Consider the following 134,380-nt stretch of genomic DNA (forward strand, 5'->3'; position numbering starts at 1 on the left):
AGTTCGAGGCCAGCCTGGTTTACAGAGCTAGTTCCAGGACAGGCTCCAAAGCTACAGAGAAACCCTGTCGTGGAAAAAAACATGTGTGAACTACCATGCAGCTATTTCTTTTCTTTCCAGCCCCATGAAACCTTTTTTATGTACTTAATTATTGTTGGTTTTTGAAAAAAAATATTATTTGTGTGTATGAATCTTGAGAGAACTTGTTCTGTGTGGGAGTGACCTGGAGACTGACTCAGATCCACCCCAATTTCAACCTGGAGTTATAGACAGTTTTGAGTCACCCCAAATTTAGAGACCCACCTGCCTCTGCCTTACTAGTGCTGAAATTGAAAGTGTGCCTCATGGCTGGAGGGACAGCTGCTCTTCCAGAAGTCCTGAGTTTCATTCCCAGCACCCACACGGTGGCTAAGTGTGCCCCATAACACTGGACTAATTTTTTTTTAAATATTTATTTATTTATTTATTTATTATGTATACAATATTCTGTCTGTATGCCCAAAGGCCAGAAGAGGGCACAAGACCTCATTACAGATGGTTGTGAGCCACCATGTGGTTGCTGGGAATTGAACTCAGGACCTTTGGAAGAGCAGGCAGTGCTCTTAACCTCTGAGCCATCTCTCCAGTCCCATGGACTAAATTTTTAATACAATATTTTATTAGGATTTTCTTTTTTCCTTTTTCTTTGAGACAGGGTTCCTCTGCATAGCCCTGGCTGTCCTGGAACTCCCTTTGTACTTCAGGCTAACCTGGAACTCAGAGATCCGCCTGCCTGGACCAGTTTTGTATTTTTATTTTTGTTTTGCTTTATTTTTCCCCTTTGGAGATAGAGTCTCAATGTGTAGCCCAGGCTGGCCTGGAACTCACTGTGTTGTGGAGGATGATCTTGAAAACCTGATTTTCCCCCTGCCCCAATCTCCTTAGCGTGGTGAAGAGAGCACATCTGACTTGTGTGCTGCATCGGGACCTAGGGCTCTGGTCCTGCTAGGCAGGCATTCTACCCACTGCACCCCAGCCACAGACATTACCTCTTTAATCTGTGTTCTTAACGTCCAGTGTCGGCCTTCCCCTAGTGCCCCCCCCCCACCCCCACTTCTCTGCTTTGAACCTGCTGGTTCTCATTACTAAAGAGGTAGTGAGTTCCCGAATTTCCAAATTAAAAGACTCAAAAGTACAACCGGCAGCTGCCAGACATGGTACATGCCTGTGATCCCAGCTTCGAGAGGGAAGGAGGGAGGGGGGAGAGAGAGGCTGATTTTTCCACGCACACTGACATCCTAGATCCTCATTGTTTTATTTTTTTGCAATGTGTATGACTGTTTTGCTTGAATGTATGTACACCACGTACATACAGTTGGAGCCTCTGGAGGCCAGAGTAAGGCGCTGAATCCAGCAGGAATGCAATTATAGTTGTGGGCTGCCATGTGGGTGCTGGGAATTGAAGCTGGGTGCTCTGGTAGAGCAGGCAGAGTTCTTACCCTCCGCCATCCTCCAGAACCCCGCCCCGCCTCCAGGCTTCTCATCTCTTCTAGCCGGTGTTTCCTCCAGCTGTCTTGATTATCTGTTTCTCTGATTTTTTTCTTCTTTAATTTGCTTATGTGCCTGCAGTCAGTTCTTCCTTCCGCCACTGCATCCAGCTGGCTAAGCTCATGTCCCTTTACCTGCTCAGCTACCTCGCGAACCCCGTGCCTGTGACTTGTCCCAGCCCGCCCCCTAGTGGCCTCTACGGAGATTGTCGTGTGTGAAGTCTGGCGTGTGGCGGGCGGGGAGTTGAACTCGGTCAATTATACCCCAACCCTTATTTTCATACATGCAGCCCAAACAGGCGTACACATGAGGGCAAGCACATTTAAAACACTAGAAACGACATCTCCAAACAGTGCCCTGCAGGAAAGCTGAGGCCACAGAGACGCCAATCGTACCAAGCCACATTTTTGATAGCTGTTATTTTATTTAAAACACATTTTGTCGGGTGCCTGTGTGTCCCGCGGAGTGTATTAGGCGGTCACAGACAGCCTGCGGGTGGAGGGTCTCACCGGGGATCGAACTCGGGTCGTCAGACTTGACGGCAGGCGCCTGTACCCGCAGAGCCACCTCACCATCGCGGAGTTGTCACTTCGCGCTGCGCTCGGCGGGGCTTCAGGGCGCCTCCGGCTCCCATTTGGCCGTTGGGAACGAGCCCGAGCCGGGTCAGTGTCGGGAGCCACGCGCGGCAGTTCCGCGGAGGACGCGGACGGGAGCAAGCCCCGGAATTCCGAGGTCGCCACCACCAGCCGTCGCGCTTGCTGACGGGCGTCTACAACAACCATTGAGAAAGAAGGTCCCACCCCCACACGCCAGCGCTGACCAATTCCACCTCCGGAGCCGCACTGAGGGGCGGGTTTTGAGGTCACAGCCCACTGTCGCTCCCTTACAGTCGCCAGTTTACTCCCATTGACGGGCGTCTGAGTCAACCAATAAGAACGTAGATCTCGCTTTCTGAGGCGGAACCGAGCTGTCCAATGTCAGCTCGGCCGCCCACAGGCTTCAAATAGGCCAATCCGCGTTGGCGATCGAGGAGGGGGTCGAGGGGGCGGGGCTTAAGCTACAGCCAACGGCCGCGCACGTTAGGCCTGCGAGGGGGCGTGGCCGCCGTTGAGGCGTGCGACGACGGCGCGGCGCAGGGCGGTAAACAAGATGGCGGCGGCGTGTCGGTCTAGGAAAGGGGAGGCGGCTCACGGCGTCCGCGAGTGAGGCGCGAGCCCCGGAGTGTGGCGCCGGCTCGGAGTTCTCCTCGCGGGCAGCATCTTCCTGCCTGGACTTCGATTCCCCCCTCGCCGCTCCGGCCTCCTGCCTGTCGCGCGGCGGCTCGGCGGCGAGGGGGACGCGCCGCCCGGGGTGAGCTTCCCCCCATCGGTCTCCGGAAGATTCCCTGCCCCGACTTCGGTGCCCGCGGCCTGCGGGTGTCCCGGTGCCCCCGGGTGGAGTCCGCGCCCCAGGAAGTCGCGGAACTAAGGGGCCGCCCGGGGCGTCTGCGCGGGCCGGACATGGACGGCTCGGACTGGCCTCGGTGCTGCCGCCTTGGGCGCCTGAGCGCGGGGCCCGAGTGGCGACTATGACCTAGCGGCCCGCGCGCCGCGACGGCGGACCGTCGCCTCCTTCCGAACAGCGTCCCCGGGGACCCGAGTTTGGGGGACGCGAGGGTTGGGGGCTCGTTGATTTTTTTTCATTCTTATTTTTATTTTCTGCTCCGTGAACATCTAGAAGAAGGGGGGAAAAATCAAAAGTGAAGAATTGGCGCCCGCGAAGGGGACGTGGACCCGGTTGAGGGGACCGGGAGGTTTGGGGAGGTCGTTCTTCTTTTTTCCCCTTTTTCTTTTTCCTTCTTGAACATTTGGAAGAAGTGGGGGTGGGGTGGGGTGGAATTCGAATTCGAAAAGAATTGACATCCCCGAAGGGGACGAGGACAAAGACTGGTCCAGGATGGACGTGGCGGACCCTCAGCCGCTGGGTCTGTTCCCCGAGGGCGAGCTGATGTCGGTGGGCATGGACACCTTCATCCACCGCATCGACTCCACCGAGGTGATCTACCAGCCGCGCCGCAAGCGCGCCAAGCTCATCGGCAAGTACCTGATGGGGGACCTGCTCGGGGAGGGCTCGTACGGCAAGGTGAAGGAGGTGCTGGACTCCGAGACCTTATGCCGCAGGGCGGTCAAGATCCTCAAGAAGAAAAAGCTGCGCAGGATCCCCAATGGCGAGGCCAACGTCAAGAAGTAGGTGCCAAGGGCCTGGGGCCGGCTCGGGCGCTGCCTTGAGCTTTTGGGCGGCCGGTCCTCCTTCCTCTCTACTTCCTGGGTCTTCCCTTTTTTCCCCTTCTCATTTCCTTTCTCCTTTTCCTCTCCCCTCCCTCCCACTACCCATCTGCCTCCTCTACCCCTGAGCTTCTCCGCGTGGAGACAGGGTGCTGGGGTAGCCCTCCAGACTGCCCTAGGGGGAGGTCGTGTGGCTGACTCCGCTTACCCAGTCCACTTTTTTCGTCCGGATCTTGGCGCTGGCCGAGCTTGGCTTCCTTGGCGGGCGTTGCCAGGCGGGTGGCTAGTTTGTTTACGGAGTCAGAGGGAACCCAAAAATAATGGTGAACACAGGCTGGGGGGAGGCAGGGGTAGGAGGTAGCTAGCCAGTGTTGGCGCGGGTCCCTGCGGTGTCCTGCCTGGTTGGCGTCGCTGGGTCGTGGGGACTCTATCACTTGCTGGGTTTGGCGGAACTTGGGAAACTTCACCTACTGACTTCCAAGAAGGGGCCTTATCTTGGGGGCCAGCACTGGCGGGACTCTCTGCCTGACTGGTGACCTTGCCTGTGGTCCTGTCCCAGGAAAGGCTGGGAACTCCTGGTTTCTGCCAGCTGGGCACTGCTCTTGAATGGCGCTCACAGGGAGGTGTGTGCACCCAGCTGGTGGCCTGGTCTAGCCTGGGACCTGCTTGGCTTCTTGTGTAGGAGTGGTCCTGGGCTAGTCGGTACCTGGGGGTGTTCCTCCAGGTGGGAGTGGCTTAGAGGTCAGAGACCTGAGCTGGGGAAAACCTGGTTCCAAATCACTGTCTTCCGAAGGTGGAGGTGGTAGGCTGCTCACCTCACTTCTGGGTGGTGTCTGCTGGTCTCCCGCGGCAGGCAGCCCTTCCTAGGTCTTCAGTCCCCCTTTAACTTCAGGGCCCTTGGGGGCCCACTGTGTCTAACTGCCCAGGCCTGAACCTATGTGTTGTCTCCACCTGTGACTGAGGGCTCCATGGCTACTTCCGTGACGTCTGTACCTAATATTACCTCCTCAGGGTGTGGCTTGCAGAGCCAGGTGGGTTCAGGTGAGAGAAATTGGTCCATAGGTCCTAAAATGGCTCCACCTGAGTTAGTGGGGAGGCATGTGAGTGACAGGTGTCATGAGTGAGCTCAGAGGGACATTGGAGTTTACTGAAAGCCACGGGCCCCTAGATTGCTTTAAGGAGTGTGGACTGTTCCTCAGGAGTGGGAATTGGTCTGGGCATCCCGATGCTAGAGAGACTGAGGCAGAGGGATTGCTTCCGATTTTAGACCAGTCGGAGATGCATAGCAAAACCTCTTCTCATAAGGGAAATTGGGCTTGGCAAGATAGCTCAGTGGGTGAAGGCCCTGGAACCTGCACAGCGAAAGCAAACACAGCTTCCACGCGTATTCTATGGTACATGTGTATGCACACACAAGACAAAAGCCAGGAGAAACTGAGGCCAGAGTTGCAGACTGTCTGGCAAACTGCCCTGTACCTAGGTCCTCACATGGCATGACCCAAGGCCAGGTGTCTGTGATGGAGTGCTGGTGTAGCCCTGTTGCCTGTGTGTCTTGTGTTGCAGGAACCTTGAGGCTGTGGGCGCCTGTCTGTATGAACCACACAGTCACAGCCTGCAATGGGCAGCTTGGCTGACAGCTGGCCCATTCAGAAAGGCCCCTTTGTTTTCAGGAGCTTAATAAACTCCACTCAAGTTGTCTCTCATGGTGAAGTGTCTGGAACCTTCTAGACCCAGTCTGCATGCAAAGCTTTCTCCTTCCAGTAGGACACTATGCATACCCGCCAAGGCGCCTCCCTTGGGAAGGCTGCAGAGACCTTCTGCTCCTCTGTGTGCTATGGGTGCCTTGCCCTAACTTACCTGTGGGACTTCATGTGGGTGTGGCCCCTGGGCTGGAGCCTTGCTGCCCTTTGCTTGTGAATAGAGGTACTTCTGAGACGTGCCCTCAGGGATAGGTTGAGGAAGCCACCCCACCCCCATGTGGCACAGACATAACTCTTCCAAAAGCCAGGTCTTGGCAGTTGGACCGTGCTTAGCCAAGCTGCATGTCCTTTGCAAAGTGCCTGGCCACCAGCTCTCCTTGGGGACAGAAAGCACCTGCTTGTGCAGAGTGGTCTGTGCTGACTGGCGGCTGGCCACTTCGAGGTGGGAGGGTGGGCAGTGCGCTCAACTGTTGAGTGTCCCTGCCCTGTCCAGCTGGCGGCTCTCCAGGGACAATTGGAGGCCACCCCATGGCGACTGGCGGACTCTATGATGCAAACTGCGCATAGTTGGCATGCTAGCGAGTTGGGAAGCTGAGCCCTGGACTTTGTCGGCTTTCACCCTTCAGCTCACACAACACTCAGAGCACACTTGACAAGCTGCTATGCTGTGAGGCGCCCTGTGTGCTTTCACCTACGCCGTGGCCTCCTGTGGGTCACTTCCTGTGTGAGTTCGTGCACATGTGTGTATGTACATGTAGAAGTTAAGGTCAGCCACAGGCGTTATCTCTCCAGTACAGTCCTCCTTATTTCAGACTGTGACCTGGAGCGAGGTGACTAGGCTGGTGTGCGCGCAGTGTGCACCGCCACAGTCTGGTTGGAGGATCGAACTCAGGTCTTTGTGCTTCTGGTCAAGATTTACTCTTAGCCGGGCAGTGATGGCACAAGCCTTTAATCCCAGCACTTGGGAGGCAAAGGCAGGTGGATCACTGTGAGTTCAAGGCCAGCCTGGTCTACAGAGTGAGTTCCAAGACAGCCAGGGCTAAATATAGAAACCCTGTTTAGAAAAACAAAACAAAAGAAAAGGTTTACCCTCTCAGGTCAGGCAGTGGTGGTGCATGCCTTTCATCTCAGCACTTGGGAGAGACAGGTGGATCTCTGAGTTTGAGGCCAGCCTGGTTTACAGAGTGAGTTCCAGGACAGTGAGGACTATTTAACAGAGAAACCCTGTCTTGAAAAAACAAAGAAAGATTTACTATCTCCCTAATCCACTATTAGCCACTTTTCTCGTCAGGGAAGTGATGCTTTCAGAGAGGGAGCTTTGTTGGTTCACAGAGCCAGTACTGGGCAGTCAGCATACTGGACTCTGGGTGGAGTGCTCTGGGCATCTGCTGCAGCCGTGGTGCTCAGGACACTGCATCTCTTGTGCTTACTGCCTTTCCTCCTTGAATGCTGCTGCCCTGTCCCTGAGCTCCGCTACCTGGGGGCCTAGTTTGCATGGTGTTGGGATGCCTGTGGCTGAGGTCCTCCTGCTGTTTGTCAGTTCTAGCAAGTTTGTGGTCTCAGCTTCGGATAGTTGGCCAGAGAGCAGGACTATGCATCCTGCCTGGGCCTTGCCTAAGCTGCCCAAGAGGAACTGGGTGGGACCTAGCAGAAGGCACTTCCTCCCCTGCATGTGCCCGCCATGCTCAGCTTGCTTCCTGCCTGCTCCCCTGCCACTACTCAGCCAGCTTCTCTTAGCTGTCATTTTCTGTTATTTCTGAGCAGGGTCTTTCTCTGTAGCCCAGACTGACCTGGGGCTGCCGCTGCTTTACTCTAGACTGCTGGTACGTGTGCATCACCCACCACTTCCTTCTTCTTTCCTACTTTTCTTGGTTACTTTAGAAACACTGAACACAGGGTAGGTGGCACTAAGCCCTGCAGCTCTGGGGGTAGGGGGAGCTTGCAGCCAGAGGGCGGGGCCTTTGCTTTGCCTGAGTCTCTCTGGGCTTTCAGGTTGCCTCCTGCCCTCAAGTATTTTCCTGTGGGTAGGAGTGGTGGAGTGGTTGCTGGGGGCTGGCTTGGTCATGGCCTTAGGCATTAGACCAGGGAGCCTCTTACAAGCAGTAAGCTTTTCTTTATTAAAACTGTAACCTGGCAGTGGTGACGCATTCCTTTAATCCCAGCACTTGGGAGGCCGAGGCAGGCTCTGAGTTCAAGGCCAACTTGGTCTACTGAGTGAGATCCAGAACAGGCTCCAAAGCCACACAGAGAAACCCTGTCTCGAAAAACCAAAAAAAAAAAAAAAAAAAAGAAAGAAAGAAAGAAAAACTTTATGTCCATGAGTGTTTTTCCCATGTGTTGTGATCCTAATGCATACAGTACCTGGAGAAACCAAGAGGATGTCATACCTCCTGGAACTGGAGTTCCATATGATGGGGCCACTGTGTAGGTGCCAGGAATTGAACCTGGCTTACCTGGAAGCCATCTCTCCACCCTTAGTTATTTGAAAGTGTTTTGCTATGAGTGTAGCTCAGGGTGGCCTCAAACTCATGGTGTAGGCTACAGAGCAGGGTGCCCTGGTCAGGAGACTGAGGGGAAGTTGGAACATGTTAAGTTACCATGTTATGACCAGTTCCTCTTGGGGTCTTGCCCTGTTCCAGTTGTCTGCGTTGACTGAAGTCACAGGAAGAGTGCTGGGGTCCAGTGACCTGCAAGCAAGCACACACCACAGATGACACTGAGCCCAGGAACTTGATGGACCTTTGGAGGTCGAGTTCTTAGTGCTGAGGGTCTTGAGGGCAGTTAGTTGTGTTCCTGGACATTGGTGAAGCTACTTGATCCCTGAGAAGGAGCCTCGTTTTGCTGTACATAATCCGCAGTGGGCATATGCTTAAGACTTAAGACTGGAGGGTGCTGCCAGTGCTCACCCCAGGCCCTGTAGAGCCAGGCTGGTGATGGCTCATTGTTGCCCTTGCAGGTTTGCTCTGTTCGCTGGGAACGGGATGGTACTCCAGGAGAGCTCAACTGGAGACTGTTGGGTGCACAGCGCATATATGTCATGGCCTGAGTTGGGGCTACTGGACAAGGGCTGGAACCACAGAGCCACTGTGTGGTATAGGGGAGAATGTGGAGGACTTGGCCCAGATTCCCTCAGGAAGAGCATGGCCTGTGTGTGGTGCCCAGAAAGGAGGGTTCCAGCTGCAGAGAGGCATTGTAGCCGGCTTTCATTGGTGTGTGCACATGCATATGCATGTGTGCATGTATGTATGTGTGTGTGCCAGCTGTTGGCCTACCCTCTATTGGAGGGTGGCCCCACGCCTGAGCTAGGGGTGCTGTCCTATCCTGGGAGCTCATGGCCTCATGCTGGGGCCTCCGCGGCTCACTTCTTCCTTCTGTGGCCATGTTGTGCACAGCACCCAGGAGATTGTTTGTCCAGGTGGGCTGTCTCTCGGGGGGGACTCTGCTTAAGTCCCCCTCTGTCTTGATTGGAGTATTGGCGTCTGTCATAGTGGTGTCCACTGATGTGCTGGGTATGGCATCTGCTTCAGCTCTCACCTTCCTAGTGGGCTTTAAGCCCTGCCTTTGTAACAGTCCCTGCTGTGGTTGGTGTGTGTGTGGATTAGGATGGGAGCCTTGATTCTAAAGCGGCAGTGACTGCCTGAACTCAGTGTGGAAGTGGGGAGCTAGGGTCTGGTGGTTGGGTCATGCTAGATCTGAGTACTGGTCCAGGCATATTTGAAATGGCTTCTTGGGAACTCCAAAACCGAGTGTCGTGGCTTCCTAACACCAGTGCCCTCTGGTACCATGGGTGGCTCAGGATCGTCACTTCTGGCTGTGCATCCATCCTGTGTGGTTTCTCTTTCATGTTTGTGGCCCCTGGAGATAGAAAGTGTACTAAGACTGAGCTCCAAGACCTCTTGTACCATTTTGAAGGACAGTTGCAGTGTCTCACTGGCCTCATCATGCCCCTCAAGGCCCTGCGTGTCCATCAGGCTGGGAACACAGAACAGCTCCATAAATAGCATGTTGCCAGCCTGGGTGGGCACTGTTGAATTTGGACCCGGGGTGAAAGCACGTCACTCAGCAGAGCGTCTGCTCCCAAGGCCCCTCCACACCAAGCTTGCGACTGGAACAGAGCATAGGATGAATGCCCAGTGGACTGTCCAGGAAGAGTTCTGGAAGAGGTGGGGCTTAAGGAGGTGAGAGCAGCCCAGGGAGGGGCACTTCCACCCTGCTGAGCTTGTTGGTGAGGGTACAAACCAAATTGGAGAGGAGACTCGTGCTTTCCTCACTCATAGAGTCTGTGCATGGTGTAGCTGTCGCCACTGTCCAGTTCCACAGCGATCCCTCACTCCAGAGACAGCCGCCGTGAGCCATCCACCCCAGCCATACTCTTGGGCCCCAGCAAACCCTTTTGCCTCTGGATTCACTTGTTCTGTGAAGGCCCACCCCTTGTGGCCTTTTGTGCCTGGGTCTCTCATAGGGCACGATTGACAAGTGTCGAGCTTTGTTTCTGTTCACACCGGTCTGATGCTTCATTATGTGTCTCTCAATGTGTGGACCCTGGCTTGTGCCTTTGGGTTGCTGGGGGCGTTTGTGTGCGAGACTGTGATGGGTGCCATGCATGCACGTGATGGAGGAACTTATGTTGAGGAGCTGTTGCTGTCTAGGCATCAGACCTGAGCTAAGGGGAGCCTCTGTGGCTGGCTGGTGGCCCCCATTGTTGCACAGTGGTTCTCATGTGGGGCCAGTGTTTTCCTCGCTGGCACCATGGTGGCCGTTTCTGCTGCTGCTAGCCTCTGAACTTTCCTTCAGCCCAGCTGGGGGGATATCCAAGTCATGAGGTGGAACAGTGCTTGGGAGAAGCTCTTGTGGCCCTGTCGTAGCTTATAAGGTGCTGAGCCTTTGCCACTTGACATGGGGCTTTGCTTTTATGAAGCAATCCCAGTGTCCTGATGGTCCCTGGGATGGAGCCAGGTGTTAAAGGCAAGCAGGAGACTTGATCCCCACCCCATGTCCAGTGTGTTCCCAGATGGGCAGCTTCACAGCAGGCAGGGCCAGCTGAGCAGTATCCTCTGTTACAGGGAGATCCAGCTGCTGCGGCGGCTGCGGCACCGGAATGTGATTCAGCTGGTGGACGTGCTGTACAATGAGGAGAAGCAGAAGATATATCCTGTGGGGTGGAGCGGGGTGAGGTGGTCCCTGTGTGTGGTAGGGAGTAGAAACCCTTTATAGCCAGAGCCTCTAACTGCAGCTCAGTTCGTGTGTTGTCCTGTGATGCCTGGCAACTTAGCAGACAGGGTGAGCAGGGCATGAAGCTCTTATCGTATGCCAGTCTTGTCTGGGCACGATCTCGGGTACCTGGAGCCTACATGCATTGGCACTGCCTCCGTTCTAATGGTTTCCCTTGCTGCCCCTTCCCAGGGTAGAGCTTGCACCTGCTCTGCATCTGGGCAGTCCTGGGAGCACATGGAGAGCCGAGTGCCCTGTAGTTGGCTGCAGCCCAGACTCCCAGGCACCCCTTCCACCCTGGGGCGATGAGTAGACATCCCATTTCTGGTCCATTTGTACCCTATGCTGACTGCAGTGGCCCTGTGGACTCTTGAGTACTGGCAGGAGCAGTAGCAGTCTGCTGGCCCAGCAGGGCCCTGCACCCTCAGCGTGTCTGCGGTGTCTCAGTTGTCATCGGGTCTCAGGGCACCCCAGACCACTCTTGCTAGGAGCAGGGCTCCGGGAGCCTGGCGTGTGCTGCTTTCCTTAGCACCCTACGTATATGGTGATGGAGTACTGCGTGTGTGGCATGCAGGAGATGCTGGACAGTGTGCCGGAGAAGCGCTTCCCTGTGTGCCAGGCCCATGGGTGAGTGCCCTGCTAGGTACAGGAGGAGCAGCCAACACTTTCTGTGGCTCTTGTCAGCAACATTGTCAGGAAAACCCAGATGTTTCTGGGCCCCCACTTTTCAGCCCAGCCAATGTGCTTGGGGTCACCTTCCTATTAGGCCCTGTGGACCCACTGCCCTGCAGAGCCTGACTCTGAGGCCTGGCCATCTCTCCTAGTCTCAGCAGAGTCACGATCCCTTGGTTGACACAGAATCAAGGGAAGGGGAAGAAGTTAAGCCAGAGGGGAGGCTTGGCACCCTGGGCCTAGGCCCCAGTGTCTGTAGTTGCCCCCTGTAATTTCCAATGGGCTCCGGCCTTCTGACTATCATGTCTGTTACCTGAACCCCAAATGCCTGTTCCCTTGTGGGCTAGGCCTCGTGACTCTACCAAATTGCATAGCAGGCTTGTGTAGGCACCGTGGTATGGGCTGAGACCCTGTGGGGCCTGAGCCGGTCCCACCCATTCAGGTACTTTCGCCAGCTGATTGACGGCCTGGAGTACCTACACAGCCAGGGCATTGTGCACAAGGACATCAAGCCGGGCAACCTGCTGCTCACCACCAATGGCACGCTCAAGATCTCCGACCTGGGTGTTGCCGAGGTAGGCACCGTGTGCAGGGCTCCTGGGCTACTTCTCCTGAGCACCCCTGACTCTCACTGCCCTCCAGGCCCTGCACCCCTTTGCTGTGGATGACACCTGCCGGACAAGCCAGGGCTCCCCGGCTTTCCAGCCACCCGAAATTGCCAATGGACTTGACACCTTCTCAGGTTTCAAGGTGGACATCTGGTCAGCTGGGGTCACACTGTAAGTGTTTTAGACCCTGTAGAATTTGGGGAGCTGTGGGTTTTCTTTAGTGTTCTTGGGGCTCTTTGTCCACGGTGATCAGCAAGTTGGATATTCCAGGCCTATGGATATGGTTCCCCTCGACCCCACCTCACAGGGTGGGTGTAGGTGCTATGGCCGCACATCTGCCAGTTAACATTGATCCTTCTGGGAGTTGGGCACCTGATCTCCGGTGTGGCCAGCACTGATTTTGTCCTCCTATGTTAAGCTACAACATCACCACGGGCCTGTACCCATTTGAGGGAGACAATATCTACAAGCTGTTTGAGAACATCGGGAGAGGGGACTTCACCATCCCTTGCGACTGCGGCCCACCACTTTCTGACCTGCTCCGAGGTGGGCATCTTCCTAGTGACTGGGTCACCTGCATGTCAGGACAGCCAGGGACAGAACCTCTGGTCTGTGGAGGGGCAGGAGTCAGCGGGGCTCTCCTGCAGCTCCTAGGTGGCCAGAGATGGCAGTGGGATGGGGCCAGTGGCCTACCTTGACTAATAGAGCAGCCCCTGTCAGCTGGCACTGGAGGTCTCAAGGATTGTTTCCCTGGTTTCTGCACAGAGAATGCAGGGGTGTCCTGTGTATCCTGGCTGGACAGCAGGTGGCACTAGCATCAGCTTTGATTGCCCCATCCAGGGAGGTCTCAGTGCTATGCCCAGGCTGCCTGCTTCTGGCTCACTGGGGCCTAGGAAGGCCAGTAGGATGGATGGTGGGGTGGGGCTGTGGCACGGAGAAGGCAGGCACCTATTCCACTGACCCTTCCTGTTGTACAGGGATGTTGGAGTATGAGCCAGCCAAGAGGTTCTCCATCCGACAGATCAGGCAGCACAGGTAAGCGCTGCCCTTGCCATGTGCACCTGCTGGGGTCTGAGTGTACATGAGAGCATGGTTGCAGATGCTGGTGGTCACAGAAGTGAGGATGTATATGCACCGTCTGCTGCTGGCCATTGGAAGTGCCGTGTGAGCTTGGGGTCTGCAGGTTGCTAGCTCTGCCTCCTTCCTGGCGCCCAGTGCAGGCAGTGGTGAAGTCCTCCAGCACCAGCCTATCCCAGGCTCCCTCCCTCTGCTGCCCTGTTGAGGTGTGCAGCAGCTGTGCAGCAGCTCCTCCGTGGTGGGAGGATGTGGCATTAGATGTGGAAGAGCATGGCGGGTGTGTCACTCTGGACCCCAGTGGAGCCCGACCATCTCGGCATGGGAGTGCAGCCAAGGAGGCCAGCAGGAGGCGGGAAGGCTATGGAGCCTCCATCCTGTTCTTTACTACTCTGTTGGTGGGAACCCTGGGTCCAAGGTGGCCTGTGGGCTCTGCCTCTGCCAGTTGTCCCCAGGGCTTTTGCCACCTCCATGCTGGGCTGAGACTAATTCAACTGGGTGTTCCCTAGGGAGGGCTTTTAGCCTATCTCTGTTTGAGATAAGTGGGACTATAGGGGCATGGCCTTGATTGTCCACCCTTGTCTGAGGAGCTGTGGTTGCTATCAGCGGCCAGTGGTTTCTGGGGTGTTAGTATGAGTGCACATGTCAGGATCCCTGAACCCCTCGCTGAGACCTCAGCCTGTAGCACCCATGAGGGCAGCCATGGGGTGTTTGGGCTGTGGTGGGCCTCATCTTGTATGAGGTGTCAGATGTTTTCACCAAGGGCCCAGTACTGATGACACTGTTGCACCTGGACTTTTGCAGCTGGTTCCGGAAGAAACACCCGTTGGCTGAAGCACTGGTGCCCATCCCCCCGAGCCCAGACACTAAGGACCGTTGGCGCAGTATGACAGTGGTGCCCTACCTGGAGGACTTGCATGGCCGTGCCGATGAGGACGAGGATGAGGACTTGTTTGACATTGAGGATGGCATCATCTACACCCAGGACTTCACGGTGCCTGGTGAGTTGGCTCAGCTTGGGTCACCCTGGAGCTGGCACCTTTGTGCTCTCTGGGGCTTGTCCTTTCCCCGAGGCTCCAGTCTGACCTGAGCCATCCTCAGCTGCAGCATTGCACTCTGGGCTAGCGAAGGGCTCCCTGGCTGCAAGTTGTGGCAGGAGAAGACCCTGGAGGGCAGTGGGCTGGTGCCCTGAGACAGCCATGTGAGGGAGGGTCCAGTGGCCCTCAGTCCTCGCCATGCCTGACCTTATATCGCCTTCTTCCCCAGGTGTCGAGGAGGCGGCCGAGGCAGGGCTTAGCGAGGATGCATGCGACACATGCATGTGGAAGAGCCAGGGCGCAGGCCTTCCTGGAGAGGAGCCCGAGGAGGGGTTCGAGGCCTTAGTGTAGCTCCCTGGCTGCTGCCCTGCCCATGTCCTCCATAAAGCTTTGTCCACTGTGTCTGCAGGTGGATGCTTGCCGCGACTGCCCTTCCCTCTCACTACCCTGGCAGGCTTCCCACCAGGGTGCCAAAAAACACACCAGGTTCAAGGCCTGAGCCAGGCCCTCAGCACCAAGGTTACCACTGGCTAGATAGAGCTCTGAGGGCCCTTGTCCTTGTGCCCCTTAAGCCAGCCCTACTGGAAGGCATCTCCTGGCCCTTCAAACAGTTGTGTGTGGGAGGGTCAGGCCCCTGGACCCCTGGTGTCCCTGTAGCAATTGAGGGTTCAGGAAGCATTACCAGCTGGGACCCTGAGTCCGGTATGGGCCCTAGCCACAGTTCTCAAGATTCGCAATCCTAATAGCATCTTCTGTTCAGACAGCGAGGGCCCTGTCACCCTGAGCCCCTGTCTGGAATGCGTACCACTAGCTAGGCTCTCAGCTGAAGGCTGATGCCTGGCAGGACCTCCATGGGAGCTCATCAGTGGGGGAGGGGTGCACTTAGGATGCTGACTGCATCTTTGGGACCCTCAGGGAGGCTGTGGTTTGAAAGAAGGCAAGGCTACGGGGAGGGGTCTGGGGACATTGCCTTGTATCTGGGTAGCCAGTGGGGCCCTGTGTCACCTGGAATGGTGCTGTGCAGGGGCAGTACCTAAGGACAGCCTCTGCACAGGACCCAGTGCCTTGTGGGGAAGGGTTTCCTGCTACGGGGCCACCGTACCTCATGCCTCAGTCTAGCCCAGAGTGAGGGCCAGGGTGGGTGCTGCCAGTCTTGGCAGAATCAGAGGTTTTGGGAGGAGGGACTCTGGATACAGGTGGGGCAGGGGGTGGGCTCTGTTGGGTTCCCATAGTAACATCTCAAACACCTGGTGGCTATGCAGTTACATGCTAGAGACTGCCCACTTGTTGAGGAACTTTGGGAGAGGTGACTTATCCCCAATGCGATGGCAGGCCAGCAGAGAAAGCTAGACCTGTAGCCCCTGGCTGGACGGTGTCCCCATGCTCAGCACAGCTAGTAGCCCCCAGGCTGAGTGCTTCATCTCCATGGGCCTGGTGTGGGTCCAGAGCCTGCCTCGCTTGGAGAGCTCTGTAAGCTGGTGCTTGGGCTACCTTGGCTAGACAGGCAGGTGAGCATGGGCGTGCTGCAGGGGGGCCAGGGCAGACCGCTGGAAAGGCTGGACCTGGCTGCACAGGCCTTTGGAGCCATTGAGGGATGGCACTAGAGGCTAGAAAGCATAGCCTGACCAGCCTTTGGCGCAGTCAGGGCTGGCCGGGTCCCTTGGCTCAAGCTATACCTGCCATCTTCCCGCAGGACAGGTTGTGGAAGAGGAAGTGGGTCAGAATGGACAGACCTGCAGCCTGCCCAAAGCTGTGTGTGTGAATGGCACGGAGCCCCAGCTCAGCAGCAAGGTGAAGTCAGAAGGCCGACCCAGCACCTTCAACCCTGCTCGCAAGTCGTGCTCCAGCAACAAGATCCGCCGGCTCTCAGCCTGCAAGCAGCAGTGACTGCAGCCTGCAGGTGGGCGCAAAGCCAGGAAGGATCAAGAAAGACCGGCTTGGTGCTCAGTGGGTGTCTGCTGTGTTCCTGGCTCTTCCCTTGGGGCAGGGCTCCACTGGTCCCATGGGGTGAGGTTTGGTGACTGAGACCACAGCCCTTACCAGTCATGATTGTACCAATGGTAGTGTCTACCTCCCTGCAGAGGCTAGGTACTGAGTAACCTCTTCTACCTACCTGCAGTGTGTCACCAGGATCACCGGGCAGGTGCCCCGGCAAGGCTGCGGTTCTCGGCCCACCCATGTGGACTGGGCGTTGGAGCCAAGGGTGGATCACCGCCCCAGAAAGCACTTTATGTCGAGACCACTGGCCGGCCTCGCCCGCATGCCGCCCCGCAAGCCTCGCTGTCTTTGGGTTGATTTCTTTTTTGCTTTTTTTAATAAAACAAGTGGATTTGAGCTGTGGCTGTGAGGGTGTTTGGAGCAGGCGGGGCACAGGGTGGCCTGCAGAAAAAACCCAGAGCGAAGGAATATGCAGAGACATTTATGATCAACCAGACAACACAACTACCCAGGCAGGGCACGGGGCAGGGAGTGGGCGGGCTCTCAAGGCGAGGCCGCCCTATATTTTGGCAATAAATAAAGCTTGGGAAACTTGAAGCTGCCACCTGGGCTGTTCTGTCCGCGTGTCCAAAGCCCAAGGCTCTTGGGGAGGAATGGGACAAGGTGGGGCCTGTGCACATGCTGAGAGCAGGAGAGGCAGTTATTGCTTGGAGAGGGAGGGTACGGCTGCTGCTAGAGCGCACACCATGGTGAGGTAAACGGGTTCAGGATTTGGGGTATCGAGCTGATTCTCTGCCCCAAGGTCCCTTCCCCTCCAGTAGGTTCACGCAAGCATATGGCAGGCAATGGTATCACCAGCACGTGCTCACTAATGGAGGGGGGCTGCCTGTACCTCAGAACCTGCTTCACCCGCCTTTGTGGCCAGAGGCTGGATGCCATGGTCGGACATATTAGGGCTCGAGAGTCCGAATGTTTTATCCACCCTGCAGCTGAGCCGGGGTCCTGGAGCCTCGCACCTTTGGAGGCCACTGCGACCCGCTAAGTGATGGGACACTGCATGTGCGCAGTTCGAATCGGGCTGCGTGAGCATGCACGGCAACCCCAGGTTTCTGCTATCCGCAGCGGCCCCACGTGCCGCCAGGGAAGCTGCCGAGAGGCGGGTCGAGTACACAGAGCTTAGGCCGGGCTGTGGTCGGGAGACGTGGGGGCAGCAGCAGCGACAATCAGCACCGGGGAGGAGGCGACTGGCTCAGGGAGACGGGGAGAGAAGAGTCTATCGTCGAGGCTGACTGCCAGCTTGTCCAGCAGCGCCCCGGCGGGCTCGACGCACAGCCCAGAGCCCGGGCATCCACCGCTTCCGCCGCCAGGCTCCTCCTCGATGACAGGAATGGACGGGTCATCACCTGCGCTCGGCAGTGCACGGCCTTCAGGAGGACAATCAACGCTGTCACCACGACGCAAGGGCGCACGCGCAGGACGGACTGCCCCTGGGGGTGTGGCCGCGCGTGCGCCACCGGGGTCGCTGTGCTGCCGGCCTCTCTGTTGCCACTGTTTACGAGCATGGGCGTGAGGATGCGCCCGTGCGCGATGGCGTGGCGCGTCGTCGAAATGTGGGTCGTGGCGCAGGAACTCGTGGAAAAGTGCGTCCGTCTTCTCGTCGATGCTGTAGTCGCGGCGTGGCCTGCGCGGCCAGGCTCGCGGGCTGCGGGTTGGAGCAGGAAGTTCGGAGGCTTCGTCACCTGCACCGCGGCCCTCGATGCTCGCATACCCACTGTCCATCTGCAGCAGGCGGCGGGCCTCGCCGTCCTTAGGCCGCAGAGCAGGCGGAGACTCCGGTGGGGGCGGGAAGGCAGGTGCTGGGCCGCCACCCCCGGAGCCCGATCCTGAGCTGTCGCCGCTGCGCACTGAGTCGCGGTCATTGCCGCTGCTGCTGTGGTCCGATGCAGTGGCTGCATTTAGCTCGAGGGAAGTACGAAGGCTCCACAGGTCACGGTAGCTGCACTGTGCATGCTCGGCGTCCTGCTCTTGCTGTGGGTCCTGCTGCTGCGCATGCTCGGGCCCCAAACTGCCGCTGTGTTCCGGAGGAGTCTCAGGGCTTGCTCCTCCCGCTGCCTCAGACGCCTCTAGCCTGCAAGGCCAGGCCCACGTGGTCAGAGCCTGCAGGCCTTGCCCTGCCCTGCCAGGCCACACGTTTGTGCATTAGGGACTATGGACATGGAGGGACCCTCATGGAGCCTGGGCCACTCCTAGATACATTCTCTTGATGTGCAAGGGGACTTAAGGGAATGGACCTGAACTAGACTCCAAATCGGCCCCTGGTCCTACATGGTTACTTCACCCATTGGTCATGGCATGGTAGGGCCAGGTGTGAATTACAGAAGCCAAGGGTCACCCCAAGTTTGCAGGGCCTCTGTCTGTATCCTACTGGTTTTGGCATTTGGGAGTTTTGCTTTTGGGTTGGAGAGGGAGGTTGCTTCTGATAGAAGCAATCACCAAGGCTTGTGTGAGGGGTCAGGCCACATATCAGGAGTACAGGTAGGCAGAAGAGTTGCTGGGACAACTGAGGAGCCTTTCAGGCCTCGGAGTCTGCCACAAATTGGCAGGGTCAGGGTAGGCCCAAGCCCGCTGCCCTGCTCTGGTGGGTGTCCCATCTTGGAGACCATGGAGCCATCAACTGCCCACCTACCCTTACCCAAGCTTTCCCTGTTTCCCTCCTCCTTCTCCGGTCTGCGCTGGAGAGGTGGCCCCCATGAGGTAGCCAGTGTGACTCGAGTTCGTGTCCACAGGGCCAGGAGGGCAGTCCCCGGGCCACCTAGGGGGGACGGGGCAGGGCAGGGGCCCACAGGCCCACCCTTAGCATCTCTATCTACTGAAAAATACCTGCCGAGAGTGGGGGGCGGGCTGGTGGGGCTGGCCAGAAAGGGGCGGGGGGGTGGGAAGGCCACCGAATCGCCTGCGCTGGCAATGTACTGAATGAAGTCGGCATGGGGGGCATCCCCCTCTTGCTCCATGCTCTCACTGGCTGCCCGCTGCCGCTGAAAGTGGTGCCGCTTAGGGGAACCTGCGGGGGGTGGGGGGGTAGTCGGTCAGTTGAAGAAACTGAGGCAGAGGGCATATGTGTCCAGTCAAGAGATTAGGCATGAACTAGAAGGCCTCAGGGGAAAGCAGTCCAGACAGAACACCCTGGCTGGACAGGTATGGCCAGGAGAAAGGACACCCAGTGGCTAGCACAGCCCAGTTCTTGCTGAAGCAGCAGGCACAGGGGAGCTGGAGTTGTTAGGGCCAGGAAGGAGAGAAGGTGCCACCTACACGCTGTGCCCTGGCCTAGGAAACTTGACAGGAAACTGCCCCAGCTCCTGGCCAGTAGCCAAGATCTTCCCCAAACACAGAACTGCCGCTGGGCAGACCTCCAGGTGGGCTGGGAGCCACCCACCAAACAGGTTCTGGTCCAGACAGCCAGACCCTCCTCCCACAGTGGTATCTGGAAAGGGTGTGAGCCCTGTGCCATCTAGAACCTCCTATCCCCCTTCCCTCCCCACAGGGAAGCCAGTGCCTGGGAGCCACTGCCACCTGAGCATCCTCTCTACAGTGAGCAACCCTGGATCCTGGGGCTATGATAGCTTTTACTGAAGCAAAATCCGTATTCATCTGCACACGAAAGTCACTTCCTACAGCAGAGGTTGAGATGGGACAATGTGGCCACAAAAGCCCAAATTGTTAACTGTCCAGGGCCTTATCAAGAGTGCAGAGGGATTACCCCTGCAACTGGGAGGGTTGCCGGGAGCTCAAGGTCTGTCTGGGCCACACAGACTGTCTCACAACAAACAGTCATTCACAGATCCTAGAATTAGTACAATACTGCCCCCCCACCACCTTTTTTTTTTTTTTTTGAGGCAGGCTCTCATGTAGTCACGTAGCCAAGGGTAGCCTCAAGCCTACTACGTAGCTGAGGCTAGCTCTGAATTACTGTCCTCCTCCTGAGTGCCGAGGCATGAAGTACCACAGTGGGTTTATGTGGTACTGGAGGTGGAAGCGGGGCCTTACCCGCTACAGGCCCTGTGACTGTTCTAATAAAGCCAAAGCCTAACCAGGCCAAAGGACTGGTGGAGGTCCAGGGAGCTGTGGACAGCTGACGGGGAGCACCACACCAGTGCACACACGTCCTGGGAATGTAGGGTGGACACTCAGCCTTGGGTCACAAGTTATGGGATGGTCACCTGCCTAAGAGACACGCAAGCCCTGGGAATTTCTGCCCATTTGCCAGGCCTCCATCCAGATGGCCCCTGGCAGTCACGGTCACTCTGGGGTGACCTTACCTCTCGTGTCCAGACTGGACGCTCTCTGGCTGGACTCCAGCTTCCATTTCTTGACTTTGAAGTAGGGGCTAGCCCCATCCAGGCTGGCATGGCGGCGTAGCCTTGTGAAGAATTGCAGCACAGTGCCTGGCCCCGAGGAGCCTGTGCCCATCTCCCCAGGTGCTGCCTCAGGCCCAGGCCCGGCAGCCTTGGCACCCCGGGCACCTGCATCTAACTGGGGAACGTGGGGGGAGGCAGGGACGATTGTCAGGCATGGAGTCCCCCCTGGGTCCCCACTAAGCAAGGGATCACCCTTCTAGCTTCCTCTTTCAGGCTGGCTCTGCCCTCCTGGACCCTGTCTAGTTCTCTTCCCTGGGCTGGAGAGGAGCTGAGCACCCTTTCCACCAGCCTGACTCTTACAGGGGACCCTCCTCACCGAGGTGCCCTCCCCAGAGTCGCTGGAGCCAGAGGGGCTGATCTCCGAGAAGTCCACAGAGTTGTAGGGATCACCTGGCAGGGCAGAGCTGGGACCCACTGCGTGGCCAGTGAGGGCCTTCCCGGGGGGCTGTGAGATAGAGGGGTTGAGAGAGGACAAGAGGTGAGGGGGAGGTCCCACTTCCCCACCCCAGCCAGCCAGGACTCCACTTGGTACCCACCACCATTCTGCCGAGGACCAGGGCTGGCTGCAGCACTGACCCTTACCTGGAAAATAGCCAAGCTGTCTTTAGGGGTGGTAGCTGGGTGGGGTGTGGCCACTGAGCTGGCCTCGCCCGGATCACACTCATGGATAGTAGCGATCTTGAGGGGCGGTAGGTGGAGGTGGGTGAGACGGGCATTCTTGAGGTGATGGAAGTCCCCCTCTGTCAGGGTATACCTATGTTGGGGGACCCCCGACAATCAGCTCTTGACAGCCCTTAGCGGAACATCTATTTTACCATCTACTCCCCTTTCAAGGATGACTTTAAACTTCTGATTCCCTTGCCTCCATCTGTCTACCAGGTACTGGGACCACTGCTGATTCACTTTTCTAGATCAGGCTGGCCTTGAACTCACAGAGCACCCTCTGTCTCTGTCTCTTGCCACACTCAACATCCCCCTTTTGGATTTTTGTTTGTTTGTTTTTGTTCTTTGAGGTACCACTCTCAAGCCTTGGCTGGCCTTGAACTTCACAGCAATCCTCCTGCCTCTGCTGGCCATGGGCTGGCAATACAGGTACACACTACCATACCTGGCATTTCCCTTTGAAGGCAGGTCTTGAAACGCATGTACCCATGCCAGCCATGGTTCTTTCTATGTGGGCCAGTCAGGCCTCAGATTTGCAGCAATCAGAGCTGGAGCAATGGCTCGGGCGTTAATAGCACCTACTACTCTTGCAAAGGTCCTGAGTTGGGTTTCGAGGACCCATACTGGGTTACTCAGAACCACCTGCAATTCTAGCTCCAGGGAGATCTGACGCCCTCTTCTGGCCTCTATGGACACTTGCACCACCGTGTACATAAACACACAGAAACACATAAACATTTAAAAATAACTCCGGTAATCCTCCTGCCTCTGTCTGCAGTGTGCTCAACACATTAACCATAGCTTATACCTTAATATGATACTTACTCTCTACTACCTCCCTGCCAGCCCACACCAAGAGACCTGAGCCAGGGTCCCCAGCTTTCAGCACCAAGCTGTGACCTCCCCCTGGCTTCCCTCACCGGCGGCCCTTGTCCTGAGCCTTGCGGCTCTGTTCAAACAGGGCAGCCTCATTGAAGGACACGCGGCGGCCGGTGGAGCTGGTGGCTAGGAAGCGCTCTGTCTCCGTGTCCTGGCTCTCGGGGTCTTCCCCCCTGCAGTCGGGGTCTGTGAGGAGAGTCAAGAGAGGGTGGGCCCCGGGTGGGCCGCGCGTGTCTTGCTGCCAGGCAGGCTGCTGGGCAGGGGTGGGTCGGGAGGGGGACGCGGGCCGAGTGAGGGCAGGACAGGGCGGGCTGGGCGGGGCGGCGGGCACTCGCTCATCCGCTCACACACTCACTCGCTCTCAGCACGCGCCTGTGCGCACCTACGCCTGGGCGTTAAGGAAACAGAGATGAGTCGGACTCGAACTGCGCCCAGTCTGGTGGGGGAGACAGACAGACAGACCGTCAGGCGGCCCGAGGGGGCGGGCAGGGGGCCGAGGGGCGGGGCGCGGCGGGAGGCACAGTCAAGTGCAGCTAAGGATGCTGCGGACCACGCGGGCCCCTCACCTTGTATAGGGTGGGTGCCGTTGTCCAGGTAAGTAGTGGTGGTCTTCTCTGCTTCATCCATGGCCCTGAGTAAGAAAGCGAGGAGTGAGCAGTGATGGGGATCCCCACTTGTGGGGCTCTGTAGGCACCACCTGGGCGTGTCACAAAGAGGTTCCCTGGGTATGCACCTGTTGAAGCGCTGGTGCACCTCCCAGCAGCGTTTGCACAGCAGAAGAACGCCAGACAGCACCACCAGCGTGCCCCCGATGAACAGCGACATCACCACCACCAGCAGTACATAGTTGTCCAAGATGGGGTCAGGCTCCGCCTGAGGGGAGGGGGTCAGGTGCATGGGATGGGAAGTGTCAGGAGGGCTTTCTATTCCACCCCACCCCCACTTCCAGGAGTCACCACCCACCGTGGGGCGGCTGGTAGCATTGTCCCACGAAGTCGTCAGGGCAACCGTGGCGGTGGTAGTGGCCTCTGTGGCCATGGTGGCCGTGGGCTGCATTTTGAGGCTACAGGTAGGGCATAGAACCAGCTCAGGCTCAGCTCTGCCAGCCCCTCCCCACAGGAGCCCCTGCAAGTCAGCCCCCATCATCCCCGTGCAAGAGCAGCAGCTGCCGTCACTGGTGTGACTCATGGACAGGTGGGGCAATGTGAGCCACACCCCCCCATACACCCACTCCCTAGGGCGCCTGGAGCCAGGGCTTTTTTCCCAGGACCTCTCTTTCGCCATCTTTATCACATAGAAGGTGGCATCGCGCGCGTGCGCAGGAGTGAGTGCGTGTGTGTCTGTGTACAAGTGGCTCTCCTACATCCCAGCCACCTCCCTGGCTGGCCGGTGCGGCCGGCCCAGCAAGGTAGCCCAGCCATGCCCAGGAAAGGGAAATCACCCTTGGAAGAAGGGGACATGAAGTCCCATAGTACATCCTGTCGAGATCCCAGGTGTCCTTCGGGTCTCAGGGGATAGAAAAGGAATTGAAGGCAACGCACCCGAGGGAGGGGCTGCACCAGTGACCACCCCCCCACACACACACCCAAGTCACGACTCCAGAGGGAATGGTCCCCGTGCCCCACACTGGTGGGAGTGGAAAGGACAAAAGACGCTCATCTGTTCCTGGCCTGAAAAATCTGGTTCCCATGGCGACGGTGCGCAGGGCCGCGCCGGGGGGCGGGTTGCCAGGCAGAGGGAGGCGGGCGGGGGCGCGGGGGAGGCCGCCGGCAGGGGCGCCCCGAGCCGCGGCCAAGATGGCTCCTCCGCCAGGAGCGTGGGGAAACTGAGGCTAGGGCATGTTTCGGGTTGGGGTGGAGAGCAACATTCAGGAAGGGGCTGCTCAAAATTCCACCTGACTCATTCAGAAAATGGAGAGGATTCTGGGGTGTCAGGGGCCGCTCTGGCCAGCCATCCCTAGTTCCCACACCGAGCGTGAGCACGCAAATACCTAACCCCATCGAAAAAGAGCTCGCAGGCTCCAGCGTCGCCAGTGCTTTCGGACCGCAAGGGAGTTTTGGGGAGACGTAGACCCAGATAAAAAGAATGCCCCCCCCCCCCGGAAGGTTACGTATCCTCAGCGCTCCGGGGCTGAGAACGGCAGGCAACAATTTTGGCCGGCAGCAAGGGGCGCTAATGTAGGTCGGGCAAAGAATTCAGGCTGTAGGGGGGTGGGGCATGATAAGGATGGTGATGGGAGTGACAGGAAGATGGTGGAGATCCAAGGCGAATAAGGTGGAGTCGTAAGGGCCAGCGAGGACGCCAGCCTAGACAAGGGGTCCCTACAGGAAGCCCCCCCCCAGAGGACCCGATGCCAGGTTCATGCGGATCCAGGAGGCCACGGCGACACTGCTCTCGCTCTGTCACTAGGGTAAACTGAGGCCGAGGGCCGGCTCCCTCTCCGGGCTGCCGACGGTACGCGGCGTGCAGGGCGGCTCAAGCCTTTCCCACTTTCCGCTCCCTCCCCGAAGCCACGCGCGATCGCGCGCGGCAGGACTGGTGGGTCAGGGCGGGCCCGGGAGCTGGTCGCCATCCCCCGGCCGCGCGCATCCGCCCGCCCGTCCCCGCCCGTCCCTGTGCGCCAGGGCCCGCCGCGCCTACCTCAGCGCCGGGGCGTGCGGCCCATGGGCGGCGGGAGGGCGGGTGGCGGATGCACGGCACTCCCGGTTGGCTCTGGAGCTCGGTGGCCGCGGAGCCGGCGGAGAATTTATGAATGGAGAGCGCGGAGGAGGTGTGCGAGAGAGGAGGGGCAGCGCACGTGATTGCGTTGGCGGTGCGCCCGCTCAGGCCCCTGGCTCGGTGCACCGGGTAGCCGCCCGGTCCCGCAGCCTGACCGCCCCCGCCGCTCTCGCCGCCGCGTCTGGCTCGCTGCGTGCTGGCCACCGCCTCCACTTCCCTTCTGGCGGGGGCGGAGGGCGGAGCCTGAGCTCCGGGCACCCCCTCTCGCGGCCGGGCGGCCCCGCCCCCCCGCACCGCTGCACGACTTGGCTTACCTGGTGCTGCAGTGTCCCGGAACATTGTGCGTGGGTGCACTGCGTGCTTCCCCCTCCCCTAACACTGGGTAACCCTAGGCTGTCTAGTTTCTCACCTGCCACTCGGGTGCTCAATTCTAGTATGTAGATCCCCGTAGTCTACAAGCCGTGAGGTCTATGTACATTTTTCTCCCACACACCTGGCTTCGTTCCCCTACACCCCAGATATCCAATGATACCCACACAGCTCAGAACTTGCATGCAAAACTGGTTGTGATGGTGCACACCTGCATCTGGGATATGAAATCAAGGGAATCAGGAGTGCAAGGCCAATCAAACGACACAGAATTCTAGGCCAGCTTGAGATGCCTGAGAACCCTTCTTCACCAGAAGTGTGTGGCGCGATAGCTCAACAGACAAGGGTATCTGCAGCCAAGCCCAAGGACCTGTGGTCCATCTCTGGGTCCCACAGGGTAAGAATACCTACTCCCACAAGTTCAAATATTTGCTGCCTCCTTGCCCACTAACTAAATGAATGTAGGAAGAATTTTTTTTGTTTTGTTTTTTGTTTTTCTGAATTTTTTTTTTTTGGTCTTTTCGAGACAGGGTTTCTCTGTGGTTTTGGAGCCTGTCCTGGAACTAGCTCTGTAGACCAGGCTGGTCTCGAACTCACAGAAATCCGCCCGCCTCTGCCTCCCGAGTGCTGGGATTAAAGGCGTGCGCCACCATCGCCCGGCTAATGTAGGAAGAATTTTAACTTGCATCTATAGAGGTCTGTAATGGAATGACCCATTCCAGACAATCCCTTGCAACCAATTATCTTTTCTTCCTGTTGATGCTCGGGTTCCAACCCAGGATCTGTCCCATTCTATTTTTTTTTTTTCCGAGACAGGGTTTCTCTGTGACTTTGGAGCCTGTCCTGGAACTAGCTCTGTAGACCAGGCTGGTCTCGAACTCACAGAGATCCACCTGCCTCTGCCTCCCGAGTGCTGGGATTAAAGGCGTGCGCTACCATCGCCCGGCTTCTGTCCCATTCTAAGCCCACGCTCCCAGGACCTACCGGTGGAAGAGTCTGTCTTGTAGGTGGGCGCCTTACACTGATCTCTGGGACACCAGCCTCCTTTGATTTAGTGAAGGGTATTGACGCAGGGATTCTTGTCTGCAAGTCACTATGTAGATAGAGCAGGCTGCCTCTTATGCTTAGGAGTGTCACCGCTCCCGAATTTAATACTAAATTCTCTATGTGTGTGTGCTTCGTGTGTGCGTGCATATGTGCGCACACACCAGAAAAGGATAGGTCTTCTGAAGCTGCAGCTGCAGGCAGCCGTTAGCGGTCCCACATGTACACTGGGAATGGAACTCAAGTCCTCCAGCACCCTGGGTTTAGTTTTCCAAAAAGACTCGTTCGATGAAGTACAGTGGCCATGTCTGGTGGACAGAACAGGACAGGACACGCATGTCCTAGGTTTGGGTTCTTGCTTCTTGGAGCATTGGGTAGATACGGGGTTCTGGGACGGGGATGTGTGTTTAAGAGCTGGAACATTCGTACAGGAAGCATCTGGAGAAAGGAGTGGAGTTTCTAGCCGCCCACTGCCCAGGAAAGTGTCCCGGTTATAGGGATTGGGAACCCGATGTCTCTCGTGGCGCTTGATTGAGGCCATGACTGCTAGGCTATTGCATAGATCTGAGGCCCAGAGTCTAGAGTTTGGGGAATCACAAAAGGAATCACATTCGCATCTGCCAGACTCCGGGTTCAAGAGTAACCACTACCCTCTAGCTGCCAGTTGCTTCCTTAAGGTTCAACACTGAATCCTTTAAATCAAGCCAACGATTTTCCTACTGTGCACCCACCAACCCTAAACCTGCATTTTTTGTGATCCAACGTGGGGTGGTATGGGCACCAAGAGCTCAGCAGGGGTTGGCACCTGCGTGATTGCGGGGGCGGGGTGGTGACGTCATGGCCGAGAGCGAGGCTGCGCAGACATAATAGACGTCAAGGGAGCCTCCCCACCGCCGCCCGCGCACGCTTTCCTGCGTCAGCTGCGCGCGGGGGCGGAGGCCCGCAGGGAGGGCGGGGACTGCGGAGAAGAGCGAGAACATCTCCAGGCATCGCGCGCCCTCTGCCGGCTCCGGGGTACATGCCGCTCTGTAATCACAATTGCCCGCCTCCCCTCTCTAGATACGACCTTTCTCCAGCATGCACTTTAGCCGGCATCATAAATTTGTCTTTATGTATTTATTTTTAGACATGTTTCCATTATGTAGACCTGGAAAGTCTTGAACGCATAGAAGCCCCGCTTGCCTCAGCCTCCGGAGAACTGTGATTAACTACACCTGGCATAAATTTGGTTTTTAAAAACGTATTCTGGTGCACGTTTGGAAATAGGTTCTTACTGTGTGTTGTGAAATTCGGTGATCCTCCTCTGTCGGCCTCCCAAAAGCTGAGATTTGCAGGAGTGTGCCATCACACCTGGCTGGTAGTCTAAATTTTAATTATCTCCCAACATATTACAGGTTTGCTTCTTTTTTACCTCGAATGCACTTGTCATCAAGCGGGCATCCCTTCAATGTAAACGTCCCCTCCTGCGAGCAGGTGTATGGTTGCAGAACAGCCTAACCGAGGGCGTCATTTGCAATTTGAAGGCGAAGAAAACTACAATTCCTAGAATAAAACACACTGACTAGGCTTCACCCATTCCTAGGCAGCATTGCAGAAGGTGTTGCTAAGGCAAACTAAACCTCCCAGAATGCCTAGCGCGCTCTGCCTCGCCCGCGGCCTACCGGGAATTGTAGTGCACGCCTGCGTACTTGTGGGAACTGCGCCTCCCAGCAGGCTCCGCGCGCGTCGTCGTCCTCCTCGCCCTCCCTCAAGGCCGCCTCTCTGTCCCGGTGTGTCCGCTAACCGCGCCACCAGAGTCCGTTGTCGCTCTCGCCGCCATGCTGCCCGCCGCAATGCTTCGCCGTACTCCACTGCGCCGCCTGGTACTCCAGGCGCGTGCCTACGCCGAGGCCGCTGCAGCACCGGCCCCCGCCGCCGGGCCCGGGCAGATGTCCTTCACCTTCGCCTCTCCGACGCAGGTGCGAATTCACAGCCCCCAGGGTCTCCAAGTCGCCGACTTGACCCATGTGGGGTCACCTCTATTGGGCCTCAAGTTCTACCCCCACGGGGGCCGCAGGACCCCCTCCCCAGACTCCGCCTCCGACGGAAACTTTACGCGTGCCTAAGACTCCACCACTTGGGGGTTCGCCTATACCTGAACCCCGGATTTTGCCCTCTAAGGGAGTGTCCCCTGGACTACATGCCCTGCACCTTGATACGGGTCATCCAAGCCCCTTTCTTGGGTGGATCACTGTATTCTGGGCCTTATGAACCAAGACTTAGGTGGTGTTACGTGAACCACGGACAGAGCCATCCCCTTGGGGGTCACAAGGATCCTCCTCTCTACCCATGGAGGAGTCACCAGTACCCACATCCGGAGCTGTTCTTAGTGATTGGCTAAGCCCAGATCCTGTCACTGAAGGGTCGCCTGGGACTGACCCAAGCTACTTGTCCCAATATGTTCACCTGAACCCAAAACCGTGCACTCCGCAGGCCCTAGCCAAGGTTCTGCCAACTGCACTTGGCCTCTTCACAAGGCCACCTAGGGTGTTCTTGAACTGTTCAGCTTTGTATAGCAACTCCTGAGGAGGGAGGACAGCCTTAGGTTTTCCCAGAAACCCCATCTCCAAGATTAGCATCGTGCCCAGCATTGCCCTCTTTCAGGCACCTCGACACTGCTTAGACATCCCATTTCCCAGGTGAGCAAGCCAAGTCTACTGTGGGCACTAGGTGGCGTCTGTGACCCATCGTCCTGCAGGAAAGCCCTGTCTCGGGGTACCGGGTAATGCCCACTTCCATGCTCTACACTCTCTTGCAGGTGTTCTTTGACGGTGCCAACGTCCGTCAGGTGGATGTGCCTACGCTGACTGGAGCCTTTGGCATCCTGGCATCCCACGTTCCCACGCTGCAGGTCCTACGGCCTGGGCTGGTGGTGGTCCATGCCGAAGACGGCACCACAACTAAGTACTTTGGTGAGTGTGGCCCAGGGTGAATAGAGGCTCAGATCCCCACAGGTCATGGAGAAAGCAAAGGAAAGACTTGCACAGCTCACCAAGACCAAGATCTGGGGCACAGAGAGACCTCAGCGGACAAAGGAAGAGACATACAGGTGGCTGTTGAGGAACTTGCTTCAGGGTAGGTCAGCTTTGGTGGAGGAAGGAGCCAGTCTGAAGGACCTATGTTTCCGGGTGGATGGTTTTCTCTCATGTCACCCCTTTTCCAGATGAAGGAGAGGTCTCGTCTTTTCTCAGTCTTAGTATTTAGCAGTACTAAGGCTGGAGCCCAGGGCAGTGAGAAGCATTCTAGACAGGGGAGCCACCTGCAGCCATCCCTGGGGGATTCTAGCCAAGGGCTCTAAGACCCCTCACTGGGGATTCTAGGCGGGGCTCCATCCTTACCACTCTATATAGTTGGTATGAGCAAGTGGCAGGGTGGGGGTGAGGACGAGAAGGGTGTATGTGTTGTACACACACATAAAGGCACTGTCTTAACTCCTCTCAGAGAGGGACTGAAGCTCGAGTATCCCCCTGACCAAGGATGGCTGGCCAGTGAGCCGCGTCACTGCCCTGTCCACTCCCCAGCGTTAGGTTTACAGGCAGCTCTGGCCAGGCCTGGCTTTCCCATGAGCACAGTAGGTGCTGCTTCTCCCAAGGTGCCCTGGGCCTTCCTGTTCCTTCCCTTTTTTTGTTTTTAGGGAAGGGTTTCCTATGCTCAGGCTGACTCTGAGCCCCTGATCCTCCCCTCCACCTCCTGAGTGCTGGGGGTGACAGGTTTCTGCCACGCTGAGGACTGAGCCCAGGGCCTTTTACATGACTGGCAGGCGTACTGCCAGCTGAGCCTTGGCCCCAGCGCCTCTTTTACACTGGTGCCTCCCAGGGCCTGGGATGACAGGTGTGCTCGAGCCACAGCTGGACCTCATCGCCAGTCTGTGGGGTCACCCTGGACTAGAGGCAGAGACTGGGGTGTCCCGGGGAGGGGTCTGCTCAGCCCTTTCTCCCCGCAGTGAGCAGCGGCTCCATCACTGTGAATGCGGACTCCTCAGTGCAGCTACTGGCCGAGGAAGCTGTGACGCTGGACATGTTGGACCTAGGGGTGAGCAGATGTGGAAGCAGGTTCAGGGTGGGGGCGGGTACTGCCCAAGATTCCCCTGGCTGGTAGGGAGGCAGCTTGCAGGAATGTGGATGTTTTTTTGCTTGGCCTTGCCTGGCCCTCACCATGGCCCACTCCTCTGCAGGCAGCCCGGGCCAACCTGGAGAAGGCGCAGTCGGAGCTGTCTGGTGCAGCGGATGAGACAGCTCGGGCTGAGATCCAGATCCGTATTGAGGCCAATGAGGCCCTGGTGAAGGCCCTGGAGTAGGCGTGCAATGTCTGTCACCCATAGGGAAACTGAGGCAGGTACCAGCAGCTGAAAACTTGTTTCCTGAAATCCGGACAGTTGGCTGCTGCTGAAGTTGCCACCAGAGGGCAGCAGTGCTCCAACTGCTGACTTAGGCGTCCTGATGCTTGCCTGCCTTGGAGGTCTTTCCCCAGCCTTCACAGCCTGGGATGCCCATCGCCTGGGAGAGCTGGCACTGCTTCCCCCTCAGAGCCTCCTGGACAGTCAGCTTCCCCAGCCTGCCTCCATTAAACACCAGGAACCAACTGAGCATTCTGGTTTCTGACTCTGCATAGCACAAAGCTAGGACCCCAACCCCTGCCCGGGGCTCTTGTATCTGGGCCCCCAGAAGTGTGCAGACAGCAGTGGGTGGGGCACATGCTGGCTGGCTGTTGGGCTGCTGCCTGCGGGGTTGGGTGGGATAGGCAAGGATTGAGAGCAGGGCAGGCAACGGTGGATGCAGCTACAGCTGCTGGCCAGGCTCAGCACCCAGACCACCAGCTAGGCCAGGCCCTCCCTTTAAGGCCCCCTGCCCCACCCTGTAGGCTCTGGGAAGAGGCAGGCACCACCTGCTCCCACGGAGGCCCCGCCATAGGCACACCCCACCTGTGGGTGGCCCTAGCCTGGCTGGCTACCTTCCCAGTCCCTGGTGTGGTTGGTACCTTCTTAGGCATTTTGGCCTTGGGTGGGGTTAGGTGGCACCAGTGCATCCCTTTTTACACCCCACCCTCACCCCAGATGGGTGGTTACTGTCTGACCTGCATCCTCCTCAGGAGCCTGAGAGGGGTACCAGTTTGGGAATGGAAGGATGAGCAAGGTCAGAGCCTGCCATTATGAGGTCATCTGAACCATCTCGACAGGTGATCAGCATACCAACTAGGGTCTGAGTATACCCCGTCACGTTGTGTCAGGGCCCTTGGGTGACTCGCCATGGCCACATGAGCCTGATCTGGGAATGAATGTGCTGGAGCCCTCCACGTATTAGCAGCCTGGGGGTATTCCCAGGTAAGCCACAGGGGCTTAGAGGTGTGCGGGCAGGCCTGCCCAGGTTCCACTCTGTTCTCAGGCTGAGAGCCCAGGTCTTGGCTGACCAGACCATTAGGGACCCTGTCAGACCAAAGACACAGCCTGGGCAGATGTCAACAGGAGCCCTTGGAATGGCCTGGCCTGGCCGAGTGTACCTTGTAGTGTGAGTCGCTCAGACCCTCCCACTCGTAAGAGGAGGTGTGAGCTTTGGGGCCAGACCTCAGGACAGGACAGCCTGCGCTGGCTGAGACGGAGCCCAGAGGGCAGGGCCTGGAAAGAGCCACTGAGTCTTGAGGCTTCACACCTAGGGACATAGGAATAAGAGCTAGGAAGCAGGAAGTCTAGTCAGCATTTATTATGAGCTTCCAGCTTAAGTATCCTGTCAGGGCCAGCCCACCTCACCTGCCACCAGCCCACACCACATTCTCTGTGATCCCTCCTGAGGCCAGCCTCACCTCTGACCTCCACACCTACAGCTCTGAATGGTAAAGGTCTCCCTACTTCCTGAACCAACTCCTGCTCATCCCTCAGAGCTCCTGGGCCAACAAGTGTTCTCTGGACTGGGAGTGTTGGGGCACACCTCCCTGCTTGGGGGCCCAGCATGCCTGTCCAGAGTGATCAGTCAGAGCAGGAAGGAGACCTAGGAAGGAACTGGCCTGGGAGGGGCTCCAGGGTAGGGTGGTGGAGACACTCAGGCCAGATAAAGGCCAGACCCGAGAAGTGGACAGGAGGTGGTAGAGCAGGGTCTAGAGTACCTTGAAGGGTTTGGCCCCATTCTGTCACCTTCGGGACCCCCCTCCCCCACTGAGGCCACTCAATTGGTGGCCTTGGCCAAAGGGCTGCTTTCCTGGTCCACAGGGTGGGTAAGTGTGCACTCCAAGGCCAGTGTGTGTCAATGTATTCATGAGGTGATGACCAGGGGTCACACAACTGGGGGTGGAGGATGCCCGTGGAGTCTCTCCTCTAGGCGCCTGGCTACACCAAGGCCGATGACCTGGGCACATTCCTGGGACCCATATGCAGTGGGGAGAACTCCCACAGGTTAAACCCTGACCACATGCGCCACAGCACAGTGCGTCAGGGACTGGGCTACTCGCGGAGGTCACACAGGTGACTGACTGGCCTAGGCAGGTCAGGGGTGGTTGAACCATAACAAAAATGGCCTCTGAGGTCACCGGTAAAGGATGCAGAAGCCAGGCTATCAGGCAGCTGTCCGGGACACCCCACTGTCTGGCAGGTGACACTGCCCTGTTTTCCTGGACCCAGGCTGCTGACTCAGGAACCCCTTCCCGTCCCGCCCCCCTTACCCACGCGGGCGCCCCCAGGCGGAAGCACCAGGGCAGCAGGGAAGGGGGCGGGGCAGGGAAACAGGCCAGAAAGCCCCCACCCCCATGCTAATATGAGGTGTTTCAGAGTACTTGGGGAGTCAGGAGTTACCCCAGCCGATCGCAGCGGCCGAGGCACTGCCCTATGGGTGCTGTGAAGCCCTAGGGCCGGGTGTCCCGGCCCCAGGCCAGCAGGAGGGGGGTGTGGGGGGTAGATGCGTCACCATCGCCCAGCCCCCCGCCCCTTGCCCGCCCAAACTCCACCCCAGGGAAGGCGGCGCGGATAAAGGCTCAGGGGCCGCCCGCCTGTCCCCAGACCGGCAGGGCCACCTCTCACCACGACCCGTACGCAGGTCATCTGGAGCAGTGGTGACCCAGGACCTGCGTCCTGCGGCTCCGGGTGAGTAGGGGCGCGGCCGCACTAGGGGCAGAAGGGTCTCCACCCGCCATGGACTCCTTAGGCTGCCCCACTCTTTGTTCTTTGAACCGTCTGCATCTAGGGTGCTTTGGAACGGGGAGCCCCCCAGCTTGTGGGGTAGGAGGGACCACGCTCAATGGGCACCGCCCTGGCAGGACCGCAGCCCACGCGCGCGCACTCCCTCTTTCCAGCCAGTGACCTTGAACTAGTTGCAAATCCAGACTCAGTTTCCCCGTTTGTGCGGTCTTAGACATCTCCGCTTGTTAAATCTAAAGGTTCTTAACGGGGCTTCCCCACCTGCAGATCTCAAAGTCTCTGCGCCCCCTTTCCCCGACCAAAACGCACGGCACCCCCTCCCCCGTGACTCGGGCAGCGCTCCCGGGCGGGGACTGCAGAGGGCGCGCCGGGGCTGCTGACTCACCGCTGCCCGGAGCGGGGCGCGCGCGGGCGCAGCCGAGGACGCCGCGTCACGTCACGGCTTGGACGGGCGCTGGGCCGACCTGGGATGGGGGGGCACAGAAAAAATAGGGAAGGGTGGACTAGGCTGGGATGCCAAGTGGCACAGGTTCGGTAGGGACGGATCTAATCGGAGCCACGTCACGGAGCTGCAGGGCCCCGCCCAGGCCGTGGGTCCCGCCCAGTTTCTCCAATATCGTTGCATCCATCCACCCACCCACCCACCCACGGGGTGGAGGACTGGCCTGTCTTTGAGAGTCCTGCCCGCGACCCTTGGCCACGAGGCTCAGGGCTCAAGCTGCAGCTTCCGCAGGCAGTTGCTTCCCGGACAGACCCAGTGGGGAGGCCCCACGATTTCCTGTTCCTCCCTTAGTCAGGAACAATGGTCGGCCCTCGGCTCTTCCCCAGACCTCTCCCCCTTGAGGAAGGGGGGCTGTGCTCGCGCGGAGGGTAGCTGGGGGAAAGAGAGGTGCCAAGTCTTCGAACTCGAGTAGGCTCCGGGCCGGGCCGGGCCCGCCCGCCCTTTGTTGAGAACTCTGGGCCTTATGAATGGCTCTGGGCGCGGGTGGGGGTGCGGGGGCGGGTCAGGAGCCGCATCAGCCCAACCCCCTACGCGTCTCCATTGGATGCAGAAGGGACGGGGCGGGGTAAGGGGGGGGGAGGGTCTCGCTGCCACGTGGGGTAGCCCTGCGGCGATTCCCATTGGCCCAGGATCGCGACGGACTGGGCGATATGTGTGTGTTCATTGGCTGCCGCTAGGCCGGCGGAGTAAGTAGTGAATGGGAGGGGGCGGTGGTCCCGCCCATTGGAACGTTGATACATGATAACTTTTTTTTCTTCGTACTTTCACCCCCAGATCTTGCGAGCGGCGGCTGCTGCAGTTGCTAAGGGAAGGGACGCGCGGGGTAGCAAGACCCGAGAGGATATCCAGCCGGGATAGCTCGACCCCTTCTGTAGGACCCTCCCTGCGTCGTGCCCTTGAAGAAACCGGATCGTAGATCCCACCCCGGGGCGCAACCCAGGGATCCCACGCGACCCCGGAGCACCACTCGGATTCTTGCTTGCTGGCTCGCTTGCTAACGTTGGGAACCTTCCCTAAGGGGCACACGCACTGTTCCGGTCCCTGAGCACCCGCAGAGCGGAGGAGGACCTCGTTTCGGCGGGGGAGTCCCGACGAGGATTGGAGGCGACCCGCGGCCCCCAGGCCTCCTGCGCTCGCCGGGGATGGAGCCGCAGCCCGGCGGCGCCCGAAGCTGCCGGCGCGGGGCCCCCGGCGGCGCCTGCGATCTGAGTACGGCCACGGAGTCGGCTTCACCTATGACCCTGGCGATCCACAGCACCACGGGGACTCGCTACGACCTGTCGGTGCCCCACGACGAGACCGTGGAAGGGCTGCGCAAAAGGCTGTCCCAACGCCTCAAAGTACCCAAGGAGCGCCTGGCTCTGCTTCACAAAGACACGTAGGTAGCGCGCCGCCCTCGCCTGCGCGCCCCCTGGCACCAGACCGCCCCCTCGGGCCCGGGCCCCGGGCGGAAACAAAGAGCGCGCCGCGCTGGGAAGCAGGGGGCAGCCAGACGGGGGGCGGGGGCGCGCCGCGCGCTCTCGGGCGCCCTCTGCGCGGCCTTACTTCCCTGGGGCCCCCCTCCCCCGCCAGGGTCTGCACAAAGGCAGGAGCGCCCCGCGGGGCCCCAAGATGCACGGGAACTACGGGGGTGGCACGACAGACGTGGGCCCCTGGGATGGCACTGGGAGGGGTCCAGTCTCTGTGCGCCTTGGGGGGGCGCACAGCCGCCCCCTCTTGTGCCCGCGGTCTCGCCGCTTCCGCATCTGCTCGGCGGCCCCCTCTGCGTCTGGCTGTCTCCCCATCACTTACGTCTCTCTGCCCCCCTTTGTTCTCGCTTCCCCACACCTCCCCCAATCCGGTATTTAAATCGCCTCCAGGCCAGGGAGTCTCCCCTCCCCTCATCCCCTCGCGGGCCTCTGGGGACAACGCAGTGTCCATCCCCAGCGGAGGGGCCCTTGTGGGGGAGGGGCGAAGGGGGAGGGTCTCCTTTGTTTGAGCAGCAGACGGTGCCGGGGAGGGAGGGGGAGAGCCCGGGTCGGCGGAGCCCCCGAAGGCCTCTATCAGAAAGTGCCGGAGCCCCGCGGCGCCCACAAAGACGAGCCCGGACAAGAATTGGGGAGTTGTAGGCAGGAGCTGCCCAGGAGGGGGGCGCGGGGGAGGGTGGCAAAGAGCCCACGGGGGTTCAGGTGATGGAAAAGTCTTGTTCCTTGCAGATGGGAGGCTGCCTTAACCTGGAGTTCAGTCAGCTGGTTAATGGGGAGGGCTCACAGGAGTGAGAGGCCTCCTCACCGGCACTTGGGTCTGGGGAGTGGTAAGGGTGTGAAGCGCTCCCCTGTCGTCGTCGTCCCGTCCCGTCCCCCCGCCCTTGCGCACGCACAGCCCTCCTCCTCGGCCTCCGTTTCCGCGTCTCTGTGTTGTCTCCCGTCTCACCCTCTTCCTTCCTACCCCCAGCCGGCTCAGTTCGGGGAAGCTGCAGGAATTCGGCGTGGGGGATGGTAGCAAGTTGACGCTCGTGCCCACGGTGGAAGCTGGCCTCATGGTAAATGACTGAGGGACGTGCCCTGGAGGCTCCTGTCTCTTGGCCACCTCATTGCATAAATGCACTATCACCATCCTGCCCCTTACAAAGAGCTCTCCCACCCACCCCCAGCACATAGGGCCCCCTCCCCATTCCCTGCTCTAAACCTACACTGAAGACACTTTTCGTCCCTCTCTTGTAGTCCCAGGCCTCGAGGCCGGAGCAGTCCGTTATGCAAGCTCTGGAAAGTTTGACTGAGACCCAGGTAAGCAACTGCCACCCTCTCCCTAACCCGGCTGAGGGGGGAAGGGGGCTGCAGGCAGCAGCTACGCCTAGGGACCTTGCAACTCTCTGGACACCCTTAGAGCCTCCAGTTGTTTGTGTTTCCCTGGTGGCCTGTGGGGGAAGGGATGAAAGCCCCGCCTCGGTGCCAGCTTGGCCTGGTCACCACGCTTCCTCTTCCTCCCTGCCTCCCCCAGCACCTGACCACCTGACCTTGAGAAGTTTTCTCTCCCAGGGTGACTGCCACGGGTGGGGGTGGGGGAGTCCAATGTTTTGACCAGTCCTAACCATGGGTGACCTTGACCCTAGCTGGCTGGAACTTGTACCCTCCACAGCCCGGCACACTCTTAATCTAGAGTCTCCCCCCCCAAAAAAAAAAATCTGAACCAAAACAAAAAATCCTCATTTGGGAGAGCTGTGCCTCTGGGGAAACCAGCCGACCAAACTTAGCCCGGCCAAGGCAAAGCAGCGGCAGTCATCCTATCCCCTCCTGTCTCTTGGCCTTTGTTCCCTGCCCTGGCAGGGGGAGGGGCAGGCAGGGGCACCCAGCCCTGGGCCAGGGAGGCCTAGACAGGATGTTAAGAAAATATTTAGTAAGCAGCCCAGAGGGAGGCTGGGCCTGGCTCTGAGGAGGCTTCCAGGTTTTGTTGAGCACCCCCCCTCCGCCCCCCATTCTTAACCATAACAGCGCCTCCTCTCTCACAGCCGGGTTCCCTAGCTCCTCCAGTTCTCCAACACAGCCACACAGGCAGCTGGAGTTTGTACCCAGGAGGAGGGGAATGGCCTGTGCAGGGCCCTCACTCCATAGACTACAAACCAAACCGTAGCATCCTGCCTAGTGGTGCAGTGGACACTGGGGCCTCAGAACACTCCAGTGGTCCTGCCTCTCTGGCGGGGTTCCTGGGAGCTAGCAGTGGGGGCTGAAGGTGACTATCGGGGCAGACTTGCACTTGCTGGCCTGTGGGGTGGTGTGCCTGGCAGGAGGGAGTTAGTGGGTGCTGGGTGTAGCCTTGAGGTCACCAGAGTGGATTACTCAGCAGGCCACTCATTTGCCCTTCCCCTGGGAGAAAGGGGTGATCCCAGCTGCCCAGAAACCACTTCAGGCTCTTCCCTGTAAAGGATGTGGGGCACAGAGGAGGGAGTGCAGGGTGGGGGCTGCTCTCCTGCCTGCCCACCCCTTCATCCCCTCCCCATGGGGCCCCAAGCCGAGAAGGTTACTCCAGCCCTCTGCCAGCAGAGCCAGGGGAGGGAGTTCTGCGAGGCGGTCTGATGACTCATAGGCCTGTGTCACTTCTCAGAAACCTCCCCACACACACACACCCTGGCCTCTGGGGAGAACAAGGCAGATAGTCTGGGTCCCAGAGGTGGGAGAAAGGGTGCCCAGGGCATCCAAGGGTCAGGTAGGCCCACAAATCAGCCCTACAGAGTGTCGGGGGAGGGGAGGGTTGGCAGGTCATCTGGAAGTCCTTGGGGACAAGCCTCCAGGCTCCCCCCCCCCCCAGGATATATAAATATTTATCTTGGGAAAGCAAAGGTTAACCATTAGAGCTCCTTCAGGATCCAGCCTGCCTCTTGGGTGGCTCAGCTATAAAGGGGATCTTGAGGATTCTCTTAGCTAGATTCATAGGCAAACAGGATCTGGGGGCTGCGGGTGGGTATTCAAGAGAGGGCAGCGACCATCATCCGCTGGGCCCCGCCCCATCTGGGCTCAGTTACCCCTTTAATGGACCCAGAACCAGAGGCCCCAATCTGACCCACCTCTGTCCCCCCCACAGCCCCCAGCGACACCCGGGCCAGGCCGGGCTGCCGGAGGAGGCTTCCGGAAATACAGATTGATTTTATTTAAGCGTCCGTGGCACCGACAGGGACCCCAGAGCCCAGAGAGGGGCGGCGAGAGGCCCCAGGTCACACTGCGGGGAGAGCTGGGCTGGGTTGGGCTGGGGGCATCAGGGATGAGAACCCCCTCAACTGATGAGTGTCTCCCTACTTCTGTCTTTAGGTCAGTGACTTTCTGTCAGGCCGCTCACCTCTGACTCTGGCCCTTCGCGTTGGGGATCACATGATGTTCGTACAGTTGCAACTGGCTGCCCAGCACGCCCCACTCCAGCACCGCCATGTGCTCGCAGCTGCTGCTGCAGCCGCTGCCGCCGCCCGGGGAGATTCCAGTGTAACTGCCCCAGTGTCCTCACCCTGTAGGCCAGTGTCCAGTGCCGCCAGAGTCCCCCCGGTATCCAGCAGCCCTTCACCTGTGTCCCCCTCGCCTGTCACCGCTGGCTCCTTTCGATCCCATGCAGCTTCCACAACCTGTTCCGAGGTGAGGATGGAAATAATTATCTTTGTATTCAGGGGCGGATTTTGAGGGCTCCAGCTGTAGCCTTTGTCAGATGCTCTTCCCTGACCCTGAGCCCGATGAATTTATACCTGGAATGCCGGACTGAGGGGTGGACCCATCACGGCCCTACCTACCATTTTCCAATCTCTCAGCAGCAGATGGACTGTTCCTCCCCGGCTAGCAGCAATGCCACCTCAACCCCAGGCAGCAGCCCTACCCCTCGCTCCCGCAAACCCGGTGCCGTCATTGAGAGCTTCGTGAACCATGCCCCTGGGGTCTTCTCAGGCACCTTCTCTGGTAGGTGTCACCACTGGAGTGATCTCGAGATCTCATGTGTATTGGGTAAATGTTTTCCCCAGCAATCTGGGACATGAACTGGTGTGACTCTGGACACACGGGACGCCATCTGTAGTTCATGTGTGGTCACTGTGATATTGGGGAGGTCTTAAGAGTCCCCCCAGACATCTCAGCATCTTGAGTAGCTGGGGATAATGGATGGTCTGCCACCAGACCTGGACACTGCAGACTGCCCTGTCTGCCTGTGTCATTGCCACTCTGAGAACCTGAACTGCCTTGGGACTCACGATCCTTTCCACTTGCAGGCACACTGCATCCCAACTGCCAAGACAGCAGTGGGCGGCCACGGCGAGACATTGGCACCATTCTGCAGATACTCAATGACCTCCTAAGTGCCACGCGGCATTACCAGGGCATGCCACCCTCCCTGACCCAGCTCCGCTGCCATGCCCAGTGCTCACCTGCCTCACCAGCCCCTGACCTCACCCCAAAAACTACCTCCTGTGAGAAGCTGGGAGCCAATTCCCCCACCTCCCTGCTCCAGGGCCAGAGCCAGATCAGAATGTGCAAACCCCCTGGTAAGTGGCCCTGTTACCAGCCTTCCTGCTTCTCAAGGCCTCCTCTGTGTGCTGGTGGGTGAGGGGACAGCTGACCTGACTGGGGACCCCCTGGAGCTGACAGCTGCTGCCCCCCCCCCCCAGACCTGTTCCAGCTGGGAAGAAGAGACAACTGTGTCTGCATAGAGTGTCCTTGTGTGCTCCAGGGGGCTCCTGTGCCACTTCCTCCTTCCCCTCCCTAGGCCCATCTCCAGATGGCCTTGGGTACTTTCATGAATGACTGAGTCAGTTCTAGCCCTCCAGACACAGCCTACTCTTACCCACACTGTGGGTTGATAATGACCACTGCTCAACCTAGATCACCTGCTTCTGCAGCCATGTTTACGAAAGTAGGAAACTGAGGCACAAGCTTTTTAACACTTGTGATTCTAAAACAGGTTCTTTTCATTTTTTTGTCTGTTTGATTTTTGTATTTCTTTATTAGCAAGACCGCCAGCCCCTCACTAGGGAATTTTAGGCAGAGGCTCCACCCTGACCACACCCGCAGCCCCTCACTGGGGATTCTAGGCTGGGGCTCCCATCTCTGAGCGAAGCCTTTATTTTCAGAGGGGTTTTTACTTCGTTGTCCAAGCTGGTCTTGAACCTGGAATGTTTTGGTCTCTGCTCCTAAATAATCCATGCATTGACTAAACTACATTTTTTGCTGTTTAGCTTTTTTGTTGTTTGAGACAGGGTCTCACCACGTAACCCTGGCTGTCCTGGAGTTTACTATGTATAAACCTAGCTAGTTCCCCATCCTCCTGTCTCTGCCTCTGGAATGCTGGGATTAAAGGCATGTGCCACCAAGCCCAAATTCCTTCCTGCACTTCTCAAGTGGCTGACTAAACTAAATTTTTTTCCTTTTCATTGATCAAATCCCTGTACACCTCTTACTCAGCCCATAGCTCAGGCTGCCCTCCCCAGCATGTTTCAGTAACTATAGCGAGAGACTGGGGCAGTGGGCTTCCTCGCGCCTTTCCAGAGTCTAGCTGACTGGTGCTCCAGAGTCTGCAGTGGGGGCTTGAGACTCACAGGTGCCTGGTCTCCCTTTGTAGGAGACCGTCTGCGGCAGACAGAGAACCGTGCCACACGCTGCAAAGTGGAACGCCTCCAGCTCCTGCTGCAGCAGAAACGCCTGCGGAGGAAGGCGCGGCGGGACGCTCGGGGTCCCTACCACTGGACCCCCAGCCGCAAAGCTGGCCGCAGTGACAGCAGCAGCAGCGGGGGCGGAGGTAGCCCCAGTGAGGCTGGAGGCTTGGGCCTCGACTTCGAGGACTCCGTCTGGAAGCCTGAAGTCAACCCGGACATCCAGTCCGAATTCGTAATGGCTTAAAGGATCCAGCCCCCTTGGGTCTGTCACATCTCCACCCCAGACACGGGGCGGGTGGGGCACTACAGCCTGGACGCTGAGCAGCCCAGCTCTGGGGGGCAGGAGATCACCTCCATTGCCACTCACCAGCCTTTCTGATTCTTTTGTAACTCTTTCCCCCGGTTGCCCTGAATCCCTGGTCACACGCCCATCTCTTTCTTCCCTCACCATGGTCGGTTCTGGTGGCCTCTGCGCCAGGGCCCTTCCCTCCCACCTTCTTCAGCTCCAAATATGTAGCAGTCTGTTCCCAGATGCCCAGACAGAGGAAGCCACCCACCCCCAGCCCTTCCGCTCCGCCTAGCTCTACCCCACCCCCTTCCATAACCCGATTCAGGTTTTTAACTCAAAATGTAGATTCTCCAAGAAGCACTTTACAGATGAGGGTTGGGGACCCCAGATGAGTATCTACCACCCCCACCCTTATCTGCAGACTTGGCCTCCACTCCAGGCCAGCTGGATCCCTCCACCCCCTCCCCCCAGCTCACAGGGATACCTTTGTCCACAAAGCCTTCCTCCTGCCTCTCAGTCACTGCTGCCTGGCTGGCCCCGCTATTGCCATGCTAGTTAGATGGAGGATGCTGAGGCTGGGGGTTGTTGGTCAGGTGGGGTCGCTCCTCTTCCCCACAGGAAAGGACAGACGGACTCTGCCACCTTCTCTATGGACACCAACCCAGCTGTCCTCTCTCTCCCTCCCCACACCCACTTATTTCCCTAACCTTCCTTCCCAGTGGAGCTTGGGGAACTATTTATAGATTTCATTTCTGACTGAGCCAGTAATGGTTGCTATTCTCTAGGGAAGAAGAAAACTGGGGTAGGTGGGGGCGGGGGCCAGAGAGACACCCCTGTACCTCTTGTCCCCAAGCCCAGCTTAAGGGGCAACCTCACCTGCACCCAGGAATGGGCAATGGGGTGCTCAGCTGTGAGTGCATCAACCCCCCCCCCCCCCCCCCCCCCCGGGGAGGGCGAGCTGCTGGCCCAAGTTGGCCTTACTGATCATGGGCGACTGCCCTCCCCTCGAACTGGGGCTTTTCAACAAGGGTTATCTTGTGGGTATTTTTTTTCCTCCACATTTTTAAATTTTGTGCTAATGGGATGTGTGCCTGCCCCCAACATCTGTCAATTTTGTGTAGGCTCCACCTGTCCTCAGCTCCTTTGTTCTGTCTGAACCCCACCTCCCCCACTGTGTGTTTAACCTTAATGGTTTGGGATGTGAACAAGTGTCGGCCATAGCTGTAAAGTTTTTTGTGGAGGGTGGGTGGGAGGGGATTGGTTCCAGCGGGTAGAGGCCAAGCATTTGGTTTATTTTTTCAATCTTCTTTTCAAAAAGAAAAGGGAGGGGGATACATGGGTGCATTTTTTTAAGCTGTCTTGGATATCTATTTAAATGTGTGTGTGTTTTTGGTTTTTTTTATGATTTTTTTAAACTGCCTGTGATGTGTCCCTTGAGCTGAGGGTGGAGGCCTCAGGCAGGAGCCGAGCCCACCCATAGTTCCCTCTTTCCGCTGACGGACTTCCCCCAGATAGCATTAGCCACCCTCGGGGAGAAAATCCGGCTGTGGGGATCCACCTCACCCAAGTCTCCTTTATTGAAATGAAATTTGGAGGGGGGACCTTACACGAGCACCTGATTTCAAATAAACGGAAACGAGATGTGAACTTTAGTCCTCGCTTGCTCCTTCAGGGTCCCAAACTGTTTCCCCAAAAAATGGTTTCCCACGTCCCTTCCCGAGCTTGCGGCTGGCAGGAAGCTGCCTAGGGTGGAGGGAGGGAGGGAAGGCCTAGCCACTTCCTGCTACCCAAGGCCGGAAGTCCCTTTGGGCGTGGGGCTGGGGCATGCCCTGGGTGAGGCTTTCACCTTCTCAGCTCTGACTGTCAAGTGGGCCAAAGACGGGAACTTCGGAATCAGTATCCGGGTAGACACTCCCTGCTCCCAGTTGTGGGAGGAGTTCTGAAACGGAAGTGCTTCCTAGAGTCGCTCCACTCTACCCCCCCTCGGTGGCCACACTTTGAGGATCACGCACCAATTTTCCAGGTCTTTGCTTCAGCCATACCCCTTCTGGGCACTGCAGTCTGGTTATGATTGGGAACTTCCCGAGGTGGCTTGCCCACCTTTTCCTTCCCCACGCCCCACAAAAGGCTTTTCTAAGATCCCTGCTCCAAGCCTTCTGGGACTAGGCTGAGACAGTTAACACTCTCTGAGCTCCTTTAGTGGGACTCCCAATTTATAGCCCAGAAAACTGAGGACTCCAACCCAACACTGGGCACGGAATCTACAGTCTCTATTCCTCGCCACGAAGGCTGGGGGATGAGGAGCGGGTGCCTTCCCCAAGGGTGGCCTGGGCATCTCCACAGTGCTTTCTGCCCCTCCCTCCGCCCAGTCACCCCAAATCGTCCCCACGCCCACGCCAGGAAGGCGGATGTTCCGTCAAGCCTGATCCCAGGAGAGTTCATGGTCAGTAGGCCCAAAGGTTTGGGGACATCTGAAGCCACACGACGTAGTGAGGGTGAGAACACAGTGGGGCGGCTTCTACTTGTCGCTCAGCGCTACTCGGGGGACCAGGGAGGCAGCCACGTCCACAAGCGGGGGGGGGGGCGTCCCAGGGGATCTCAAGGTCTCGCCCCAGAGATGGAGCCTGTATGTTGGGGACCCTGTCAAACCACAACCCCAGATCATCCCATCACAACATCACATTGCTTTCTACACCCCGCTCACCCTCAGCCTGAACAGACTAACAACCCCAGGGGGCGATCTGACCCCGAAGTGGAGGCCCAGAGCGTGTGGTAGGGACGGAGAGGTAAACCGAGGCTCAGACAGCAAAAGGCTGCTGAAATCGCAGAGGGGCGGGGTCGGCCCTTAGCTTCCTTCCGCTCCCCCCCAAGCACCCCATTGAGGAAAAAGCTGAATGGGAGGGGGCGGCCCCCGGAAACTCGACGAGATGGAAACGCGGTTGCCAGGGCAGCGCGCCGCGAGAGGCTCCCGACGTCACCGCGGGGAGGGCACCCCATCCGCCCCCGCCTGCGCCTCAGTCCAGGCTCCGCCCGCCCGCGGGGAGGCTTCATTGGTGGAACCGCCTGTTGCTCTTCCGGACGCACCAATAAACTCGAGGTTGCTCTGTGGAGGCGGGACTTCAGCGCGCCAAGGACGAGTGCGCGAGCGCAGAGGCGCAGCGGCCCCGCCCCGCTGCTCGCGTGTCTGCAAACTTGGGGGCGGGAGACGCAGCCGAGGCTTGACGGCTGAGGCTGGGTCTGGACGGAAGAGGGGGCGTCCCTGGGGGCGTCGCACGTGGACCCCCCAGCACAGGCACGCCACGTGCACCGCTCTGTGCACACCGGCATTTCCTGCTGCATCCCCGCTGGTTCGATTGACCCTCGCCCGGTTTTCTTGCACTTCCCAGCCTTTGGGAGGACTTGAAGAAGGGAGACTACCTGTAGGAGGGGGCTTTGTGGGACGAATAGGAGTTTGCCAAGTATTGTTGGAAGAGAAAAGGGTGTGTTGCGGGGCAGCAGTCAGGTCACGTTGTGAAGCGGCTGGGGGCGGAGGTAAGAAAAGGCAAAGCTGGCAAGGGCTCTGGAGGAGATCCCCCAAGTCTAGACCTGAGCTAATGGGGCGGGGTGACTGATCATGACCCTGGTTAGAATCACCCTTTGGGAGGTGGAGGCAGAAAAAGTAGAACAGATTTGCCTGAAAATCCCAATAATCTGGAGGAAGCTGCTAGGGATGATAGCAGGGATGGAGGACGAGGATTTTTTAAAACGCACGCAGGCAGTTTGGGTGAGAGAAGGATCCCCAGGGCGGGAATTCCAGGTCATCAGCTGCCTTTGCTTGTGGTCTTCGTAAAGAAGTGGGGGGGGGGGGTGGCCCACACCTGTCACAACACTCAAGAGGCTGAGGCAGAAGGGTAACTGCATGGTCGAAGCTAGTTAACAACCTTCTGCTCAGGCCGGCCTAGGGTGGGGGCTGGCGACAAGGAATGGTGTGGTTTGCCAAACCCTCCAAGGGGGTACCCTCGCAAAGGGGCAGAGTTCTGTGACCAGGCAGCCGGGGGCGGGGAGGAGGCCACTAGGGGTCTGGCTTCCTGCCAAAGGCTGGAGTCCCCTGGGGGAAGGGGTGGCCACTTTCCAGTCGGGATCTGGGGACCTGGCAGCAAGCTCTGAGATGTCAGAGGTCTGGAGGTGGCTGTTCGTGGGCAGCTGGGAGGAGCAGAACCCGTGGAGGAGGCCAGAGATGGTGCCCGCAGGGCAGAGCCGCCCCCGTGGGGCTCTAAACAGCTCCACCCTCCTGCCCGGCCTTGGGAAGGAGACTACGCTGGCGGCAGCTGGGCGTGGAGCTCTTCCCCTAGAGTCTGATTCCAGCCCCACCCACGGCCACCTAGTCCTCCCCGGTGTCACGCGGGGCAGGTGAGCCCGCTCTGCCTGCCGAGTGGAGGAGGAAGGCTCCCTCGCTCCGGTGCAAGGCTAGCTGGTTCCCTGTTCGGTCTCTTCTAGCTTTTCTCTTATTTCTGGCTCTATTCAGGCCCCTCTACTTTAGTCCTTTCACTGGCTGTCCCACCTCTCCCTCCCCCACTTCCGCCCCTCCTTCACCCTTCCCCCACCCCTTACATTCCAACCTCCGCCCCCGCCCCCAGCCGTGGGACCAGCTGCTGCTTTGGGTGTCCTGGGGACGGGAAGGGAGGTGGGTCCGGCCCTGGGTCAGAGGTCCTCCCTCAGAACGGCTCGGACCGAACCGGAGAGGGTGCCCCTAACCCTGCTGGAATGTGGGCGGGACCGGCCCCCTTCGAATAAGGAGGTCACCCCTCACCCCAGCAGGCAGCCGCAGACAGCTGTCACGCCCCACAAGACTAAGCTGAACACCACCAACCCCCAGCCAGGAACATTTACTGAGGACTGTGGGGCAGGCTCCCGGTGAACAACACCTACGTCATGACCCTGACCCCGACCCCACGCTTGGTTCTTGGACAGCCTGAACCCTGCGTGCCCCAGTGGTATAAGACTGTTGTCTTAGCTGCTTTCCAGAGGAGAAAGAGGTCAGCTGGAGATTTTGAGTTCAAGGCCAACCTGGGCAACTTAGACCACCCCACCCCCGCTGGCCAAGTAAGAAACAGGTTGGCTTCATTTGCTCTGTGGTGCTGGCCTAGCTTGCCTGAAGTTCTGTGTTCCCCACAGGAAACAAAAAGAAGAAAAGGAGTTGGTGTTTGTTTATTTTTATTGTTTTAAATTGACTTAACTCATATGTCTTGAGTGTGTGTGCACCATGTTCATGGTTGGTGGCCACAGCAGATTTAAGAGGACTTCTTTTGGATCCCCTGGGACTGCAGTTACATTACAGACAGTTGTGAGCCACCATGTTGGGAAGCGAACCCAAGTCTTCTGGAAGAGCAGAAGCTGTGCTAGCCTCCAAGATAGCTCTCCAGCCCAGAAAGTTGGAATGTTTGCCCAGGACACCCTCCCTCATTAAATACCCACAGGCCACCAAGGTCACTGCCTTGTGACCAGTCCTCTGTAGTCATTTCCTGGTGGGAAACAGGAGTGTTCACAGGTGTGCGCTGAGGAAGTGGCTGCCTTTTGTTAGCCAGTCATCTGGGCTCTAGAGATAAAGGGGGGGGGGGTCAGGATTTCTAGGTTACTTTGCACTACAGAGAGATTTCAGGGACAACCTGTCTTACAAGGACAACAAAAAAGGAAAGTCTTGCCGGGCAGTGGTAGCACATGCCTTCAATCACAGCACTTGGGAGGCAGAGGCAGGAGGATCTCTATGAGTTTGAGGCCAGCCTGGTCTACAAAATGAGTTCCAGGACAGCCAGGACTGAACACACACACACCCAAAAAGGAAAGTCTTTTGCAGAATGTTGGAAATACACTCAAATTGGGGCAGTTAAGTGACAGCGGAATTAGCTGCCCATAGGACAGCAGGAAGGAAACTCAGCAGATGCCCTTGACCCAATCCCTTTCAGACCCTGGAGGCTCCCCAGGTCCCACTCACTCCTCAGATGAAGCATGAGGCCAGAGAGGTGCCCGGGTGCCACCTACCCAGAGCTGACCCTTTGCGGCTGGGTGGACAGGTGTTCCAAGGGTTCAAGGGCCATCTGTTTGCACGGAGACCCTCTGGGCACCCTGAGGTTGATAGATGCTTCATGACCTGTAACTATCCCCATGCAGCTAAATGCAGAGGAAGTACCACAGGCCTCCAGCCCCAGGCAGAAGCCTCTCTCTCTCTCTCTTCTCTCTCTCTCTCTCTCTCTCTCTCTCTCTCTCTCTCTCTGCTTGCCCGGAGACTGTGCTTTCCCCTGCATGGGAAGCCATGCCAGAGTCACGTATGTGCTTGGGCACACTGAGAGGACAGGGGTGGCTCTTCTTGCCCTGGGATGATGAAGGTGGAGAAGGATTTTGGCAAGAAACATCTGAGGACCCCTGGGGGTAGATACCCTACAACTCTTCCCTTCCATCCTGCAGAAACCCAAATAGGTCATTTCCCAGGCAGATGAGCCACCTAGCTTCTGGGGTTTCCTGGGTGTCATTACAGGGTCACTCATGGGTTTTGGCCATCTGATACAGACCTTGTGGATGGGTGCGTGTGTCCACATGCCCCTGCGCTGCATTGCTCTGTCCCAGCCCTAGCTGTTATAGAAGACAGACAAGCAGGTATGGGAAGCCCTAAGGAAGGCGATCTACCAGATGCCAAAGGCATGTTGAGTTTGTGACTGAGCCTGGCGGGTCTGAGGCAGAGGATGAGGGTGTGCACGTGTATAACATGGTCTGTCATAGGATGTGTGCGCTGGCTGGGGCGTCCCTTTGCCGGTCAAGGCCCAGTCTGAGCCAGAACCTCAGGGGCCAGGCCTCCCAAGCTTTCTTATTCCCATTCCTGGGGTGTGACTCAGGGCTGCGGGGAGGGATGAGTCAGAAAAACTTGGGCCTAGTGCCCCTGGCTGCAGACCTGTCCAGAAGCAGAAAGCAGGCCCTCTGGGTGGCAGGAGGCCAGCCCTCTCCTCAGACACCTGGGGCCGCCTGAGGGCTCAAGGCCCACCAGGAAAAGGCAAGTTCAACTCCTACAGCTGGCTCTGGACTTTAGCTACACTAATTGGGAGGCCCTGGGTGTCTCTGACACAGCTCTCGTGCCCACCCCTGGAACATGAGTCATGCCAGCAAGCAGAGATGGCTCCATTAGCACCTACCCCAGTCACGCACACCTAGCCCTGCCCTGAACATCTACATCCAGGTCGTGCACGCATTTGTCAGCATCGCAGCACCCCGTCCACCCACCCTGTCCTTAGGGAACGCGGGTCAGCCGTGCAAAATTAACCACACACGGAACAAACCCGCTTCCCCGTCCACGGAAGCCAGATGTTTCTCCAAATCTTCACGGGTCTCCTGCCCACGTGCACACATGTGCGCCACACCTGGCAACACTCACACACACACAGACTGCATCTCCACCCTGGCACTGATCCCCGAGGACGGGCACCAGGCTTGGCCATCACAGTCCCACTGTGCACCCCCGCCGGGCAGAGGCCAGGTGCAGAGTCCCTGGCCCCCGCCAGGCCGAGAAGGGGGCGGTAATTACGCGGCCCCAGGGTGCCCCCACACAAGCGCCTTTCATCCCGGGCCACGCCCGTCCCCAACCCAGACGCTCATTACTGCCTCCCGCCCGGTCATTAGCTCAGGTCGGGGGAGGACCTGGCAGGGGATGGGTGGGCGCGGTGCCCCTCATCGTCTCCATAGCGACATCCAGGAGCCGAGCTCGGTGCCAGGAACTACAGATTGAGTGAGCTCGCCTTCAAGGGGTACAGGTGGCATCCTGCATCCCTCGGATTTATAAGTCAGTTGGGATTCAAGACGGCCCCAGTGGGAGCACACACGATGGACCCGACGGGTGAGTTCTTGGCCAAGCGCACTGCCATGACACGCGGGAGTGAACCTCGGGCATGGAGTCCAGCTATTCTGATCTCTTGTACAGGAAAGCCGCCTGCGAGCTGGGCACGGCGATTTTAAACCGGCACTGTCCTGGTCTCTGTCTGCGATGGCTGTCCAGGGCAGCGACGTCAGGTGGCCAAGTAGCTGGCGACCCTACAGAAAGAGGCGGCGGGACGGCGGTCCTGAACGCTCCAGCCGAGGTTGCAGCGCCCTCTCGTGTCCTGTCAAGCACCGAGCACCATTTTAAGGCAGGGGTTCACTGCGTGGATGGAGGGGTGTGTGTGTGTGAGAGAGAGGGTTCCAGCTCCTTTTAAAGCCCACCAAAATAAACAAAGGGTCATGGTGGCACGCTGAGCCACCTGGCTATGTGGACACAGGTAAGTGCACGGGGACACACTTTTGACACAAGTACACCAGAGACTCAAGAGATGCCAATTGGAGCGGTATCCGCGGGTCACATATATTTGCTCGCCCTTCTGGGGATTCGAAATGGCCCTGGGTACTGGTGGAGTCCGGCCCAAAGGAGCTGGTTGGTAATAAGCTTATTAAGTGGGTGCCGGTTAAATGAATGAATCAATGAATGAATATGGCAATTCCCAAAACCAGGAACTGGAAGGTCTCATAATGTGAACGAGACCAGGGGCCCAGCATGACTCTGGGAGCTGGGATTACAGGGATCCAGTTTTCCCTCCGGGAGGGGGCACACATGGGGGCTGCCTTATTTCTGGCTCGGCTGGCTTGCAGTCCAGCATTTCCTGCGAAGCACGGTCCCCTCCCCTCCTGGATGGTGCGCGTTGAGGGGAGGGAAGGCATGTTGGTTTCTCAGCTCTTTTTAATAACCTCCTTGCGTGAGTGGCTGACGCAGCAGGCTGCTCTGACGGGGATAGGAGGGCTGAGTGCCGAGGGGGGGGGGAGTGAGGTGCAGAGGGGGTGGTCATGAGTCACCAGCTGCCATCTAGGAGGAGGGAGCTTTCTGTCCCTGAGGGGTTCTGGCATCCTCCTCCTCCTGGGCACAGATGGGTCACCTCGACCAACATCATTCAAGGGTCAGTGAGTCTGGGGCTTGGAGCAGGCTTGAGCTGCTTTGGTCCTCTATGTCAGCAGATCACACCCTCAGCACATCTGGGGAGAGGTCGCCACCAGCTGCTCCCTCGGGCAGAAGGCACTGCCGTGGTAAGAAGTGAATTGCCTGAGTTAGAGGCCAACCAGGTCCTCCCATATCGTGAAAGGAGATGCCATGCTGTGGCCCGGCGTTGAGGATATTATCCCAGCCACTTCGTAGGCTGGGGCTACAGAGGTCAAGGACAGGCCAGGAAACTTAGGAGGGCTTAGTGGTAAAGAATACTGGCTGCTCTTAGAGACGACCTGGGTTCAATTCCCAGCATCCACATAGAGTTCACAACTGTAACCAAATACGGCCTCAGTGGGCACAGGGCAGACACATGATATACAGACATTCAGGCAAAACACCCATATACATAAAAATGCAGTTCTGTTTTGTTTTTTTCACGTGTATTTTTTTTTTTTTTTGGATTTTCGAGACAGGGTTTCTCCGTAGCTTTTGGCATATGTGTACTTTTAAGAAAGCTACGGATATAGGTCTGTGTAGCCCCTGCCTAGAATCCCCCAGTGAGGGGATGGGGGTATGGCTCAGGCTTGCTTGAGGCCCCCGGTTCGATCGTAGTGCGGGATGCAGGCGCTCTAGCAGCCGTGTGATGTGCACCTGCTTGGGGGAGGGCAGAAACCAGGGTTCAAATGGCAGTCATGGAGCAAACTAAATTGGGTGCACGTGAGGTACCGCAACAAGTCTGAAGAGGAGCCCAATACTGGGATGACTTATGGGATGTCGGGGAGCCTAGGCGTCAGTTGTATCGGGAGACACTAGGGAAGTCAGATGGATTCGGGTTAGAGGAAATGGCTCATGGGTAAAGGCGTTTGCCGCTAATGCTGAGTTTGGTCCTCAGGATGGAAGGAGAGACTCCAGAAAATTGTCCTCTGGCTTCCACACACGCACTTCAGCTAAATAAATGTAATAAAAATATCGGGAGAAAAAAAAAAAGACTGGAGAAGTGTGAAGTCGATGTGTCAAGGTCCGTGCCTTATCGGTGAGTCCCACGGAGGTAGCAAAAGCCTGGAAGTTCTTTGTTCCCCCGCCGCAGGCCAACCGGGCGGGGAACGCGGAAGTGGGTCAGCTCCGCCCCCAAAACGCGCTGTCCCGGCCCCCTGGCCGCTAGCGGGCGGGAGAATGCCGCCTGGGCACGTGGCAGCCAATCAGAACGCTCAGCGCCTCCGCGCGGGCAAGAGCGAAGCCGGGACAGTCCCGCCCCTCCACTAGAGCGGAGCTGCCGAGTCTGGCGCGTCGGATTGGTCAGCGCGGCGTAGTGGGCGGGGCCCCAGGGGAGGGGTATATCAGGCGGGACTCGGGCGCTCCCCCTCGCACTCGCGCGTTAGGAGGCTTGGGTGTGTGTGGCGCGCTGTCTTCCCGCCCGCGTCAGGGACCTGCCCGACTCAGCGGTGAGGGCCCTGGCGGCACCGGCTCTAAGGGGCCCGGGGCGGCGGGCGGCCTGTGACTCCCGGGCGAGGCGGAGCCGCAGCGGCACGCCCCTGGGATTTGGGGGCGGGCCCGGGTTGGAGTCCACCCCGCCGGCGGCGAGGCGGGCGGCGGGACACCGGGACTTCACGCTTTCCGGAGGGCGTCCTCCACCGCGCGTCATCCCCGGGCTGATGCCGACTTAATGGTGGGCTTTGTAAAATGGCGGCCGTGAGGCTTTGAAAAGCTTTGCCGGCGAAATGGCGGGACTGCGGAGTGCCCGGATGGAATGGCGCAGGGTGTGCGCGTGGCGCATGCGCTGCTCCGTGGGCGGGGCGCGCCTAGCTCCAGAGCCCCGTTGTCCGCCGATGTGGAGCTGGGTCGCCTGTGACCAGTTACTCCAGGTGGCTGTGCCTCGGTTCCGTCTTCCCCGTGTGGTTTCACAAGGGGAAAAAAAAGCACATGTAGTTTTGAATGTTGCCCTTTTACGTCCCAAATTTGTTTTTCCCAGGTATAGTGGCCCAGGAATACTATAGTGGACTTGTTCTCCAAGCCATTAGGTCTTCGTTCTCCCCAGCCAATAACGACTTTGTTAAAATGCCACGCCCCTCTATAGCCACGCCTCTCAGGCCAACCTCCTCTCTCGGAGTCCAACGAGCAAAAAGCACTTCTCTAGTCCTTGGTTGATGAGTGGGCTGTGGTCCCAGGATGCATCCCATAAGTATCACAGCTCCCTGACAGCACCCAAAAACATATTTCAGTGATGAAGCTTCTCTGACCCAACTGTCAGCTGGTGAGGCTAGGAAGTCGCTGCCATCTCTGTCCCCAACCACACTCATCCTCTTGTAAAGTGAATAAATTTCCAGCATGCCATTCTGGCTGGGTGATCTAGACCTTGGAGTTCTCTGGACAGGACTAATGAAGACCCACTGAAGGAAATGGGCTAGAATTCACTGTCTTTGTTTTTTTTTTTTCTTTTTTTTGCTTTTTCGAGACAGGGTTTCTCTGTGGTTTTGGAGCCTGTTCTGGAACTAGCTCTCGTAGACCAGGCTGGTCTCGAACTCACAGAAATCCGCCTGCCTCTGCCTCCCGAGTGCTGGGATTAAAGGCGTGCGCCACCACGGCCCGTCTAGAATTCACTGTCTTAAGCAATAGAACCACCATTTACAGTCAGCCTGAGTTATATGACAGTCTTAGATGTGGGTTTGGGATGATAGAGCCGAAAAGACTTACTTGTGTCTGGTTTTGAGATGAAGCATGTAGCTGAGGCTCGTGTCAGACTTGCTGTGTAGTTGCAATTGGTTTTGGACTTCTGACCCTTGTGCCTCCATATCCCAAAGGCTGGGATGATAGGAGTGTTTGCAAACAGTCCCAAGCTGTTCCACAGAGTCCTTTGTCTGATGTTTCCACCTGAGTGGCTGGATGACGGTGTGAGCCAGGTTCCCCAGGAAGATCATGGGTCACTTCTGTATACAAACATAGAGAAGGAAGGGGCAGGAGACTCCTCAGCTTTCGGGACTGCAGCATCCTAGCACTTACACTCATGCAGGGAATTCCAAGGCCGTCCTGGGCTGTGAAGGGAGGTCCTGTCTCAAAAGCTTAAAAAGGCTGAGTATGCTATCTGGCTTCAGTCTGTGGAGGAGGGGTTAAGGCAAAACATTTGTGGTATGTGCAGGCTGCCATGGCATCAGACGAAGGCAAGCTTTTCGTGGGAGGGCTAAGCTTCGATACCAACGAGCAGGCACTGGAGCAGGTCTTCTCCAAGTACGGGCAGATCTCTGAAGGTGAGACTTGGGTAAGGGAGCACCGTTCTTGGTTTCTGCTCTGAGGCAGACTGGGCACAACCTAATGACTCTCCCTTACAGTGGTGGTGGTAAAGGACAGGGAGACCCAGCGATCCCGAGGCTTTGGGTTTGTCACCTTTGAGAACATTGATGACGCTAAGGACGCCATGATGGCTATGAATGGGAAGGTGAGGATCAAGTCAGCCAGTTTGGGCTGCATGGGTCTGGTGTGGAGTAGGCATGCTGACCCTCCCTCTGTTCGGCAGTCTGTGGATGGGCGGCAGATCCGAGTTGACCAGGCTGGCAAGTCTTCTGACAACCGGTCCCGGGGATACCGGGGTGGTTCCTCTGGAGGCCGAGGCTTCTTCCGCGGGGGACGCAGCCGGGGCCGTGGGTTCTCTAGAGGTGAGTGCTGAGGGCCTCGGACTGGTGGTGGGACTGCTGTAGGGACTCCCTGACTGTTCTGTCATCTACAGGTGGGGGAGACCGAGGCTATGGAGGTGGCCGCTTTGATTCCCGGAGTGGAGGTTATGGAGGCTCCAGAGACTACTATGCCAGGTGAGCCAGATGGGAGCCCCAGGGAGATGACTCAGCCTTGGTGACAGCAGCTGGGCCTAGGCTATGAGCAGAGGGAGGGTTGCCCCAGCTGAAGGGCACAGGTGTTTTTGTTTTGTTCTCTGCTGAATACCCAGCTGGCACCAGGGCCTCAGTACAGGGCAAGCAGCCCCCACTAGGAACCCACTCTTGCCAGCTGCACTTGGTGCAGGGCTAAGCCCAATGTTGCTAGGCATGTGCCCTTTAGTGTCCGTGTGTCCTTCCACAGCCGGAGTCAGGGTGGCAGCTATGGTTACCGGAGCTCGGGCGGGTCCTACAGAGACAGCTATGACAGTTATGGTAAGTCTGGCTCCAAGGACGCCACCTTAGTGGCCTGCGGTTGGGCTTGGTGAACCCTTGTGCCCTCAGCAACTTAGGCCACTCAGCCTGGGGCACAGCTCCCAGAACTGCCGCACAGGACAGGGTGCCAGGTGCATGGGACCCTGTGCCACCTCCCGTGCGGGCGGAGCACAAGCTCCAGTGCCTTTACATTGTCCCGCTTCTGTCCTCAGCTACACACAACGAGTAAAAGCCCTCTGCGTCCAGATCGTCCTTCCATGGCTGTAATTAAGATGGGGGAGCTTCGCTGAACGTTGTGTAGTGAGCACCTTGTTCCCACTTTTGTAGTCCTTTTCGTTCTGACCCATCAACAGCCTGCTTCTGACCGAGATGGCCTCGTGACCAGACTTTTCTTTTTAAGGAAGCGCTGTCTTTTTAAGCAGTATAAAAAACGTTTTTGAAAGTACTTCAGATTTTACTTTTTTACAATGAGCCATGGGTTTTTGTTTTTTCTAAATTGTCTGGGTTGTGTGGGTTTTTGGTTGCTTGTTTTTGTTTTTTTCGGGTTTTTCGGTTGTATTGTTTTTTCTTTTTTGTGTGGTTGCCCATGAAGTCTGGCACCCCACCCCTCCTGGGATGAAATGGACTCTATTTGAGCAAGCCATGGCTCTCCAGCTCCCCAGCTCCGCTGCGGAGCACAGCAGGTCCTGCCCATTGGGCACAGGTCGCGGCCCATGGGGATGCACAGCAGTCCAGCAGGCTGTGGAAGTGTTTATTTATATTGTCCTTTTTTTACCGAAGACATGCATACTCCATCGATGTTGTATTCACAGTGGCTAAGGAATTCTTGTACGCAGTTTCTTTGGCTTCACGAAGCCGATTAAAAGACGGTGTGAAACGAACCTCACTCTGACCATTTCCCTTTCATTGCCGACACACTGAGCTGCGGCTCCGTGGCCAGCAGAGCAGCTAGGAAGGCAGGGCAGTGCGGGAGGCCCAAGCAGCCCAGTGGGAACGGGAGTGGGCAGTGTTGAGGGGTAGGGGGGCGGCAGAGGCCTTGGCCAGTGTAGGGCCGGGTACAGGGAGGGCCAGTGAGGCTGCCTAGCGGCTGTGCCCCGCCAGTTCCAGGCATTCTCTGCTAGCCTCCGAAGCCGCAGCCCTCGGGGGACAGATGCGAGCCACAGACCCTCCGAGACTCGCCTGCTGCTCCCCCCCGCTAGCTCTGTGCAGCTGGCCTGTGCCTCGAGGTAACACTTTCGCTCGTGTCGCATCCCTCTGATTTATAGCTCACTTGGACGGAAACTTAGGCCTGGGGTTGACCCTTGCTTTCTGGAAGTCGGGTCAAACTGGTGGTACCTCCTGCCAGTCCTCCCGAGGCCGGCCAGAGCCACCGGGTGCTGCCTTTGTGGACATGTTTTTGTTCCTTGCTTGACAGGCTTCAGACCCGCGCTGCTGTCCTTAGTTTTTGCCCAGAGTCCGTGAGGCTGCTGAGCAGGGCAGAGCCTGGCTCTGCCCAGGGGCTGCAGAAGGGCACTGATGCCCTGGGCCTTGGCCACCTTGGGACGAGCCACGTGGGCGCCGCGAGGGTGGGAGCAGAGAGGCTGGGAGGCGGGAGGGCGCTGCAGAACCACGGGGATGTCGGGGTCACGCGCCTCTGTTTGGCAGGATGAAGGGGAGCCAACCTGAACCATGGGAGAATGGCTGTGGCCGTGACTTCGGGTCCTAGGAGGCTCCCCAGGAGCAGGAGCCGCAGACTGCACAGTCGGCCAGGTGAGTGCACGGGGTCTGGGGCTGGAGTCCCTGGACGCCCACGGTTCTCAGAGGTCTGGGGGTCCCCCGGGGCTGGACTGGGCTTTCCTTACCCATGTCCTCTTCCTCTTCCCTTCCAGGCAGTTCCTGAGCTGACACTCGCTCCCAGGCGACGCAGGCTTCCTGCAGGACCAGAGAACGAAGCTGGGGCAGGCGTGGTTGCTGGGGCAGAATGTTGGGGGCTGCCCGAATAAAGGGCTGTGACCCAGAACCCTGCTGTGTTGCTTGGGTCTAAGATAGGGTGGGAATGGGAATAACTCGGGCGTGGCGGGGAGGAGTCTTGCCGCCCGCCTGTCATCCCAATCAGGCACTAAAAGGAGAAAAACCGGCAGACGCGCGGGGCATTGGGGGCGGGGTGGGGCGGGGTTGTGCTCACTTCCGCCTCGGCTTCGGCATGGCGCCGCGCACGCTGCTGCTGCTGCTGCTGTTCCTCCCGTGCGCCATCCCGGGTTCCACAGAAAACTCGAGCTGGACAGCTGTACCTCGCAATTATACACACCCGGGGCCCTCGGGCACGGGTCCCACGCTGCTCCGTTTGTTCTACGTAATCACCGGGCTCAGCGGCCTGATCTCGCTCTACTTCCTCATCCGGGCTTTTAGGTGCGTTAGCACGTCCAATCAGCATTTAGTAAGTCACTGTGGGGTGGGCGGGAGAGCACGTGACGCGGGCATCCGGCCTAGCTCTTGGTCTTGACTCCTGTGGTTTCTGGGCTGGCCTAAGTGGGCAGCGGCCTCAGGACGGCCGTACCCGTCCCTCGGTCTCCCCTGTGCTGTTGTGACAGGCCTGCCGAAAACCGCGCCGGACTGCAAGAACTGCAAAATTCGCCCTTCCCTTAGCCTTTTCTCAGAGGAGGCACTTTCTGTTCTCTCTCTTCCCCTCTCTGTCTCTCCCGTTTCCTTCCCCATTCCCTTTATCTCAATAAACTCCACACTCAAACAACAAAAACAAAAGAACAAACAAACAAACCCTGCAGAATTGAGGCTCGGCAGCTAAAGCTTTGTGCCTAACATGCAGAGACCTTGGTGTCATTCCCAGGACCGCGTAGAGGTGACACACCTGTCATCTCAACACTCTGACCTAGAGAATTAAATGGTCATGGGCTGGAGAGATGGCTCAGTGGACCTGAGTTCAATTCCCAGTACCCACGTGGTAGCTCACAATTGTCTTTAATTCCGGTTATAGGGAACCTAACACCCATGACAAAATACCATTGTGCATAAAATAAAAATGAATTAATTTAAAAAATATTAAATGGTCAGCCTGGGCTGCAAGACACTGACTCGGGAAAAAAAAGGCCCCATTTTTCCATTTTTTTCCTAGCTGTCAGACTGCGGCTTATGCTTTAAATAGGGAGCTGTGGCTGGTTTGCGCATGTGCCTCCGTGGCTTTCACCATGCCCAGAGTTGCTCCTGTAGCTCCTCCAACAAAAGGACTCACATCCTGCAGGTGGCTTGGACCTTGGGGGTTGGAGTGGGCAGGAGCATGTTGGTAGGCTCTGAGGGTGTCTGTGCCCCCTGCAGACTCAAGAAGCCACAGCGAAGGAGGTATGGACTTCTGACCAACAAAGAGGAGCATGAAGAGATGGCATCTCTGGACAGCGAGGAAGAGACCGTCTTTGAAACCAGGAATCTGAGATGGTAGGAAGGAGTTCATTGAGACAAATTAGCAAAGACCATGTCTCTAAATAGGGTTCAGAGTCTAGCTCAGAGGTAGAACCTTCGCCTAGAGTCCCCCAGTAAAGGGCTGGAGGCGTGGCTAATCCCTCAATGAGGGTCAAGAAGGCAGGGTGTCAGGAAGATCTTGGTAGATTTAATGGAAACAGACCCAGGAGAGTTCCAGGTGAGAGCCTCACAGGGAGGTGGCATTGTGGACAGAGTAGAGCTGCACTGGGGATGACCAAGTGGCATCAGGGCTGACTGTCCTGTTACAGTGATGGCTGCTGTAGAGCCAGGACCCATAGTCACTAAATCTGGCTTTCCAGGGCTCCTGAAGGAGGTTGACACCAGCTTTGGCACCTTCTGTGGTCTCTCTTCCCTACGCTGGTGGACTTGGAAGGAGCATCTCTTCCTGCGGGCTGGGCTGGACTAGGCTACGGAGGCCCCTCGAGCCAGCATCACTCAGTCCCATGTCTTGTCCTGTCCCTCCCCTTGCAGATACTGAGGTGGGGGTGGTAGGCTACAAGGACGAGAGACGACGTGTCTTCTGCGGGCTCTGATGTCAACCTTCCTGGAGGGTGTCTGTACAACCCCTCGGCTGCTCCATAGGCCAGGACAATGTGACCTCACCTCACTGAGACCAGCCCACAGACCTGAGGCCCCCAAAGCTCTGTCCCCATGCCTCCCATAAGTGACAAGCAGCCCTACAAGGTATGATGGAGCGAATGGACCTTGGGATCTCAGTGTGCGCCTTTCCGCTGCTTTGGGGACAATAAATGAAGCAGTGGCCTTGTAGCTGACCTGAAACCTCCCCCTTGACGTCACATCTAGATGACCTGGTGAAGTGGGTGAGGTTGTCATTCCTGACTGCCTGTTGATGTCACTCTCTAGAGAGACCTATTTATTCCTCCAACTTGTTCGGAGACGGCAGCTGCGGCAGAGTTTCCCAGGGACTTCTGGGCTGCAGTTCAACATTAGCCAATGTTAGCCATGGTCTTAGCTTGGGGGGGGGGGGAGGACAGGAGCGAGACAGGGATCACTTGCTGCCTGAGGTCACAGCCCCAGCCCATTCTGCCTCGTCATAACAACAAATTGCCACCAGATGGCAGTCATACGCCACCTCGCCTCCCAGGACCCCACCTGGGAATAGGTTCAATTCAGAACCCTTCCAACCACCCTGTCCTGTGGGTGGCCTGGACTGGCTGCCCAGCTCCTGTCCTGTGGATACCCAGTCTTCATCCACTTCCATGCCCCACAGACTCCTGCTGGGCTGAGGTGGGACCCTGAGTCTGCCTGGGCCTACTAGGAGTGTTGGTACCCATTGGGTGGTGCCCCGTTTCCATCCTGTGGCCCCACCCCTGCCTGTCTCTGCCTGTCCCCTCCAGTGGCTGTCAGGGCCTGTTGCCCGAAGGAAACCTTTATGGTCTGCACCCCCAGCCCACACTCAGGGGAAGCCAGCGCTCCTGAGTCACAGCTCTGGTGGCCCTCTGCCCTGTTTGTTGATTGGCTTCCATCTTTGTATTGTGGCTGCTGGGATGGGCCTGGTTCCTGGTCCCACAAATTTTGTGATCTGTGCCCCTGATCCCAGAGCTCAGTCATTGCTGAAGCTTCAAAAGGCAGGGTGATTAGTATAATGAGGTCAGAAGAGACTCAAGCCCCCACCCCAGCCTCCTCGCCAGCACAGGGAAGGTGGCCCCACCACCATCCGCCTGTCAGCAGTCACTGCACCCCGGCATTAGCAGGGATAATTGGCAGTTCCGTCAAGGTTAATGCACTATTAGCTCTGCGCCGCTGAAAGCCAGGAGAAGGGCCTGTCAGGCAAGATGGAAGGCCTGGGGCCTGGCTAGCCTGTGTGCATGCCTGGGGTGGCTCCCAGCACGAGACCTCGGGACACCGCTCCTGCTTGTACCCATCCCAAATCCTGGCCTGGCAAAAAGACATGGCAGGCAAAGCTGCTTGCCTCTAAGTCCGAGTTGGATTCCTGGAACCCACATGGCCGAAGGAAACAACTGACTCACATAAGCTGGCCCTGCCGGCCACACCACAATATGCAAAAAATAAAAACCAAGGCCTCTCCTGCCATCCCCAATCCTGGATGTGGGCAAGCCAGACCTCTCAGTGGGACCAGCCTACTTAGCACTCAGGTGTTCCACTGGGGATAAGGGGGCAGGTGAATGTCACTGTCATCTCCCCAGGAAGTCAAGAGTTGACAGCACAGGTGGGAAACCTGGTACAATTTATTCTGTGATGAGAAATTTCTCTCTGCATGTTTTTTGCCTCCTTCCTGGCGATTTGGCCTTGAATGGCTGTGGGGGCCACCAAACTCTGATATCAGGGGCCTGAGGCCGTGCTCTGTGTACCAAGAGTGGCAGGTGGTGGGCCATGGGTGCAGGCTAGGTCGGGCCAGGGCCTTCACAGTGCAAATGGGACCATAGGGTGGACCACAGCCTGAGCGCACAGCCCCAGGAGTACCTGGGACAGATCTACACCAAGATGTATCTGGAACCACCCCTGCTGATCCCTGACCTCTGTCTCTAAAACAGGAACTGGTTTCCAGTGACCACTGACCCCATGAACTGAGGCTGTTCAGGGAGGGGACAGGGCTTCCAGGGTCCCTGTCTCTGTGGTTGCCAGATAGGGTTCCCTTGAACAGCTTCCCCGCTCTCCCCTATCTGTGTGTCCTCAGGAGCCTGGAGCGACAGGCTTGGGAGGTAGAATGGGGGACAGCCGCCTTTGTTCCTGTCCCCGCTCCGAATCTGACCTTGAGACAACAGACAAGAACAGAAAGCTTTCTGCTCAAATCCACTGGCAGCAGGCAGCTCTCGAGTCGGTGGCCCCAGCATGCAAATGAGGCCTGGGGATGTGGCCTTGCTGCTAGGTGTCCTTGTGGCTGCTCATGGCCAGAACCTAACACAAGTCTAGTCAATAGGTCCCCATCGGGGCTGCCTCCTCATGCCGAGGGCGTGCTTATGCACCAGCAGGGCAACCTGGAGACACTCACCTTTATGGGCAGAAAATGGACGTGTGTGGCCCTGTGCCCTCCTGTGGGGGCCACCAGGGCCTGCCCCGGGGATCCCAGAACACCCTTGACAGACAAGTTCAGGTCCCTGAGCAAAACCTGAAGAGGTGTGGGCCAGGTTTACAGAGACAAGGATTCATTCCAGTGGTCATGGTCAGACTGGGGTTGGGGCACCGGACTTCAGGTCCGGGTGAAGATCTCAGAACCTGTCCGTCCCTTCCCCTGCCCCCCTCCCCCGAGTGCGTGTGTTGGGAGCACAGAGCTTGGGAACTTGTCACAGAAGGCCACCCCATCCTGAAGTTCTACCCCATCCTGGCCCTGCTCGTCCCAGCAGCGTTGCCAGTCTTTAGTGTTTCCCTGTCCTCACGCAGAGGGAACTATAAGAATCAGGTGCCCCAGGATCCTGCGCACCCTGCACTCGACCCGGGACCCAGCAAATGAAAAACGAGATGGCGAAACCCATCTGGTGGACACAGCTCGGTGTCTGGGGCTCTAGTCCCTCTGCCAGGAACTTTCCCCTGTGTGGGGGAGTTCCCCGAGTTCCGGAAGTGACTCCCAAGGACCTCAGGGATGTACAGCCGAGGAGGGTGAAAAGCTAGACAAGGGTGACTTGGAACTTTAGCTTTTTTTCTGATACAGAGTTTCACGTAGCCTAGGTTAGCCTTGAATTCCTTGAGTAGCTGAGGATGACCTTGAATGTTGGATCCTCCTGCCTTGGCCTCCTGTGTCCTGGGAGGACAGGCGAGCACCACAGCTGGCCTACAACTTTTTTGGTTTTGTATTTTTGTTTTTGTTTTGAGACAGCATCTCACTCTGCAGCCAAGGCTGGCCTGGAACTCGCGGCAATCCTCCTGCCTCAGCCTCCCGAGTGCTGAGATGCCAGGCACGGCGCAGACCAGCCCTTAGGTCCAATCTGCATAGGGCGGGGCCCCGGAGGGGCCGGCGCAGCGCTCTGGGGGTTCTCCTGCCCGTTGCGGGTGGCTGGGGCGGGACCCTGGGGATCCGCGGCAGAGTCTGCGCGAGTCTGGCCGGGGCGGGGCCCGGCTGAGGCTTGGAAGGTCCGGGGCGCGGCGGGAGGGGGCGCCCGCGACCCTCCAAGAAGCTCCAGCGGGGACAAAGGCGAGGGGAGCCCCCACGCCCGGGGAGCCCGGGAGAGCGCTTTGCGCAGTGCATGACCCGGGCCTCTGTCCCGCGCTGCGGCCGCCTCCCGCCGCCTGGTTTCTCGGCGCCTGCGGTCTCCGGCGGGGCCGCGCGCAGAGGCGGGGCGGCGGGATCTCCAAGTGCGCGGTGCTCCGCCCGCGCGGGGGCGGAGACGGCGGGGCCAGGCGGCGGCTGGAGAGCGAGCTAGCGAGCGAGCGCGGCGGCAGCACCGGGGCTATGGCGCCCGCGCAGCGCCCGCTGCTGCCGCTGCTGCTGCTGCTGCTGCCGCTGCGTGCGCGCAACGAGGACCCGGCCCGAGCCAACGCTGACCGCTACGCAGTCTACTGGAACCGCAGCAACCCCAGGTAAGCTCGTAGGGGGGACCCCCGGGGACCCCGAGAGGCCCCAGCTCTGGGGTTTGCAGCGCGCGGACCTACCCCTGAACTTCAGGGGTGCCTAGTATTCCCTGCAGAGCTCCTGGACTTTGGGGAAACCCCCCCTCATACCCTCACACGCTGGAGTTCCTTTGCTGGACTTGCACTGCACGGGGGTGGGGTGGGGAACACTCGTGAACCCCTGGCCTCTTGGAGAAGGAAGCGTCCTGGAGGGCTGAGGATTTGGTGGAGCTCCCTGGGGACCTCCCTTACACCCAGAGTCCCCGGACGAGGCTCTTCTGCGAAGGAAGGTTCCGAGAGTCCTGTCTGTGGGTCCCCAGTTGAACTTGGGGAAGTTGCAAGGTTCCCCTCTCTACCCCTCCGCTCACTCTAGGGGCTGCTCCAATCCCCCTGGCACTTTAGAGGGACAGGCACCAAAGAGGTGGAGGACAGTTTGAGGGGTGCAACCAGGGCATATTGTTTTCCACCTTCTTTTTAGCTTCTGGAGAAACTGAGGTGCAGGAGGGGGTGCAAGGAGGGGCTGCTTCAAGGTCATGGCCAGAGAATTGGAGCTGGTACTGGAGACCCAGGTGGCCAAGTGCCCAGCCCAACACACCCAGCAAAGGCACCCAGCCCTGCTGTCCGGCAGCACCTTATGGGGCAGACCCTGCTAGGCACTGGGTAGAGTCAGGGATACGGCAGAAACCTCTGTTACAGGCGGAGTGAGAAAAGTTGGATACCCACTGACCACGTTCTGAGTAGCTTAGGACCTTCTGAGTCGTTACAGGGTCTCAGAGGTGGGTGGGTGCTGGAGGGTTTCCTGGGAGACAGGCTCAGGGTCTTTGATGCTTGGGCGCAGTATAGCGCTGACCGGTGAGGCTGCATCAGCCAGGATGCCCTCCTGATCCATGGACGGAAAGTTGCAGAGAAGCTGGTCTCTGAGGCGAGCTGTGGGACAAGGGCCACCAGTGTCTCTTCATGGGAGTGGTAGCTCTCTGGCTGCCCCTTACCATCCATCCGTCCCCTAGGACTGAGGGCAGGGACCCCAGGGCCTTGCAGCGACCTGGCAGGGCCACCACTTACCCCCACTCCCCACATCGCCTTCCTACTATGCTGGTCAAATGTGGGTTTGATTAGGACTCCCGTGGCCGTGCAGGGAGCTGGGGAAGCTGCGCTTCCTCGGCCTAAGTTTTCTGGTTTTAGCTTGCAGAGTCTCTGTCCCCAGTGTGGCCTGTCCTTTGTCTGGGAAAGAAAAAGAGGATAGAGGGACTATGGGGATGAAGAGAAGGGGTCATGGCTGCCCCTGTTGTCCCCATTTGCCACAGGGTTGGAACCCTGTTTCAGGAAGGAAAGAGGTGTCCTCCTCATCACCAGGGTCCAGCTCCGGCCGACCACCTCCTGTTGCTGTGTCCGGACAGGCTGCCTGAGAGGGTGGCCGGCCGGGCAGGTAGCAGAGCCAGCCCTATAGAGTGTGGGGTGGGGTGGGGGGCTCCTCGGATCCCTGTCTCTTCCTTGGGTTCCCCTCTATGGGTGACCCTGCCTGAGGACAGATGACCACCATGCCCCAGGGCCTTGTCATTGACACAGCACATGGGGGTCTGGGCTGCTATGGAGTCTTAAGAGTCAGTGGATGTTGATGGGTGGTTCGTGCAGGGATGATTTCGGGCTGGCATCCAAGGGGACCTAGTATGGGGTACAGTATGAGGAGCTGGGCAGGATGGATACCCCGGCTTCTCGTGTGATGCAGGATGGGCGGCATGACATAAAACAGGCAGTGGGGGCATGCTGGGACCCCGTGAGTATGGGTCACACACAAAAGACTGAGAAGTGGAGGAGGGGTGGACCTGCTCCAGAGTACCCGTGTCTATGTAGGACACGGACGCCTATGTGACTTGGAGGGACACACACGCAGGCAGTCATGTTCTTGGCCACCTGTCCACCCACACCTGCCCAGAGGCTGTTGGGATGTCTTTCTGAAGGCAGTGATTCCACAAGGAGGCATGAACACCCACACCCACCTGCCCAGGCACTCCCGAAAGCCCCTATCCAGGTCTACCTGACCAATCCACCTGGTGGGACACACTGCCCTGACCTCTGGGATCTCTAGACCTGTTTCCGGCTGTAACCTGCTTGCCAGGCTGACAAGGACACCCCACCACAGGCCCAGACCGCTCAGCCATTCTGTGACCTAGCTGCAGCTTATGTGGGTTTTGTCCAGCGGCTCATGGACCTGTGTTCATGGAGTCTGCAGTGGCCTGTGGCTTTGCATGTGGCTGCATGTTCTCATCCACAACTCCGGGGGAGCCCAGGATGCATGTCTGCATAAAGCTGGACCGCAAGCCGGGGTGATTGCGTGTGTGCACGTGTGCGCATGATTGTGCAGGGGAGTGGATGCGTGCGTCCACTAGAGTGGGGTGCACACACATCTTCATGCGGCACGCCTGAGTGAGTATGTCAGGGTGTGAGCCTCCGCCGTGAGTTCATGGCTGTGAGGTGTGTGCCGAGAGCTGGTGTGGCGCCCACGGCAGCCGCAGGGCCATCCACAGAAGTGGCCTTACCAGTTGCTGCTTTTCCCTGCAGACAGGTCATGAGGATCCAAAGCAGACATCATAGGAAATTTCTTGTTGCCCCAGATGTCACCCACCTCTGAGATACTGCTGAGAGTGGGGTAACCTGGTGTCCCATGCCAAGTGACCTCCATGTGGGCAGTAATGCTGTTACCAGCAGAACACATGAAGAGGAAGATGGTGCTGCTGGCTAGACCTGATTTCTGAGGCAGGCACCATCTCTGTAGCGGAATGTGGCTGGTTCCTGTCTGGTTCTGGTGGCCTTGCTCCTCCTGAAAGGGACCTGGTCGCGTGTTTGTCTTTGTGTTTTGCAAGGGATTGTCCTCCATCCAGTAGTGGTGGCATATGCCTTTAACCCCAGTAGAGGCAGAGGCAGGTGAACCTCTGAGTTTGAGGCCAACCTGGTCTATGTAACGAGTTCCAGGACAGCCAGGGCTACATGGAGAAACCTTGTCTTGATAAAGGAGAAAGAGGGAGAGGAAGATTGTCTCCAAGGTTGGGGAGCTCGGAGTGGTAGGCAAGGCCGGGAGGATTTGGGGCTGAGGACCTGGTGGTTGGCGGGCCTTAGGGGAGTGGCAGAATTGAGAGCCTGGGTCCTGAAGAATGAGACTAGGTGCCCAGAGGGAACAGAACACTGCCAGAGACAGACAGATGCCTTTGGTAGCAGATAAGCCAGATGTAGCCGCCTGCTAACTGGACACAAAGCTGAAGAGGGGGATTGCTGTAAGTTCTAGGCCAGCCTGACCTACGTGAAACCTTGCCTCAAAACGAACAAACAGATTAAAAGTCTGGTGCTGGACTCCAAGGGAAGAATGCTCACTGAGAGCCAGGAAAGCCAGGGCTCCGGCTGGAGCTCTAAGCCAGGCGTGGTGGCGAAGGCTGCCCCCAACACAGAGAAGAGGAAGCAAAGGCTCAGGAGTTCAAGGTCATCCTCAGCTCTAGTGAGCTAGAGGCCAGCCTGGGCTACATGAGGCCTGGGTCCCCATTTCTTCTCTTCATGCAGATTTGACCCCCGGTCTCTTACAGACCTCTGGCACCCATGGGTCCCTGTGTAATGTCCCTCATGGGCAGCAGACATGGTCTATGAAACCTCTTTGTGTGTCATTGTGTCTAAGGGGGCACGGGATGGTCAGTCGTGGTTACCTCTGGGCTTCAAGTCCCGATGTGCCTCTCACCAGCCCACCTGTGTACCAAGAAGAGAAGTTGGCAAAATCATGAGGTAGGAGGATTGTTTCAAGGAGTGGAAGCCGTGGACCACAGCCTCCGTGTGAGAAGTCTCAGGATCATTAGCCCTTAGTGAGAGTTTACTCTCTGTCTGCTTGCTTTTCTGCATCTTCAGGCAGATGGAACAGTTGGGCTTTGTCTTAATTCCACAGGGATTGTTTTAGGAGTGGGCCCTCCACCTTCCCCAACAGCCTTGCAGACACCAGCCAGTGCAAGGGTAGGGTTCTGGCTCATGGCTACCCACCTACTTGGAACCATGAATACCACCAACACGGCAAAGCTGGTGTGATTGTAGTAGCATCCTCCACCAGCATCTGGTGGGGTCCTCATCCACTGGGTGCCCTGGAACACGCATGGCTTGAGCACTACTGTGTACATGCCCAGGGTGGAAGGTGGGCTCTGGGCGTGTGCAAGGGTCCGAGTTGCAGCCTGGAGAGACCAGGAAAAGATGGACAGCATTGGACCTCCGGGTCTGGTGTCTGGTTTATATTCAGAACATCTGGCGTGGATTTGGGGAGACCGTGAGGTTGACAGATATTTGCCGTGGTCTACTGAGGACCAGCGTCTACAGTTCTGTCCATCTGTGAGCAGTGGGCATTGGGGGGGTTCAGCTGAGTAGGCAGAGTGGTTTGCTGTGCACAAGCAAAGACCCGAGTTCAAATCCCCAGAACCCATGGGGAAGGCCAGGCGTGTCTCCGAGCCTCTGTAGCCCCACTGCTGTCTAAGGGCAGAGTTCAGGATCAGTGGGGAACAAGATGGAGGAGAGGTGCGGCCAATGTCCTTTTCTGTCTTTGTTAGCGATTTCGGGTAGACAGAGTTTGATCCCAGCACCCACAGCCTCCTCAAGTGAGAGGACCTCCAACACTAAGTCACAGAGTAGCTGAGATAGACGCCCTGGACAGTTGACACACTGAGGATCACACCTGAGGCTCCAAGAATCTGTGACTGAGCCGTGCGGGAAGCTCCGGAAGCCCCACTCGGGCCTCTGGTTGGTACAGGAACCCAGGAGCAGCAGCTATCTTTTTTCCCTGCTGTTCTTGACAGGATCTCATATAGCACAGGCTAGCCTTAGATTCTCTGTGTAGTTGAGGATGACCTTGAACCCCGGAACCCTCAGCCCCCACTGTGCCACGCAGTGACCCCCCCCCCATGATGTACCATGAAGCTCCGAGTTCCCCTTTGCAGGGCCTCAGTTTCCCCAGCTGTACTGGGAGGTGAAGGAGCCCCAGGCAGTCCATCCCACTCCCAGCTATCAGGCTTTCATATGCTAATAAAGGTTCTCACAGGACCCCCTCGGCCCCCCCTTCGGCCTGCGTTTACATGACAGGGACCTGGGGGGCACTCAGTGAGATCTGAGGGTTCCGGCTGCAGTAGCCTGAGGCTGAGATGGAAGGGGAGCTGCTGTCCAACCCCACAGGCCAACCTCTGTCCTCTAAGACACGGCTGGGTCAGGCTGGTCCTCCAGGAGGACAGCTGGGTACAGCGGGGCAACGCCAGGGCTGAGGCTGAGGGCAGAACTGGAGTGGTGGGGATGCTATTGTCCAGAAACCAGGGAACCTGTCGGAGAGAGAGATTGTGCAGCGCTGTGAGGTGGGGCAGGAGGATGGAGTTAGAAGAGGTTGTCTCAAGGAGTTGCACAGAGAGGGCAGGAAACACCCTGGGATCACACAGCGTGGAAGGTTGGCTTGATTCCGGTGCCTGCAAGCCAGCGTGACCCTGCCGGAGGCCAAGGGGAGGGTCCTCTGCCTCCTTGCAGGGAAACTGAGGCTGAAGTTGGTGCTGGGCACGGATGGTGGGGATGGGGGACCGGATGGGTCCATCCTCGGCCATGACCACTGACCGGCCCTCCTCCACCCCCGCAGGTTTCAGGTGGGCACCGTGGGTGACGGTGGTGGCTACACGGTGGAGGTGAGCATCAATGACTACCTGGACATCTACTGCCCGCACTACGGGGCCCCGCTGCCCCCGGCTGAGCACATGGAGCAGTACATCCTGTACATGGTGAACGGCGAGGGCCACGCCTCCTGTGACCACCGGCAGCGAGGCTTCAAGCGCTGGGAGTGCAACCGGCCTGCAGCGCCCGGGGGGCCCCTCAAGTTCTCAGAGAAGTTCCAGCTCTTCACGCCCTTTTCCCTGGGCTTTGAGTTCCGGCCTGGCCACGAGTACTACTACATCTGTGAGTAGCCAAAGCTAGCCCCTTAGCAAACAGGGAAACTGAGGCAGACAGTGCCTTCCAACTGTCATCCAGCCTCATGCCCCATGACCCTGGGAGGAGGAGGGTGAAATGGAGGAAACCCCATTTCTGAGTTGTCTCCTAGGGAGACCCCATGGGGAGCGGGGCCTCCGAGCACCCTGGGACTGCACTGGATCCCATGTGCCCACCAGACTCCATTTCTTCTTCCTCCTCCTCCTTTTAATTCAAGCAAGAAGTGGGTGGGGACGGGCAGAAGGTTCTTACAATGAAGTCCCAGAAAATGAGGGAAAAAAATGACATTTTTCTTTTTGAGATGAGAATCCCACAAAGATCAGGAGTGTAATAATTCCTTCCATCTCTGCAACGAATGCTAATTTTTTGTTTGTGTGTTTGGTTTTGTTTTGTTTTTTCCTAGACTAGGGTTTCTCTGTGTAGCCTTAGCTGTCCTGGAACTTTCTCTGTAGACCAGGCTGTCCTTGAACTCACAGAGATCCGCCTGCCTCTGCCTTCCGAGTGCTGGGATTAAAGGTGTGCACCACCACTGCCCAGCCCAAGTGTTAATTTTTACTTTGTAATTTTTAATCTTGGGTGAGGATGGGTGAGGATGGCCGGCAGACCGTGAGGTGGTGTCCCAGGGTCAGCCAGCTACACATCTCTGCAGTGTGCACCTCCTGTCCCAGCTGCCTAGGACATGTCCCATGTAGCCCAGGCTAGCCTCACACTCCATAGGGAGCCGAGGAGGGCCTTGAACACTTTGTCCCTCTCACCTCCACTCTGACAGGACGGCAGAGTGCACACCCGAATGTGGCTGGGCCATCCTCCCACCTCTGCCTCCTCCACGTGTGCGAGCTGTGGATCCGAAATCGCATTGCAGTGCTTGGTCAGCATTCTCTGTACCCCTCAAGCCACCTCCGCAGCTCTTGCTTTGTTTTGTTTTTTTGTTTAAAATGTCACCCTAAGTTAGGTGTCCTGCTGCACGCTATAATCCCAGAACTCAGGAGACAGAAACAGTGGGATCTCTGTGAGTTCCATGACAGCTTAGTTTTTAAGAAAGTTCCAAGACAGCCAGGGCTGCATAAAGAAAGAGTCCCTGTCTCAAATCAATAAATGAATAAATAAATTTTAAAAGTCTCACCCTGTTACTAAGCTCTGAGATGTAACTTACTCAGCCTTTGGAGTCAGCCTGGACAGAGGAGAGACTCCCAGGAAGCCTAGGGCATTGTGTCTCGGGTTTTGACACGTGGTTAAGTTTTATGGGTTGGGTCAGCAGTGTGGAGAAGGGAGCATGGAGCCCCCAGAAGGTTGTCCTCTCTTCCAGCTGCCACACCTCCCAACCTGGTGGACCGTCCCTGCCTGCGACTGAAAGTTTACGTGCGTCCAACCAGTGAGTGTCTTTAGTGTGTAGTGACCGGGGAAGGACTTGACTCCATGAGTGGCCCAGAGAGCTGGGGGTTGCAGAGTCCCATCCCAACCCCTCCCCCAAGCCCAGGACCTTCCAGAGTGCCCAGCCCAGTGCGGCCTGGCTGACGGCCTGTGTCCCCACAGATGAGACCCTGTACGAGGCCGAGCCCATCTTCACCAGCAACAGCTCCTGCAGTGGCCTGGGCGGCTGCCACCTCTTCCTCTCCACGGTCCCTGTGCTGTGGACCCTCCTGGGCTCCTAGTGTCAGGACGGAGGACACCAGCCCCACCTGGACCCCTTGACCTCAGCCCTCGGACCCGCACGGCCGCCTCCGAGACAAAATCCTTGCTGCTTCTCTTCCATGGTGCTGTTCCCCGGAGGAGGCCGCCCACTGCCCAGGGAGGTGACGCTATCCCAAGCCTGCGGAGGAGAGCCAGGCCAAGTCACTTTCTCCAAGGCCACCAGGGAGTTCAAGGCCTCCCAGCGTTGTTTAAGTTCAGTCAGAAAGACTTGAGGGGTATTTTTCAGTTAATTTATTCCCTGGCCATTGCTGATGACATTGGGACAGGCCAGCAGGTGAGTGGGCCGGGCCCTCCAGACACTCCTCTCCCCTGGTTCTGTTATTTGGGTCTCAGAAGGAGCCCACCATAGACTTGCCTGACTCAGAAGGGGTGTATGGTACCAGCCCCTCAGTGGGGCACCAGGGGCTCATGCCCCTTGTTCTAGCCACTGTTGAGCCCCCCTCCCTCAGATCTCAGAAAGCCCTTCAGCCCTGCAATTCACCCTGCCACCCAGACCCCTCACCAGGCACAACCATCTCCAGGGCCGGGAAGACGTTTTATTTCTGTAAATAGAAACCAGCAAATGTGTACTGTGATTTATTTTAATGTATTCTTGAGGACAGAATGGAAGTTCTTTTTAAAAAAAAATTTTCCAGACCTTCAATTCGAGGGGACTTTTATTTTGGTTGGGGGAGTGGGGTGGACTTTTTAGGATAGAAACAACACTTCGCAATAAACTTGGTTTTTTGTCCGTTGGAGCCCTCCCCCCTAATCATGTGACCTAGTAATGTTTGTAAGAAAAAACGCCAAAAAGAAAAAAAAAAAACTGGACAGGACTGAAAAGGGGAGCTACCTACCAAAAATACAGAAAGAGCAAAGGACCCAGTGAAGCTGGCCACACGACGTGTTTCTATGGATTTCGGATTTCTACCCGCCTTTCCTCACTCTGTATTTTATATATATTCTAGATAAATGTATATTGTGGATGGCCGCCATGGCAAGGGGTGGCTGGGGAGCTTTTGTAGGGGCAGGGGGACGGGTGGCCAGCCCCTCATTACATTCAGCTTTGAAGTCTGTATTTTTATAATAAAATGAACCAACTGTAAGGTATGGGTCTCCCTCTTCGGACATTTGGGAGGGTTCTCGGGATAGTTCTGCTGCTTCCTGCCTGCTCTCGGGGTCCTGGGGGGTCTGCAAGTAGAAGGCCGGCTTCTTAGGGATCACCCTGATTCTCCGACAAAAGCCTGGCATGCTGGCGCACGCCTGTCACACGGCACCAGGGAGGTGGCAGCAGCAAGCGTGTACACAGGAAACAAAAGATTGTCTCAACATAGTGAGACGTGAGCCTGACAGAGCCTGACACCGAGATCACTCTCTGACCTTTATACATGCCGCGCACACACAATAAACAAATGTTCTGAGTTATCTCCCATTGCCAAGACCACATTTCTGTGACTCAGTTTCCCATGTGACTCAGGTGTGTGAGGGCCGTGGTGATGTTCACGTCTGTCTCGGGGAAGGGAGGCCTGGGGTTCCCCAGTTTAGCCCCACTTGGGGTTGCCCAAAGGCTTGGGGGTCACTGGTGACAAGTGACCTGACATACAGCCTGGGATCCCAGCGGTGGCCCCTTGTCTGTGTGTCACCCACGGCAACTGCATTCGGGCACAATTAGCTGAGAGGCAACGCTCTGAGCCCATTAATTCAGCCGCTCTGTGCCCTGCAACGGGGGCTGCTTCCTAATGAGGCCCGTGGACTGTACAAAGGAGCTTGTGTCCATGCCGGCCTTGCCCAGAGGAAGGCGGATCAACTGCAGACGCCGTCTTTAGGAGGCTCTGCTGCACGGATGATGATGAGTCAGAGCTCAGAGAGACCCCCCCATCAGGCTACCCTCGTCACCTGGACCAGGGTGCTGCCAGCTCCAGGGACCCTGACTGCCATAGCCGTGGGTGTTAGGAAAAAACACCATCAGCAAGAAGCCAGGGTTGGTGGCCAGCACCAGGAGATCAAGGCAGGCAGGTCTCTGAGGTCAAGGCCAGGCTGGGCTATGGTGTGTATAGCTATAGAATGGAGAGATGGCTCAGTGGATAAACTGGCCGCACACCGAGGACCCGAGTTCAAGCCCCAGAATCCGTGGAAAAAAGCAGCTTGAGGCCATGCAAGTTTATAACACAGGGCCCAGGACGAGGGGACACAGCAGTCCAAGCGACACAGATGAACTGAGGTCTCGACCTCCTGCTGCCGTCCAGCCCAGAGCAGGTGCTGGTGTGTCTGAAGTTGGGGACACCCCTGAGCTGTGGCCTGGGCCCCATCCCCACACCCAGCACCTCACCCAGGCAGAGCCCTGCAGTCCCTGGAGCTCTGGTGGCATCGGTATGCTTGTCCTGTGTCTGAGTCTTTTCCACCTGAAGCTTCCAGAGAGAAGCAATCTCTCTCCCGCAGCCCTTTACTGCCGCCTCGGTGGCTGCAGTGCGCAGGGGGTGATGGCATGGGGACAGAAAGGTTCGAGGGACCAGGGACCGTGATGATGGTTCTGGACCCTTAGCTCGCAAAAGAAAGCAGCATCCACCTCCCTCAGCCCCTCAGCGAAAGCCACGCCCGCCTTTCTGCTTTTCTTTTTCCTTTAGAAGAGAGCTCCCACAGCACAGGCTGACCTTGAACGCTGGGTCCTCCTGCCTCCACCCCAGAGTGCTGGGATCGCAGGTGTGTGCACACCCAGCTTGGTTTGCTTGTTTATTTATTTATTTTTGCTTTATGTAGCTAATGCTCCTTTGTCTAGATTTTCCTTTTCTTCCTTTCTTTTCATCTTTTAGACTCTGCACCAAGGGTGAGGACCCTGGGCAGTCTGCTTCCCGGCCTGTCCCTGTCCCTGCCACCTAGCCTGCACGTGGTACACAGTGGCCCCTCAATCAGAGCCCATTGACTGATGGAATAAATGCTGTATATATTTATACAGATAAAGCTACATGATCGAAAAAAAAAGAAAAGAAAAAAAGAGTGTCAAATACAAATTGTACCGGGGAGGCTGAAGCAGGAGGATGGCAGGTTTGAGGTCAGCCTTTACTATGTAGTAAGACAAGACCTTGCATGAAAAAATTAAAGTGAATAAATAGAAAAGGTGGTCTCTCATGTCAAGGTCAGAGCCCGCCCTGTGTGTGAGGAGCACCAGCTGTGTGCAGACATCACTAGAGCCCTCCTCCATCTTAGTACCTGGCAGAATCTTCCACCGTCCCGGGATGCATTGGGATATCAGTGGGACACACGGACACAGTGTAGAGACATTGGGAATCATGAATCACAAGACGACACACGGCGGAAATTAACTAGACACAATTGCCCGGAGTGGCTGTGGGGACACCGGCAGCCCTGGGGTCCTCAGTTCACCCTAGGGGATGCTGGTCTCGGGTGGGGGTGACCAGCATTTGAGGTTGGGGACTAGACATCAGGGTGGGAGGGGTTTTGCTTCGGGGGTTCAGTCATGGGTTCAGTATGGAAGTGGGTGGACAGGGCTTCTGGGGCTCCCCCATCCAGTCATCGAGGAAAACTTAGTCAAGTGTTTCTGCTTTTCTGGAGGCCGGGTGTGTGTGGGGGGCAGAGACTCATGCAGGCCTGGGAAGCTTCTGGCTATGCAGGGTCAGATTCCTTTCCTGGGCTCCCCACCTCCTCCACCCTCTACACAGAGCAGGCCTGAGAGAGGAAGTGTCTCCCCAGACTCTCCTAACCCCAGGGATGGAAAATGGAGGCCTAAAGGAGGAAAGGTTTAGTTGGCCCTGTGTGAGGTGTGGCCAATGGGATGGGTGTTGAGGGTGGAGATGCCCCACTACCTGTGCAGATGGAGAAACTGAGGCCTCCCTTGGGCCCCTCTGGTCGATGGGAGGAGACCGTGATCATGGAGCCAGGCAGAGAGGGGCATAAGGCAGATGATGCCGAGACACTCAGGGTCCATCCCTGTGATGCCGAGACACTCAGGGTCCATGCCTGTGATGCCGAGACACTCAGGGTCCATCCCTGTGATGCCGAGACACTCAGGGTCCATCCCTGTGATGCCGAGACACTCAGGGACCATGCCTGTGATGCTGGCCCCCACTGTCCTTTCTCCATTTTGCATTTCGGGGCTAAAATTCTGCTCCAATCTTGCTCCCACAGTGGGCCTAATTCCTGGGTACAAGAAAATCTTCCAGCACACCTTTAATCCCAGCACAGGGAAGCAGAGGCAGGTGGATCTCTGTGAGTTTGAGGCCAGCCTGGTCTACAGAGGGAGTTCTAGGACAGGCCCCAAAGCTACAGAGAAACCCTGTCTCCAAAAACCAAAAAAAAAAAAAAAGGCTGGAGAGATGGCTCAGTGGTTAAGAGCATTTTCAGCAACCACATGGTGGCTCACAACCATCTATAATGAGGTCTGGTGCCCTCTTCTGGCCTGCAGGCATACACACAGACAGAATATTGTATATATAATAAAATAAATAAAATATTTAAAAAAAAAGAAAGAAACAAAGAAAAAGAAAGGGAAAAAAAGAAAAACCAAAAAAAAAAGCACATCAAAATTATGTCTAGTTTTTGATGCTTGATGGGCTAGCCTCTCCCAGAGAGAGATGATTGCTTGTCCTGCTGGGCCTCAGTTTGCCCATCTGTACATAGGGTATACCTAATTTACAGTTGAGGGAAGAAGGATGTCTCATTGTCAGGCTCCATGTGGGGACCCTGTTCATGGTTGGTGGGTGGGGTGGTTCCCTGGAGATGCCAGCTCTCACCTGGCACCTGGGCTCCTCCAGGCCAGAGCCAGTTTGGGGAGCTCACTGTCATGGAAAAGCCCTTGAGGGCCCTTTCTCCAACAGAAATGGGAGCCTGGGGTCACCGTGGGATGGCCGGGTAGTCTGGAGGTTCTGACAGGATTAGGGACCCCCCCCCCCAGGATTGGGAGCTGTTCCCATGTGGGCCCTGCCCCTACCCCTTAGCTTCTGCCTGCACTGCTGACTTAGAGTTAAGGAAATATCTCCCTCCCTCCAGCCCTGTGTCAATGACAGCTGGGACCCCCACACTGGGGCGACATTAGTGTCATTTATCACGCCTGTGGCTCAGCAGTCATGTCTGTGGCTATAAGGGGAAACTGAGGGACAGGCTGAGGCCTGGCTTCCTTCACTACCCACCATGGAAGACCCTGCCCATCTAACAGCTTCATTTTGTCAGTCAGGCGGCTGAGGACACAGGGTTCCTTCCTGAGGTGAGGAACACTTGCTGGGCGGCTCAAGGGACCTCCTGGGTGGCCTAGGCCAAGCACTATCTCTGTCCGCCTCGGGACTGGATGGCTGGAGGTGATGGCCTCCTTCTCTGTTGTTCACGTCCCCTTGGAAGGCCAGGGATGGGGCTGGTAACAGGCAAGGCCTCTCTCAGAGGCGATGGGGGAGGGGGAGGGACTCCACGGGAGCCAGTGGTGCTGGCTGGCAGATCTTTAAATTAAAATACATATATACACTGGATAAATAACCCGGGCCCATATCCTGGTGACAGGCAGAATTAAGTTGCCTGGTTGGAGACCTGGCAATGAACACTGGGGACAGCAGGAGAGGACAAGGAGACATCACCCACTTTCTCAGCCCCCGGCTGTCCCTGGTTCTATTTGGCGAACCTCCCCTCATCCTCTTTCCTCCCTGCGGGGATCTGGGACAGGTGTGAGGGACCTGGACAGAGAGGGAGATTCTGGGTCCCAAGTTCTCCCTAAGAAAGGCGGCGTTAGTGGGATCATCGGCCCTCGGGAGCTGCTGCTGCAGTCTATCCCTAGGCTCGCACAGGCCCAAGGAGGCCCCCAAAGGGCCCCCACACAACTGTGGGGTCCTTCCAGCCCCAGTGCCCACGGAAGGGCAGAGGGTGGGAGGGGAGTTTTCAATTAGGAATCAGCTAATCACCAGAGAGGGCTGCTCTGGGGCACAGTGAAGCTTTTCTGAAAACCATGTACAATGTTAATGACCTGGACAATCCCAGGATTAGGCCACGGGGAGGGAAACCAAGGTGCAGGGCTGACTGGGGGATTAGCAGATCTGAGGCTAGGGTGGTGGGCTCCGGGGGGCTTTGGGCAGATTGGTCCCTGGAGATCCATTTTCTCATTGAAGATGCCATAGCTGGGGAAATTGATGCCTGGAGAGAGGGGCAAGAGCCCAAGAGCACCTTCCTTCCCCAAGGTCGTCAGGGGCTGTCGCTCCCCCGTTTCCATAAAGATGGACCCCGCACCCCAGTTATGTCCATGGCACACCATTGTGTTCTGCTCTCCAGATATTGATCGTGTGAAAGATCTCTTACTGTTTGTTCGCTAGGGCCGGTGCTGAGCTGGCTAGCTGAAGACGGTACCCAGGAGGCTCCTCGGGGCCAGTGGGAACCATCGCAGATGAATAGCGTCTGTAGGGTCCTTTCCCCAAGACCGTGGAGATGGGCAGAAGTTAAGCAAAGGCCAGGGAGGTCACGGCGAGCTGAGGGACCACTGTGCGGGGCAGGTGGCTGCAGGAAGCCGGGACAGAGAAGGCTGTTCGGTGAGGTTTCTCTTGCCTTTCATGTTATATTTTGTTGTATTTTGATTTGATTTGTTTTATGAGAGTAGTCCAGGATGACCTTGAACTCCTGATTCTCCTGCCTCAGCCTCCGAAGCGCTGGGGTGCCGGGCGTGTGTCACCAAGCCTGGCTTATGTGGTCCTGGGGATGGAGCCCGGGGAGTTCATATGTTGCTCGGCAAGAGTCCTGCAAGCCGACTCACAGGCTTTCTGTTTATTTATTTATTTATTTATTTATTATTTTGGTTTTTTTGAGACAGGGTTTCTCTGTGTAGCCCCGGCTGTCCTGGAACTCGCTCTGTAGACCAGGCTATCCTGGAACTCACAGTAATCCTCCTGTCTCAGTGCTGGAATGACTGGTGTGGGTTACCATGCCCTGCTTCTTCTATTGAGGCTGCCGGAGGGTTTTTGATCTCTAAATGGTTCTGGCATTTCTCCCAGAATTCTCTGACCTCAAGGCTTCCCTGGGCGGGAGCCTCTGTGTGCCACGCTCTCCTCTCCCCCATCCAACCCTGACTGTGAAGTTGCCTACTGTCCCCGGGGTCCCTACCCTACTGGATACATAGGAAATCGGAAGGGGGAGCCCTCTTTGACGCTGGCTGGGGAAACTGAGGCTAGTTGTTTAGGACTCCATCTCGGCACCTCTTCTGGCCCAGGCCCAGACACCTGCAGTAACTGGTAATCCAGATGCAGAAGAAATGAACAGGGGGTGAGTGATTGCCAGGGCTCAGCCCCGCCCAGGGTGACGATGTCTCATGGGCTCCAGGGGCACCCGCTCGGATGACCTCAGCGTCCAGGCCTGGGTAGGCTCTGTGACTCGGTTTCCCCACCATCACCACTATGATTCCCCATGCTGTTCCAAGCGTCTGGGGGTGGAGAAAGGCTTCAGGATGTCGGGGGGGGGGCTCTGGGCTCCCCTACTTCCCCACCCCCAGCTGTCAATCAGGCCACCAGGCCCCCTTCAAGTCGTCACGGCCCAGCAGTGGCCCAGGGAGGGATTATTCTGGCCTGTCCAGGGTGGATTCAAGTGGAACAGGCGCTGACGAGCGGAACGCGCCCCCGCGGGTCCCGGGCTGCTCGCCTTTGTCCACTGGCTGGAACGGCCGCCACTTCCCGCCTGTCCTGGGTGCATTGTGCGACCGCGTCCTGGATCGCTTAGTTGAGATCCCCTGACTGCATGGCCTCTGGGCGGCTCCCAGCCTCGGTTTCCCCACCTGTGTGGGCACTCCCCTCTGTCCCTCTCCCTGTGTCACAGGGAGGAATGCGGGTCACGTGGGCGGAGGAGACTGTGGGAATGTCCCTGAGCCCGGGCATCCCCAGGACACATCGGTCGGCCTCGCACACCCTCCACTGGGCTTTTGTTCAGGAAATTCGGGATGGCAGGGAGAACCGATCCCCTCACGGTCTGAATGGAGCCGAGGCAAATGCTGTTGACCCCTGACCCCGGCCCCCTAATCCCAGAGTCGAAGCCGTCCCCCAAGAGGGGTTTCAGGAGATGATCTGGGGCTCGACCCTCGGCCCAGGCACCGAGGGGAGGCTTCCGGGTCAGGGTCTGAGAGCTTTCAGGGGAACATGGCTGCCTCTTGGCCACGTGCCTAGTCACCAGGGCTCGGAGGCCGCCCAGGGAAACTGAGGTACGAAGTCAGATAAAAGAAAGAAAGCCCTTATTCTCTGGTTCAATGCAGAACCTGCTGCTTGAGAGCTGTGTGTCACAGCCCCAGTGGCTTGCCATCTCTGAGTCATTCTGGGGACTGGGACATCTGACTTCCCTGTGTTACACACACTGCTGGGGATGATCCGAAGTCTCCCTGAGCAGAGAGGAGACTCTCCCCTGTATTAAGGAAGGGCTTGCCAATCTGACGGCCTCCTTTGCTGTCAGTGGACAGTCAAGGACTAGTCACAGAGCAAAGGTTCGGCAGCCCTTAGAGCACAGGCTGCTTCTGCTGCACAGCACCAGGGGTCAGGGCCAGCAACCACACGGCAACTCGCGACTGTGACTCCAGCTTCAGGGGCGCTGACAGCCCCTCCTGGCCTCCAAGGACACACACATTTCTAAGAGCCTAGGTGTGGTGGCGCGCGCCGTTAATCCCAGCACTCGGGAGGCAGAGGCAGGCGAATCTCTGTGAGTTCGAGGCCAGCCTGGTCTACAGAGCTAGTTCCAGGACTGTTGCACAGACAAACCATAACTCGAAAATAAATAAATAATTTAAATAAAAACACACACAAGGTAGAGAGCTGCTGGGGAGCCACAGGCCATGCACACAGAGAGACAATCATTGTCTAAGTTCTGGAACGGATGGATGAATGAATGAATGGTTGGGAGGGGTGTCCTCCCCCTTCCTGCAGCAGACAGCCTGCTCCCTGCCCTCTGGGTCCCCAGAGAGCTCTGCTAGCAGCTTCCCCCACCCACCCCACCCCTGCACGCGCACACCAAGCTTACCTCCACCATGGGCAGACCAGACCAGTGTTCGCACGCTCTGGCACACCCGTGCTCCCCTGTGGTCGCATGTCTGTTCCACCCTGCCGAGCTGTTCCCCACGATCAATTTCAATTTGGCCCGGTCTATGCCTTGAAGCCGGACCCTTCCCTGGAGAGCTGCAAGGGAGGATGTGGGTTCACGCTTCTCCACTTCTCGCACAGTGGGGCAGGAAGCTCTGCCATTGCTGGGACTCTCTGGGCCTCAGTTTCCCTGGGTGGACAGCTCCAGAGCCAGCCTTGCTGTCACTCAGTCTCATGGCTTTAAATTTTTATTCATTTATTTATTTTGTGGCAAGGTCTCGCTCTATAGCCCTGGCTATCCTGGAACTAGCTCTTGTAACCCAGGCTGGCCTCAAACTCACAGAGATCTGCCTGCCTCTGCCTCCCAAGTGCTGGGATTAAAGGCTGCACCATCACCTCCCAGTAGGAAAGGTGTTCTTACGGGTGGGAACCATGCATGCAAAGGTCCTGAGGTACCTGAGAGGTGGGAGGAGCCTAGTGCTCGCAGAGAGAGCTCAGAAGGGCCAGACGGTGAGAACCAGGAGCACAATAGGGGTAATGGAGCGTGGAGAGCGGTAGCCTAGGCGGTAATATTAATACTCCGTATTAGTCAATGGAGTAATATTAATACTCAGTATGGTCAATGGAGTAATATTAATACTCCGTATTGGTCAATGGAGTAATATTAATACTCAGCATGGTCAATGGAGTAATATTAATACTCAGTATGGTCAATGGAGTAATATTAATACTCCGTATTGGTCAATGGAGTAATATTAATACTCAGCATGGTCAATGGAGTAATATTAATACTCAGCATGGTCAATGGAGTAATATTAATACTCAGTATGGTCAATGGAGTAATATTAATACTCCGTATTGGTCAATGGAGTAATATTAATACTCAGCATGGTCAATGGAGTAATATTAATACTCAGTATGGTCAATGGAGTAATATTAATACTCAGTATGGTCAATGGAGTAATATTAATACTCAGCATGGTCAATGGAGTAATATTAATACTCAGCATGGTCAATGGAGTAATATTAATACTCAGTATGGTCAATGGAGTAATATTAATACTCAGTATGGTCAATGGAGTAATATTAATACTCAGTATGGTCAATGGAGTAATATTAATACTCAGCATGGTCAATGGAGTAATATTAATACTCAGCATGGTCAATGGAGTAATATTAATACTCAGCATGGTCAATGGAGTAATATTAATACTCAGTATGGTCAATGGAGTAATATTAATACTCAGGATTGGAGTGCCTATTGTACGACGACGGTCAGCCTTCATCTTGCTGCACCCACACAACTGTCTGTTTGGTTATACCCACTTTACAAAGCGGGGAAACTGAGGTCACAAAGGAAGACTGTCACAGGGCCAGTGGCTCAGTGCCTCAGTTTCCCAGACAAGAGTCAGGAAGGAAAGTGGGAAAGAGGAGGTCTCTCGCCTGACCTGTGTGTGGCCTGCAGCTCCAGCGGCCACTAGGTGGAGCGAAGAGGTGAAGGGAGACCTAGCGAGGGTGCTGTGCTGGAATCCAGGCGCCTAGGGGCCAGCGCTGGCTCCCTGAAAACCTACCTCAGCCAGAGCGGCCCAGTCACTGCTGAGCCAACATCCGTGCGGTTGAGCAGACATGGATGGGGAAACCGAGGCCGAGCTGAGTGAGAACGGGGAGCCCTGGGTGTGTGGAACGGAGGGGGTGGGAGATCAAGGCCACGGGAACTTCCTCAGCCACATTCTCTCCTTCCACATTTATTTGGCACCATCTGTAGACCCCTCGCAGAAACCAGTGGAGACACATTCTTGAGACCTCTTTCAGCTGCAGGGAACTGTCTCTTTATTTCTCAATAAATTTTGGAAAGAGAGAAAGAGGGGGAGGGGGGCATCAGAAAGGAATTTCGGGGTCTCCTGTGTTGTAATTAGCTCTGGCTTCTCTTCCCTGTCTCAGCACCTAAATGTCCCCTTCATTACTAGCGCGTGGGGGTTTCCTAGGATATTAGCACCTAAGGGATCCGTTCACAGGTTTCCCTTGTATGTACTGAACACCTCTGGGTGCCTCCCCTGAATCCTCACTTTTTGACCCCAGAACTCAACCGCATCATAGAATCAAACCAGAGTTGTCCCTACCCCGGGCCTTTCCACAGGAGTCTCCCCGTGTGTCATCTTGGGAGTCCTGGGGCTAAGGGCTGCAATGTCAGGGTTGAGCCTGACCATGGCTGAGTCGTGCTCCAGAGTATGGGCAGAATATATGGCGTGTGTGCCTGTGCACACACGGAGGCCAGAGACAGCCTTGCGAGTGCCCAGTGTCTGTTCATGGGGTGTCTCCAGGATTCCCCACTCTGCCTGGGTCAGCAGGCTGCTCCCCTCCACCCCACCCCACCCCCGCTGTAATAGGATTGCGACTTTTGAAGTTAATAGGAAATAAGAGAGAAGGATCCCACTTGGAGAATACAGGGTACAGGACGGCTGTGGAGGGGGACTTAGGGGCTTTGTGAGCTGGGCTGGGCTCCTTCCAGCTGAAGGCCAGCGTGATGAAAGAGCCATGAAATCTGAGCTGTCAGGACAGCCCCTGCTCCAGACAGGCTCCCGCTTTAGGAAAAGAAAGGGGCAAACCGCCACAGTTACAAGTGTGTACATCTGCATGTCCCCAGCCCCGGCCCAGCAGGGAGTCTCCTCAGAGGAGCACTGCCCCTTGGGCCCCTCTGGGTCCCAGATCCCTGAGTACCAGCTAGGAGTTTGAGGGATTGCTAAGAATGATGATTGGGGGGGGGGCAGCCCTTTCTGCCCGGGGCTTCCATACCACCCCCCAGGACCAGGATCTCTAGACAAGGTTTCTGTTGGCCAAGGGACATTGAACACAGGACAGGAAGGAATATATGTGTCCATTTGTTTTAGGGTTTTTAAAGATTTATCTCAATTTTATCTATTTTTAAATATTCATTAATATATCTACTTATTTATTTATCAGCGTGTGTTTACATATGGAGGTGGGTGTGCTGGAGGTCAGAGGATAACTGGGGAAAGTCGGCTTTCTCCATCATGTGGGTCCCAGGGATTGAACTCAGGCCTTCAGGACTTTCAACCAGCACCTTCACCCCAAGCCATCGTGCCAGGGTTTCTCTGTGCATCCCTGGCTGTCCTGGGCTTGAACTCAGGGAGATCAGCCTGCCTCTGCTTCCCGAGTGCTGGGATTACAGGTACACGTCACTGCTCCTGCCTTTTCCCTTGGCTGCTGTGGATTTGAACTCAGGCCCTTGGGCTTCAGGGCCAGCACCGTAACCACCAAGCCATGTCTGCTGAGCCCAAGCACGTGCTCTGTTAATGAACTTTAAATTTCTGAGTCATGTTTCAGTCACCAGGGAAGTAGCCTGGACTCTCAGACGCTGGCCTTGATCCCGGGTACCAGTGTGTGACATTCCCACCCGGCAGTGGACAGTGAGGTGCACGCGTAGAAAGCTCCCTCTGCTTCTGGACCTCACTCTGTTCCCATTGATGTCTTACTCGGGTCCCTGGATCCAGTCCAGGCCAACTCACTGGCACGTGTCCCCACACTTTGGTGGCCAGAATTCACTCTGCTATTAGAACTGTCCACAGCACTGACACTCCCTACCCTGTCTTCATTTTCTTCCACTTTCTCCAGGCGAGCCTGGAACTCACAGCTGTTCTTCTGCCTCAGCCTCCAGAGTGCTGGAATTACGTGTGTGGACCACCACGCCTAGTTATTTATCATGCCTCTTTTCTTCATTTAAAATATATTTATTTATTTTTATGTGTATATATGTGTGCCTGAACGTACAAATCTGAACCACGTGTGTACAGGAGTCTGTATGTATCAAGAGCATGTAGGCCATCTCTCCAGCCCTATTTCTTGTCTTAAAAACATGGGTTCTTGCCGGGCGGTGGTGGTGCACGCCTTTAATACCAGCACTCGGGAGACAGAGGCAGGTCTGTGAGTTCAAGGCCAGCGTGGTCTACAGAGTGAGGACAGTCGGGGCTACACAGAGAAAAACCCTGTCTTGAAAAACGAACAAACAAAATAGATACAATTCATGAGGTATTTTAAATTTTTTTTTTTTTAAATTTTCGAGACAGGGTTTTTCTGTGGTTTTGGAGCCTGTCCTGGAACTAGCTCTTCTAGACCAGGCTGGCCTCAAACTCCCAGAGATCTGCCTGCCTCTGCCTCCCGAGTGCTGGGATTAAAGGCGTGCGCCACCACTGCCCGGCAGGTATTTTAAATTTGACGTGTGAATTTTGCCTCAATCCAAGATTTATATGGACAATTTTTTCGTTATTTGGTAACTACGAAGAACAGACAGAAGTCCTCTGTCTGTATAGCCGAAGCTCTGCCCTCCGTCACTGTAGAGGTGGCCGCTACAGTCGGGCACCAGTGGTCCCTCGCGTAGTGGGGTCGCTTTCAGTCTACCCTCCTCGACCCACGTGTCCAGGTCTGAGGTGTGTGTCTGGATAGGAGGTACAGACAGTGGGCAGAAGAAACTGAGTCTCTCTGGACCCTGTTCATCCTCAGTGCTACCTGCCCGGTCCCCAAGCCCTGCACTGGGAACCCACCTACGGGGGAGCTCACCGCTCCCCACCATTTCACAGACTGACAAACCAGGGCTTGCAGGAATCAGGATGGGACCACAGACCCAACCCAGGCCTGGTCTCTGAATCCCACATTTTCTCCAGGAGCCCCCACACAGTGATCTCCATCCAACCCACCCAGGGTATTTTCCCAAGGGGGTTTGAGACCATCTCCTCCTAAAAACCTCATCTTTCAGCCAGTTATTGCTTTAGCAACAGTTTGAGGCTAACCTTTGTGCAGGAAACAAACAAACAAACAAAAAGGTTACCTTCTCTCCCACCCCGCAGCTGTATCCTCACCCCCGCCTCCCCCACGCAAGTTGAAAGCTGCATCTAAACAATGCATCAATGCTTTTGCAGTTACCGCATGGAGGAAGAATTTCAATCCAATCCCCCGCATCCGCTCCTGAACTTGAAACCCCAAATAACGGTGACGAAGTATGTCACCAGACAGACACGCACACCCTGGGCCAGGGTCACCTGCAGCTGTGTGAGAATCATGGGTCTAGCTTGGGCTTTGTTGGCACCTCGGGCCCAGGCTCCAGGCGAACACACTCCTGTCCAGTCCTGGTCAGAGACAGAAACAAAGACAGTCACAGAGAGAGGCTACCAAGGCCTTGGTGGCTCAGGCCCGTCATCCCAGCATTTGCAAGGCGGAGGCAGGGGCAGGAGGGTCAGAAGTTCAAGGCCAGCCTCTGCTAGAGAGCTAACTGGAGGCTAGACTGAGATGCTGGGACCCTGGCCAGCAGGCAGCTGGGAAGGGAGGAAGGGCAAACTAAAAACAGAAAATAAGTGATGTCTGAGCTTGGGAAGCTGCACAAGGGAGCAGCTATCTAGCCGTCTGTCTGTCTGCCCTAGAAGACTCTGGCAGCGCAGACAGTTCATAGGAACTGAAAGGGAGCAGAAAGCCAGGTCCCTTGAAGTGGCAGCACCCAGCAGAAGAGACAGCCAGGGCGGAGCGGAGGCCCTGGGGCAGGACCTGAGGTGCTGGAACTGGAGTCCTGCCACTGCTCTGGGCTTCCTGAGCCACCTGGAAGAGCACTGCCACTGTCATGAGGGCCAAGGGGAGCCCCAGAAAGGAAGTAAGCAGCAGAGGCTGGCGACAGAGAGCGGGAGGACACCAGCCTGAAGCTGGAGAAGGGATTCTGGGCGAGGGTTCCATGCACTGGGCCTCATCCCCTCCACCACTGAGGGACACCAATGGTTTCTCATGTGGAGCTCTTGAGCCCCCCCGAGGCCCCTGCTCTGCTCATAGTGAGAAAGTGAAGGCCAACGATTGGGAAACTTGTTTGCCGCTGCCTAGCCCCTGCATGCACAGCTGCTGCCCAGCCATGTGGCTGCTCCCCGGCTTCACCCGCACCACATCTTGGTTCTGCAAAGACTTAACTCCTAAGCTGACATTCACAGGTTCCAGAGGTCGGGGTATGAATGGATCCTTCTGGAACACCCAGAACCTCCCCAGCAGCTCACGCATGAGACAGTGGGAGCATCTGAAAGCAGGCCCTGATCTGAACAGGGCCAGGCTGGGTGGCATCTGGCTGCCACAAGCCTGTGACACCCGGGGAGAACACAGTGCTCACAGATCTCACAAGGGCCCAGCCCACGGCAATGAGAGGGGACACAGGCTAATCTCGAGGGATCACGGTTTCTCTGGCCCTAGGACTGTCTGCTTTGTCTTTCTGTCTCTATTTCTCTTAGTCTCTCTGCCTTTGTCTATGCCTCATTCTGTCTCTATTTCTGTGTTTTTATCTCTGTGTCTCTGTCCCCATCTCTGTCTATGTCCCCATCTCTGTGTTTCTGTCCCCATCTCTGTGTCTCTGTCCCCATCTCTGTGTCTGTCCCCATCTCTGTGTGTCTGTCCCCATCTCTGTGTCTGTCCCCATCTCTGTGTGTCTGTCCCCATCTCTGTGTGTCTGTCCCCATCTCTGTGTGTCTGTCCCCATCTCTGTGTGTCTGTCCCCATCTCTGTGTCTGTCCCTACACTTTCCATGAGACCAAAGCTTCTAGTTTCCAGGTGTCTCCTTCCCTCCCCTGATAGCAGCCTCGCGAGGCCAGAGTGTTGTGAGGACTGAATGGGTGGAGGACTAAGGTTTTGGAGACCAGCACCTCAGTCCAGGAGCACAGCACAGGACACTGACTCTTCCTGAGGCAGAGACACAGTTGTGAGCTACCAGAAAGAAGCAGGTCCCCGAGGGTGCTGGGGACCAATCTGGGTCCTCTGTGAAGGAAACAAGTGCTTTGCCTGCCGGGCTCTTTCTCCAGTCCCGGTTCACACACTCAATACCTAAATAAGAATTATTGCATGAAGCAGAGATGGTCTCTGGACATGCTGGTCTCGGGTCTGTTTATCAGTTAGCACTGCTTGGACATCGTGCCTTTTTCTCTGAACATTTGTTCTTTAGAGTTAGAGTTGTTTGTTTGTTTTTTTTAATATATTTATTTATTTGTTATGTATACAATATTCTATCTGTGTATATGCCTGCAGGCCAGAAGAAGGCACCAGACCTTATTACAGATGGTTGTGGGCCACCATATGGGTGCTGGGAATTGAACTCAGGACCTTTGGAAGAGCAGGCAATGCTCTTAACCACTGAGCCATCTCTCCAGCCCTAGAGTTAGAGTTTTATAAATAAAAAAAAAATAAGGTCAAGCCAGGAGGCTAGGCAGTGGCGCAGACCTTTAATCCCAGCATTTGGGAGGCAGAGGCAGGTGGATCTCTGTGAGTTTGGGGCCAGCCTGGTCTACAGAGTTAGGAGATAGTGACCATTATGGTCTACAGAGCAAGTTCCAGTATAGCCTAGGCTCCACAGACAAACCCTGTCTCCAAAAACCAAAACAATAACAATAACAAACAAAAAAGACCCACAATGTCTCATGAAGCTCAGATTGCTCTAGAACTCACTCTTGGCCAAGGATGACCCTCATCTTTTTTGCTGTTGTTTGTTTGAGACAGGGTTTCTCTTTAGCTTTGGAGTCTGTTCTGGAACTCGCCCTGGAGCCCAGGTTGGCCTCAAACTCACAGAAATTGCCTGCCTCTGTTTCCCGAGTGATGGGATTAAAGGTGTGGGCCACCACCACCCAGCCACCCTGATCTTTTGCCTTCACCTTCCATGACAGTGTGCACCATTGTGCCCAGTTTAGGCTGTGCTGGGGATGGACTCTGGGCTTCATGGGTGCTAGGTGAGTGTTCCTCAGCTCTGTGACTACAGAGGTCACCTTCTTCCCCTTCCTGGCCTTATGAAACCTGTCGGGTAATGCCACCCATATGTGTGCCCTGGAGGCTCATGGTGATCCCTCTGCTGGGGACAGTTCCTATAATGGGGTCTGGGACATGTGCAACACTTTGGACCTTCAGGACAGCATCCTGGGAGTCCGGAGCGTCACAGCTCACAGCGCTGCACTAGGAAAACTTGAATTCTCATTTGATTTGATAAATCCAAAAGTCTGCTGGCATTTAAACTGAGGTGTGAATAGGGCCAATTTGAGGCTTTTGTTTTCCCTGGGAGTTGTAGTTCTCTCCTCTCCTCTCCTCTTTCTGTCCATCATCAGCTGCTTGGTGTGTGTTTTCTTCATTCTGAATCCTACCTGGGACCTTGTGGCTCCTTTTCTCTGGCTTTTATGGCTCAGTTGGAGGGACAGAAACAAGACAGTCTGTGAGTTTTTCTTCCAAGTGTATTTTAGGGCTGACAGAAACGTCCAGGTCCCAGACTGACCCTGTCCAGCTTTGAGAAACTTCCCTTAAGTCGCCATGTAAATGTCAGTTGGAGTGGGGTGGCCCCAGGAACGGGGGGGCTGGGGTGGACTAAGAGGACATGGGGAAGGAGCTCACAAAAGCCCCCTTGAGTTTTTCTATGGATTTGGATTCTCCCCACATCAGGGTTGACACGGCCACAGACATCCTTGGGCTCTCAGGCTGCACGCACAATGTCGCCTGTCGATCCGCGTTTTCTGCCATCCCCGCCTCTGTCGTCTTCTGTTTGCCCCTAGGCAGCCATGGGAACTAGAGTTGAGCCTTCTCCAGGCAGGCCGTCTTTGTTGGGGTTTTGTTTCCTCTTTGGGAGACAGTTGGGTAAGCTTTCTTTCTACCCACCTGCCCTCAACAAGGCTAGGGTGACAGCTCTCAGCAGGGAGCAGTCACGCTTGACCCATGTGTGTCTGAGGGTGTGGTGAGGGCCCTCTTCTGCAGGTCACCCGCCCTTTCCTTCCTCAGAGGAGATGGCCCCAGACCCCACAGCGTCCCAAACTGTGTGACCGAGTGGTGCTGCTGTTTGAGACAGTTTCACTATGTAGACCAGGCTAGCGTCCTTGTCCCTGCCTCTCCTGTGCAGGGTGTGCCACCTCCCCGGCCAGTGTGGAGCTAACTGCCACCAAATGCATAAGGGACCAAGGCATGTGTCATATGCATATTAAAATTATTTGTGTGTATATGTGTATGTCTGTGCCCTTGGAGGACAATAGATGACATCAGACCCCCTGGAGCCGGAGTTAAAGGTGGTTGTGAGCCCTGAGTGCTGGGATCCGAATTCTGACCCTCTGAAGGAGCAGCCAGTGTTCTTAACCACTGAGTCATCTCTCATATTATTTTTTAATATAAAATATATTAGTAGGGTGGTGGTGACACACACCTTTAATCCCAGTACTCGGAAGGCAGAGACAGGTGTATCTGTTTGTGAGTCTGAGGCCAGAACTCACTACAGAGCGAGTTCCAGGACAGACAAGGTTCCACAGAGAAACCCTGTCTCATGGAAAACACACACACACACACACACACACACACGTAATAAGAAGCTTGCTGCTCACTTTGGAGTTCTTTCTGGAAGTTTCTAGGCTTTGTCCTGTGTTCCATCAAGACCCTAGAACTGTGTGTGGTTCCCAGGCCCACATGATGCTTACATACGTTTTCATTCCTCTTCTGTCTGCCGTGTGGTTGGAAGGGAACGACCACTTTGCACCCTGCACATGTGAGCCGAGGCGGCCCTGCTAAAAACCAGTAATGGTTCCAGGGAGTCAGGCTCCATGAATAAAACAGGAGGCCTGCAACCGGCTGTCCTCTTCTGCAGCGAATGCATAATCAGGCCGCAGGCCAGGAGATGGATGGGTGCTCAGAGGCGGCCCAGCAGCGATCAATGCTCCATCACTCATCTGCTGCGGGGTACATCAGCCTGGGACGACCCCTCGTGATGGGCATCACATACCTGTTGGGCCTGGGAGGCCTCCGGAGGCCCAGGGTGCTTCCAGGCTGGGGCCCATCTGTCATGACACTAGGCGGAGTCCTGGGCCAAGCCAAGCTCAGCGCAGAGATCAGATGTTTGGGCTGTGAAGATGGTGGGGACAATAATCCCATGCCACTTAACTGCCTGGCTGGGAACCTGGGGAATCCTGGCCACAGGTGTGTGTGTATCACTGTCATGGCGGGAGCTGACAAGAGGTGGCGGGTATCCCTAATTGTATTCCGGCTCCGGCAGCACTGCTGGTCCTGATAGGAGCTGCTTTCTCCCTGCTATGTACCCTCGTAACCTTGACAAGGTCTGTGTGCCACCACGCACCTTACTTAGGTCAGAGGACAACTTGTTAGAGTCAGATCTCTCCTACCACATGGGCCCTGGGACCAAACACAGGTTTCAAGGCTTGGGGCCAAAAGCTCGACCCTCTAAGCATCTAGGCCTTCTTCCAGCCTGCCTCCTCCCCTCCCTTCTTTCTTTCATTCATTCTTCACATTTTATTTTGTTATTCATTGTTGCTAGGTCTCCTCCATCCCACATTGTCCTTGAATTCCCTTTGTAACCAAGGACGACCTTGTACCCTGGATCCCCATCCCTTGCACTTTCAGATTGTGTGTGTGTGTGTGTGTGTGTGTGTGTCTGTCTGTCTGTCTGTCTGTCTTCTGTCTGTCTGTCCTAGTCATGGGACTTAGAACCCTGGGGTTATAAATCAGGCCAGGCCCCACACAGCCCAGGTGGGAAGGAAAGGGCTCCCCCTCCCTGGGAGTTCTGCAAGCTTTTCTCACAAAGCCAGGGAACCTGTCCCCACCCCAGAGTTGCCTCACATGGTGCTTCCCTGGGAAGTAGGACCGGACTTGCTTTCTGAGTGAACTTGGGGCCAGCCTGGGTGTCAGGCACGTGCCTGGACTATGGTTACAGAGTCTGGGGCTCACTTCATAGGTCCAGGCCTGGTACCACAGGGGTGGGGTGAAGACAGAAGCTCTGAGATGCTTTTGTTTGGACAGTGAAGGGATTTTCTTTTCTTAAATTCATGCATGTCTGACTGTGTGTGCATACCTGGAGACTTTGCGGGCCTAAGAGAATGTCGGAACTGGAGTTCCCGACTGTTGTGATTCACCACATGGGTGCTGGAGCTGAACCCTGGTCTGCAGCAAAAACAACAAATGTTCTAGGTTTGTTGGTTGGTTGGTTGGTTTTGTTTTTAAAGACAGCTTTGTTTGTTTGTTTTTATTTTGTTTGTTTATTTGTTTTGGTTTTTGAGGCAGGGTTTCTCTGTGTAGTTTTGGAGCCTGTCCTGGAATTAACTCTTGTAGTCCAGGTTGGCCTTGAACTCACAGAGCTCACTCCGGAGTGCTGGGATGAAAGGTGTGCACCCCCACCGCCTGCTAAAACAGGGTTTCTCTGTGTAGCCTTGGCTGTCTTGGAACTCGCGGAGATCCTCCTGCCTCTGCCTCCCAAGTGCTGGGATTAAAGGCGTGTGCCAACACCGCCCGGCAAGTGGCGCACATCTTTAATCCCAGCATTTGGGAGGCAGAGGCAGGCGGATCTCTGTGAGTTTGGGGCCAGCCTGGGACACACAGAGAAACCCTGTCTCAGAAAATAAAGAAGAATGTGTGAAGCTGTCAAACAACAGAACAAAGGGAGTGGGGCAAAGAAGCAGACAGAGTGTTTACAAAACATTCACAGCTGTGTTGTGCTAAAAAAATAAAAGAGAAAAATCTGCCCCCAGCTCCCCACTGAGGATTCTAGGCGGGGCTCCACCCTGACCACGCCCTAGCCCCTCACTGGGGATTCTAGGTGGGGCTCCACTCTGACCACGCCCCCAGGCCCTCACTGGGGATTCTAGGTGGGGCTCCACTCTGACCACGCCCCAGCCCCCTCACTGGGGATTCTGGGCGGGGCTCCGCTCTCACCACGCCCCCAGCCACTCACTGGGGAGTCTAGGCGGGGCTCCATGATACTTCAAGACTGTACTGTCCTGGGCAATTTAGTGAAAGGCTATCTCGGAATCAAAAACAAGACAGGCTTTGTGGTGAACCCTTTTCAAGCACCAAACAAGGTCTTTACTTATCAAAAATAAATAAATAAAAAATAGAAAAATCTCTTATGTCTAGTGTATTTTCTTATAGAATTCCAGTGGGATTTGGGTGACTGAGAATCTTGGGTTCCCCGAGCTGATGCTGTCCTGGAAAGGTCACTTTCCAGGAGCTTTTGGGGAAGACAGAAGAGGAGAGTCTTGGTTGGAGGTGGAGGATGCCCAGAGGGAGCGTCCAACAAATAAGGAAGTGTGTGAGCCGCTGTGGTAGGGGACCTTGAAGGAAGCAGGCTGTGGTGGTAGATGAGGCTCAGGGAAGAACAAGGCAGCAGAAAAAAAAAAAAAAATGAAAAACAAATCCTAGCCGGAGAGGGTTTTTGTGTTTTTTTGAAATGTAAATGACACTCCCAGAATTGCCTAATAGTTAAAATGAAAGACTTAAAAAAAAATAAATCAAAGGCAAAAGGGATGGAAACTGGATGGGGCCTAATCCTTGACTGGATGGGGCAGCTCTGAGGTGCTGGGGTTGGGGACTGCTGGGGCTCTTCCTCCAATCAGCCACCAGCCTTCAAAGGAAGCTTTGGCGGCCAGGGTCACTTTCTGAGCATCCATCTCATCCTCAACCCTCAGCCCCTCACATCCTCTGGCTCAGGAGGGGACACATTCCACACTGTGGGAGGATGCTTAGCTCTTGGGGCTGTGTTTTTTCACAGGCCTTTGTTAGAAACACTGCCAAGCTGGGAATACGGGCCCTTGGCAAGCACACAGTAGGAGTGGGGAAAAGGAGGATGTTCCTGTGATTTTTGTTATCTGATGTACATTTTGTCTTTTTGTTTTGTTTTGTTTTGTTTTTGTTTTTCGAGACAGGCCTCTAGGTATCTTTGGCTGTCCTGGAACTAGCTCTTGTAGACCAGGCTTGCCACGAGCTCCCAGAGATCCGCCTGCCTCTGCCTCTCAAGTGCTGGGATTAAAGATGTGCACCACCACTACAGTTTGGCTAATTTGTTTTCTTTTGAGACAGGGTAGTGTAGCCTAGGTTGGCCTTGAACTTGCTATATTGCTGAGTCTGACTTGACCTCCTGAGTGCCGAGTTGACTGACCAGCATTCTCCCCAGCACTTGAGGACTCCATCCTAATATAATCATGTTCAACCCCCCTGTTCCCGCAGCCCAGCCCCCTCAAACTCCCCACAGGAAGCTTACCCTCCTCCTCAGCCTCCTTCTTCCTCTATTGGCTGACAGCTGTTACCAGTGGCTCGGGGATGTCCTGAGCCTTGTCACCCTGACTGCACTGGGTATCTCTGTCCCTCTCACACAGCAGGTATCCCCGGCTATTATATAAGGTCCAGGGGCCCAAGGTCAGGTGACAGAGGGTAAATGTGCTGTCTTCTGCACACTTGGGACAGGGAGATGAGCAGGGTTCTTCAAGGACAGCCCAGGGCTCTCTGTTCAGATCTATCTCTTTATGGCCTGGTGTGGTGCACACCTGTGATCCCAATCCTAGGGAGGCAGAGGCTGGGGGGGGGGGGCACGCAAAGATGGGGACAGGCCACCAAAGTCTAATAAACCAGAAGCAAACTTTATTCCCGAAACCAGAATCCAGGAAAAATAAAAAAATAAAAAAATCTCCATGGGGCACAAAAGCTTCTCAGCTGGTTGAGACCACAGCCGAGATGGATTCTGTAAGGCTGTGGCAAAGGCTGGTTTCTGAGCCCACCTTTTATACTAGGGTGCCAAGCATTAGGTCTGAACAAAGGATTTTTTACAATGTCAAGAAAAAACTCAGCCGGGCGGTGGTGGCGCACGCCTTTAATCCCAGTACTCGGGAGGCAGAGGCAGGCGGATCTCTGTGAGTTCGAGGCCAGCCTGGTCTACAAGAGCTAGTTCCAGGACAGGAACCAAAAGCTACGGAGAAACCCTGTCTCGAAAAATCCAAAAAAAAAAGAAAAAACTCAGACACAGATTGCCTTGCTTTACAATCTCCATTAACAGAGATTTTAGTTAAACTAGAGCCAGGCGGTGGTGGCGCACACCTTTAATCCCAGCACTCGGGAGGCAGAGGCAGGCGGATCTCTGTGAGTTCGAGGTCAGCCTGGGCTACACAGAGAATTCCATGCCAGTCAGGGTTACTTAGCAAGACTCTGTATAGAAAATTAAAAAAGAAAGAAAATAAAGAGATAATGTGCAGTCCCTACACAATCCCTTAGAACTCATGACTTTGTTTGCTTTAAATTTGTTTTTGTTTTTTGAGACAAGGTTTCGCTGTACTTTTTTTTTTTTTTTTTTTTTTTTTGATTTTCGAGACAAGGTTTCTCTGTAGCTTTTTGGTTCCTGTCCTGGAACTAGCTCTTGTAGACCAGGCTGGCCTCGAACTCACAAAGATCCGCCTGCCTCTGCCTCCCGAGTGCTGGGATTAAAGACGTGCGCCACCACCTCCCGGCTCGCTGTACTTTTGAAGCTTAAGTTTTTATTACATTTATTTGTGTGTGTGTTAGGCACATGCATGTGTGTTAGGCACGTGTGTGTGTTAGGCGCGTGCGTGTGTTTGTTAGGCATGTGTGTGTTAAGCATGTGCATGTGTGTTAGGTATGTGAGTATGTGTTAGGTGCATGTATGTGTATTAGGCGTGTGTGGGTTAGGCATGTGTGTGTGTTAGGAGTGTGTTGTAATAGGAGCGGCGGGGCTGTGTCCCCAGCACCCCGGCCGCCTGGCTAGCTTATGCCCCGAAATAACAACACACAAACTGCTTGGCCCATTTCTATCTAGCCTCTTCTAGGCTAATACTCACATATTAATTTAGCCCATTTCTAATCATCTGTGTAGCACCGGTCTTACTGGGAAAGATTCAGCATGTCTGACCCGGCGGCTTGCTTTATCGCGTGCATCTGCCCGGGAGAGGGGAGCATGGTGTCTCTCTGAGCTCACTTCCTCTTCCTCCCAGCATTCTGTTCTGTTTACTCCTCCCACCTATGTTTTAACTTATCAGGGCCAAGCAGTTTCTTTATTGCTTAACCAATGAAATCAACAGATTGATATATGACACTCCCACATCAGGAGTGTGTGTGTTAGGTGTGTATTAGGCATGCATGTGTTAGGTATGTGTGTGTGTTAGGAGTGTGTGTGTTAGGTGTGTGTGTATTAGGCATGTATGTGTTAGGCACGTGCTTGTGTTAGGCATGTGTGTTAGGAGTGTGTGTGTGTTAGGCGTGCGTGTGTTAGGCACGTGCATGTGTTAGGTGTGTGTGTGTGTTAGGTGTGTGTTAGGCGTGCATGTGTTAGGCATGTGTGTGTTAGGCGTGTGTGTGTGTTAGGCACGTGAGTATGTGTTAGGAGCATGCATGTGTTAGATGTGTGTGTGTTAGGCGTGTGCGTATCAGGCGTGTATGTTAGGCACGTGCATGTGTATTAGGTGTGTGTTCTAGGCTGTGTATTAGGCGTGTGTGTGTCTGTTAGGCATGTGCCTGACACAGTGGAGGCCAAGGGACAATTTACAGAAATTGATTTATTTTCTTTCTTTTCTGTTATTTTTTTGTTTGTTTGTTTGTTTGTTTTGTTTTGTTTTGTTTTTTGAGACACAGTTTCTCTGAGCAGCCTTGGCTGTGCTGGCACTTGATCTGTAGACCAGGTTGGCCTCAAACTCTGAGATCCACCTGCCTCTGCTGCCACCCCCTAAGTGCCAGGATTAAAGGTATACACCGCCACCACCTGGCCTTTTTACTTTTTCTTTCGGTTTTTCAAAGCAGGGTCTTGCTGGGTGGTGGTGGCGGCGCATGCCTTTAATCCCAGCACTCGGGAGGCAGAGGCAGGCGGATCTCTGGGAGTTTAAGGCCAACCTGGACTACAGAGCGAGTTCCAGGGCAGGCTCCAAAGCTACAGAGAAACCCTATCTGGAAACAAAACAAAACTGAGTGCCAGGATTAAAGGTGTGTGCCGTGACCGCCCAGATGAAATTGATATTCTTCTACTTTGTTGTGTTCTCAGATTTGGCTGGGCCTCTACCCACTGAACCATCTTGCCAGTCCTCAATGTGACTGTATTGTGAAATATCTTTGTGATGGTCAGGGTTCTCTACAGTAACAGAACTTATAGACTAAATCGGTCTACATACCTAGAATGGGGATTTATCAGAATAATCTAGAGGCTGAGGTTCAGATAATCCAAGAATGGCTGTGGACGGAAGGCCCAGAACACATCGGTTGCCCAGTCCACAAGGCTGGGTGTCTCAACTGCTCTTCTGAATATGCTGGAGTCCCGAAGAAGTCGGCTCCAAAGCTGGGGAAGGGATGGACCCCTCCCACTGGCTGTGGTCCCCGTATCTCAACACTTCTCCATGGAAGAGGGAAACACGAAGGCTTGGTGGCCTAAAAGAGTGCTAACACTAACCTTGTCTAAGGGTTGGGATGGCTGTGCTCTCAGGCCCGCCTTGGCCATCAGCCTGCCCTTCCCTCCAGGATGTCCTGAGTATCACGAAGATGCGCATCATCTCTGTTTGCCCAGCACTGGAGGCACACTGAGCAGTGTGCTCTGGGAACTAGCTGTAAGCACGCCATTCCTCAGGAGATGAACTGATGACGTCACTCAAGGACTCTCGTGTCTCCAAGGACATGTTTATAGGGCACCTCAACTTTGGTGTGCCACGTCACCCAAGTTTCCACTCAAACAGATCATTAACAGCCGGGCGGTGGTGGCGCACACCTTTAATCCCAGCACTCAGGAGGCAGAGGCAGGCGGATCTCTGTGAGTTCGAGGCCAGCCTGGTCTACAAGAGCTAGTTCCAGGAGAGGAACCAAAGGCTACGGAGAAACCCTGTCTCGAAAATCAAAAAAACACAAAACAAAACAAAACAAAACAAAACAAAACAAAAAACCAGATCATTAACAGTGTCTCAGAGAGAAACTGACCCTCTTATTGTCCCAAACACCAGTGAAGTGGCCGGCTTATCAGGGATGAAGCCTTTCCTGGGCCCTTTGGATTTGCTAGCTTCAGGCATCCCCTGGCTGGTGGCCAGTCCACTGCTGCCTCTGCCTCTGCTCCACACTGCATGTATACCCGTGCCCAAATTCCCCTCATTACGTCAGTAACCTTTGGAGTGAGGGTTCTAACTCTAGACAAAGAAGCCCTTATTTTAATAATTATGTCCACAAGCTGTGCTGATGGTTTTTGGTTGTCAACTTGATTGAAATTAGCTAAAACTCAAAAATTGAGGGGCATTCCTGGGAGGGATTTCTTTTGCTTGATTCGAAGTTGGAGGACCCACCTCTAATCTAGATCTCTGGGGCAGGAAGACATCTTTTCTTGGGGTGGGGGTTTGAGACAGGGTTTCTCTGTGTAGCTCTGACTGTCCTGGAACTTTCTCTGCAGACCATGCTATATCCGAACTCCCAGAGATCCGCCTGCCTCTTCCTCCCAAGTGCTGGATTTAAAGCATGCACCGCTGTCCCTGATTATTTTAGTTCTTCCAGTAAGACTGCAGGTCCAGCGTAGTCAATGCAATATGAAGGCCAGAGAGAGCTGGGTGGGTGGTGGTGGCCCACACTTTTAATCCAGTACTTGGGAGGCAGAGGCAGGTAGATCTCTGTGAGTTTGAGGCCAGCCTGGTCTGTATAGTGAGACGCTGTCTCAAAAGTAACAAACCCCTTGCTGGGTGGTGGTGGTGGCGGCTGGCGCATGCCTTTAATCCCAGTTCAAGGCTAGCCTGGTCTACAAGAGCTAGCTCCAAGACACAGAGAAATCCTGTCTCAAAAATAAAAAAAAAATTAACAATCCCTCAACACACACACACCTGCAAACACACACAAACCTGCAAATACACACACCTGCAAACATACACACCTGCACATACCACACCTGCAAATACACACACACCTGCAAACATGCACATCTACAAATACACACACACCTGCAAATACACACGCACACCTGCAAACACGCACACCTGCAAACACACACCTGCACATACCACACCTGCACACACACACACCTGCAAACACGCACACCTGCAAACACACACCTGCAAACACGCACACCTGCAAACACACATCTGCACATACCACACCTGCACACACACATACCTGCAAACACACACCTGCAAACATGCACATCTATAAATACACACACCTGCAATACACACACACCTGCACATACACACACACCTGCACATACACACACACACACGCTATCACCATGGTGATATCATGCATGGTGGCACATGGCCATCACCTCAGCACTGCTGAGGCAGGACGGTCAGCAGTTTAAGATTAATCTGGGTTCCACTGGGTTCCATGAGACTTTGTCTTGAAAAATGAATGGGACCCCCCCACCCCCCTCCCACACACACACCCCTTCCACACACACACCCCTTCCACACAGAGCAATGGGCAAGCCTGCGCTCGGCAGATAGCTTAGCGCTCACAAAGCCCTGGGGTCCATCCTCGGCTCCATGTAAACTAGGCGCGGTTTCCAGGAAGAGTCGTCATCACTGCACTACAGAGTGGAAGGCAGTGATGGCAGGACCCACATGGATTGCCACCTCCTCCAAACCCAAGAGCTGTTTCTGAGTGATCATTTATTGGCACTCCTGCAGTGTCTCAGGAACTCAGGACTTCTGAATGCCCACCTTTGTGGAAGGCAGGCAGGGCTCTGGCGGGTCCCGATTCCTGTCTGTCTCTGCCCCCTTTATGAGCAGGTCCAGCTCAGACAATGCCTCACCGTCCTGCACCGCAGCCCCAGGGCTCAAGACTGCCGCTGAAGGTCCTGTGATGTCCCATCTGTCCCTGGCTCTTGATCTCTGGTCTCTGCCTCTGAGAGCTTTGCCAGCTCCGTGCCAGGCGCCGCTGTGTTCTCCCGTGGAGGAGGCTGGCTGGGTCTTTGCAGGCCCTTTTCATCTCCTGGCCTCTGGGCCTCTCTCGCCACCCCCAGGACTAATTAAGGCATTTTCCTAAACAAGGCTGGCTGCATCTCAGAAAATGAATTCTGAAGCCAGCTGGTGAAATGAATTCCCTCTCCTATCTTCTGTCGGAGTGGAATGAGTGACAGTCGCACCTGTAGCAGGCCAGTGGCCCGGGAAGCAGGGGACCTCAGACTGGTGATTAGATGCAATGTAAGAAGTGGCCCATCTGTGTGGCTAGGCTGGCCAAGGCTGGTGACCAACACCCCCAGGCTCAGTGACCAAAGACAACTAAGGGTATGTTATTTTACTTTTTTTTTTTTAAGTTTTGTTTTGAGACAGGGTCTCGATTAGCCCAGGCTGGCCTCAAACTTAACTAAGTAGCTAAGGATGACATTGAACTCAACTGGCACGCTAGGGGAATGTTTTCCAGGCCTTGGTACTGTGTGAGTGGTCCTTGCCCATCCAGCTTCGGCCACTAATCATTCTGTCCTTAGGGCAAATCTTCAGGAATGAGAAATTCTGGCTTTGCTGGACTTAATTGGTGAAGGCATTTGTCAGACTAAAGCCAAGATGAAAGAAAGGAGCCATTGTGGGCGGTGCCACTGCGGTGTGCACTGTGATGTGCTGTGCAGTGGTGTGCTGTGCACTGTGATGTGCTGTGCAGTGGTGTGCTGTGCACTGTGATGTGCTGTGCAGTGGTGTGCTGTGCAGTGTGTGCTGTGCACTGTGATGTGCTGTGCAGTGGTGTGCTGTGCATACAGTGGTGTGCTGTGCAGGGGTGTGCTGTACACTGTGGTGTGCTGTGCAGCGTGTGCTGTGCAGCGTGTGCTGTGCAGTGTGTGCTGTGCAGTGTGTGCTGTACAGTGGTGTGCTGTACAGTGGTGTGCTGTACAGTGGTGTGCTGTACAGTGGTGTGCTGTGCAGTGATGTGCTGTGCAGTGGTGTGCTGTGCAGTGTGTGCTGTGCAGTGATGTGCTGTGCAGTGGTGTGCTGTGCAGTGTGTGCTGTGCAGTGGTGTGCTGTGCAGTGTGTGCTGTGCAGTGTGTGCTGTACAGTGGTGTGCTGTGCAGTGGTGTGCTGTGCTGTGTGTGCTGTGCAGTGTGTGCTGTGCAGTGTGTGCTGTGCACTGTGTGCTGTGCACTGTGATGTGCTGTGCAGTGGTATGCTGTGCAGTGGTGTGCTGTGCAGTGTGTGCTGTGCAGTGTGTTCTGTGCAGTGTGTGCTGTGCACTGTGGTGTGCTGTACAGTGGTGTGCTGTGCAGTGTGTGCTGTGCAGTGTGTGCTGTGCAGTGTGTGCTGTGCACTGTGGTGTGCTGTACAGTGTGTGCTGTGCAGTGGTGTGCTGTGCAGTGTGTGCTGTGCAGTGTGTGCTGTGCACTGTGATGTGCTGTGCAGTGGTGTGCTGTGCAGTGGTGTGGTGTGCGGTGTGGTGTGCGGTGTGCTGTGTGGTGTGCTGTGCACTGTGGTGCACCATGCCACTGCGGTGTGCACTGTGGTGTGCTGTGCCACTGCAGCCCCAGCATACTTACACCCCACAGGTAGCTAAGGGGATGCTTTCTCTTACCTTGGCTCTGTGTGTGCACGTGCACACGAGTGTGTGAGTGTGTGTGTATGCATGTGTGTGAATGTATGCATGCAAACCACGTGTCTGCAGCTGCCATGGAGGTCAAAAGAGGAGAGAGGCATCATATCCCTGGAGGTAGAGTTACAGCGGCCGTTGGCTGCTGGATGTGCATGCTGGGAGCCAGACTCAGGTCTTCTGCAAGAGCAGTATGCAATTAGCCAAGCTCTATGCCTCCACGCGCTCAGTTCTCTCTCTCTCTCTCTCTCTCTCTCTCTCTCTCTCTCTCGTGTGTGCTCACGTGCGTGCGCGTGAACCAATACCCATGCACAGAGGCCAGGAGATAATCTCCGTGTTGTCCACCTCATGTTTGGAGACGGGGTCTCCCACCAGGTGAGCCAGCTCCAGGCACTGCCCTTGGTCTCTGAGGAGCTCTGCACGGGTGCAGGAATGGAACCCAGGTCCTTGTGTGCACAGCTAGCACCCCAGCTCCTGAGCCGTCACCCCAGCTCTTCCTTCTTGTTAACTGAACAGCCCACCCAGTGAGCGCCCGAGGCGGCTTCAGTGCTTAGCCCTGGATTGTACTCGGACCATGTTGATGGGGTTACAGTGCCCACTTGCTCTGCCCTGGGTCCCTTGCTCAAGTTTTACAGATGTCCAATCACAAATGTGTGCAAGGCAGTAGTGCTGATGTAGGAGATTCAGTTCCCAAGGGGCTGGACAGTCACCCGCTATCACAGAGTCTTCAGAAGACCCCACAGGAAACTGTTAGCAATTGAGGTCAAGGTCTGGGTTACCCTGTGCTCAGCTCTGGCAGATCTGTTCACTGAAACGAAAGAAAAGAGTAATGGGTAAATGGGTTAACTAGGGACCAAGTTAACTGGTTAGCAGGTGAATGGATTAACTATGAACGAAGTTAACTGGTTAACAGGTGAATGGGTTAACTAGGGACCAAGCTAACTGGTTAATAGATAATAAGTGGATCAACCATGAACAGGTTACTAGGTTACTAGGTGGATGGGTTAGTTGCTTAGCTAGTGACTGGGCTGGAGGGGACCGAGCCAGCTGGGAACTGGGCTAACTAATCCCTTGCGTCACCATATCTTGTTCTCACTGCTTCTGCCTGGCTGGGGAGTGTGAACCCACAGAACCAGCCTTGTGAGAGACCTGCTCTGCCCACACCTCCACCGCTCAAACACACCCTCCACTCACACACACACCCTCCACTCACACACACACACACACACACCCTCCACTCACACACACACACACCCTCCACTCACACACACACACACCCTCTACTCACACACACACACCCTACACACACACACACCCCCTCCACTCAGACACACCCCCTCCACTCACACACACACACACACACACCCTCCACTCACACACACACACATACCCTCCACTCACACACACACACACACACACACACCCTCCACTCACACACACACATACCCTCCACTCACACACACACACACACCCTCCACTCACACACACACACACACCCTCCACTCACACACACACACATACCCTCCACTCACACACACACACACACATACCCTCCACTCACACACACACACACACACACCCTCCACTCACACACACACACACCCTCCACTCACACACACACACACACACACACACCCTCCACTCACACACACACACACATACCCTCCACTCACACACACACACACACACACCCTCCACTCACACACACACACATACCCTCCACTCACACACACACACACCCTCCACTCACACACACACACACACCCTCCACTCACACACACACACACATACCCTCCACTCACACACACACACACACACCCTCCACTCACACACACACACACCCTCCACTCACACACACACACACACACACCCTCCACTCACACACACACACACCCTCCACTCACACACACACACCCTACACACACACACACACACCCTCCACTCACACACACACACATACCCTCCACTCACACACACACACACACCCTCCACTCACACACACACATACCCTCCACTCACACACACCCTCCACTCACACACACACACATACCCTCCACTCACACACACACACCCTCCACTCACACACACACACACACACCCTCCACTCACACACACACACACACACCCTCCACTCACACACACACACACACCCTCCACTCACACACACACACCCTCCACTCACACACACACACCCTCCACTCACACACACACCCTCCACTCACACACCCTCCACTCACACACACACCCTCCACTCACACACACACACACCCTCCACTCACACACACACACACCCTCCACTCACACACACACCCTCCACACACACACACACCCTCCACTCACACACACACACATACCCTCCACTCACACACACATACACCCTCCACTCACACACACACACACTCCACTCACACACACACACCCTACACACACACACACCCCCTCCACTCACACACACACATATACCCTCCACTCACACACACACACACCCTCCACTCACACACACACACATCCCGTCCACTGCGCTCTCTCTCTCTCTCTCTCTCTCTCTCTCTCTCTCTCTCACACACACACACACACACACACACACACCTTACCTGCTCACACATCATTTCCACGCTTACATAATAGACCAGTAGTGCTTAGTGACGATGTGGGGACCACGTCAAGAGAATTCCCCTCTCCCTTTGGCCAGTGCTGCTGGGAGACCCCAGAATTGCCATCTGAGCTTCTGGGACTTTGACACCTGACCTAGAAAAATTTGGGGTGCAGAGCCACCATCTGATGGAACTCAGGATAGAGGCCCATCACCTCACCTCTGTGGCCAGCAAAGCTAGTTCCTCCATGTGTGATGGATAAATAGATAAATAAAAGCCATTTTAGACAATAAACAACTCAGTGGGGACCCAGCAGGGCTGATAAGCAGAGGCCGAGACCAGGGTCTGCTCTACACATCTGCAGGGCTGATGACCAGAGACCAGGGTCTGCTCTACACATCTGCAGGGCTGATAACCAGAGACCAGGGTCTGCTCTACACATCCGCAGGGCTGCTAGGAACACTGGAGTCTCCCGGGGATGATCCTGACCTTCACACAGGTGAGCAGCTTTGGGGAAACAGATGAGAGAATGTAGTTAAGAACTTGAGCAAGGCCAAGCAGTGGTGGCGCAGCCTTTAACCCCAGCACTCCGGAGGCAGAGACAGGCAGATTTTTCTTTTTCTTTTTTTTTTGAGACAGAGTTTCTCTGTAGCTTTGGAGCCTGTCCTGGAACTAGCTCTTGTAGACCAGGCTGGCCTCGAACTCACAAAGATCCGCCTGCCTCTGCCTCCCGAGTGCTGGGATTAAAGGCGTGCACCACCACCGCCCGGCCGGATTTTTCTGAGTTCGAGGCCAGCCTGGTCTACAGAGCGAGTTCCAGGACAGCCAGGGCTACACAGAAAAACTGTTTCGAAAACAAACGAACAAAAAACCAACCAAGCAAACAAAATATACCTTCTTTTTTATTTATTGATTTATTTTGGTTTTTAGAGACAGGGTTTCTCTGGTTTTGGAGCCTGTCCTGGAACTAGCTCTTGTAGACCAGGCTGGTCTCGAACTCACAGAGATCCGCCTACCTCTGCCTCCCGAGTGCTGGGATTAAAGGCGTGCGCCACCACCGCCCAGCAATATAAATCTTCTTATACCAACAACTGCTTACAGTATCAGTGTCTCAAGTCACAGCCTCATGGTGGGCAGCCAAACTGGAAGCTTCCAGCTCTAGCAACCCCCATGGGGGTCCTGGATGCAGCCCCTCCCACTCAGTAACCGGCTTGGCTCGAGGGCACTCGGGGACCTCACGACCATCCTCACTCGATGATGTGCTTTCTGCAGTGGGAATCGGGTCACCCCAGAAGCTGGGAGGTCCTAGAAGGTTCTGTGAGGGGCACAGGAGCAACCCCCCTTCTCTGACTACCCACAGTGCCACACAGATGGGAATCCTACAGGAACAGGGGCCTGCTTGACCGCAGGCTGCGGGAAGGAAGGGGCAGGGCTACACCATGGGGCGTGGCCTAGCGAGGCCGCCGTCGACTCTGGGACGTGGGGGCTGGGGCTAGGGGCGGCCGCGAGGCTTATCCTGCCTCGGGCGCAGGGGGCGCCCTTCCTGCGCGCGCCACAAGTCGCTGGGCAGGAGGGAGGGCGGCTGGGGGCGTGGCCGACACCATGGGGCGTGGCCCGCAGGAGGCCGCTAGCGTCTGGGGGCGGGACCGAAGCGCAGGTACGCACCTCCTATTGGGCGGGCGCGTGGGCGGGGCCTGGTGCCGCTGCGAGGTAGACCCCGCCCCTAGCCCGCGGGGATCTGCGCTGCGTGGAGGCGGTGAGCCCCTGGGCTGGCGGCGGCGGTTGGCGGGCGGGCGTCCGCCGTTGGGATCGCCACGGCCTGGTCGCTCAGGCTCGGACGCCGCGTCGGGTGGGCTAGGGGGTGGGTGAGCCCGCTGCGGCCTTGGGAGGGCCAGATGGGGCGCAGGCGGAGAGCCTGGGGAAGGGCGGCGGCTGGGCCGGACCTGCTGGGCCGCGTCCGGTTCTGCGCAGGGCCCAAGTGCAGCCCATGTGCAGCCGAGCCCCGCGGGTGCCGAGAACCTCCAGTTTCCTGCTGCGAACCCTGTATTTCTTACCTGAATCCCTTTCTCTGTAGCCTGAGTCCCCGACTCCCTGAGAGTCCCGTATTTCCGGCCTGATCCCCATCTTCTGCAGCCTGAACCCCGTATTTCCGGCCTGATCTCCTCTTCTGCAGCCTGAATCCCGAGTTTTCTGCCTAATCTTTGCCCTCTTTGCAGCCTGGACCTGTGTCCTTTCTGAGATCCCGAATTTTCTGCTGGAAGCTCCGTATTAACCCAGTTTCCCACCTCTGCAGTGTGAACCCATTTCTTACTCTACCACCCCCCTCCCCCCCTCCCCAGCCTGAAACGCAGATTTCTTGCTTGGTATCCCATCTTTGCAGCCTGAACCTGTGTTCTTGCTGGGAACTCGGAATTTCCTGCATGGGCCCCACTGTGCATACTGAACCCCTGTTTCTTTTGGGACTCCCTCTTTGCAGTTCAAACCCCAAATCCTGCTCAGACCCTATCCCTGTTTGAACCTAGAGTTTCGGTAGAGTCCCATGAGCCCTATGCCTCTCACAGCTTGTCCTCTCATTGCTGCAAACACCATTTCCTGTTGAACTCCAGTTTTTGCAGCCTGGATCTCAGTTCCTTATGTGAACCCCATCTTTGCTTCCTGTATTGCTCCCCTTCTGTGAACCTAGTCATTACTGCAAACTCCATCTCTCCTGCCTGATTCTTCTTGAACCTCCTCCCTTGCTATGAACCCAATATTTGCTGCCCAAACCTTCTGCTACCTGAGCCCCATCTTTTGTTATCTGATTTCCCATACCTGCTTAGAAGTCCTTATTTGCTTCCTGAACTTCCATCCTTGCTGAGAACCTTGTATTAATCAATCCCCCAACTCTGCTGTACGTAACCCCTCTGGAAACCTCTTCTCCTGTAAACTCTTCTACATAAACCCTTGTTTCTCCTGGCGGGTCCCCTCCTTGTCCCTGGTGTCCTTCCTGCTGCTTTGGTTCCCCCTCCCCCATCTTTCCTTTTCTGTCCACAGCCCTGGCTGTGTCTGCCAGGGGTGTCATGTTGTGAACGCCTGCATCTGTCTCTGTCCTTCCAGGGAACGGGGCAGCCATGAGTGCCCTCTGTGTGCTGTGGTCACCCATCAGGCTTGAGGCTAGGAGGGTTGTGAGCTTTGACTGCAACGAAGATCTGCAGCTGCTGTGGGTGCCCTGGGTGCGACCTTGAAGGGGGGATTTGTTGAGTTTTACTTATGGAAAACAATGCAGCTACTTCCCAAGTCCTAGGACCTTGCACTTGACTTTGACTGTCTTGTGGCCAGGTTCTGGCTGAACAGTCTCCTAGAGGCTGTGTATGAGGCCAGCTTCTGCTCTTGAAGCTCCTGTTGCAAATGTCACTGGATGCAAGCAAATGCCTTTCTAAGCTATCACACATATTTTGTTGCAGGGCACCTCTGGCGTCAGGCCCTGTAGCTCGTAGCTACCCCCTTCCTACCACAGCTCCAAGTCATGACGGATGCCAAGTATGTCCTCTGCCGATGGGAGAAGCGATTGTGGCCTGCGAAGGTGACAGCCCTTATTCTCTTAATTTGTAGAATTAGAAATGACTTTTGGTGACAATAAAGTCTTTATCAGACTGTGCTCCCTCGGATTGAGCCTGAATGCTTGGCACCCAGATCTGCTGGCGCGCTTCCCGGGGTTCCTTCACTCCACAGGGTTTGGTCTGGCGCTTAGGAGCCTCTATATCCGGAATTGTCTTTAATTATTTTCACACCAAGGAAAAGAAAAAAAAACTAAGTAAATAAAAATAACCAAAGTCAGCTATAAAAAGGCTTGGAAGGCTGTGACGACAGGAGTTCCAGCTAGGAGCCCCCAGGGAATAGCTGTGGTGTTTTAGGGGTGCTTTCTGGCAGTTTAGCAGGAGCTGCTGAGTCTGCGCCCTAACCTGGGATGGCCATGGGCTGAAGTGCCTCAGTTTCTCTGCCTGAATCAAAGGAGCTTAAATGAGGTGTCTGGTCAATCCTGTGGCCATTGGGAAGGGAGTGCCACATGTCTGTTCCTGCATGTCGTCGTAATAAGAATTCTGTTTCTACACATAGGTTTTGGCCAGAACTGAGACTTCAGCGAAAAATAAGAGAAAAAAAGAATTATTTCTAGATGTTCAAATACTCTCACTAAAAGAAAAGTAAGTGTGTGTGTTTTTAATACTGTCTTCGCTTCTCAAATGATAGAGACAGGAGAGAAGCAGGGCCATCATCTCCACACTCGTAGCCCTGCAGAGAAGACAGTGGGTTTTTTCAGATACCAGTTTTGAATTGAAGGTCTTACTTGAGGTCCAGGGATCTACAGAGAGAGGGGTCTCAAGGGCGAATAAATAGAAATTACCTCCAGGGAGCCATGCCGGGGTCTCCCCTCTTGCCAAGAACCAGCGTATTTTGTTTCTGGTCTGGCTGTGCCAGACCCCTGCACCCCTAAGAAAAAACACGTTTCCATACCGGCAAAGCGGATGGGTGGCGGGACTCTGTTGTACTGTACCTGATCACCCTTCATGGGCCATCTGCAAGGACGATGTGGGTGTGGGCACGCATATAGTCCCCTGCTACAGTCCTCGCTTCTGAAGAGTCCACTGGCTGCCCGTCTCCTGGGTCTCGCGGCCCGCTCCTTCCTGCCACCATCTTCAGAGCCTGCCACCACTTGAGAGTCCCCAGCTCCCGCTCTCCCTGCGGCAGGGAAGGTAATTGAATGCTTGAGTTTAAAGGAAAGAGTGTCCTTTAAACTAAACCGCGCCTGCTGGGCTGTAAACAGCTCTCGGTGACATTAGCGGCTACTCGGAAAACCTAACAAAGGAGTTATTTGTACAGTTGAAAGTCGGATTTGCTCATGAAAGTCCCAATTTGAATTTATTTTTACTCTTAACTCCAGCCGACCTTTTCTTTCTTAAAAGTGGGGAGGAAAAGGGTGAGAGAGAAAAAGCCGTGTCCACCCTGGTTGGCTGTGCTTGTCACTTCGGCAGTGTGTCCCTCCCTGTCCCTCCTTCAGTGTGACTTTTGGTGTAAGTGGAAGGTCGTGAGGGACATCTGGACAGTTGGGTTTGCAGGCTGGTGGCAGTAACCAGCTCTTTCTCGCCGCAGGATCCAGGTGAAGAGCTCAGCCGTGGAGGCGCTGCAGAAATCGCACATTGAGAATATTGCCACCTTTCTGGGTAAGGGCTCCAGCCAGGCCACCACCGTGCTGGGCCTCAGCGACTGGTCCATCTTTTCCACGCCCCTGTGTTAGGGGGCATCTCACAGGAGGAAAAATGGATTTGCTTGCTTTTTTCCCTTAGCCTTTTTTAGACAGGGTCTCACGTAGCCCAGGTTGGTCTTGAAATCACTGTATAGCAGAGGCTGACCTGAACTCCCGATCCTCCTAGCTCTGAGTCCCCAGTGCTGTGATGATGTATTCACGTGGGCCGGGGACAGAACCCAGGGCCTTGTGCATGGTAGGTACTTACTCCCCCACACCAGAGCCAGCTCTATCTGTTTATGTTTGTGGCTTTTTGTTTGGGCAGTGTTGGCAGTGGGAGCCGACCACTATCTGCATTCCCTGCTTCTATGGGTTTTTTGTTTTGTTTTGTTGGGTTTTGTTTTTGTTTTGTTTCGATGTGTGTGTGTTTCATAGTTTTTGAGGTAGAGTCTCATATTGCAGCCTGAGCAGGCCTGGAGGTGGTGGCAGTCCTCCTCCCTCAGCCTTTGTAGGACAGGGATCTCAGGTATTAGACCCCATACCCAGGTTCCAGACATAACAGAAAGACACACATGCATATATAACATAAGATAGACACACATGTGCATACATAACAGAAAGACACACATGCATGTATAACATAAGATAGACACACATGTGCATACATAAAACAGAAAGAAGCAGACATACAATATCCAGATATGCATATGTGTGAATATAACATACATAAGGAGAGATAGACACATATAATACATACGTACACATGCATAAATTGCCAATTAAAAAGGCCAGAGTGGTCAGATTCCATGTCACCCCCTCCATGTCACTTACGGGTATTGTGAGTGGGGAGTCAGTGTGTATCGGGTGGGACTCCTCTTTGTGTGTGTAGGCCCGCAGTTCAGCCCCTCCACACCTCCTCTTGTGGCTGAGCTAGACTTCTTATTGACCCCGCTCCAGACCTGGCAGTGGCGCCCACGGCAAGGGTCCTCGATAGCGGCAGTCACCAGCCAGCAGAGCTGGTGTCGGGCTCCTGGCCATCAGGTTGAGAGAGTAAGTCCCAGCAGCCAAGGCAGGCCCAGGACAGCCAGAGCAAGGCCTTCATGGAGCGCACAGGGGAGCTGCAGGCTGGGCTGGCCACCTTGCATAGAGAACAAGGGTGTCCCCAGTGCTGGCTTGAAGGGTTGGGGTTGCTTGGAAGCACCCGTTAGTCTTTGTTAAGCAGGCGACAAGTGTGGATGTGGTAGACAGAAGCAGTTATCTTGGCGAGTGTGAAGCTGTCCCAATTCCCCTCAAATGAACAGCACAAGACGTTCAGATGTGTTTCTACACAGTGCTGTTTTGCACATGTTGACCTGTCAGGCTGAGGTCATTCCGGTATGTGCTGCTGTTCAGTCATAGCCCAGAGTGAATATATAGTCACATCCTGGCTTTGTCCTCTTTTTGCGGGGGACGTGTGGCAGGAGCAGTGCTGGGCCTGCCTGTGGCTCTGCAAAGACGGGTTCCAGGCACTTGGCGTGGTCATGGAGTCTGCTGCCGCTGGCTGCAGTGACAAGTGCTAGGCACCTGTGCACCTTCATCATGTGGATCTTTGTCTCCACAGCGTCTCAGAATGAGGTCACAGCTACTCCCCTGGAGGAGCTGACCTATCGACGCTCCCTGCGAGTGGCCCTGGATGTCTTGAATGAGAGGACAAGTTTGAGTCCTGAAAGCCATGTGAGGGAAGAGAAGCCACATGCAGATGCCGCCTCTTGGGTGCCCGGCGCTCGCTCTCCATCCTTTTGCAGCGAGGACGGTGACAGTGTGGCTGCCCAGTGCACACCCAAGAGGGAGTGGCTCCCACAAAGCCTGCCGGGACTGCCTGCAGCTGAAGAGGACCGCAGGATAGGCCTCACAAAAAACGGAACCCTGAGAGCAGCATTACCTTCCCCAGCTGGAGATGGGTCTCAGGATGCTGGATCACGGCTGGACTGTGAACAGGACACTGCCAAGAAGAGGCGGAGGAATTTGGGAGAGAAACCTACCCGGCGCCGCAGAACAGCATGTTGCCTTTCCAAGGGAGAAAGTGTTGACGAGAGCGAGGGACAGGCAAACAGCTGTATGACCCCAGCTTCACCTGGGCTACTCCCCCAAGCCTCAGAAGAGGACCCCTGTGCCGGGGTCAAAGGCTGTGACCCGTTTGTGCCATCAGGCAGCAGCAGGCTGCTCCCAGCCTCTGACAGAGGCAGAGGACGCGCCACAAAGAGGCCACGCTTGGATGGAAGCCAGAACCCACCCCCCGGGCAGCTGGCGACTGGAACTGTGGGGGCAGCACCCTCCCCTCAGAACTGGCCTGGGGAGACCATGGTGCTGCTCAGGTCTAGTGACAGGGACAAGCCAGAGGAAGGTAACCATGGACAGGGACCCGGGTCTGTCTGCCCCCTGAAGTATAGTGACTTTGTCTTCTCTCACATAGTTCTTTGTGTCTGAAGAGAGTGGAAGCTCGGGCAGAACTGGGGGTAGCAGTTAGTGACCCTGCAGAGCACCCAAAGCACATTCCGAGTGAGTGAGGGGATTAGGAGCCCAGCATCAGGAGCTGTCTGGAGGTACTTCTGAAACCTATGTGTGGCTACAGCCAGGGGCTGGGCCCCGTCCAAACCTTGACCCCCTGAGCTCTGGCGGGGGATCAGGACTCGTGTGGAGTGGTAGACATGGCACTCAGTGGGGTCCTTCACAAGGCCACCCTCTGCTTGTCCACGGGCTACAGCGAGCAGCTTGTTCCCTCCACTGTATCTTGTTTGCAGTCACCTTTTGGTTCTGGGGGCTCATTCTCTGTGTAGCCACAGGTCAGGCTCACCACCTGGAGTCCCCACACTTTGTTACCGAGTGCTGCGCTTGATAGCCCTTTTCTTCCTGTTTTTTTTTCTTTAGCATCTACTTGAGGCTGGCATTTAGAGCTAGAGCACGTGCTTGGCCAGCAGGAGACCCTTTGTTTGTCCCTGGTCTCAGGATTTAAACAGAACAGGAGGGGTCCGTGACGTGGCTCAGCAGATGAGACAGTGACACTGAACTTGGTGACCTGAGTCTGATTCCACAGAGTAGTTGTGATTTCTGTGTGTGCACGTATGTGCATGTGTACACGTATGCACAGACACACAAGTACATGTAGAAGAATTTAAAGACAGACAAACACAGATCTGACACAGGGTGCACCCTTGTTGAATCTGTGTGGCTCCGTCCTTTATCCTAGATGGTTCTTTGTCCCTAGCCCTTTGTGCAGGGTGAGGGGTGGCCATCAGTTGGTGTCCCCTGTCTCAGCAGATCCTGTGTCCTCAGAAGAGTTCACAGGGTTCAAGTCCATCCACTCCCTGCTGGAGGAGGAAGAGGAGGAAGAGGAGGAGCCACCCCGGATCCTTCTGTATCACGGTAAGGGCACTGCACCCGGGAGAGCGATGGGCGAGGGTCCACTCCGTAAAGTCATCCTATTGTTTGGTGCTGGTGGTGTTTTTGTTTTTAGACTGGGTCTCACTGGTGACCTCTAAGTAGCCTGGAACTTGCTGTGTAGACCAGGCTGGCCCAAATTCAATTTGATCCCCTTGTCTCTGCTTTGAGAGTGCTGGGATAAAAGGTGTGCGCCTCCATACCTAACACTGTTTCGGGTGTTATGCTCTCCCTGACCCGACACCTGTCCAGAGCTTTGTCTCCTCGCTAATGGTGCTTAGGATAGGTAGCCAGCCCTGCATGGAAACCAGTGTTGGTCCTGTCCCTTTCTGGGCAAGATGCAGACTCTTTTGCCCTCAGTTGGGCAGAACCACCTTTGCCATTTGTCCAGGGACCTGAGTCCATCCTCCCTAGAAGTACGAAATGAATTGGGTGTGCAGCCGAGAATGACATGCTGCTGAGTGCACAGGGACAGCTCAGCCTCTCCTGAGTCTGCTACACACTGGGATGCTGTACTGTGCGGCCCGGATGATACAGGGCAGGCTGGGGGGCTGTCAGCAGCCTCCTGAGCAGGTAACGCCTGCAGAACACACCGGGGTTCTTAGTGAGGACCAGCCAGATTCCATCCCCATCTTACCTCCTGTTCCCTTTAGTGTGCCTGAGTCCTGGAGCCAAGTTCTTGCTGAGGACCCAGGCTCAGTTCCCACTGAGTATCTAGGATGGTTGAAGGGCCTGGGTGCTGGTGTGAGCTATGCCTTGAAATCCTCATCTTTGGGTGAATTTGAAGATCAGGGCATACTGGCTGCAGAGAGACCTCAGCTTCCAGACCTTAGGATCTTTGGTGTCTAGTGTTCTTCCATGCCAGGCTTGAGCTGATGGCTTCCTTAACCCACTAGACCAAGCTCATGACAATTGCCAGTTTCCAGCCAGGGTCTTTGAGGTGCTTGGAGCCTCTCCTGGATGAGCTGTGACTTCCTCAGAGTTCCTGCTGGCCCAGTGAGCCCTTTACAGCTTTGGATTTCATGGTGGGAGACATGGCAGTCAGTATCTCCACTTCCTGATAGCTTTCCTGATGCTAAAGCCTTATCAGTCTACATCCCTACATCAGTCCCTCATCCTGGGATTCTTTTGTTTGCTTGGTTTTGGTTTTTTTGAGACAGGGTTTCTTTCTTTCTTTCTTTCTTTCTTTCTTTCTTTTTCTTTATTATGTATGCAATATTCTTTCTGTGTGTGTGCCTGAAGGCCAGAAGAGGGTACCAGACCTCATTACAGATGGTTGTGAGCCACCATGTGGTTGCTGGGAATTGAACTCAGGACCTTTGGAAGAGCAGGCAATGCTCTTAACTGCTGAGCCATCTCTCCAGCTCTGAGACAGGGTTTCTTTATCTAACAGTTTTGACTGTCTTGGAACTCACTTCGTAGACTAGGATGGCCTTGAACTCACAGAGATCGGCCCTCCTCTGGATCTGGAGTGCTGGAATTAAAGGTGTGCACCACCACTGCCTGGCCTTCCTGAAATTCTTGGCGAATAGAAAATGTTGAGTTTTATGCAGCAAAGCAGGTGAAGGCAGAGGGAACCCTGCAAGCTGAAGGCGGCCACCCTTCACTCCAGCACAGGAGGCAGAGGCATGTGGATCTGAGTTCCAGGCCAGCTGTGTGTACATAGACCCCTGTCTCAAAACCACAGGCAAGAATGACTTTTCTTCCTCTGAAATCATCTTGTTTTTTGATTTTTGTGACCGCACTGTCTCCAATTCCTTGAACTTGCTGTTCCCAGGAGGGCAGTTTATTCCGGGAGCCATGAGACTGTATAATCTCCACTCGGTGCAGCGCTGTGCCTGCGTGGATGCAGTCATCCTAATGTCTGCTTTGGGGAACATGTTAGACTTAGAGGTGGAGATTTGGGGATAGAAGTCATCCATCCTGTTGCTGGTGTCGTCTCTGTTGTTTCTCACTGGGGACACAGCCATGACCATGGCTCATGATGGTCGTCTCTGTCGTTTATCACTGGGGACACAGCCGTGGCCATGGCTCATGATGGTCGTCTCTGTCGTTTCTCACGGGGACACAGCCGTGGCCATAGCTCTTGGTGGTCGTCTCTGTCGTTTCTCACTGGGGCACAGCCATGGCCGTGGCTCATGATGGTCGTCTCTGTTGTTTATCACGGGGACACAGCCGTGGCCGTGGCTCATGATGGGTACTCAGACTCCTGTTCTGTGAGCTCTCTGGGTTTCCTGGTAGATGAGGAGGTTAGAGTTGGGTTGAAATGATGTCGCCAGGAACGTGGGTTTCTTTTTTTATGTCTGTACTGTACTTGTTTAAGGCGTATCTGACTCAGCCTTCTTTTCCTTTTGAACCCTAGAACCACGATCATTTGAAGTAGGGATGCTGGTCTGGCTGAAATACCAAAAATACCCGTTCTGGCCAGCCGTGGTAAGTTCCCATTCCCCCTGCTCAGGTAGTAGTTTGGCTCTGCTAATGCTGGAAGACTCAAGCACTGGTAACTCTGACGTGGTGCACACAGCCCCCTCTAGCCGGGGCCTGGTCATTTGATGAGTGCCATTTAACATGGTGTCCTAAGTGGAATTCACACCACGTTTCCTCAGGAAAGCTTGTGTAAGCAGAGAGCTCTGCTGAACTTCAGGAATGGATGCTTCAAGTCTCCTCCATCCAGGCCCCTGAATTTAGTTCCTATGATGCCGTGGACATGGTGGTATGTGCCTGTTAGAAGCCAGCGTCGGCTACATGAGATCTGTGTCTAAAACAATAAAAAAAAAAAAAGTGTCTCAGTCCCACTGAAGGTCTGTCATGTGGCTGGTGAGCTTGCTCTGCCAAGGACAGCCCTAGGTACATTCAGGCACAGGCTGTAACCCTCCCTAGGTGGAGACTCCCCCATCATCACCCCTCGCTCTCCTGTCATGGGATGCTATTCTTGCACCTAACTTTAGTGGTTTGTGTCTTGTTTTGGATCTTTTGTTTTTTTGATAAAGGGTTTCTCTGTAACTTTGGAGCCTGTCCTGAAACTTGTAGACCAGGCTGGCCTCAAACTCACAGAGATCCACTTGCTGCTTCCTCCCAAGTGCTGGGATTAAAGGCGTGCGCCACCACCCAGTTTATGTGAGACTAAAAAACAAAGTGGGCCAGGTGGACCAGCTCGGTGGGTAAAGTGCTTATAGTAGCACGAAGGCCTGAGTTTAGCTCTTAGAACACAGAGCCAGACTCTAGTGTGTCTGCCTTTCTCTCTGGGCTGGAAGGCAGAGATGGGAGAACTCCAGACGCTCTGTCCACTAGTCTGGGTCATTGATAGAGAGACCTTGTCTCAAGCAAGGTAGATGGCAAGGCCAGTGTTTGAGGTTGTCCTTGGCTTCTACACAATGCGCTTCTGCACTTGTAACAAAAGATTTATAAACAAGACCCAAATGCAAATCACTGGATTCTGCTTCATAATACCACAGAGCCCCAGGAAGCAATGGGGCCTGAAGCCTGGGTCACACCACAGCACTAGGCTGGCCAAGCCCAGGCCTGGAGGGCCTCATTGCAGGTGGAAAGCACCACCTCCACCCCAGTCATGCTGTGCTGTTCCAATTTGCCTGCAGGTCAAGAGTGTCCGACGGAGAGACAAGAAAGCCAGTGTGCTGTTCATTGAGGGCAACATGAACCCTAAGGGCCGAGGGTTAGTACTCTAAGGGTTAGGGCCTGGGCAGGGGCAGAGACCTCTGTGGTACTCTGACTGCAGCTTCTGACACAGTCCAGCATCCACCTTGCTATTTGGTGCCTTAGCCAGACAGAGCAGCACCCATCCCACCCCACCCCACCCCACCCTGCACCCACCCCGCACCCCCCGCACCCACACCCACCCACCCCACCCACACCCACCCCGCACGCCCCCCCCCCCGCACCCGCACCCCCCCCTGCACCCCCCCACGTGCTGCACTGCAGGAAAGCCTCAGCAGAATACGCTTCTTGATTGAACTGCACCCCCAGCTGCTGCCCTTCTCACAATGGCCTCAGAGGCTTCAGGCATCTTCTAGGTGACACTTCTTGACACCTGTGTGTACCTGAGGGTGGCTGGTTGGGCTAGGGACCTGGGCCCCCAGTGCCATGGAGGTGTTGCAGTCCAGACTAGGGTTAAGTCTCGGAGGAGGGGGTGCCTCCCCTGGGATGAGGCTACTGTGCTGACCTTGGCCTCTGTTCTGTCAAGAATCACCGTCTCACTTCGAAGGCTCAAGCACTTTGATTGTAAGGAAAAGCACGCACTGCTGGTAGGTGGCGGCCTGTGCTCTGTGTGTGCCCGCACGCCAGCCATTGTGTTGGTGTTGTCACCTTTGTTCTGTGTGTGCACACTCATGCTTGTGAGGGTGTGTGATGGTCAGGATGTTCTGTGTGTGTGCATGTGCACACTCATGCTTGTGAGGGTGTGTGATGGTCAGGATGTTCTGTGTGTGTGCGTGTGCACACTCGTGCTTGTGAGGGTGTGTGATGGTCAGGATGTTCTGTGTGTGTGCGTGTGTACACTCGTGCTTGTGAGGGTGTGTGATGGTCAGGATGTTCTGTGTGTGCGCGTGTGTGCACGCTCGTGCTTGTGAGGGTGTGTGATGGTCAGAGGACAACCCTGGGTGTCGGGCCTTGCCCCATGTTTTCCGTTGTGTGTACCCCAGGCTTGCTGGCTCTCCGACTTTGGCGTCTCCCATCCTGTCTCACCATAGGAGTGCTGGCTCACACTCCATGGCTACGTCTAATTTTACAAGGGGATTTGAACTTGTCTTCCGGAATGAGCTTTTTCTCCTGGGCCAGGAACACTTACTTTTTTCTATTTACTCAAAGCCCAAAGCACCGGGCTGTGGGGCGATGGGCGGCATTGGGAGACAGTGGGAGCTGTGGGCACTGAGGTGAGGGTGGTGCGGCTTGCTGCAGGTGCGCACCAGGCCTGTGTCTCCTCACTAACAGAGTTGGTAACGAACCAGGACGAGGGCCTGGGTGTGAATTCCAGAGCCCACTTGAGGGGAAAGGCATGGTATGTGACTGTCACCCCAGCACTGGGGATCCCTAGGTCTCACCACAGTCTGGCTGAGTCCGGCAAGCTCAGGTCAGAGTGAGACTGTCTCAGCAGAGACAGATCAGTCGAGTACAGGACCTGGCCTCCATCACCGCCTCCACGCGTGCGAGCATGCACACAAATCTGGGTATGGGATGCAGCATCCCCAAGGTGATTGGTTGGGAGAGTTGGGGGGTGGTGCCGGCTAGAAGCTGAGACGGGAGGATTAGGAGTTCTAGGGCCAGGCTTGATTATATACAAGGCCTGAACTACATGAGCCTCTGTCTAGACTGAAAAGCTCGATTGTCCCTCTGATGGCTTTGCTGGATGCTTCATCTGAAGGGGCTTGTCTGTCATACCCCTGAGAGGGCTGGGTTGCAGCAGAGTGGATGAGCCTGGGCTGCACAGCACCTGCCCAGGCCTGAGCCCAGGAAACTAAGGCTCCGTGCTTGTGGGACTGCCGCGGCCACTTGTGCCCTGCTGTTGGGTTTTGTAGGACAGAGCCAAGGAGGACTTCGCCCAGGCCATCGGCTGGTGTGTGTCACTTATCACCGACTACCGTGTGCGGTTGGGTATGTGGGCTGTACCCCAGGGAGCGTATGGGGGTGTACCACGCCATTGGTATCTCCTGAGGGCAGGATGGAGGGGCTGACGTGGATGTGGTCCCAGTCCTACATCCTGTCTTGGCCTGGCTAACCTGTGACGATACTTTTTCTGTGGAAGGTGGGGGCAGGTGCAACCCTCCTGACTGAAGGCCCAGTTCCTCTGCACAGCACTGCCTCTGTGTGGTGACTTGACCATCCCCTGAACCCCAGGCAGCTCCTTCCTAGGGCAATGAACAGACTTGGCACCCACAGACCTGCCTCAGGGTCAAACATAGCCCAGAAGGCTCCTGAGAAGCCCTGAGCTACAGGACCTGGCAGGGTGCAGGTCTGAGCGTGGCCCTTTCCTGTGCCCTCCACAGGCTGCGGCTCCTTCGCTGGATCTTTCTTGGAATATTATGCTGCTGATATAAGTACGTATAAATGTTCTTCACCATGGTGTCTGTCTTTGGTCCCTGAGAAGGCCCATCCTGATCTCCTGTTGTCCTTGGTGCATGCAAGTGCCAGTGCCATCCTGAGCAGAACTCTGTGCCCTCAGCTGCCCTCAGGGATGCTCTGCATCCTTGTCAGGTGGGCGGCTGGTGCCAGGCGGGGTCTGAGGAGTACTGGGCATCTAACTGGCCACGAGAATGAGGATTCTTGTGGGCATGCGAGCTCTGGAGAGAGGGGAGTGATGAAGGCGTCGTGAGCTCCTGATGTGTGTTCCCCTGCAGGCTACCCTGTGCGCAAGTCCATCCAGCAGGATGTCCTGGGGACCAGGTTTCCTCAGCTGGGCAGTGGGAACCCTGAGGAGCCTGCGGGAGACAGCCGGCCAGGACAGTGGCGGCCGTGCAGGAAGGTGCTGCCTGACCGCTCCAGGGCTGCGCGGGACAGAGCAAACCAGAAGCTGGTGGAATACATTGTAAAAGCCAAGGGTGCGGAGAGCCACCTGCGGGCCATCCTGCACAGCCGCAAGCCCTCACGCTGGCTGAAGACGTTCCTGAGCTCTGGCCAGTATGTGACATGCGTGGAGACATACCTGGAGGACGAGGCACAGCTGGATGAGGTGGTGGAGTACCTGCAGGGCATCTGCCGAGACACGGATGGGGAGGTGCCTGCGCATGGCAGCGGGGACCGCATTCGTTTCATCCTGGATGTGCTGCTGCCTGAGGTGGGTGCCCGGACCCCATCCTCAGCACTAACAAGGCTTTGTACTCTGTCCCCAGTTGGGGTTCCAGGAAAAGCAGTTGCAGGTCAGTTAGCTGTCAGCCCATGCCCCCCGGACAGACGTGTTGCCTTATTGCTATGGCTGGGACATGTCCATATAAATCGGAAAATAAATGCGTGATGGGGCTGTGTGCTAGCCTTGTAGCCCAGGCTGGCCTCAAACTGGGGCTCTTCCTACCTACCTCAGCCTCCTAAGTACTGGGTGACCTCCACACCTGTCCCCTGGAAGTCACCATGGCTACTTCAGTGTGTAACTTAAAACTGGGTGACTTTGACTGTCTCAGGGCATTGTCGGGTATGACAGTCCCAAGAGGAGCTCCTCATGGGGCCAGTGGAGGAGCTGCTGAGCATGCACGCCCCACAGGGAGCAGCTTCACACCCTGTCTGTTCTTACTGGAAACCTCAGGACAGACCCTGTCACCAATGTGTGGTTGTGCAGGCTTATCACACAGCTACTGAGGCAGGAGGATGCTGACTTCCAGGCCAGCCTAAGATGCACAGTGAGACCTTTTCTTTTCTTTTCTCTTCTTCCTTCCTTTCTCTGTCTCTCTCTCTCTTTCTTTCTTTCTTTCTTTTCTTTTCTTTCTTTTTCTTTTTCCTTCAGTTTTTCCAGATCAGTTTTCTTTGTGTAACCTTACCTGTCCTGGAACTTAACTTTGTAGACCAAGCTGGCCTTGAACTCAGAGATCTACCTGCCTCTGCCTCCCAAGTGCTGAGATTAAAGGAGTATGTCACCACCATACCCAGCAGAGACAATTTCAAACAACAAAGATGTGTTTACGGAAACCACAATGTGACTCCCTAAACTAATGGTAGCTCCCCAAGGCCCTGACTGTCAGAACTGGGGAAGCTGAGACAAGGCTGCCCTTGAGAGCTGAAGGTGACCTTGATACTCCTCCAGCCTCACTGTTCCTGGTGGCTGGACACACCTGCTTTATGTGATAGTGCTGGGAATGAAACCCAGGGCTTCAAACATGCCTGGCTAGTTCTTTGCCCACTGAGCCCTGGCCCTTTCCGTTCTCCCACAGGCAATAATCTGTGCCATCTCCGCAGTGGAGTGCGTGGACTACAAGACGGCCGAGCAGAAGTACATCCGGGGCCCTACTCTCAGCTACCGGTAGGCCACCTTATCGAGTGCTGTGCTCTCCCTGTAGCAACACAGCTGTTCAGCCTCCTCCACAAGGTGGAGCAGGTGCTGTCTGTGTCAGCAGACAGGTGCCGGACAGTGACTGGACAAAGGCCCACGTCTGCAGGCTCTTCTCTGAGCCAGGACCCTGAGACTGGGCAGGAGCCGCCTCTGCCTGAGACCTCTATAATCTTGTGCGGGGCGATGTGGACTCTGCTCCCCCTGCTCTGGTGCAACTGGTAGCGGGTACAGAGCTAGATTAAGAGGCAGTGTAGCCGTCAGCAGGGCAGCAGGATGAAGAGGCCTCTCCTGTCGGCCCGCAGCACTCTTGAGATGTGTGGCCCCGAGCCTCTAATCCCCCTCTGGGCACGCTGCCAGGCTTGTTGGGGCCCATTATCCCCAATGGTAAGTCGGCGTCCCCAGGCTGGCCGTGGGCCACCCGAGCAGCCAGGTTAGGTGGAGGAGGCTCCCGCTGTGGTCCGCCCAGGAAGTGTGCAGCTCCTGTCATTTTCAAGATTCTGACCCTGAGTGACATGGCAGCTAGGGCTTTCGAAGACGCTTCCAGTCACCAGCTGCAGCAGTCAAAGGTGCCTTACTTAATACACTAATCCGTTGTTCTCATGCCAGTGTTGGGAGGTGAGGAGGAGCCTGAGGTCCAGGCCGGCTGTCCAGGCTAGAGGATGTCTCATTCAGTCAGTAAAGTTGCCACCAGTGCCTGTGTAAGAAGCTGGGAGTGGTTGTGTTTGATAGTTGAGCCCTGGAAGGCAGAGACAGGAGGATACCACATATCAAGGCTGGCAGCCTAATCAGCAAGGACCAAGTGCAGTGGAGACTTCATCTCCAAAACCCAGATAGAGGGTTCGTGCCTGATGGCTCTCTGGCCTCCATATTTTTTTTTTTTTTTTTTTTTTTTTTTTTTTTTTTTTTTTGGTTTTTCGAGACAGGGTTTCTCTGTGGTTTTGGAGCCTGTCCTGGAACTAGCTCTGTAGACCAGGCTGGCCTCGAACTCACAGAGATCCGCCTGCCTCTGCCTCCCGAGTGCTGGGATTAAAGGCGTGTGCCACCACCGCCCGGCCATCTGGCCTCCATATTGTGAGCGTGCGTGCGTGTGTATTTGTGTCTGTGCATGGACTTAGTAAGCAAGGCCTACCACAGCACTGTCTTGTGATGTGGTTCTTGAGATGAACAAGGCCAGTGCTTACTGCCCCATCACGCCCCAAATAATGCTCTCTTTATTTTTAGATGTGTCTATGTTTATGACTATGGGTGCTTTGCCTGTGTGTGTGCCTGGTACCTGCAGATATCAGAAGGGGGCACTGGATCCCCTGGAACTGGAGTTCTGAATGTTTGTGAGCCACCATGTGGGTGCTGGGAACTGAATCAGCAAATTGTCCTAACACCCGAGTCATTCTTTCAGCTCCCGAAATAACATTCTACAGAGTGAGGCAGGAGGATGGCTGTAAGCCCAAGACCAGCCTGGACTATGTGAGACTTTTATCACACACATTAAAAAAAAAAGTCAGCCTGGGCTGTTGCTCAGTGGAACACCCATAAACTCTTGCTTGAAGCCCTAGGTTTTATCCCAAGCTCACCTGGCAAAGATGAGGGTTTTTTATGTTTTTTGTCTGTTTGGTTTTTGAGACAGAGTTTATCTGTTTAGCTTTAATTGTCCTGGAACTCGCTCTGTAGACCAGGCTGGCCCTGAACTCAGAGATCTACCTGCCTCTGCCTCCTGAGTGCTGGGATTAAAGGCGTGCGCCACCACTGATCAGTCCATCTCTTGTTTCTTGAAGGGAAAAGGAAATCTTTGACAATGAACTCCTGGAGGAGAGGAACCGTCGCCGTCGCTGATGCCAAACCTCCACCTGGCCAGCGAGCCCTCCACACCCTGCCAGAGGGCTCTGCAAGAATAAGAATGTACTAGAAGCAAGAGGCTCAGAAGTGTGCTGACTTTGAACTGTGGGTCTTGCATCTTCAGTACTGAGTCCAGGATATCAAATGTCATTGACACGCCAGAAACCTCCTGGCAGCTACAGACAGAACTTTCTGGAAGTTTCTGTGCGTGTATGTGCGTGTGTTTGTTTTTGTTTGTTTGATTTTAATTATTTCGTTTATAAATGAGTTTGAACTCACATGTGTCATGGTCACGGCAGTGTGGCCAGCATGTGGGACTGACAGGTCCTGTGTTACTTGGAAAGACTGATTGGAACACACAGCTTCCAGAGCGTTGTTGTGTTTCCCTGACGTGTTCTGCTTATCTCTTCTCTGTAGTTTCTGGAATCTTTTCTGCCACTCTCATATGGCGGGCGAGCAGGAGGTGGGAACCTGCAGCTACTGTCTTTGGGAGGTGGGGGCATGTTTGCTCAGTGGCCTCTGTGTGTCCCCCATACTCCTGTCCCCACTCAGCCGTGCCCTGAAACCTTGGCACTGTACTCATGGCCACCACCTCACCTAGAAACCTTTGGGGCTGAGGGCTGTGGGAACGGCAGCAAGAAAAGCCAGCTCCTGGCTCTGGCGAGATGGCTCAGCGGGAAAGAGCATGCGGGCTGCTCTTCCTGAGTTCAATTCCCAGCAACCATCTGTAATGAGATCTGGTGCCCTCTTCTGGCCCACAGGGATACTTGCAGACAGAATACTGTATATATAATAAATAAATAAATCTTTAAAAAAAAAAAAGGCAGCTCCTGCTGCGCTGGCCACCACGCTGGATACCAGAGCCTCATAGCCTCAGGTGGATGTGCGGAAGCTGTGTCTCATGAACTCAGGTGGATGTCCGGCAAGGGCAAGGGTAAAGCCACTGCCTGTAATGAATGGTCCTAGCTGCACAGCCCCATGGGTGCTCAGCAGTGTCTCCTGGATATGGGACATACGGGTGTCCTCCACACTGTGGCCACCCCAGGATGAGAGGTCCTAGACACCTGCATCTGACAGCACAGTGCTGCCAGGATGGCCCAGGACAGCTGGGCTTCCATGGAGACCGTCTGCAGACCTCGAGGCTACGAAACCAAATTGAACTATCACATTTTTGCTTTCGGGGCCTTGGCCAAATGGCCAAAAGAAACCTAACTGTGTAGCTGGCGGTGGTGGCGCACGCCTTTAATCCCAGCACTCGGGAGGCAGAGGCAGGCAGATCTCTGTGAGTTCGAGGCCAGCCTGGTCTACAAGAGCTAGCTCCAGAAACCCTGTCTCGAAAAAGCAAAAAAAAAAAAAAGAAACCTAACGGTGACTCCTGTTGGCTTTGGGAAGTTGGCGGAACTGGCAGGGAGTGAGGAGCCTTTCAGAACTGCAGGAAATGCCCTTGTATGTTACCCGGTGGTGTCTCAAGATTCTCACTGCCCTGGTCCTGACCATATGGCCTTACTGTTGTGTCTCAGATGAGGGTCAGTTGTGTGGTACTGACTGAGAAGTGCTGCCTGGTCACAAGTTAAAGAAGGGCCAGCAGTGTTCCCATCCTCTGCACCTCTTCAGGCCGTGTGTCCTGTGGGTGTTGACGGCCTGTGTCTCATCTTGTCCTGTAGCCACATTCTCCTCCACACTTGGGGTCTTACACCTCAGGTTTTGACCTGCTGTCAAGGAAAAGAAACCAGAGAGGACTCACCCCTGCCTTGCCAGTGCCCCCATATCCTCCATGGCTCTTAATTGTTCTGTGCTCAGGGCCTTTGACCTGACTCTTATTCAGGGCTTCCTAGCCCCTGTGGAGGGATGAACACATTGTTTGCCCCCGCTGTGATGGGGTGTCCTGAGGCCTCTCTTATGCAGCACTGGGAGGGGGTGGTTCTGAGGCCTCCAACCCCATCCCTAGACTCCCTGGTGCCAACACCCCCTCTAGCTCAGGGACCACAACCCTGTGTCACCTGACTCCCAGACCCTACATAATGAAGACTCAGACCCCCTCAAGAGGCGACAGGTGGTCAGCGGATAGAGGCATGGGTGAGGATCCTGACTCACTGGCGAGTGAACTGTGGAGCGTGACACTATGCCATGCTAAGAGAACGGGAAGTCTCACCTGTCTGTCCCACGTGGTTGTCCCCTGACCCCTCTCCATCTGCCAGGCTCGTGGTCAATAGTAGGCAGTGGGCAGAGGCTGGGCAAGGACTGCACACTAAGGCTGAGCACTTCTTCAGTGATGAAGCCCCTGCTGCTGCCGCCAATCTACCCTGCCTATTCCCCAAGGATTTGCTGGGGGGAGGGAGATGAGTAGGTGTGGGAGTGGGTGTGTCTGTGCAAACTTACGCTTGAGTGTGATGTGTGTGTGCGTTTGTGTGCAAACTTATGCTTGAATTGTGCATGTGTGTGTGCAAACTTATGCTTGAGTTGTGCGTGTGTGTGGTGTGCGTGCGTGTGCAAACTTGTGCTTGAGTGTGGTGTGCCTGTGTGTGCAAACTTATGCTTGAGTTTTGTGTGTGTGTGTGTGTGTATTTGAGAGAGGGGCACCCTGTGCTTCTACTAAGCTATCTGGCTGCCCCCTTCCACATTTAGTGAGAATCTCACTGTCGTCCCAGGTTTGCCTCAAACACCAAGTAGCACAAGGTAGCCTTGAATTCTCAGGACTACCGCCCTAGTCACTCTGTCTATCTCCCTTTCTCTTGAGACAAGGTCTCTCTACAGCCCTGGCTGTCCTGGAACCTGCTATGTCGACAGGCCTGGCCTCAAACTCAGAGATCTGCTCCTTCAGCCTTAAAAAGGTCGGGATCCCAGTTGGATACCACCATGTTCCGCTGAGAAGCCGTCAATCGATGCCATGCTGGGGACCCCATAACCTCATCTAACCCTGGCACTGCCAAAGGTCCACCTCAGATTACAGTCAACACAGGACTGCGCATGCTCAGATTACAGTCCACGCAGGACTGCGCATGCTGAGTTTTCCTCACCTGCGGAGTCAGCATCGCAAGGGTGCCAGGGAGACAGTGAGGGGCGGCTGTAGAGACAGCCTCCAGTTAGCTGGACATTATCAGGACACAAGCTGCTGTCACGGAAGGTTTGGGTGCGGCTCAGGCAGCACCAGAATAGCCTGCAGGACTCCTTAGCTCTGGGGCTGGGGGAATCTCACGATACAGAACGGCTCAGCTGGCTGTGGCCTACCTAGGACCCCTCTGAACTCTCTTTGCAGATGGGCATGGTAGAGTCGAGGGTGGAGGATTACCTTGAAGGCCAGCCTAGGCTGCAGAGTGAAGCTCAGACTCAAAAACAAAAGAACCTAGAAGATTTTTTCCAGACCATAGCTCTCTCCAGGCCACCCCCAGCATTCACACCGTCTCCCCCCCCCCCCCCCCCCCCCCCCCCCCCGCACCCCATACCTCTGCCTGCCCTCCTCACAGCTTGCCAGGGTGCTGTCACCGGAACTCCTGTGGTTTACCCATTTTGTGAACTGGACACAATTGTGTAAACACAGTACACTCTCCCGTTAATTTGGATTTAGTGTTAAGATTTATTTATTTTTGGTTGTGTGTGTGTGTGTGTGTGTGTGTGAGTGTGAGTGGAAGGCAGATGTTGGTACCAAGGCAGAGGAGAACGTTCAGGATCAGTTCTCTACTGCCATCTTGTGGAATCCGGCGGTCTAGCTTGGGCTTGGCAGCAAAGTGCTTTTACCCTCTGAGTCGTAGGCCAACCTCTGGCCTCGAAACTACTGTGTAGCCAAGAACAATCTCCCCTGTGCCGGAGTGCCGTGCCGTGCCCAGGTAGCGGGGTGCAGGGGTGGAACCCGGAGCCTTCCACATGATAGTGAAGAGTGAACTTCACCTTCCTGGATTTAATTCTTTTTATCTTATTTATTTTTTTTAAAGTTAATTAACTTATTTGTTTGTTTAGGTTTTTCAAGACAGGGTGTCTCTGTGTAGCCCTGGAACTAGCTCTGTAGAGAGAGGCTGGCTTTAAACTCACGGAGCTCTCCTGAGTGCTGGGATTATTATGATTTTATTTTAAGTGTGCAGGTGGTTTGGCCTCTTGCATACCTGGTGCCTGAAGAGGTCAGAAGAGACCTTGGAACTGGAACTCCAGATGGTTCTTCTTCTTATTGTTTATTATTATTATTACTATTATGACGATTGGCTTTTTGACTTCGAGCCAATCTTCCTGCTTCTCTGATGTGCTGGAATGACAGGCGTGTAATATTTCACCCTGAAATTTTTAGATTCCATACTCAATTGCTTTAACCCTACCAATTTAAAGAATATTATATTGATCTCCAACGTCTCAAAATAATTAAAAAATTAAATGTCAGATTGGAAAAATTCAGCGTTGTGGGTGAAAACGTAACAAAAAAAATCTCAAAAATACCAGATACATTAAATGACTCAAAACAACTGCCGAAACCCGGGATCGAACCAGGGACCTTTAGATCTTCAGTCTAACGCTCTCCCAACTGAGCTATTTCGGCACGCCGGCTAGCGCTGCTCCTGCCCGGACTCCGCCCCGTGTGTAGCTACTGTGCACAAGCGCACGTCACAGCCCGTGTACAGAGCCTTGTAAGACTATGCTAGAGGCTTTCCCTCAGCGCTGTCTCTGTGGCGCAATCGGTTAGCGCGTTCGGCTGTTAACCGAAAGGTTGGTGGTTCGAGCCCACCCAGGGACGCACATGCTTGGATGTCCTTTTTTCCTGAAAAAGCCCTCTTTTTGTTGCAGTTCACTGTCACAGGAGGCTGGAAGCTCGCAGTGCGCGCGCGCGACCACAGGCAGTAAAGTAAACGCGTCGGAACGACTCCGCTTCTGTGTTCCGGTTTCCGTGAGCGCCTATTTGCGCTAAGGACCAGACCCGGAACGCTTTGGAGGACGGACCGCAGAGGTTGTCTGAAGGCCGAGGCGAAGATGGTGGCGCTGGCGGGTGAGTGAACCTTGAGCTCGGGATAGCGGGTCGGCCTTGGGCTGCGAGCTGGGGCAGCGGGGACCTTGGGGTCCAAGCGCCGCAGGGAGCCACGTTGGCGTCTCAGCCCTCGGTAATGTCGGGGTCCGGGACCGGGCCGAAGTGCGTTTGAATCCACTTCACATATTCTGTCAGCTGTGGACCTCCTCCTGTTATTGCGGTAGATTCCAGTCGGACGCTGAGGCCCGTCTGTCTCCCAGCCTCAGGAAACTGATAGCAGGAGCCCGCTGATGTCCTTGAAACACAGAGAGCGGGGCTGGGAGCGGACCCAGGGCAGTCAGGCTACACACCCGGGCACTTGCGCCTCCATCGCAGCCCTGGGCAGCCAGCCAGGGCCTCTACCATTGCAAATGTCTCGGTTTCCCTATGGAAGCCTTGGTGCCGTTCTCTTTATATACAGGGATTATTCGCGAACGCAGTCTGGCGTGCTGAGCGACCCTTGATAAGTTTCCCTTAGCAGACCGTCTTAACCCCTAGATGGTGGCACTGTTGACACTAGGAACCTGCGATCTCAGGCGGTCGGGTCTCACTCCACCCGGGTTCTGTTGTTGCTTTGAGACAGGGTCTCATGAAGGCTAGGTTGGCCTCAAACTCACTATTTATCCTGAGGACGAACTTGAAGCCTCCACCCCTTGGGTGACTGGCGTGCACCATACACCCTCGTGCCCATTTCTGCAGCACTTGGGAGGGAACTTAAGGGCTTGGTGTGTGCTAGGCAAGGACTCTGCCAACGGAACTTAAGCGCCAGCCGTTTTGTTTTTAAGACAGAATCAGTGGGAGGCTGACCTTGAACTCTTGTTCCTCCAGCATCCCCCCCCCCCAACTCCTGTTCCTCCAGCATTCCCCCCCCCAACTCCTGTTCCTCCAGCATCCCCCTCCCCCCGAACTCCTGGTCCTCCAGCATTCCCCCCCCCCCTTGAACTCCTGGTCCTCCAGCATTCCCCCCCCCCCGAACTCCTGGTCCTCCAGCATCCCCCCTCCTTGAACTCCTGGTCCTCCAGCACCCACCCCCCAAGTGCTAGGATGACAGATTTGGACTTGAACTTTTTTTGGTTGGTTGGTTGGTTTTGAAGACAGGGTTTCTCTGAAACTGTCTTGGCTGTCCTGGAACTCATTCTGTAGACCAGGCTGACCGCAAACTCACAGAAATCCTCCTGCCTCTGCTTCCTCAGTACTGGGATTAAAGATGTGTGGCACCACGGCCTGGTGATTTTGTTTTCCTTTAAGATGGGTCTTTCTGTGTGGCCTAGGTTATACCAAACTAATGGTGCTCTGCCTCCATCTCTCATGCTGGGGTTACAGACCTGGGCAGTATGCCAAGCCCAACTGTGGCATGGACACTGTGAGGACTGGAAGGAGTGGGTTCATGGCATTGACTGCTGCTTCCTGAGCTCACTCAGGACTGGCTGTGCACTTGCCGATGAACAGGTGATAGACCTTATTACCAATTGCTGTGTTTTCCTACCCATAGTTGGATCTGAAGGAAAAGCTAATTTTCATTAATACTTTAGGGCAGCAAAGAAGATGTTTGCGGTAGAGCATTGTCGGGTACAGCTATGAACCTAGTCCTGTGGAGGCTGAGGCAAGAGGAAGCTGATGAACCAACCTAGCCTGGGCTAGACCCTGAGACCCTGCTTTAAAAGAAGGATCCCTGGGATCCCTGTGAGTTCTAGGCCAGCCTGGTCTCCCTAGGAAGTTCCAGGTCAGCCAAGGATGCACAGTGAGACCCTTTAAAAACAGGAGAAAGAAAGCGGGAAGAGGCAGAGGCCTGGGATGTGACCCAGTATTGAAGCACTCACTGAGCATGTTCAAGGCCCCACGTCTGATTTGCAGCGTGACAGCACAAAGGTCTGGTCCAAGCTGGGTTTGGTGCTACCTGCTGCAGTCCTAGCTGCTCGGAAGGCTCTCTTGAGGTCGGAGTTGAGAGCTTGCCCGGGCAACATAGAGAGACCCTGTGGCCCTTAAAACCAAAGCCTGATGCTGGCACCCCAACCACTTAGTAGGGCATTTACTTCACTGTTAGTTCATTCAAAGCCTTAAATTTTCATCTGGGAAACCAAGGCCGGTGTGTGCCCTCAGACAGGAGTCTAGGTCTAACAGTCACCGTCCTTTGGTCCAAGCCGCAGGCCACAGTCATGACCTTGGAAACAGCATCACTGAACAAGGTTGAAGTGAGGGACAGCATGGAAAGCAGCTGTAAACCCTAGCCCAGGTTCAGAGACAGAATAGTCCCCAAGTCATTGTGGGGGGGCTCCGTCTCAGGTGAGGCCTCCTCCCTCTTTAGCACCAAGACAGGGTCTCCCTGTGTAGCCCTGGCTGACTAGAACTTGCTATATAGACCAGGTTGGCCCTGAACTCACAGAGTTCCAATTGTGTTTCCTCAGTGCTGGGATTAAAGGCGTGCACCTCCACACCCAGCTCCAGGTGACAGAAACTTACCCTATGGTCCTGGAAGCTGAATTCAGGGTCAGGGTGTCACAAGTGTCACCTCCCCATAACCTCATGAGGTTATTCTTGTATTAATCTCTGTATACCCCACCCCACCCCTGGTTGGTTTTTGTTTGTTTGTGTGTCTTTAATACTGTTTGGGTTTTTCCAGTGTGTAAGCCAGGCTGTTCTAGATCATGCAACCCCCTGTCTCAATCTCCAAAGTGCTGGGATGCCATTTGTACATCTTCAGACCTGATTCGCATCTGTCCTCACAAAACACCCAGTCCTGCTACCTCAGGGCACATCTTAGTGGCCTCTGGAGGGGCTCATGCAAACAGGCCCCATTCCTGGGTGCTGAGGCGAAGAGGCCAACACATGACTAGCTCCATCCCACCCTCAAAGCTGCCCTTGGACTGCATCCTGCTGTGTGGAGATGTAGGACAGGTTACTCAGGAGCAGCTGGCTGGGGTCCTGGCGAGGTATGGGAGGCAGAGGGAGGCTCAGCCAAGGCTCAGGAAGTGTGCTGGAGCTCTGCAGGGAAGGGCCGTGACCCAGAACTAAACTGCTGGACCCAAGCTGCTATGCTTCTCTCCCCAGCTCCTGGTCTCTTCTGTGTGCGGATCCTGGGCCTACGGTGAGTGTGCCTGTCTGTCACAAATCCAGCCTGCTGTCAGGGCACAGCACAGAGCTGCAGGGCTTGGAGCCAGGAGGGCCCCTCTGTAGTGTCCAGCAGGTTCAGGAAAGCTGACCAGGTGTCCTCCTCACATGGTGTGTGGGGACTGTCTGGAAGGGCGATGGCCAAGGAGGGACAGCATTGTCCACACACTTGGGTCCCTCATAGCTCACGTACTGCCTGTCCCAGCAAGGTTCTCTATGACCACTTCCCCGGACCTCCGCAGGCTGGCTGCCTCGGAACAGGTAAAGGGCTTCTAGCACAGCACCTCAGGACTGTCCTGGCGAGGACATCTGACAGCCCGTTGACCAGCTGGTGTTCTCAGACGCAAAGAGCACAGCACAGGTCGTGTCTGAGAGAGCAGGACGGCCCGTAGATGAGGCAGGGACCTTGGGTGAGCAAGGAAGTGGGAAGGAACGGCTGCTTGGGGCCTGGTGGTCTTACACCGCTGTCCCTGTTCGCAGGTCCAGCATAGACACAGTGGCCCAGGTGCGCAGAGTCCATCAGAGTGTGGCCACCGAGGGCCCAAGCAGGTAATCCAGCCTTTGGGGAGAGACCCCAGTGCTGTCTTCCAGGCCCTCCACTCAGGTGCTGCCTACACCCTGCCCCGCCCTATGATCTCGCCTCTCTAGTGTGTCCCAGACAGGACACTGGGGTCACCTAGCCAACTCTCCCCCATGCCATGTGCTCTGTCTCTTTAGCACACAGTCTGCTGTGACCAAGGCTGCAGGGGGGGCTGTGGTTCCCAAGCCCTCCCATCTTCCCAGAAACCGGGCCGAGTATGTGGTGGCCAAGCTGGATGACCTCATCAACTGGGCACGCCGTGTAAGTCCCCTTCCCATCAGGGCTCTGCTGAGGCTCCTTCCCAAGGGCCTGGCTGCCCGCCCAGCTGTCACTTCGGATGGCTGGATGACGGCCTTCAGCAGACCTCCTCTGTCTCTGTGTGGTCCTGGCTATCCTGCACATCTTAAGAACATTTTATTATATTTATCTGTTTTGTCAAGTATGTGTTTATGCATGCCTGTGCACCATACCATGTGTGTAGAAGCCAGAGGACAGCTTGAAGGACTCGGTCCCCTCCTTCTACCATGTAGCTCCCAGGGATCAAATTCAAGCCACACATTAACTAGGTCCCTCCTCTTAAAGATGATTGGTTAACAAAGCTTGCCCATTCCAGGTTCTCTGACTTACTGGCAAGTCCTCTACTCATTGAGATATCTCACGAGCTGATAAAAATGCCTTTTTATTGAGACAGGGCAGTTTCAGCCCAGACACATCGGCCGGGTCTCAGATGCAGGCGCAGGGCAGCCGGATCCACGAGGAGCTTATGCACTGTGGATAGAGTCCAGGGATTCCAAGAGGGGGTATTCCTGGTGCCCAGCACAGCAGCTTGACTTAGAGGCCACCCGAGTCCTGGGTCTGCAGCAGGCACTAGCCTCATGTGACTGCCAAGCCCTCAATGTCACTGTGCCCACAAGGTGGAGGATGTGTTGAACGGACGTGTGACCTGCCCCTGCCCTCACAGAGCTCCCTGTGGCCAATGACCTTTGGCCTGGCATGCTGCGCGGTGGAGATGATGCACATGGCCGCCCCACGGTACGACATGGACCGCTTTGGTGTGGTGTTCCGTGCCAGCCCGCGTCAGGCCGATGTGATGATTGTAGCTGGCACACTTACCAACAAGATGGCCCCTGCACTCCGCAAGGTACACCTGGTCTCCTTGGTTTCTTCTCCTGCCCAGCCCCCCACAGACACCTGACCTGAGTGTCTTTTAGGTGTACGACCAGATGCCTGAGCCTCGCTATGTGGTGTCCATGGGGAGGTGAGTGTGTGCTCGGTGAGCTCGAGGCCAGCTTGAACTACATAGTGAGATCCTGCTTCAAACGATAAAACATAAAGGGCCACGGTTAGGTTAGAGATCACCCCAGTGTGCAGGAACATGGGTTCCATCCCCAGTGCCAGGTAACACAGGTAGGGGCACATGGCTGTCACCTTCAGGTCATCTACTGTATAGTGAATTCCAGACTTTTGTGAGGCCATCTTAGATCCCACAGTCCCACCCCAGGTCCATCAGCAGAAATGCTTGGTTGAGGGCACTTTTCCATGTGATTATCATTGCCACTTGCATCCCAATTTCCCACAGAAGGTTCTAGAAGCCCCCTTTACTGAACCCAGTTCTTACCCGAATGTAGGGTCTGGCCCTTGTATTTTCTCCTCTCCCAGGGCCAGGATGAAGGGTGTGGGGTGGGCTGGGTGGACCTGCATCTGAACCGCCTCATCCTCTCCCTAGCTGTGCCAATGGTGGGGGCTACTACCACTACTCCTACTCGGTGGTACGAGGCTGTGACCGTATTGTGCCCGTGGACATCTATGTGCCAGGTGAGGCCAGCCATCCTGCCCCACTGCACCAGACAGTGTCCTGTGTCCTGGAGGGCGGAAGGACAGATATGATGTCCCGGTCCCCCGCTGCCCAGTCTGTCTTACTCTGTGCTCACTGGCCACTGCCCCCAGCAGGGCCCTCTGGCAGCAGCCTGCAGGGCAACAAGGGCCAGCTAAATGGGGAGGGGGCGCAGCTCCTAGCTGCATTCCTGAGGCCTCTGGCATTCTGAGACCTGGAATCTCAAGATGCCCCTGGCCCAAGCTTACTGCCCATCTCCCTGACCCAGTGGTCCAGTTTCTGTGAGTCTTCCTGAGGGCCCCGCTGGTCACCAGAGTCACAACCTGGGCCCTTCTCTGTGTAGAGTGGGTATCGAGAGGCCCAACACAGCAAGGACACTTCAGAGTACCCCAAGAGTCCTCCATGTGGGCCCGTGGGGTCTCAGCATGTGTGTCCTTCAGGCTGCCCGCCCACAGCTGAGGCGCTGCTCTACGGAATCCTGCAGCTGCAGCGGAAAATCAAGCGTGAGCAGAAGCTGAAGATCTGGTACCGCAGGTAGAGCCGCCAGGCCGAGTGGCTCAGCTCCGGAACCCCAGTGTGAATAAACCCACTCTAGTCCTGTGTGTGCGCTCTGTGTGGACTGTGGCCCAGTGGGGAGGCATCACACTGGGCATGTCCTGTGCCCTCTGTAAGGACTGCTGGCCCTGCCGTAGGGGAGCAGGAAACTGGTGGCCCCTTAGTCTCAATGGCTTGTGCGCTCACACCTAAGCCTTGGGGCTCAGACTGCGACTTCTGCCCACTGTGCAGCTCAGGCTAGTCACTCCCCTAGACACATCCCTGGCCTGCTGTCTGCCCTGGGAGGAGGAGCCTAGGGTCTGTTTGCATGGCTCAGCCTCTGTGCCATGCAGATCTTTACTCTGCAGCTCGTGACAGCAGTGGCCCTGGGATCTGGCATTCCTCTCTTTAAAAAGTATACACTGTTCCTCTAGCCTGGACTTCTCCATGCCAGAAGAGGGCACCAGGTCTCAGTACAGATGGCTGTGAGCCACCATGTGGTTGCTGAGAATTGAACTCAGGACCTCAGGAAGAGCAGCCAGAGCTCTTATCCTCTGAGCCATCTCTCCAGCCCCAGGATCTGGCATTTCTAGCTGATGGGCTGGGGTGGTACATCTTGGCAACCCAGGACATGGAAGGGGCAGGTGCCTGCCCATCCCAAGGGGAGTTTTTTTGTGTTTTAACAGATAGGGTCAGCCGGGCGGTGGTGGCGCACGCCTTTAATCCCAGCACTTGGGAGGCAGAGACAGGCAGATCTCTGTGAGTTCGAGACCAGCCTGGTCTACAAGAGCTAGTTCCAGGACAGGCTCCAAAACCACAGAGAAACCCTTTGTGTAGCCCTGGTTGTCCTACAGGGACACTCACTTTGTGGACCAGACTGACCTCGAACTCAAGAGATCCATCTGCTTCTGCCTTCCAAGGGCTGGGGTTAAAGGTCACCATAACATGCCCTGCTCCAAGCTTTTAAGACAAGGCTCTGTTAAGGTTGGGACTCCCCAGGCAGAGGGACAGCCTGCTCCCTGTTGTAAATGCTGAACCTGGCCTTAGTGCTGGGGAAGGGGCTGTGGGGAGGATTTCTTGTGGCAAGGGCAGGTGTGAGCAGAGGGGTCTCTAGGAGCTGGGTATAGGCTACAGGCTGAGGCAGTCACTCTCAGGGCCAGGCAGGGGCTGCAGTGTGGACCTGGTTAGTACATTTGATAGCAGACATTTGCAGAGTAAGGTGTCCTGGCTTGGTGTGGGCTGGGCTTCCTGCTGAAAACGGACAATGGTTCGTTGGTCACGTCTGGGCAGGGCAACGGGGCAACAGCGATGGATAACTGCATGTTCTGAACCAGATGTGCCCTCCCTCCAGCTCACTGTCCAGCCACCAGTCTTTTTGTTAGGATTTATTTTATCCCTGAACTCTGGGAAGGTAGCTGGGCCAGCAAGAGTGTCACAGTTCAGGGACAGCTGAGAGGCTGGAGCTCACAACTCCACCCACCAAGGCACTGAAAAGGATATCCGCTCATTCCAGCCTAGGCCAGTCGCTCAGTGCTTGGTGACCAGGGGAGTGATCATCTCAGGGAAGGCATAGTAACGGCAGTCTGCTGGCGGTACCAATGCCATCACCTCGGTGCGAATGTTCTCTCTCCGGAAGCCCGCCTTCTGCAGCGCAGGCACCTGTGTCTCCTGTAGGGAGGGGCACATGGGACAGGACTGGGGGTTGGGTTGGTGTGACAGAACCTTGGCTTCTAGTCCCTGACAAGCATCATCACACAGACCTACTGCCAGCCTGCAGGTTCAGGAGAGCATCAATCTCTAAGCTAAGTGTGGCCACACAAGTAGAGGGCAGTGGGTGGGGCCGCACCGGCACTGGGGTTCCACGGGAGGCTTAAACAATGGGAAATCGCAGTACTGCCTGACCCACTGAAGGCCTCTGGCCTCTGAGGTCACAGGTCAACCACAGTCACTCCCAAGGTCACTGCTCCAGGCTTCGGGGCTATCAGGTGGTCGCACCTCAAACATGGTGGTGATGTCTGTGTACTTGGACTTCATCAGTTCCCCCCAGGATGTGAGGTTGCAGTAGGTGAGGATGCCCCCGGGCTTCAGCAAGCGGAAAGCATGGTTCTGCAAAGAGAGGCCAGTGGACAGGGTAGGGGCTGTGGGAAGAGAGGTGTCCCACGCCCTGCCCACCACTCCTGGACCCACAGCCCCACCTTTATGAAGTTGAACTGGTGAGTGTGCCAGGTCTCCTCAGACAGTGGGTATGTGTCATATAAGATCCCTGCAGAGAGAATATGGGCCTGGCAGACAGCCTCTCACACCTCATCTGACCCAGCCACAGCTGCTCATTCCTGCCCTCTCTAGTCTGTCCCCAGTGCACACTGGAGGTGCATAAAGGACCTCTCCTTACACCACGTGCATCCTGGGACTCAGACCTGACGGCAAGCCCCACCAATCTAATAGTGCAATGGTTGCCAAGAAGGACCGAGGGCCAGCATTTTCCTTGGAGCGTGGCCCCTTTGCTGGGCTCACAGAGCCTTCTCACCATCAAAGTGGCCATCAGGCAGTGTAGGCGCCACCTCCTCCCATAGGCCTTTCAAGGGAACAACCTTGGAAAGGAAAGAAGATTGGGGGTCAAATGGCTCCCCAGGACCACCTAACCCCGGGGTACTCCCAGATTGCCACCCCAGTGGTACCTTGTGTGGCTGCTGCAGGGCCCAGCCTTGTAGGCGCTGGAAGACCCCATCATTGCACTCAATAATCCAGTGTTCTTCTATGGGGGCCTGTTGCACCCTGGAGGCCGCAATGGCCATACCAAAGCCCACTTCCAGGACACGACCCCCTGGGAGTACAAAACACAGGAAGGCTGCCTTGGCTGGGGGGGGGGGGACATGGGGGGGGGGGCCCAGTTGCCAGTCACATGCCTCAAGGATAACCAGCCAGCAGGACCGTGTGGGTGGACAGAACAAAGTAACACAATAGTGTGGGCCCTGGACAGCTGCCAATCAGTGTGGCTGGCCTGGGAGGCTTCGGACAGGCACAGCTCTTGTCTT

The 134,380-nt window shown here is 55.7% G+C and overlaps 10 protein-coding genes and 2 non-coding genes across 25 annotated transcripts in view; 9 read left to right on the forward strand and 3 right to left on the reverse strand.

Annotated features, from left to right (window-relative positions):
• Nucleotides 1-2,640: 2,640 nt before the first annotated feature.
• Nucleotides 2,641-16,638, forward strand: Stk11 (serine/threonine kinase 11). Of its 6 annotated transcripts, none has more exons than XM_041669910.1 (10): nt 2,642-3,752; nt 10,555-10,638; nt 11,240-11,329; nt 11,817-11,949; nt 12,017-12,153; nt 12,401-12,528; nt 12,960-13,017; nt 13,861-14,057; nt 15,792-15,993; nt 16,213-16,638. In XM_041669910.1, the coding sequence occupies exons 1-10, from the start codon at nt 3,463-3,465 to the stop codon at nt 16,625-16,627; spliced, it is 1,734 nt and encodes a 577-aa protein (XP_041525844.1). In that variant the 5' UTR covers nt 2,642-3,462; the 3' UTR covers nt 16,628-16,638. The 6 variants fall into 6 exon arrangements, with proteins under 6 accessions (XP_041525847.1, XP_041525844.1, XP_041525848.1 ...); XM_041669916.1 differs by having other exon boundaries at nt 2,644-3,752; nt 15,787-15,993; nt 16,213-16,427; XM_041669914.1 differs by having other exon boundaries at nt 2,643-3,752; nt 15,792-16,427.
• On the reverse strand, nt 16,498-24,933 carry LOC121459849 (CACN subunit beta associated regulatory protein). The gene is made up of 10 exons (XM_041669909.1): nt 24,629-24,933; nt 22,952-23,051; nt 22,722-22,861; nt 22,555-22,619; nt 22,030-22,174; nt 21,029-21,200; nt 20,763-20,891; nt 20,348-20,561; nt 18,912-19,092; nt 16,498-18,159 (listed from the first exon to the last, which is right to left on the reverse strand). Exons 2-10 carry the CDS (start codon nt 23,042-23,044, stop codon nt 17,208-17,210), a joined length of 2,091 nt encoding a protein of 696 aa, XP_041525843.1. The 5' UTR covers nt 23,045-23,051; nt 24,629-24,933; the 3' UTR covers nt 16,498-17,207.
• A 2,882-nt stretch (nt 24,934-27,815) lies between these two features.
• Atp5f1d (ATP synthase F1 subunit delta) lies at nt 27,816-30,739 on the forward strand. The gene is made up of 4 exons (XM_041668698.1): nt 27,816-28,077; nt 28,917-29,070; nt 30,102-30,190; nt 30,333-30,739. The coding sequence occupies exons 1-4, from the start codon at nt 27,937-27,939 to the stop codon at nt 30,453-30,455; spliced, it is 507 nt and encodes a 168-aa protein (XP_041524632.1). The 5' UTR covers nt 27,816-27,936; the 3' UTR covers nt 30,456-30,739.
• A 2,344-nt stretch (nt 30,740-33,083) lies between these two features.
• On the forward strand, nt 33,084-42,812 carry Midn (midnolin). Of its 4 annotated transcripts, none has more exons than XM_041669475.1 (9): nt 33,084-33,224; nt 34,555-35,158; nt 36,214-36,301; nt 36,483-36,545; nt 38,338-38,466; nt 38,562-38,876; nt 39,047-39,191; nt 39,497-39,769; nt 40,843-42,812. In XM_041669475.1, the coding sequence occupies exons 2-9, from the start codon at nt 34,923-34,925 to the stop codon at nt 41,118-41,120; spliced, it is 1,527 nt and encodes a 508-aa protein (XP_041525409.1). In that variant the 5' UTR covers nt 33,084-33,224; nt 34,555-34,922; the 3' UTR covers nt 41,121-42,812. The 4 variants fall into 4 exon arrangements, with proteins under 4 accessions (XP_041525409.1, XP_041525411.1, XP_041525412.1 ...); XM_041669477.1 differs by having other exon boundaries at nt 39,050-39,191; XM_041669478.1 differs by lacking the exon at nt 38,338-38,466 and having other exon boundaries at nt 33,085-33,224.
• An 8,653-nt stretch (nt 42,813-51,465) lies between these two features.
• On the forward strand, nt 51,466-55,153 carry LOC121459390 (cold inducible RNA binding protein). Its single transcript, XM_041669094.1, has 7 exons — nt 51,466-51,578; nt 53,270-53,378; nt 53,460-53,566; nt 53,645-53,783; nt 53,855-53,936; nt 54,202-54,272; nt 54,485-55,153. The coding sequence occupies exons 2-7, from the start codon at nt 53,276-53,278 to the stop codon at nt 54,499-54,501; spliced, it is 519 nt and encodes a 172-aa protein (XP_041525028.1). The 5' UTR covers nt 51,466-51,578; nt 53,270-53,275; the 3' UTR covers nt 54,502-55,153.
• A 1,284-nt stretch (nt 55,154-56,437) lies between these two features.
• Fam174c (family with sequence similarity 174 member C) lies at nt 56,438-58,523 on the forward strand. Its single transcript, XM_041669095.1, has 3 exons — nt 56,438-56,660; nt 57,582-57,698; nt 58,215-58,523. Coding segments are annotated over exons 1-3 (324 nt in total). The 5' UTR covers nt 56,438-56,454; the 3' UTR covers nt 58,216-58,523.
• A 3,224-nt stretch (nt 58,524-61,747) lies between these two features.
• Nucleotides 61,748-71,218, forward strand: Efna2 (ephrin A2). Its single transcript, XM_041669413.1, has 4 exons — nt 61,748-62,240; nt 67,903-68,216; nt 69,553-69,618; nt 69,780-71,218. Exons 1-4 carry the CDS (start codon nt 62,113-62,115, stop codon nt 69,896-69,898), a joined length of 627 nt encoding a protein of 208 aa, XP_041525347.1. The 5' UTR covers nt 61,748-62,112; the 3' UTR covers nt 69,899-71,218.
• Nucleotides 71,219-103,537: 32,319 nt separating this feature from the next.
• Pwwp3a (PWWP domain containing 3A, DNA repair factor) lies at nt 103,538-121,485 on the forward strand. 4 transcript variants are annotated; one of them, XM_041669761.1, is made up of 14 exons: nt 103,538-103,600; nt 105,288-105,406; nt 105,940-106,025; nt 106,972-107,042; nt 108,666-109,448; nt 110,360-110,467; nt 112,845-112,915; nt 114,079-114,155; nt 114,684-114,744; nt 116,014-116,089; nt 116,482-116,532; nt 116,833-117,269; nt 118,354-118,442; nt 120,245-121,485. In XM_041669761.1, exons 2-14 carry the CDS (start codon nt 105,350-105,352, stop codon nt 120,300-120,302), a joined length of 2,025 nt encoding a protein of 674 aa, XP_041525695.1. In that variant the 5' UTR covers nt 103,538-103,600; nt 105,288-105,349; the 3' UTR covers nt 120,303-121,485. The 4 variants fall into 4 exon arrangements, with proteins under 4 accessions (XP_041525695.1, XP_041525699.1, XP_041525697.1 ...); XM_041669765.1 differs by having other exon boundaries at nt 103,539-103,600; nt 110,363-110,467; XM_041669763.1 differs by lacking the exon at nt 103,538-103,600 and adding an exon at nt 103,671-103,693.
• A 3,269-nt stretch (nt 121,486-124,754) lies between these two features.
• Nucleotides 124,755-124,827, reverse strand: Trnaf-gaa. Its single transcript has one exon. It is a non-coding gene; the product is annotated as a tRNA-Phe (tRNA).
• Nucleotides 124,828-124,948: 121 nt separating this feature from the next.
• Trnan-guu lies at nt 124,949-125,022 on the forward strand. The gene has a single exon. It is a non-coding gene; the product is annotated as a tRNA-Asn (tRNA).
• A 139-nt stretch (nt 125,023-125,161) lies between these two features.
• Nucleotides 125,162-131,411, forward strand: Ndufs7 (NADH:ubiquinone oxidoreductase core subunit S7). Of its 3 annotated transcripts, none has more exons than XM_041669775.1 (8): nt 125,162-125,271; nt 128,338-128,374; nt 128,878-128,946; nt 129,115-129,238; nt 129,939-130,118; nt 130,189-130,235; nt 130,704-130,792; nt 131,155-131,411. In XM_041669775.1, exons 1-8 carry the CDS (start codon nt 125,256-125,258, stop codon nt 131,268-131,270), a joined length of 678 nt encoding a protein of 225 aa, XP_041525709.1. In that variant the 5' UTR covers nt 125,162-125,255; the 3' UTR covers nt 131,271-131,411. The 3 variants fall into 3 exon arrangements, with proteins under 3 accessions (XP_041525709.1, XP_041525711.1, XP_041525710.1); XM_041669777.1 differs by having other exon boundaries at nt 125,165-125,271; nt 131,252-131,411; XM_041669776.1 differs by lacking the exon at nt 125,162-125,271 and having other exon boundaries at nt 128,307-128,374.
• A 1,310-nt stretch (nt 131,412-132,721) lies between these two features.
• Gamt (guanidinoacetate N-methyltransferase) overlaps nt 132,722-134,380 on the reverse strand; it is a 2,585-nt gene continuing 926 nt past the window's right edge. Inside the window, exons 2-6 of the mRNA XM_041669579.1 lie at nt 134,024-134,169; nt 133,873-133,936; nt 133,541-133,608; nt 133,341-133,451; nt 132,722-133,013 (exon numbers count right to left, since the gene is read on the reverse strand). Of these exons, the coding sequence (XP_041525513.1) occupies nt 132,873-133,013; nt 133,341-133,451; nt 133,541-133,608; nt 133,873-133,936; nt 134,024-134,169 (530 nt within the window). The 3' untranslated portion in view covers nt 132,722-132,872. The remainder of the gene's footprint in view (nt 133,014-133,340; nt 133,452-133,540; nt 133,609-133,872; nt 133,937-134,023; nt 134,170-134,380) is intronic.

This window comes from Microtus oregoni, unplaced genomic scaffold, assembly GCF_018167655.1.
Source record: "Microtus oregoni isolate MIOR12 unplaced genomic scaffold, Mior012 000019F_ref0000042, whole genome shotgun sequence".
NCBI classification, from domain to species: Eukaryota; Metazoa; Chordata; class Mammalia; order Rodentia; family Cricetidae; genus Microtus; species Microtus oregoni.

Excerpts from the sequence above, each read along its gene's own strand:
- Stk11 (XM_041669910.1), top strand. The coding sequence starts at position 3,463 with ATGGACGTGGCGGACCCTCAGCCGCTGGGTCTGTTCCCCGAGGGCGAG. Across the intron at positions 3,753-10,554 it reads GGCGAGGCCAACGTCAAGAA|GGAGATCCAGCTGCTGCGGC; the intron begins GTAGGTGCCAAG and ends CCTCTGTTACAG. Across the intron at positions 13,018-13,860 it reads CGACAGATCAGGCAGCACAG|CTGGTTCCGGAAGAAACACC; the intron begins GTAAGCGCTGCC and ends GGACTTTTGCAG.
- LOC121459849 (XM_041669909.1), bottom strand. The coding sequence starts at position 23,044 with ATGCAGCCCACGGCCACCATGGCCACAGAGGCCACTACCACCGCCACG. Across the intron at positions 21,201-22,029 it reads GCTCAGGACAAGGGCCGCCG|GTATACCCTGACAGAGGGGG; the intron begins GTGAGGGAAGCC and ends CCCCCAACATAG. Across the intron at positions 19,093-20,347 it reads GTCCAGTCTGGACACGAGAG|GTTCCCCTAAGCGGCACCAC; the intron begins GTAAGGTCACCC and ends CACCCCCCGCAG.
- Atp5f1d (XM_041668698.1), top strand. The coding sequence starts at position 27,937 with ATGCTGCCCGCCGCAATGCTTCGCCGTACTCCACTGCGCCGCCTGGTA. Across the intron at positions 28,078-28,916 it reads CCTTCGCCTCTCCGACGCAG|GTGTTCTTTGACGGTGCCAA; the intron begins GTGCGAATTCAC and ends ACTCTCTTGCAG. Across the intron at positions 30,191-30,332 it reads TGGACATGTTGGACCTAGGG|GCAGCCCGGGCCAACCTGGA; the intron begins GTGAGCAGATGT and ends ACTCCTCTGCAG.
- Midn (XM_041669475.1), top strand. The coding sequence starts at position 34,923 with ATGGAGCCGCAGCCCGGCGGCGCCCGAAGCTGCCGGCGCGGGGCCCCC. Across the intron at positions 36,302-36,482 it reads CGGTGGAAGCTGGCCTCATG|TCCCAGGCCTCGAGGCCGGA; the intron begins GTAAATGACTGA and ends CCTCTCTTGTAG. Across the intron at positions 36,546-38,337 it reads AAAGTTTGACTGAGACCCAG|CCCCCAGCGACACCCGGGCC; the intron begins GTAAGCAACTGC and ends TCCCCCCCACAG.
- LOC121459390 (XM_041669094.1), top strand. The coding sequence starts at position 53,276 with ATGGCATCAGACGAAGGCAAGCTTTTCGTGGGAGGGCTAAGCTTCGAT. Across the intron at positions 53,784-53,854 it reads GGGCCGTGGGTTCTCTAGAG|GTGGGGGAGACCGAGGCTAT; the intron begins GTGAGTGCTGAG and ends TGTCATCTACAG. Across the intron at positions 53,937-54,201 it reads TCCAGAGACTACTATGCCAG|CCGGAGTCAGGGTGGCAGCT; the intron begins GTGAGCCAGATG and ends GTCCTTCCACAG.
- Fam174c (XM_041669095.1), top strand. The coding sequence starts at position 56,455 with ATGGCGCCGCGCACGCTGCTGCTGCTGCTGCTGTTCCTCCCGTGCGCC. Across the intron at positions 56,661-57,581 it reads TTCCTCATCCGGGCTTTTAG|ACTCAAGAAGCCACAGCGAA; the intron begins GTGCGTTAGCAC and ends TGCCCCCTGCAG.
- Efna2 (XM_041669413.1), top strand. The coding sequence starts at position 62,113 with ATGGCGCCCGCGCAGCGCCCGCTGCTGCCGCTGCTGCTGCTGCTGCTG. Across the intron at positions 62,241-67,902 it reads TGGAACCGCAGCAACCCCAG|GTTTCAGGTGGGCACCGTGG; the intron begins GTAAGCTCGTAG and ends CCACCCCCGCAG. Across the intron at positions 69,619-69,779 it reads AGTTTACGTGCGTCCAACCA|ATGAGACCCTGTACGAGGCC; the intron begins GTGAGTGTCTTT and ends GTGTCCCCACAG.
- Pwwp3a (XM_041669761.1), top strand. The coding sequence starts at position 105,350 with ATGACGGATGCCAAGTATGTCCTCTGCCGATGGGAGAAGCGATTGTGG. Across the intron at positions 110,468-112,844 it reads CCGGATCCTTCTGTATCACG|AACCACGATCATTTGAAGTA; the intron begins GTAAGGGCACTG and ends TTTGAACCCTAG. Across the intron at positions 114,156-114,683 it reads ATGAACCCTAAGGGCCGAGG|AATCACCGTCTCACTTCGAA; the intron begins GTTAGTACTCTA and ends TGTTCTGTCAAG.
- Ndufs7 (XM_041669775.1), top strand. Across the intron at positions 128,375-128,877 it reads GTGCGGATCCTGGGCCTACG|GTCCAGCATAGACACAGTGG; the intron begins GTGAGTGTGCCT and ends CCCTGTTCGCAG. Across the intron at positions 130,793-131,154 it reads CGTGGACATCTATGTGCCAG|AGTGGGTATCGAGAGGCCCA; the intron begins GTGAGGCCAGCC and ends TTCTCTGTGTAG.